At 41.2% G+C, this 119008-nt stretch overlaps 2 protein-coding genes and 1 long non-coding RNA gene across 7 annotated transcripts; 1 reads left to right on the top strand and 2 right to left on the bottom strand.

The window, feature by feature from the left end:
* Positions 1-24680: 24680 nt before the first annotated feature.
* Positions 24681-49867, bottom strand: PANX2 (pannexin 2). 4 transcript variants are annotated; one of them, XM_076329308.1, is made up of 4 exons: positions 49601-49867; positions 28385-29836; positions 27359-27432; positions 26464-26522 (listed from the first exon to the last, which is right to left on the bottom strand). In XM_076329308.1, the coding sequence occupies exons 1-3, from the start codon at positions 49824-49826 to the stop codon at positions 27401-27403; spliced, it is 1710 nt and encodes a 569-aa protein (XP_076185423.1). In that variant the 5' UTR covers positions 49827-49867; the 3' UTR covers positions 26464-26522; positions 27359-27400. The 4 variants fall into 4 exon arrangements, 3 of the variants coding, with proteins under 3 accessions (XP_076185404.1, XP_076185423.1, XP_076185415.1); XM_076329289.1 differs by lacking the exon at positions 27359-27432 and having other exon boundaries at positions 24681-26522; XM_076329300.1 differs by lacking the exons at positions 26464-26522; positions 27359-27432 and adding an exon at positions 27440-27520.
* Positions 49868-50762: 895 nt separating this feature from the next.
* Positions 50763-68276, top strand: LOC143156199 (uncharacterized). The gene is made up of 3 exons (XR_012994583.1): positions 50763-50810; positions 61856-62002; positions 63477-68276. It is a non-coding gene; the product is annotated as an uncharacterized LOC143156199 (long non-coding RNA).
* Positions 68277-77140: 8864 nt separating this feature from the next.
* Positions 77141-117704, bottom strand: MOV10L1 (Mov10 like RNA helicase 1). Of its 2 annotated transcripts, none has more exons than XM_076328631.1 (26): positions 117617-117704; positions 113475-113659; positions 105541-105697; positions 105011-105123; positions 104053-104243; positions 101952-102092; positions 100845-101083; positions 100516-100711; positions 98335-98529; positions 97536-97650; positions 95917-96094; positions 95212-95282; positions 94750-94841; positions 93931-93989; positions 93277-93392; positions 89685-89784; positions 88396-88574; positions 87739-87885; positions 86918-87039; positions 85999-86098; positions 85394-85558; positions 83743-83916; positions 82817-82966; positions 81096-81203; positions 78015-78152; positions 77141-77236 (listed from the first exon to the last, which is right to left on the bottom strand). In XM_076328631.1, exons 1-26 carry the CDS (start codon positions 117702-117704, stop codon positions 77141-77143), a joined length of 3615 nt encoding a protein of 1204 aa, XP_076184746.1. The 2 variants fall into 2 exon arrangements, with proteins under 2 accessions (XP_076184746.1, XP_076184747.1); XM_076328632.1 differs by having other exon boundaries at positions 89754-89784.
* Positions 117705-119008: the final 1304 nt, after the last annotated feature.

Genomic DNA, 119008 nt, shown 5'->3' with positions numbered 1-119008 from the left:
TAAGGTAAGATTTTTGACACCAGTATGTTAATTGGCTAAACATACCTGTCTGTGTAAATTTACTTCAGTTTATACTTCATTGGTCGTGCACCCATTATGCTTCAAAGTGGTAAAAATACATGCTTCTAGCCAAATCAATTTGACTGAAAACCATAAATTTCAATCTGTTCAATAGGCCATTGTAGTTTGCTGAGAAACCGATTAAAGTATCACAATTTAACCTTGTTTTCTTGTGCCCTCTACTGTCCTGATCTACTGTCTGGGCCAGTAAAATTCAAATATCAAAGGATATAGTGTTCCTATGTTATCAAAGAGAACACAAACACACACACACACACATTTTTCAGAGGCTCTGTATTTATTGGTCAGCTAAGTGGATTTGCTTGTGGATGAGACAAAGACAGAAAAAAAAGGAGCTCTCTAAGGAACATATCATTCGGTCCCTTGACATTAGCTTTCATTTGCAATGAACACTCACTACTGTCTATTGTAGAGAGGAAATCTTTTATTAAGGATTTTAATCCCTATCATAAAATTGAGTAGAGAATCTTATCTGGGCTACAGGATTAAAATTATCAAATTAAACATTATTTCAAATGCTCTAATTCTATAAAGATTTCTCTAATTTGCTTCAAGCAATTTCTGTGAAGCCTTGCTTCTCCTGTTCTCCCATTCTGCTAATGCCTAGAGTCACTCTTAGGCTGGCTTCACAGCAGCAAAGTTTTGAGTTAAGTAGTGTTTGAAGTTTGAATCTTAGACTATTCCCATTTGTAAATATTACTCCTGTTTTATCATATTAGGGTACTCAGACCGATACATTATGAATATAACATTTGTGTTTGTTGGTTTTGAACAATATCTTGAGTCTTAGGCAAGACCGCAGCAAAATAAAGGGAGGTGCAATGCTCATTGACCAAGACAGGCAACTCCTTGGAACTGGAGATTCTTGGAAGAGTATCATATTGCATCCTAACATTGCAACAAATAGGTCAAATACTGCTTGGTGATTCACGTCATTAGATTGCCCAAAATAACATTTCTGCAGCTCTACTCTGACTACGAGATGCATGCATCTTAAGGTATCAGCACTTTAAGGCAGTGATATGGTGTCATAATAAAACCTAAGAAAAAGGGATCTTTTATGCTTAGTGTTAATCATTTCTGATAGCTCCACTTCTTCCAGGTCACAAAGATGGGGTGCTGAGAGTATCCCTGGTCAGTTCTAGGACTGACTGGAGAGTTAGGATTGATGATATCTTGGTTAAAATGTCAGCATCAATTAGGGTAGTCCTACTGCTTTATTACTGTTCAGAGTGCATCTTTCAGGGTTGTTTCTCTGCTGTTTGGCTTCCTGACCTTGCAGAGCTATGTAGGGTGCCTGCTACCTTTTAGTAATTTACGGGCAAAGTAACTAAAGTGGTAGTGTTGGGAAAATGACCTGTGCAATACAGTGCTCTGCTTTCCGAGTCTTCAACATCCCTGCCACAATATAAAGGAAACCTCTTAGGTAGTGGATGTCTTTTATATTGTTTTTGAAATTTGTTGTTGTTTACTGAAAGGGTAATAAATACGTCTTTTTCCATGAAAGCTTTTCCACGTGATAAAGCTTCCCTTGGAGGACTGGAGTGATGGTGTCCCTTCTGCTCATGTCAGCCTCTGCTGTGCTGAAGTTTGCAGCAGGAATCTCTTCTCACATAGCAGCTCACTGCTGAGAGGGGACTGCCTTGAGCAGACTTTGGAGTTCATCAGCACTTCAGTTTCCTGAAACCACATTTTTGACAAGATGCTTTTGTCGGTAGTTGTGCTGGAGTATTATGTCATGTTCCTTGACATAGTGTACTTGTCTCCCAGTAATCCCAGGTACTATCATTCCTGCCTAGGAACTCTCAGAAGAGAGAAAGGTGGAAGCTTGCCATCTGCAGAAGCACCTTGAGTTTCGGTGCAGAGTTCAGCCAAAATAATCATGAAAGAAGAGCACAAATCCAACAGCTCGATATACCTATCTCATGATTTGGAATAGATCTGTTCACCGAAACTGGTAAAGAAAACACCAGGATGGCTAGGTAATAAGCAGAATTGGAAACTCATTACTCTTTCAAATTTTTTCACCAGTGTAGAATGTTCACACTTTCTTGTCCATTTTGCCCTTCCAAGACCTGTCTCTGTAACTCCACTTCTTATTCACAGAGTGTTATTGTCTGTAATGCTCATCTCAGTTGTTAGTTTTCTGCTGCCTGCGGGGTCCCTTGAACCAACTGCTCTTTCTTTTCTAGCTTCCCACCCCAGGCGTCAGGCAGTCCTTCCAGGTCTGAGCTCCTGGTTGGACAGGTTTTTTAAAAGAAGCCTCATGATCTGCCTGGCTTTAGCAACAGCAGCTTTCTAGCTCTAGTAGTCACCTTTATGTTTTTTAATTATATGAAAAATTTGTCAGAAAGTCATAATTGAACAATAATTTCAGATAGCTGTTTTTCTATTAGATAATATTTGTTTCTTACCAAAGCAACCACCACCACCACCAACCTCCCATATATCTTCTTTGTTGGCTCAATGGTATTGTTTGTAGTTGCTGTTGTTTTGTTAGAATGATAATACTCTGCGAAACTTAGGTAGAAGCTAAACTAATGATTTTACAAGGAAAATAAGTGGTTTTGGACCAGCTCTAGTGATTATGTTAATAATTTAATTAATGAAGTTCAGAGCAAACCATTGAGAAAACTCCTCAGAAAATAAACGTGTCATCAGATACTTCCTGGAGAAAGTAGAGGTAGAATTCAGGTCTCTCTTTTCCAGGTAGACTCCCAGAAAATGAGCTTCATGGTTTGAAAGCAGACTAGAGAATTTTAAGTCTGCTGATAGAGGGCTGGTTAATACAGCTCTCCCTAACAAGTAGAAATGAAGATGTGAGTGCTGTTTTGAAGCCAGCTTTCTAGCATATGTTGTATATGTCATGCTTCCAGTGTGTCAGGAATATCATCCTTTATTTCCATTCTATATGATGTTCCTTGTGTGCTTATGACATTCACATTTATTTATTACTCAATTTTTGGCTCAAGACACTTTTCATCATGTTCTTTTCCTTTTGCAGGCGGCTTGGCAGCACTGTTGAAACACCATTCTGTCCCTCCAAGTGGACCCAGTAAGATTTCTCCAGTGCTTCCTGCATATTTCACCCTTTAAAAAAAAAGACAGTACTATTTTTCACTGAGTTTACACTGTGCAATATCTTGTTTGCTTCTAATTTATAATATGAAACACAGATTAATCTTCTTGCCCACAGAGCCTTCCGTCATATAAAAAGCATTGCTTGCCTTTAAGCCATTTATTTTTCCGAGTTTGCTCAATGGTACCATCTAAGCTTTACTAATGTAATTCCCCTGATGCTGCTTCCTCTCCAGCTTTTAATTATGATGTTGTAGTACAATCAGCAGACTGCTGGTCAGCTTTTTAGTTGTTACATTTTTGGGAACTGCATTTCCTTTGTTCTTCACCCTGGCTTTTATCATATTGATTATTTCTGTCTGGTATTTACATGTTTCCAGGACATACTGTTCTGCTTCAAACAAGATTTAAAAAGCATTTGACACCCTAAATGTCAGATCAGTTACTTCACATTTAACTTGATCCAAATTCTTGCAATACTGAGTCCTGGGACTCTTCTCCAGAGCTGGTTGGCACAAAGCTGGGAGCCATCAGGAACTTAAAATAAAACTTCATTCCGCAAAAGTAGGGTCCTTAGGTTCTTTTGTTTTATAGCACTATTGGTGGACACCTATATACCTGAGCGTAGAAAGCATGATTGTGCAACCTAAACAGTAGTGTGTGCACATATCCATGTATCATTTGGCCCAGGCCCAGCCATTAGACATGACTGGGCTGGCAGAAACAGAGAGATTGCCTTCCAGGGTTTCAACCAGGTCTGCCCTTTTTCCACAGTAGGGCCTGGACAACCACTAGGAACAGAGCAATGTCACCAAGGACGGTGTTAATTCAGATTAAACCACAAGGAATCAGCCGCTGTTGCTCTATGTTTTCTTTGAGGGCATTCATCCTCCCAGAGCCTGGAAAGGCCATGCAGACTAGAGCAGCGCAGTGAAGGGTGCGTGGTCTGGGCAGCTGGCACTAACCCATCAGATACCAGCCCACAGAAAGTTTGCGTTGTGTGCTGTTATCAGTGGCTTGTGCACTGCTGATGGCAGAAAGGTCAGACACTGCTTAATGAAACCATGAAGCCCAAAGCCCATGTGAATCTGTAAACATGGGTATGGGAATGGAGAAGATGTCATTGCTGCTGATACGTGTGCCTACATAGCGTGCTGTGGAAATCTCTCTGCGAGCTCTGTGCTGTCCTTGCTCAGACAGAAGCCTTATTATGGAAAGCAGCATCTTTCTGTGGCATTTGCTGCCTGGCTCCATTAATGGGCCTGCTTCTGATTGGGGCGTAGACTGTGACTGAAAGGAGGTTGTAGCGAGGTGGGTGTCGGTCTCTTTTCCAAAGTAACAAGCGATAGGACGAGGGGAAATGGCCTCAAGTTGTGCCAGGGGAGGTTTAGATTGGGTATTAGGAAAAATGTCTTCCCTGAAAGGGTTGTCAAGCATTGGAACGGGCTGCCCAGGGAAGTGGTTGAGTCACCATCCCTGGAGGTATTTAAAAGATGTGTAGATGTGGCGCTGAGGGACATGGTTTAGTGGTGGACTCGGCAGTGTTAGGTTTATGGTTGGACTTGATGATCTTAGAGATCTTTTCCAATCTAAATGATTCTATGATTCTATGATTACAGCCAAGGTGTTTATCAGAGGGTGGTTTCATTCAGTGCTGAGTTCCCAGTAACTAATATAGCTTAGCACAAACCCCAGTGCAACATAAGCACCTGAATCAAATTCTTGTTGTGTTCTGACCCAAAAGGAACAAAAGCTTAATGTTTAACACAGAATTTCAAATATTTATATACAATCTGTTAATAGCACTAGTTCCTGCAGTTTGTAAGATGCCTTGCAAGTCTCATCCTTAGCTATAGTACACCTCCCATCTGAGATAAGACAAGTTTGGATTTTCTTTAGTTTTGTTTAAGATTGAACAATTGATATAAAATACAGGTCTAGGGTTTACTCTACCTTTGTTTTGTCAGTTGTTACACAAAACATAACTACAACCATCAAATGTTCTCTTTTATGCAACTGGTTTGTAAATCATCCCTTTGTAGATCTAAAGGATACTCGGTTCCCAAAAGTAGTTGCCTTATGGAAATGACAGCTATGAACTCTCTGCTAAGGCTGTATTCATATTAAAAATGCCTTGTTCTTTAAACATACATTAACTGAGGCCAAAGCCTTCATTTCTTTTGGACCTCAATATTCACAGAAACATAGAATCATAGAACAGTTTGGGTTGGAAGGGACCTTTAAAGGTCATCTAGTCCAACCCCCCTGCCGTGGGCAGGAACATCTTCAACTAGATCAGGTTGCTCAGAGCCCCCTCCAACCTGACCTTGAATGTTTCCAGGGATGGGGCATCCACCACCTCTCTGGGCAACCTGTGCCAGTGTTTCACCACTCTCAGCGTGAAAAATTTCTTCCTGAGGCTGGAATTAATACAACAAATATTGTTGTATTAATGCTTATGATCCAGAAGTCATTAGTTGATATTAAGAGTACTGCCCCAGTCCTTTTCAAAAAGCTGTTTGGTGGCACTTCAGGTTTGCACTTTCTGTGGAAGACCTAGACATGATGTTATCGTTTTTTCTTCCACAAGTTAGTATAGATTTGCAAGCCATTGAGTAACGGAAAAGGTAAAAAGGCAATTCTGAGGCATCCTGAGGATTGGGTGTATTTTTAGGAAGTAAAGAGTATCTTGATGTCCCACTTCCCAACTGGCATTTTTCATCAGTGTTTCACAACACTGTGGTTCTTCCATGACATACCACTATCCCACTCAGAGACAGGAAGATGTTTTTAAACCCACTGTTGGGGACAGTCAGATGTCCCTGTGCAGGGTAGAAACTGAATAGGGACGGAGGCAAGTCAGAAGGGCTAAGTGTATGGCAGCAGTGGTCAGTAAGGGCTGCAACAGCGTTTAAGAGAGATGGCTGAGTTCGGGACATAGAAAGGAGAACTGTGGGACTCTCTGGTTGTGACTCATGGCATTTCCTGGGATGCTGACTCCAAGCAAGCCACTTAAGAGAGCAGATGTCAATCTGATTGGCCTAAGCTGGGGATTTTTCTTCTCAGAGCAAATTTCGTACAGTTCAAAGTGGGGGGAGTTTTCCTACATGCTTCCTGACACCTTCTCATTTAATAAAGCTGGTCTGACAAAACAGCTGGCATCTCTAAAAGCAGCCAGCTGTGATATAATGTAGTAACAGAAGAAGAAGAAAAAGAAGGAAAAGGAGAAACACCCTCTCCTTATTCTATCACTGCCAGTGCTGGTCAAGGCAAAGTGCTCTTCTTTAGTCATTCTTCCTAATTTAATCAGTGCAGCGCAGTGCTACTGAGCTGTACATAGGTGGCAACAGGAAAAATGCAGTGTTTGCATTTGTCTTGCTGTGGAGCAGTTGCCTTGGACAGACACCTTCTGTGAAGAGCACATCCCCATCTGCTGGACAGCGAGGAGAAAGCAGACCTCACTGTCCACCCCACCGCAGCTGCCCAAATCCATGCTGATTTATGCAGGGCTTGTGGGAGCAGTATCCTCCCGGTGATTTTACAGCTTTTGGTGCTGTATTTTTATAGTCCGTATAAACAGATAATTCCATACGGAATGGGTCAATGCAATGTTAGCTGTGCCGTGCTGGCACTGTGAGTGATCATAGCTGATGTAGGGGCTGTTTGCTGACATGGGTGAGCATATGTTCAGAAATAAGGAGCTAATGTGAAATGGGAATGTTAGCTGAGGATATCAATTCATCGAAGCGTAGACACTAGAGACAAGAAGGAAATATTAAATCATTCCCCTTGGGATTACTTTTGAAGTCCACTGCTCTAGATTTTTTTTTTTTTTTTCCATTTTCAGCTTTGCAGAAAAGGACCTTGCAGCTGTGGAGGATGAGTCGAACAAGAGTCAGCAGGGTGCTCTTGCAGCAAAGGTGGTCAACCACATTCTGGGCTGTATTAACAAAACTGCATTGTATTAGCAGCAGGACCAGAGAAAAGATTAATTCTCTGTCTCTGGCACTCGTGAGGTTGCGTCGGGAGTACTGAGTCCAGTTTTGGACAAGACAGAGTTGGCCAGCTGGAACTCATCCGGCTGAGGGCCACCAAGCCTGTTTGGGAGCTGGAATGCATGATACATGAGAGGCTGAGGAAGCTGGGTTTGTTCAGCCTGGAGAAGAAAAGGCGTGGTGGGGCATCAAATTGCTGTCTTCACCTGTCTCATGGCATGATTTTAGAATGTGCAATATGCAGTTCTCTGGATATCAGAGCTGTCTACATTTGCAGATCCTGCACTCCTGTTTAATCACACAGTGGTCACTCGTAGGAACTGAGACACAGGATAGTCACTCTTCAGGTCTGAGGCAAAACTGAGGGGGAAAGAACAACCATGACACAAGCAAACACAGTGTGTAGGATATAGCCACTGGGCAGTCACTGCATTGCACCTCTAGATAGATATTGGCAACCTATCTTTACTTGCAAGGAAGATGAATGCTTAATTTCAGCCCCACTATGTCAGAGACAAGAAGCAGTGATTTTTTTCACTACCTTATCCAGCCATTTTGGGACAACTCAGTTAATATTTATGTCTGGAGATTTTGTACATCGTTCATCATCTCCTATTCCTATTCTCAAGCTGGGCTGACTGATTTGAAACTGTGCTGAGTGGAGGCACTTGGGATGAAGTGGTACGAGTTCCTATTGTGCAGTTGTCCTTCCCTCACCCGTTCTTGAGGAGGGACTGAAGAACTATGGTGTAGCCAGGAGCAGAAACCCAGAGGAACCCAGGACAGACATCCCAGCTGGTGAGTCCCTATGGCTCAGGGGAGCACCATGTAAATCTGCCAGCCTGGGTTGCAAAACTTCCTGGCAGGTCTGTCCAGCTGGGGCAGAGCACACACCGGGTAGCTAACCCTGCTTCTGGTTGCAGTGATGGCTCCCACAGAGCTAACTGAAGCATCTCTGCATGCCACTTCTGGGATTTACTCACTGTGGTTACCAGCTTGGATGAGTGTGCTCATTGTGTACACCAGTCAAACCGCTGTTTCATAGAAGGATTGAACGAAACCTCTTGAAAAATGTAATCAAATGTTGAACAATAGTCACTGAGTAGTAACAGATGTGACTAGACCAGTCAAGTGTTCTTGAGGCCTTGCCTTGGCATGCAGCAGCTTTTGGACTAGAATATGGCTAAACACAGTCCTACTTTCTGTATCGTGGGAATGTGTTACACACTCTGAAGAGGACAGGATAAATGTCGATTACAAATGTGTTATAAATTCTAACCTGATAAGAGAAACTTGATCTTGAAAATATGCTACAATGCTTTTTGGCACATTTTGGCTACATTTTGTTTAGAATGGTTGGATGCTCGCATCGTGGTACTGTACTTACTAAACAGTATGCCTTCAGGTTATAGTTGGGTACTTTTATTCGTGTGGGCGCATTTTAGAAAGGAGGAGGCCAAAAGTATCATCTCAGGAGGTACCCTTAGGAACTCCGCTGAAGTACACTGCCTGCTGGGACAATGCTTTTTTGGAAATAGGAATTTTACAGACACAGTGGGAAGGTTTCCTTTCAGTTAAGTCCTTTGTGCAGCAGTAAGCTGCGAGCAAATTCATGGAGTAACATTATTGTTGAACACTGACATTAAGCTTGGCCCTGTGAGGGCAAGCGGTGCTCTGAAGTGATTCATACCTTTCATGTATACATTTGTGTACCCATGCAAAATAGGAGGCAATGATACAGTCAACTTTTCTCACGTGTTCAGTGCTAGGCACTTTAGGTGGCTGTCAAATGCTTGGTGAAGATTACTGACTTTACAGGAGAAGTAAATAAAAAAGTTTCACTGATATCCAGAATTGATTAGTCATTTCTAAACCAGTTTTCGTCTGACAAAAGAAAGTGCAATGTGAGAATGGCCACCTGCATACTCTTAATCTTGCTGTTTGTCTAGTGAGGCAAGTGGCAGAGCTGTATCTCTAATACAAATAAAATGAGATTAATATCTAGAGGGCTTTGTGAATTGGCAAATACTTGGAAAGACAGTAAGTATTAAGTTATCAGGACATTGTTGGCTAGCAATGTCTCAAATCCCTATTACGAAAAGGAATTGGTAATATGGACATTTTTTAAACCCCGTCACAGGTCTGAGGCATAAAGGAGACTTAGAGAACACAGGCAGAGCAGTAAGAGACATTTTCTATGTCAGAAATAGCAGAAGACCAGACACATGCCCATGTCTCATGTAGACTTCAGCTATTGTGGACTACAAAGAAGATGCTGAGAATGCAAGAGGGAATGGTTTGGCTGTTCTGGGCCACAGATCTTCTCCCTGGGAGCGATGAAGAGGTTACTGAAAATCAGAGTTGTTCTGATACACTCATTCTCGTTGATGACGTATCATCTGACACAGTGCTTGAAAACCTGGGATGCTCAAAACCGAAACCAGCTCAAAGTACAAGGCACCATATACCTAATTTCTTTACTGTCTGACAGTGGCATTCACTGGACATGAGTAAAGCTAAATCATGAAATCCAGTTAACACTTTTTTTGGTAGGAAATAAGAAGTAGGAAAAGGTAAATACTTTAGCTCACTATTTAAAGTTTGGAACAAATAGAGTAATTCAATGGGTTAGTGGAACATCTCTCAGAAAACACAATTATAGAACACTAGAGAAAACATCAATATTGTGTAACAAGTTTATCTTATTAATGCCAGAAACCTTTTCATAATGCCCTTATGTAATGATTTCCTGGTTTTTTGCTTGTATTTTAAACAAACTTCTGCATTTAAAACATGCAATTACCAGCTTCAAAATCCATTTTTTTTTTTTTCCATAAGTAGGGCGTATAAAGCCCCTTATGTAAAGAACAGACAAGAAGCCAGTTGTTCACCTTACTCCCACACATCTCATTTCTGGGCAGATTATCTTACGTGTTTTATGAAGTTGACTGTAAGAAAATCTTTGCACTTTGACAGGGCAGGTATGTCACTACTATTAATGCCATTCCTGGCAACAAGAACCGTACTATACAGCTTCATGCTAAGCTGTTTTGTCCTTCTCCTGCAAATCTCCACCTTGTACTCTGTGGTGATACCATGAATATAACTGAAGGCTCCAAATACCAAGCAGGTGTGGTGGGCTGGAGAAATCACTGCAATGCCTGGCAACGCTGCTTGTCATTCAGATTAAAATGCTGCATAGGCACGTCTCCGCAGAGGGCCCTTTTCACACAACAAAAAAAAAGTCAGTGCTTGACAGAATTGTATAGACATTAGAAAGCTGACATGAATATTTTGCTTGGTGCAAACATTGGTCATCTCTTGCAGATTTTGTGTTTGAAATGTAATTCTTGTCTCCCTTTTTAGACACCATCAGGCTGAGCAATTTTTAGTTACCCAGTAACTGCACAACTTTTGGTATTTATCTAATGGGCAAGATTGGACTGTTACAGCTTGATGTGTTATATTGATTTTCTGAAAATGTATTTATTAATGTTATTAAAAAGACAGAAATGCCTATACGGCTGTAGGCACTCCAGCAAGTTTTTAACAATGCAATGGACATAGTGAAATCCAAAAGGTAGTGGATATCAAGGTAGCAAGTTGGTTTTCAAGGGGCAGATCAGGTGGCTGGATACCACGTCGTATCCTTTGGGAGTTCTGGGAAGCCCCTCCAAAGCCCTGTAGAACAGAGGCAGACCCTTGCTCAGTGCATCACCGAATCTAGATGGTTTCAGATTCAGAGGGCAGCAGACTTGTATGTCTCCAAGACCACACAGTAAATAGTTGGACTCTATAACGAGGGGAAGTATCAGAAGAGCTCCTCTGTGACCACAGCTGTGGAAAGAGGCGATTCATCACAGGCTGGTCCCTCCTCACGGAGACTCAGATGACTGCAATTCTTGCCAAAGCCTACGCAGCAGCCAGATCCTTGCAGACCCCGCAGTGCTGTTGTCCAGTGCTCCCTAGAAGCTGCCCTAATCATTGATGTTACACGGTATCAGTTCCTTAAAGATTTTAAGATAGAACACTGCTATAGAATTGTTTTTCTTTCCCTGTTTTGTGTTTTGTTCTCTGATGTGAAGAAAACCCACTTTTCTGTTTCATTGGACTCAAGTTAGGCTCTTCCTGTTTGTGTATTTTTACTTCGGGTATTTCTTCCACCTACAGATGAATATCGTTCCTTTGTTGCTAGGACTTTCCAGGCTGATCTACCTTCAGGAAACTTGAGCTGTCCTGAGTGAATGCCAGAAAATGTCCTTTAATTTCATGGGTCACTTACGCTTGTGTTCAGGCGTGACATGATCCAATACCCCTCATTTCAGAGACTGACCTTGCCCATCAGAAAATATACAAGTAAAAAATATGTAATCCTTCTTGCAGCCAGAGACACAGAGACCTGAGGGAAAGACTGGCTCTGGCAGTAACGTGTTTGCTGCACGTGGTGGTTGCCTGCGCATAGGCTGAGCTGCCAGCTGCGCTCAGTTGCATTACCTGGAGCCACGTATGCCAGTTGTGAAACTGCTCTCTTAGCACATTGGTATAAATTTGGTTTATACAAAGTCAATATTTTCCAAAAAGGAGTTTAACTTTAGACTGATTCAACAAAGCCTGCCTAGAAAAAGCTGTTTAATTTCCCTGGGAACCGTTGGGGTCCCTGGATATCTATAAATGTACTTATTCAGATACTTTAGAACACAAGAACGTGACAGACTGCACGGAGATGCTGAAACTCCTGAGTAAGCGCTGGCTGGGGCTGGCGGGGGCCCGTGGGGCCACACAGAGATGGGCTCAGGCCCCAAAGCAGCCCAACCCACAGTTGCAGTATTGTGCCTCAGCGAGCAGTTACCCTGCTCGGCATTTTGGAGGTAACTCACACAGACCCAGCCTTGGTCACAACGTGTGTTGTGACTGCTCAAGTCCTTTACATCATCTCTGGCCCTCCAGCAGATCTGCTCTTGTCTGTCTGTCTGTCTGTCTGTTCCACCTCATCTGCTCCTGTCCCTCGATGGGAATTCTCTGCTGCCTTCAGCCCCTTAAGCATTCCCGTGGGACTTAAAAAGAGATGCTCTATTAGCCTTCAATCCTGGGTAATTTTCACCAGGTGTAATTACAGCCTGACTTCTCTCCATTCCCCCTGAAATTTTGCTTTGAAATTGTCTGTCGCTGCTTCCTATTAGAAAAGCCATTTCACTTCACTCGGGGTGATTGCACTTCAGAAGTGAGTAAAGTGATTTCTAAATGCAGCTTGAAAATGCTTTCAGCTGAGGGTTACTCTGGCTTTTTTTTTTTTCCAGACAGAATGCAGTAAAATTGTTAGTCAACAAAGGAGATGGAAATTGAAGCTTTATGTGTACACATTAGAGAGGAGTCTGGCTGATGAAGGGAAAGGTAAAATAATTCCTTCTTCTTTGAAAGCTGACCTTTCCTCTGGCAAGGTAAATCCAATTACAATAACTGCACTGATTTCATTGCAGTACCACCGGGAGCACTCTAAATCCATAAAATAAATTAGCATAAACACAAAGCACACATGATAGGTATATGGAGAACTGTTCCAAGTTCTTTCTGTGCAATATTAATATGTTATTTATCAAAGCTGTGAGTGAAGGCTCACAAGTGAGGGATGAATGTTTTTCGTTACATATGTCTTGTGATAGTAAAAGAATAAACATTGCTGCTTACTGCTAGGAGGGTGTCTCTTTGCAGAAGGTTTAGTAGAAGAAGAATTTCTACTCCCTGTCCATCACTGAGATTAATTCAGATCGTATTATGCAAGCTTTGTGGAAACATATTTTCTCTATTTCTGTCATCTGCAGTTGTGATAGTTTTGGATTTAATGTTGCAATTAAAAATTCTAATTTCTTCCTGACAAACTGATTATAAACCTCGTGATAGACAAGATTGTACAACATGTGCAAAGATTTCTAAGTATATTGGATGACAACAAGTGGGTAATAACAAAAAATGGGTATGTATGGAAAAAAATTCAGATAAACAACCATGTCTGCAAGTTACTTGCAAGTCCAATGTTATGATTATCTCTTAATAAGAAATTACATAAAAGGTGATTTTTGCTTTAAGCTGTTAAAAATGTATTTGTTCATTCTTAAGTCTACCTTCAGGCAAGGCTTGAATTTTAATTGCTGTCACTGGGTGAATGTATAATTAATGCAATATGCAATTAAGGTATTCTCTGATTAATGGTTCTTATAGTTCATTTAGGAAGCCTGTTATTGATACGAGTTACCAGGATAACGGCTGAGATTGTTACAAATGCTTGTACTAAACGTTAAAATCACTCATAATCAAGTTAACGAATTATAATATTTTATCTCCTCTAATGATATTAGTAATGGATTCTGTGGGAATATTAACCAACAAAGTTGGACATTTAATGAGTATATTCAGGGCTGGTTAAATCACATATGAAATGCCAGCTTTTGGGTTAATTTATCAGAGGGAACAGGAAGGGGCTCCTTTCTGAACCTTTCATTTCCACCTCAGCCCGTGATTGTCATCACGGCAATTGTGAAGTTAATGGAGACGTCTCCATGCGTGTACTGAAGGTAGCTCCTGTCAACACTATTAAAGTCTCCTGGGGAGAGGGGGGGAGCGGGAGGAGCTGGTGTCAGCTGATTAGAAATGCTTGTTATGTACTGTGTGTAGAAGTGCTATGTTACCTATACTTACCACATGCACACAGCACTGGTCAGTCAGCCTCCGGCTGAGCAGACCTCTCAGGCTCCCGTCAGGCAGCAAGTGAATATTGAACAGCGCCTTTTAGCTCAATACAATCCATACTGCAGATCCTCAGCTTGCTCTCTGGTTTAGTAAGGTAACAGACTCACTGGCTAGAAAAATCTTTCGTGGTGCAAGATTCTTAATGATCAGGACAGTTTTAACAGTAAAGCAGAGCTGAGAGAAAGAACCCCACTCTACTTCAAAACACCGGACTCTTAAGAAAAGGGAAGAAAATCCCTCTACTTTAATGTTTTTATCCACTGATCCAAAATTGCCAAGTACATTTTTTGTATATTTGTATATTTTTCTAGGAAATGTAAGAACTGAGCTGAATTCCTCGCTTCATATCGGCTATGGGAAGAGAGTGAAATTGTTGCAACCACTGAATAAATCAGTGTACCTGCCTATACTCATACCGTCCACCCTAAAAGTCTCAGAGGTTGTTGTGGTTTAACCTCAGTCGGCAACTAAGCACCACACAGCCGCTCGCTCACTCCCCCCTGGTGGGATGGGGGAGAGAATCGGAAGGGTAAAAGTGAGAAAACTCGTGGGTTGAGATAAAGACAGTTTAATAGGTAAAGCAAAAGCTGCGCACGCAAGCAAAGCAAAACAAGGAATTCATTCACTCCTTCCCGTCGGCAGGCAGGTGTTCAGCCATCTCCAGGAAAGCAGGGCTCCATCACACATAACGGTTACTTGGGAAGACAAACGCCATCACTCCAAACGTCCCCCCCCTTCCTTCTTCTTCCCCCAGCTTTATATGCTGAGCATGACGTCACATGGTATGGAATATCCCTTTGGCCAGTTTGGGTCAGCTGTCCTGGCTGTGCCCCCTCCCAGCTTCTTGTGCACCTCCAGCCTTCTCAGTCGGTAGAGCATGGGAAGCTGGAAAGTCCTTGACTGGTGTAAACACTACCCAGCAACAACTAAAACATTGGTGTGTTATCAACATTGTTCTCACCCTAAATCCAAAACACAGCACTGTACCAGCTACTAGGAAGGAAATTAACTCTATCCCTGCCAAAACCAGGACAGAGGTGGAGAACTGTCTTTTTTTTAGGCAGACTCAGATAGTAGCCAAAACATTGCTGGAGCGGCTCCTGCAGGTGAGACAGGTACCTAATCCTCATTTGAGAGTCCCAAAGCAGCCTGGCAGGAGCCTGATTTCTGCAGGCTTGCACGTGCCATTGGCTGAACGAGATGCTTCAAGAATGGGGATGTAGATCGTAGGTATGCCTCAGCCCATGTTGCTACCTTTGGATTAAAAAATGTTAAACCCATCAGAGAAGGAGCGGTTATGTTTGCCCAGATGAATCTCTTTGTGTATGGTAGCTCAGCGGGCAACAGACATGTTCATAATAAAACCAGGCAGGCGACAATCTTAATATCCCAAGAAAACCCATCGAGGCCTCCACCTCTCACACCCCTTTCCCAAAAGCAGCATCTGTTATCCACACTGTATCCACACTGTGCAGCACTGTGTTGAAAGGGGGAAAGAAAAGAGGGGTGGTGCAGGAAGGTAAATAAAAACTTATTGCATAGAAGAGTGTTGCAGTCTGGCATTTGATTTTGACATTTAGTTTAGGTATAGCATATAGCATATAGCATTTCTTTATTTTACCTGTAGAGTCTAACAGAACAGGTAAACACAATTTTGCACAGGCTGCTTTTATGACAGGAAAATGCAAGCTGGCTTTGTTACGTTATCACTGAGTTTTCATGTAGTAATTTCATGCATGTACCTGCTGTCCTCTCTCTTTCAGTCTTGTGCATCCCTTTTTCTGTATACCTGTCAGGTGTTTTCATCTCAACATTTTTGCAGGAGACAGAGAAAGAGCACTACTTCGGAAAATATTTCACAACTGTGTTTTTATTTATTTTCTTTTTTTCCTGACATGTACTAAAGAAATGAGCTCTCAGATCTCTCTGGCTAACCTTAATAAATAAATTATGAAAATAATTTAGATTATGAAAAATGTCCTGTGTCACTTGTGTCTGAATAAAGCAGTTTATATTAAATTCCATCTGAATATCTATGGCCTGGGATTAGTGGTTCAGTTATGCCACTGAAGTACAGGCTTCAGCTGACCAAGTTTGCTGTGGTGAAGGGTACTCAACAGGTAGGTGGCCTTTCAGTCACAACCTTTCTGAGGACAAGGGCCAAGACATTTGCCACCTTTGTCTTGCTGAAGACGAGTGATCCCATCCTGACGGCCCAGCAGGACTCACGCACGCTTGGCAAGGCAGCAGGAACAGCTCCTGGTCCAACCCAAGTGATTGCAAAATAAATGCTCCAGGCTAACGTAGAGGAGAGTTGACTCCATTTCATCTGTAAAGCTTTTGTCTTTGAACTCTCTAATTAATAGAAAATGATTTAATATATCAACACAAGGGCAGATACATGTTAACATTTCAGAAGGCAATTAAGGGAGCTATCAAGAGGAAGATATTTTAACAGAAACATCTGGAGGTAATGTATCATTCGAATAATGGTTCTGCTATATATTAGGAATTATTTCTCCAGGAGTAAGAGATACTTAGACCAGCACATACGCATTACCTAGCACAAAGAGAAAGCCTGTTAGCCAATTGCCAGCCTGCTAACAGAATCAATGTTATCTTATTCATACATTTGCTGCTTGATTAACATTCAGGGGGAAGAAAATGGAAATGATACCATAAAATCCTCAGTTTGCATTCAGGTATAGCAATTTCTATGCCATAAAATCTCTATGTATCAGCAATCCATGCTAAACAAGTCTTGCCAGTGCTCCTCAGGAGCCAAATGCTTTGGGGTTTTATTTCTGCTATAAATCTGCAGAGGAAACATCATTAAAACTAGCTATTTGTGCAGTAATTTATTACTTTAAACCTGATAGATTGCTCAGCACAATCATAGCTTATTTGGACACATTTGGTATCACTTATCACATGGTCTTTGGCTTCCTAAGCAAAACCAACAAATTAACATCTAAAATTTCAACATTGCAATGGAGACATTAGTGTTCCTGTCTCTAAGGAGCTTCCTAATGGAGTCGACTCCACAGAATACAAGAAGCTGGTGGGGAAGGCTGGGACATGGATTTAGGAGGTGTGAGGTACGCTGGGGTAACAAGTCTTGTATATGTGTCCATCCTACGGTAAAGCAAAGCTTGCTCTTCAGTGAGAATGGGGGATTTATTTAACATTTAGCATGGGTCAAGAGTACACAGACGCATAGTTGCCACACAGAGCTCATTAATACACCATAAATCCACAGTCTAATTTTACTTCATGGTAGCTGAATGTTACCATGTTCCATGGGCAAAACTGAACATCATGATGGCTCATATGCATAACCTTAACCTCCGGGCAGAATTCACCTTGCATATGAACCGGTAAATTCCACTGAGTTTGGCTCTCCAGGTCTGGTGAACAGTATTAACACCTGCTGGTCCTCCTCCTTTTCTTCATTGCTGGTAGAGGAGACAGTTCTGCAGCCTCTTCTGTGCCAGCTGTGGTGGTGTGCTGCAGCCGGGTAGGTGCTCAGGTGAGGCAGGGGCAGAGCAAGGTGCTGCACAGCCAATATATGATCTGTAGCTCTAGGAGTAAGGTGTTGTGGGGATGGCTGGGGGAGGGACAATATGGGAGAAGAGAGTATGACAACGGCATCAGCTTTGGCATGTTGGCTTGGAAGAGTAGCGTGGTTTTGGAGAAAATTCCCTGATGGACCTGCCAGCTGCGCACTGGTTCATTTTGCAGAGTGGATCTATTGTGAATGCAGCTTCTCCAGGAGAAAACAGCCCTGGAGGCTCCACTTGAGGTACAAACCAGCCCCTGATAGAAAAATAAGGGTCCAGACACATGACATGTCTCACATGCATGCCTGGCAGGAATGTTTGGTCCAAGGTAGCACACTAAATGGCGTCTGAATTTAAACTCCCAGACCACGTATACTGGAGCAGTGAGGAAATCAGCACTGACTGCTTCAATTTACTGATCTGCTCCTATGGCACTGCATTACTGGCTAATGAAGAAGTAGCCAGCGAAAGCTAGACACAGTGTCTGTGAGAACTGGCTTTAGAAAAATAGTTTTTATGTGCAAAGAGGTATATGGTAGAGAAAGAGAGCAGAATTTCAGAGGAGGGCTCAGCAGGCAGGGACGTCGCAGATTGTGGACTTTGGGTGAAAGGGAGGGGAGCAGAAATAAGTTAGTGACCTGCCCAATAAGGGACAAGCACTGGCTGCATGGCCTTGGTCTGCGACTGACTTCCCGGAGGATGACCGCTGCCTTTGGTAGCTCTGGGCCCTGACTCAACCACTTTCTGCTCATTGCCTGCTCTCTTGCAAAAGCCAGCAGGTCAAGCGATCTCTCCCATGCCCTTGTGCATTGTATAACCAAAGTAGCAGATCCGTGGGCTTTCATTTCTCAGTGGGTAATGTTTTGGCCTGCAGAACAAAAGAAGTGGGCAGCCCTCCAGAATAGAGGGTGCATTTTAATGCCTAAAAAGTCGAGGCTGCTCAGTGCTTGCCCAGGAGCCCTCCAAGTAGGGGCAGCTCTAAGCCTAGGCAAGCAGGCAAAGCTGTCTGCGCAGGAGTGGTACAATGGCTGTAGGTTTGCTGGCTTCTTGGCCAGAGCTGCCATCGTATTACTGGCCTCTGACAGCAGCTCCCAAGTGTTACTGCTGGCCAAGCGCTAGGTAGTAACATATAATAAATTAGCAAGTTATCTCATCAGAAGTCTCCTGCCTTGGTTTTGTACATGAAACCTGTCATCAAGTATCTTGCAATTTATTGTTAGCCCAAACAAGAAACATTTTAAAAAAACCTAGTGATTTACACATCTTAATTCACTACACAACTTATGAAACTTAATTATACAACTTAAAACTTGCAGAAATTTGATAATCTTTTATGGATTTTGGCTTCAATGCTTAGGGTAAAAAATCAAAAAGCAAATTCCCATTTGCAGTGAAAATGACATTTCTATTTTAATATGTATTTGCTGAGGAAGTCAGTACAATATAAAACCATAAAGTTTTAATTATAACTGCATAAAGCCCAGGGCCAGAACCTCCAGAGGAGATACTTGGTCTGCTGGGAAAAAGAAGAGTATGCCTGCAGAGGACATTTCATTTGCCAGCCCACATTTCCTCTAGTGTTTCCCAGAGATTCAGTGTAACATAAACCTGCATTTAGATGGTAAAAGGGAAAATAAGGAAATGAAATAGCACTTGCTTTATGTCCAAGTGTCTCTTTCCAAGACTTTGCTCTTGGATCTGCCCTTGGTTCCTATCCTGTGGTTACTGTAATATGAGACTTTGTTTAAACAAAAGGACTTATGGCAGGAGACCAGGCCTCCCCAGCACTTGAGTAGAAACTGATGATTTAGAGCAAATTAGGTAGTGGCAGGCCAAGCCAGCAACTCTTATAACTAAAGACAGGCTTGCAGAGAAATACTTTGACTGCTGCTGTGGGACATTCTGACAAATCTGTGGGAAAAAGAGTTAAACAGACTTTTGCAAAGATGCTGGGATATAGAGGGGAAAATACATATCTGTATATATATTTTATGGCTGGCTTTTCCCAGGTTGATGCTCTCCTTCCGCAACAGAGAGCCCCTTAATTTCACGTGGTCTGAGAGGAGTTTCCAGGAGAGCAGCCAGGCTGCTAGGAAACCTGGAGTCAGGGGTCTGCACGATGGCAGAGACCTTAGGTGTGTTGAATGCTGTCCCTTTTGCAGCCACCACCTGCCTAGCTGAAAGATTACATACAATGTCCCAGCTCTCTCAGCTTTTCCTCCTAGGAGGAATGCTCCAGTACCTCCATCACCTTTGTGGCCCCTCACTCAATGTCTTCTTCCCAGGCGTTAAGTATTCTCTGCCACTGCCTTGGAGTCATTCTCATGATATTTAAAGCTTCTCTCAGAAGCTTCTTTGACTCTTCTGCCACTCTTCTTGTCATCTGAAGCATCCCTTTGCTCTGCTGGGATACCTGGTTCCTCAGGCTCTCAGCTCTGTTGTTTTGGACTATTTCTTGCTTATATCTAGTCTGAATCCACCCTTTTTCAGTTTAAAACCATTACCCCTTGTCCTATTGCTACAGGCCCTATTAAAAATTCTGTCTCCAGCTTTCTTATAAGCCCTCTTTAAGTATTCAAAGGCTGCAATAAGGTCTCCCCGGAGCCTTCTCTTCTCCAGGCTATTAATTTCTTCCATACTTCTAGACACTCCTTTACATTGTTTAGGCCTTTCCAATAACAGGATAAATCTGCCAATGTGAAGTCCGCAGGACTGTACATAGAAGATAAATAGTACAGAGTTTTCTTAGCCCCCATTCTGGCACTTCCTTTTTCCAAGTTTGCATGGATGAACACATCCATCACTTTGCAAAAGAAGTTCCCGAACTGCCCGCAGAAGCTCTTTCCCTCAGCAACAAAATGTACCCATCTGTCTCCTCTGCTGTGCGCCCCAGGGTCTGGGCACAGGCTTGTTATCCCAGAGCAATAACTGCGGTAAACTGCCATGGCTTTATTGACATAGTATAAAAGCTCTAAGGGCAAAAACTGGTATAATCTTTTAAGCATGTAATTTTTCTTTACAGGCAGGCACCTGCAGTGGAGGATATGGGGTGGTTTTCTGTCTCATTTCATGCAAGACATCAGATTTTTCTTGTGAATCATGCATTCCTCTCCCAGGGATTTTTGCCTGTGAATCAAGCATTCCTCTTCCAGGGATTTATTGTATTCTGTGCACTCCTTGGATGTGTTTTTGGAAAGCAAGACTGGTGAATGCTATGAGCCCTGAGATTATAAAGCAAAATTATTTCTAGTTAACCAAAAGAGCCAGTAAACTTCTTTGCTCTCGAGCCCAGCAGGAGGCCCAACAGCTTCTTCTTTCAGCTTAAGCTGGCTCTGACTCTGGGCAAATTCATTCTGTGAACAAATAGCAAGTCAGTAAAAGCATTAAATCAGAAGCATCAATAACCACTGAGGACAACAGGATTGGCGGGCCAGCATTTCCTTGAATCTGACCTGCAGAGCCCTGAGTTCCTCACTGGTGTGGTAGAGTCATTCATAAATTTTGCAGTTGGTACAATGTTGCAAAACAGCTAAGAAACGCTTTAAAACTGTTCAGAGAATAGCAAAAGCTGAAAATTTGTTGCTTGTAAATAATGTACATAGAATGTTTTCCCATTAGTTACAGTCTGTTTACAGACGGAGTGGAATATTCCTCATTAAAAGCCAGAAAATATTGGAAGGTGTCTGAAAAATAATTGTCTTGTTTAAAACTCCCAGTGTACTCTGTGGCTTGTATTTTAGCAGAATGATTTTAATGAGAAAATCCATTGTTTCTTTAAAGCAAAACATTCCTTGATCAATATTCCACAATGTTTCTGGCTGAATAAAAAAAAACCATTTTCTGCTAGGAGAAGAATTCAGAGAGCTTTCCTGCAGCACCCAAAACCATCCTCACTTGCTTACGCTGGCAAGTAGGGCAGTGCCCTACCTATGGCTTGTTCTCAGCTTTAGATTTGATAGTTTAGACACAGCTTAAGTAGCTCTGGGACAAATTGTTTCACTTTCCTGTGCTTCAGTGTCTGCATCCATAAGCTGGTGACAATGATGATGAGCTCTTCTAGAGCTTCCGGAACGCTCTAACAGAAAGGTTAAAGCTGGGTTTTCACTATTCCTATTAATACTCTTCTATGACTGTGATATGACAGGAAGAATTTTCCCCTACGCAGCACTAGGTCAAGTGAGTTTAAGGCTGTCTTCAGTTTTCACTGAGTCAGTGGCTTTAGGAGCCTGAGCTCTCGCTCTCAGACTTAGCTTTTCATTAGTGCTCCTTTTGATGCAAGCCCGAAAGGGCAGTGACAAGCTTTCTTAAAGCTAGAGATGAAATACCCTCAGTGCAGCATCTCTCTCTTACAGACATAGAGCCTGTGAGCACTATCCCTGCCGTACTTTTAACTGGCAGATAACCTGGTGGCTGGTAACCAGGGACAAGCGAGAGGAACTTCAACTCTGCTTTGCTTGCCTCGGGGTCCAACGCTGGCTTTGGGAGCCAGCTCTGGAGATATAAAGGATGTGCAAAATAGCTGTCAGCTATACTAACCACATTCCCAGCACAGAGATAAATTCTGTCCTGTGTTTTGGTGCCAAGGAGTCATAGGAAGCACGGCACACAAAAGGGCTCCCAAGATCAGGGCCTGACTCACTGTCAATATCAGAATATAAACTAGCCAGCACACCTGACTCTGCAGGGAACAGAGCATCCTCACCAGCATGCCGAGCATCAGAAAATCCCAGCAGAGTCAGAAAGACGCCTAACATGTTGCTGGGTTGGGCCTAATGCATGATAATGGGAAACGAAAAGAAATTACTAAGTATAGCTTATTTACAAAGCAAAGTAGAGACGATGAACATTTGTATGCAACAGATACATATTTACATGTATATATAGAATTTGTAGGTATACAGTTGAGATATATAAATCTGTGTGTGTGTATGTGTACATTTACTCAGTACAGCTAAATGTTAGTAACATCAATACTAAAAAGCATTATTGCACTAAAAATATCCCAACAGAAGCACTTCTCTAGCTGGCTGTGAGACAGAAATGACTGATCTCCTGCTGGGTTTGGACAGCTGAAATATAGCTCATAAGATGCTTCCGACACACTGGTCTCTCCTGTTTGGTTGTCAGATGTACTCTGAATAAGAGTACCCTGAAGAAAGGGGTTTCTGTGCTCTCAACATGCGGTCCTTTTCCCAGTGAATGGGAAATCAGCCTTGGAGAATGAGTCATCTGATCTGTCAAGCTGAAATCATTAGGCAGAGACTAGGCAGATGGGGATGCTAATGCAATTCAGGCTAAAGAGACATTTAAAAATGAGGCTGTGTCTCATCTTTCTCATCTTTGGTCATTCAGTTTAGGTAAGTTCCTCTCGGCGGGTCGGACACTACCATTTTCCGTTCAGTTCAGCAAGACAGCGTTTGCTATGTGCCTGCATCAGTTATCTACCCCACATCAGCCAAGACTAAGCTGCACTCGCTTTCTGCTTGCTTGGTCAGTGAAATACCATATCTGGGCCACCATCCTGCCCTTAGCAAGCAGTTAGCGTGTTAACACTCAGAGCTGGGCGCCCGACATCCGCAGCCTCTGGCTTGTGAAAGAGGATGGTGCAACGCTCCTGTAACCCAACACATAAAGATGAGTAAAGTGGGTGTTCTCCGAGTTTAGCTTGTCCCAGGGATGAGGAAAGCTATATGCTTTCCTTTCTTTCTTTCTTTCTTTAAGTTGGTCCCATCAAGTCTGATACTGATTTCTACAAGGGCACCAACAGATCCTAAACCAATAGAAACCAGCAGTATCACGGAGAATGACAGTGTGTCCACACAGACTTGAGTCCTGCTCTTGAATGAACAGGGGACACGTGCACCTTAGTGGGCAACCCTTCCTAGGAAACACCACCCTCATTAGATCGGTATGTGCACCTGCCCGAGAACCCAGCCCTGCATTTTCTGCATAATGAAAATCCCTCTAGTTATTGAACGTTGCTATTTTCAATGTACTACACAAAGTTCAGATCCTTAGTTTTTAGACATAGTCTGCTTTGCCTGATACTGGTATATACGTATATTGGTATATCACTTTAGCTACAGACCCGTACGGTTGACATATTGCTCAATGTGTGATACCAAGTGGAGAGCAAACAGGCAACCCCAAGGATTTCCCCATGCATTTGTAACGTTGTCAGCTGAGCTGCTGCAACCAGGAAGAAATTCACCACGCTGCCTTCCGGCGACAGAAAGTACAGTGGCATAAGAGAGTTACATCTCTTTAAATCTGGCCTGAGGGTCCTATTCTTTCACTCTGCTTTTATTAACAGGTTCCTGATTTTCTTAAGGCAATTTTCCATATATTTTCTAATTATTTATTGGTGTTTAACAAGTACTGAACTATAATGGTTTTAATTTGCCCGAAAAATTAATTCTAACTACAGTATTCATCTAAGTGAATAGGATGTAGTGGGGCATTCGGCTCACCTCCAAAGTCTCTATATGCCATCGTTTTCGGGTGACTCTGAATGGATGGCAGTTACCCGTCAGGCCAGGCAGAGACCTTGCTTGCAGTCCCGTCATGGGTGATGCTCCACTCCTAGGCTGCCTTGCTGCAGAAAGCTTCCTCCTGTACCTGGGTTAGAATGAGGCCCTGGCTACGCAGGTGCAGATTTGTTATTTAAAAAGTCACACCAGTTTATCAGTCACGCAGGCAGTGATGCTGAACACCCTGTACAGCTTGGGTTCGAGCAGGTTAGAAGAGGGGTGACCATCCTATGGCCCCGGAGCCACAGGCAGCGTGTAAACTGCTCAAATCCCTGCACATCCCACGGCTGCCTCATGCAGACAGCTCTGCTGCAGGCTGTGGGGGAACATCGATGTCCCCAGGGCTGGAAGGAGAAAAGCCAGCAGGAGCCGTTGCAGCCATCATCTCCCAGCTGCCCTGGACTGAGCTCCATGTCCCCCATCAGATCCACGCTGCCCCACGCCACGCCAAGACCTCGGGGTGTTACAGCCAGGTCCTTCAGCTGTCCTCAACGCCCCCTCCCCTGTCTGCGGTACATGTCCTGTGGCTTGCTGCCTTTTTGGTATTTGGCTGTTCAGGCCAAAGAGGTTGGGCATAACTGAAGTGATGTGGGGGAGAATGGTGGCTTTACATGTCCTGCCTACTGCTTATAATAAAATCCCACTTGTATGTAACTAAGCTAGGAAGTACTACACATTAAACTATTCAGAATAATAGTTATTTATTTTCAGTGCTATTTTCATTAAATATTGGTATCATATATCCATGTCTGAGGTAATAAATTAAAAAGAAATTCAAGATTTCAGTCCCATATTTGTGCTGCATATTTTTTCTACCATTATACATAATTTTGAAGCAAACACACATAGTCCATAATTCTGAATGCAGCTAGGAATATTATTTTAACACAGTCACTTTTTGTTTCACTATAATTTTGCTGAGAATGGTTATTGCATGATACACTTTTAATAGATGTTTTAGTTATACTAGAGTTTTCTATTAAATCACACATACCGTAGTTATAGGAAGATGGGCATGAAGATGTGCTTTGAGCCAAGGAAGGCAAATATTGAATCAGAGTGATAGCACATACTGCAGGATTATTGTCTGCCTGCACTAGAGCCCAGATCCAGCAAAGCCATTTCAGTGTGTGCTTAGCTTTAGACATATGAGTCGTTTCAGTGCCATCCATGGCCTTAAGTGTTTGCTGAATCAAGGACTAGCCACGTCTGCAGACCTAAATTCATAGACTTCTTAACTGTGTGTTATTTGAAAAGTTTTGCTGGTTTCATATTTTGTAAGATATTTTGTAACGACCTTTGTAAGATTTTTCGTATCAGTGAAGCACCCATGAAAGTTTCTAACCTGGTTCATAAATACACTATGAAAAAATAAGCAGCTACAATGACTCTCTTCTACACATTTTGTTAAAAGCAACACCTGGTTTGAAAAGTTATTAAAGTAATTTTTCCCATGGTAAAATATATTTAAAAAAATAAACTCTTCATTTCATCATCTTCCATCAAACATATAAGCGTGTTAAAGGGCGGGGCATACCTCAGGTATTTTCATTTATAAATGCAAGAGATTAAGTGTATCAATCTTTTTGCACTTAAATGCTGGTGGTAGTAAGGCCCTTTCAGCTAAGTCTCCATCAAGCCCAACATTAGTGAGCTAAAGAAACAAACGAACAAAAATTTTGCTTGCATATAACTTTTTCATAATCCTGAATTGAAAAAAAATCCTCTCTGCTTAGAAAAAAACTCTTATTTAACTGCTGCCATTAAAAAAGTATACCTCACCTCCACGTTGTTTTAACTTTAATCAGTGATTCTGAATGCAAAGGATTTAAACACCACCAAAATTACTGTGGCATGCCATCAGACTCTTAATGTTCATAAATTGTGCTAATCCCCACTTAAATAAGGAAGCTATAGTTTAGAGCTAGAGCTAATGGTTGTCTTGGTGTTAAAGGTCTATTTCCACCAGATTTTCTTTATTCTGTTTTGCAAATGACTGACAGTGGTCATGATGTGATCCTGAAAAACCGTTTGGTGTTATTACCAAAAGCTATAGGCTGTGTGAAAACTCTCCATGCTCATGCAGTGAATTGCATCGTTGGGGGGACCACGGTCCACACTGCAGTGGTCTTGGGCCTGGCCACGAGGGCGCAGCCGTGCAGCCCAGGGTCTTCAGTACTCCACCGAGCTCACGATTGCCATTGGTTCATCAAATGTTGCCAACCTTATCTGCTTTGGGGTGGGGATGGAGAGAATTTCCCCGGTGTCAGTTGGTGAGTGAATACCATTGTCTATTATGTTTGAAACTTCCTCCTCGTGATCCTCGTACAGTGTGTTGATGTGCAGCAAAGGGTGGGCTGGGTTGCAGTTCAGTGCAGGTGTTGGCTCTGGCTTGACTTGGTTCAAAGTCATACTTGTTGCAGCAGCAGTTGTGGCTATGTGGTTGTGGTTACATGTGACAAAAGCCCCGGCCGCAGGCACAGTTCTGCATGTCTCAGATGAGTATAGGATCTCTTTTGCAGGATGAGGGGTGTCTAGAAGAAAACAAAACAGCCAGTTAAAAGACAAGTAGTCTTTCACCCTTCCAGTCCATCACAGAGCAGTGTCCTGAGCCAATAAAAGTCACAGGCAGTTTTGCCACTGATTTCAGTGGGAGCAGGAGTGGACCCAAAAATTAATTTTCTTGGGACCCTTTGAGAAATCCAACAGGACTGTTTCAAAACAACAGGGTTGTAAGCTCAGGGAAATAGGACAAACAACAAACGGGTTTTGTAAATCTCGCTCTTTTTTATGCATGCTCATGCTTCCCTACGTGAATGGTATTTTTGTAAAATAAACAAAACACAACTGAAAAGTACCTTTTATTCTCCTCTACAGTCTGGCACGTGTTTTATAAATGTTATGATTTAATGTTTTGACAAACGTTATGAATGTTGAAATCCACAGGATGGAATACAAAAAGCACTGATATTTTCAATGGGAAAAAATAGTGGTTACACATTGTAAGCCACTTGTCTTTAGAAAGAACTCAGCAATTTGACATTAGCTGATGTCTCTTTCCAGAAATTATAAGTCTGCCTTACCTGATGGACTGCAATGTAGGTCTAACTCAAAAGCAAAGCTGAAAATTTTTAATGGGAATGGGGAGTAACAGAGCCCCAAAACTACAGTAATTATTTTTTGCCCTTAAAATATTCAAGCACTAATTTAGATGAAAGTAATTGAGACCAGAAAACCCCAGTAGTTTTAGGGAGTTGAAATCAGAGCAGGTGACTGGATAAGGAATGCTGTAGAATAGCTCACATGCACATTGGGGAGTTGGCGGGCTCTAAGGAGCATACGGATTTGGAAGTGACAGAAACTTTTATACCTCAAATCACTTCTTTGCTGGGCAGTGGGGTGACGGTAGCTGTCAGTCTGTCGGAGCCCAGAGGGAGGTCTTAGCTTGTAATGAGATGAGAGCCATTGCTTTAAGTACATACAAATCTTTCTGTAACTTCAAGTGCACAGTGCTTCTTTCTTACGTCAGCAGCTTACAAAAATAAACAAGAAGATACCTATCTGTCTATCAGTTTATCTACTGATCTATCACTTTTCTTAGTGCTCACATGGCTTTCCCCATGACTCTAGCACCTAACAGCTATTGATATATTTGAAACACTCCTTTGAGGTAAGAAAAAGACAGGATTTCCAAGACGCGCTGGGAACTGAGGCACAGAAAGAGAGGCCACACAGGAAGGGAATGGCAGAATTCCTGAATCCCCGACCAGCACCTACACTTCAGACCATCCATCCTCTGGTCCACATGAGACAAAGGGCAACTTAAAACGTCTCTTGTGTGAAGAACAGTATCAATGATCTGAGTCGTGATTTCCTAGGTGACAAACACATGCCAACCCCTAAGAATTGGTAGTTAAAGAGAATTTTTTCTACAGGGAGCTTTAACTGCCATTAGCACAGTTTCTCACACACTCCTAAGAAGTGTCTATTACTGGTCAGAGTACTGGTCATCTACCATGGCAGTTTCCGTATGACTTGAAAATAAGGCAGGTTTGAAATGTGTTAGGTGCTGGTAGAGCACGAAGGGTATCATGGAGGCCAAACCCTCCTCATTTTCTTGGCAAGGCATGACCACATTCATAATTGTGAAAACCTTCTGACATTTGAAAAATTACCTGCACCAACAGCCTGCAGGCTGTTTCGTACTGCTCTTAACCTCCATATAACTGATAAAGAGAGAGAACCCCTATCACTGAGGCCTGCAAGCCCTAAGATTATTAGCTATCCCAAAATCTAGCAAGGTAGGTCAAACAGTTCAGATAAGCTTTGAGTTTCTGAAGATCGCTATGCAAATTATGGTCTGCGGAGGTGGTACGGGCATTATGGCATACTGTACCTTTGAGAGAGGAGGTAACGTGTACTATGACATTCTCTTCCTGATTTAGAAATCCACCCTCTTGGCTTTTTGACGTAGGCATCGAGGGAATGGCTTGAATCTCTGGCTTGGGTTTTTTGCTACTAAGTATATACGGATGAACATCCAAGGAAAAGTGTCGTGTATGTTTTTTTTCACTGCTTGTGCTTGGGATGGTGTTTGGCTCGGTTTTATGAGCGGACGATTGCTGTGAGGTTTTTGCAGCAGACTCTAACAAAGGAGCTATAAGGCTGTCTGTTGCTGTTTTTCTCCGCACAGGCTTCGGTTTTTCAGGTTTGTGGTTTTCAACCTTCATAATGGCTAACTGTTCCTTGAATGGCTGAGGAAGAGGATTGGTGGTCGGGATCCATTTCATCTTCTTCCTTGGTCTCTTAATGATGAGCTGCTCATTAGCATCAATGTCTGCTGGATCAACGCTTGGGTCTATCGTTTGGATCCCTGAATCACGCATGGTTGGAGTGGCATCATGATTGGACTGGGCCAACGCTGCAAGCAGCTGGCGTACCACATTGTCATACATCAGATCGCTTTCATTTGTAATAAAATCCAGACGGTTCAATGATTTTATGTGGTCCCGATTTTCATTACAAAACATGGCCAAAATATTGATATCACAAAACTGGGACTTCTGCCACTGTTTCTTGGTCTTTATTCCAACTTTGTTCAGTTTATCAAATATGAAGTTGGACTTGCGAAATATGAAGAGGTGAATTAAGTTGATGAGGATTATCAAGTTCATGAAGCAGAGGAGAACGATATCTACACCAGCAATAATCCGCTGGAGCTGGACCGATGGCAGTTTACAGTTCACTCTGATGTGCAATTTGGAGCTGCTCGTTTTGTCTGGAGGCTCTCCTAGTGCACATGTAAATTCATTTTGCTTCTGTGTAGCATAGTAGGTGGATAAGTATGTAATTGGTATGATGCTTAAAAAGATGATGAACAAATGTCTCGCAAGGTAAAGCTTAGCTAAGAAGTTACTTCGTCCTCTTCTTTCCAGGTATTTCTCAAACAAGTTCTGTTCAGGGCTTTTTTCCTTCTCTGCATTCTCAATGATTTCTCTCTTCTCTCTCTCGGTGATCCCCGGGCCTTTGGACTGAATCTGTTTCTCTATTTTTGGTGCCCGCCCTTCAGCTGCACGGTGGTAGCAGTTATCGATCTCCTGAAGCAAAAAATTAAGCTCTGAAGTCAGTCGGGTGGAAGCCAGAAATTCCCAGCCCAGAGCTGGAATGTACATTATCCCAGCAAAAGCCAGCAGTGCATAAGGTAGGAACTTATGCTCAAACAAGGAGGGCCAGTGGCTGGCATCAACTCCTGGCAAGGCATCTTTTAATTCTGTCCAACAATATCCTCTGGCATACAAGGCTTGATCGCGGGTGAAGTTGTGTGGTGTATAACAGTATATTGGCTCCTCTGTATAACAGAGAGAAAAGTCACTGCTGTGCATTTAACCTACAAAAGGAGCTCTGGAAAATAAACATTTCAAATTACATCAGTTTTATTTTACTGTATCTTTACATGACCGTTAAGCCCTCCATGTCTATTAGACAGCTCAGCCTGCACACATCTTCACAAGCCCCCAGGCAAAACTATTTACCTCAAAGTTTTAGAATGAATCTGAGCTAGAAATGTCAGCAGGAAATACATATTTTGGTTTAATTACCTCTCTGAGAACAATATCCTAAGCAACTGTGACCTAAACTCTGTAAAGCTGAAAGACCTGATATCCACTATACAGTAGCTGAGGATGTTATGTGCAAATGCTGAAAGGCTCATTTAGGTGAAATTTAAGGTTCATCCCAGCTAAATATTCTTCTAAATAGAAAAAAGTTAGATGTAGCTGAAGACAATGTTTTTAATCTTTATTAACAAAGTCCACTCACTGGATATGGTAGATAAAAATGAAACTTAAAGACATACAAGCATTTAGTCAACTGTATCCCTCCCAGCTAACACTCTTGAATTAAAGTGTGACTGACCAGGACAGAATCTGGTGTGTTAACTGTATTTATCACTATGAAAATTTAATTCTACATTTGAAACTGTAACATTGTTTTTTACACAATGTGCAATTAAATGGTGGAACTCGCTCTCGTACCTTATTATGGAAGAAACAAATACTGTGGATCAAGAAAGCAATCAGACAAAGTAATGGAAGAAAAAGTATAGCAAGAATTATTAAATACACAGATAGTAATGCAATTTTTCTCTCAGGACATGTTTAAGCCACAGGCTGCTGGAGGGTGGAAGGGTTTATCAAAGGAAGTAACACCATACACTTATCTATTTTAATACTCCTTCCTAAGCATTTACTTTTTGCCACCATCAGAGACAGGATGTTGGGCTAAAAAGGACTTTTGTCTTGACCCAGTAGGTAAGTTATATTCTTATACAATTACATTTTTCTAGCAACACATGAAAGTAAGATAGAAAAACTTGTGAAAGCTAGAATACTATTAATTGCTCAAAGAACAATGACAATTATCAAAACACCCTCTACGAAGAGGAAGACCGTATTTTCATGTTTCGGCAGGTAGAACAAAGGGAAAATATTTTACAATGTTCTGGTATACCTTTAAAAAACTTCCTAAAATGAGACCCACAGGAAGAAGGCATGTTCTCTTGAATTAAGAATTGCTCAAGAATACCAAGCTTGCTCCAGTTCTGAACGCAGTCTACAATTCAGATCGAGAACAGCTCACTGGAAGGGAGTGGTGGTACTGTTCTCTTAATAACACAAATCATGGAGAAGTAATAAAATATTATGTTGTTTGACAACAATAAATAAAATATTAAAAATTAACAGGCAGGCAAAAAACCCTAATCCTTTTGGCTTAACAGAGGACTCCTTACTTGACCAACTACTTCTCATATGCAAGCAAATCAAAAGCATTTACTAGTTCTTTGGTAAAATGTTGAGGTGTAAACCTGTCCTGTGACCTACAGAGATCTACATGCTGAGGACTGCACAAAAATTGTTTTGTTTTAAAAAGTGATTCAGTGAGGATTCTTTTCTAAAAATACAACCAATTTAAACAGAGTCGATAGAATAAATGATGCTACCCAAGACAGCATGTAAAGTGAGTAAGTCCTGCAAATTCTTTAAAATCACTTTTGAAGAATATTTTAAAATGATCTAACTTCGACCTCAGAGGAGAGCTTAAAGAACTCTCATGTTACACAGCTTCCCATTTAGTCTATTTTTGTGTATTTACAGCCATGTGTTACACAAAAAATGCTCACTTGTTTTCGGTAATTACATGCCGTTCCAACCCTACCCATGAAGGGATGCATATAAAAAATTACAACTCCTACTATCAAAGATTTACTGTATGATTTCCCAGGAGACAAAGTAGATTCCTATGTGAAAATGTTCCCATGGGGAAAAAGAAGGCAAAGAAGCACGGTGCGTTTCTCATAAGCAGAAATATTTTGAATTGCGTGTCCCTAAGCTCAGTAGAACCTGCCAATATGAAACCTAGTTTCCTGTGACATACGTGGGTTCATTTCTCCGAGCACAATGAATACTTGGGAAGACAGCAACAAGTATTCATACAAATCATCCATAAGGATTATTTTTTGATTCATGTATCAGTTGCTACTACCAAACAAACTGTGAACAGTTCTCTTCAGTTCTCTTCACTGAGACCTGAAAGCTAAGGTGACTTCTGCCAAAATTGTATATATACAACAACAATCAAATATATATTTATTTTATAAATAAAAAGAGAAACAAATCAAAACATCTTAACATTTACATTTATGTTGGACAGATCACTTACTGACTAACTCTGCACTCTGTCCTTTGTCACTGCTTCAGCGAAAAAAGTCTGAAGAGCTTCACAACTCCGGTTTGGACTGAACAGCTTCATTAGAGGCTACTTCAAAAATGGGGCTGTCCAGCCCAGTAAAGAAAGCAAATGTCATTTTACAGGAATTTGTTTGCTCTTCCTCTGTTAAACATTTTTTAAGCTGCTCCCGTTGCCTGGTAAGTTGTGAGAGATCTCTAATTTATTGGGTTAGCTGAGCATGGTGTCCCATTCTTATTCAATGTTTTGTTATTTGTTGGTGCTAGTCTAATATTTTCTTTGCATATTTGTGAAATTGACATGACTTTCATTATATGCCATGTAAATCCCAAGACCCTTCAGATGAAACCCTATCCTCAGTGAAGTCAGCGGGATTTCTTATAACTGATTGAAGTGGGGGCAGTGGGGCTACAACGCAATTTTATTCAAATGGTATCTTCTAATATGTTTGAGCCATACTCAACGGTCAGTGAACGCCACTAATTTTCGTAAAGTTACTCCACAGGGGAATTTAGCTTAATCTTCTCAGCACAGGACTTGACTCACAAAGCATAGCATCAGCTCATTCATCCAGAAAATGGTCCAGACAATGGAGAAGAGAGGAAGACCCTTCCAGACAATGATTCAAAGCAAAAGACTAACTTAACTATCGCCTGGAGGAACCTGTCTCTCTTCATTCACAAGAGGCTGCCAAGCAAGACGCCCACTAGGTTTGAGTTGGCTTTTGTGAATGCTCCTTCTTAGGCGATGCCAGCATTTTACCTTGCATTTAACTTGGCATTTAACACCATGAAGGTGTTTGATCCCATCATAGTAGAGTACAGACCTGTTTCTCCTCTACTGCAATCTGTGTCAATCAGGAATAAATGAAAAAGAAAAGCACCATGTCAATAACTAATCTTGTTTGTTATGAAAGACGGTAGTAACATATAGCTGGATCTCAACATGCAGATCTGATGAGGATGGGGGAGTAACAAGCTGTTCTCTCACGTACAGCTCACTCTAGCTGCGAGGGCCCTACTTCATGCAGTTTCAAAAAGGCACAGCAGATGTATTTTTTTATTTTACAATATTCTCCTAATAGGTAAGTAGCATTAAAAAAAGGCTGTAACAGTGTTAAAATCATAGCTCTGACATTGGGTCATGCAATATAAAAAAAATGTATTTGCTTTTAACTTTATATTCATAAATACAGAAAGTTTCTACCGATATTCTTATTTCACCCTGAAAATCCTCAAGCAGTTTAGGAAGTTTCTTTTTCATATAACCACTCCGGCTACCATGAAATGCAGCTTTTTCCCAAGACTCTGCAGTTTAATTGCATGTGGTGTAACTGCTCAACTGTGTAAGAAAAGACAATAGAGTAAGATGCTGTAAGGAAATTTTTTTTAAAAGCTTAGGAGACATTATTATGGCTGAGCAGATTGGTCGTCTTCTCAATGTTGTCTAGGCTTAAGCTCATCAATATAATCTATCCCTCCACTCTCCTTGATATTACATTCTTGTGAGCCCAGGAGCTCCTACCAAACAGAAACTGTTTCCTGACAGAAACTCCTACCAAAAAAAACAGAGAGCAAGGTCATCATCTCCAAAATAATCTTTTGCCAGTTCCAAACGATAATGAAAAGGTGGCTCAGGATGGACATGTATCTGTGATTTGCACATGTGTGCATCTGTATCAAAGGCAAAAAAACCAGTAAGATAACTAACCTGCCATTGTTATTGGTGGCTGGAATACTAAACTCAACTTTTTTGCATTAAATGTGATAGGCTTACTGCGAGATTTTTAGTTCTGATGCTCAGAGTATAATCTCAGTAAGTTCGAAGTCTGCAGGTCTGCCCTTAGGTCCACCTACACAAATGTGTTAACTGCATGCCAGAATATGAAGTTCAACACAGTTTCAGAAACAAATCACTAGGAATACCCAAGAACAAATCCTGTTTTCAGTAATACTTACCTACATTCCCAGCAAATGTTCCTTTTGAATAATTTTTAAGAGACTAAGTAACCCTGTGCTAATGCCGTGCAGAAATAATTACTACATTGGAAAAAAAGTCCTTGATGTTAATATATTATAAAGTATGTCATACTTTATCTTATACCGGCTTGAGTATAAAGATGCATACTAGGAAGCTTAGCTTCCCTTTTTCCGATACTATTAGATGATTACAGGAGCACTACATCAGATGTTTTCAACAGCTGTACGTAAATACATTTTATCCTGCTCACTGTGCATGTAAGTAGCTTCTAGAAGTCCACAAAACTAGTCTCATGGATAAGGTATGAGAGACAGCTCAGTATTTTTTGGACATGCAAAGAAGAGGAAATAATCAACACAGAATTACTTAGTCAGTTGTGTAAAATAATTGATTGGGTTATGCCACTTGAAAAATTAAAATCCCTTGACAGCTAAGTTTTTTCACATGCTCCATTCTGTACCATCTCATCCCATCAGTTTAAGTACTACTTAAATGGTGAAAAATGACTTGCAAGAAGTATTGTGGTACAAAGGGCATACTTTAAGGGAATGAAAGAGAGTACATGGTTGGGAGAAGATAGCCAAGGTAGGGACAGGGATGAAGGAAGGGGCTGTGCTCAAAAAAACTCTTTACAAAGAATCTAAACAGTATGGAAAGAAGGAGTGAAGGCAAGGTATGAAAGCTAGGAGCTGCCGAGTCTGCTGCCTGTTAGTAAAGGCTCCAAGAAATGCTTGTAGGCTCCCTCCTACTGTTCCCAATCCGTGGTCAGCCACCTCCTTTGGGGTGTTCCCCAACCTCCGTATATTTCAGCATACGTTCAACTGCCCTCTTCAAGAGGCCCTGATTTAAACACTGTTTGTCGGGCTATAAGTGCTAGGCATTAAAATATGTTAGATAAATAAATCCTGCTTAATTTCACACAGGAGACACAATACTGTAAGTTCTGAAATTCCTCAAGCAAGGGGCTGGGGTGCTGAGGTTTGGGGTTGGAAGCTCTGTGAAATTTCCCCCTGCAAAACTGAAATCTCAGATCTGGAAATGGTGTTACCAATGGAAAAATCTGATAACTGCTGTTCTAGACCATTCCCTGAAGTTATACCCCGATGCAGAATCATGAAAATGCTGGAAGGAACCTCAGAAGTTACCGAGTCCCACGTCCCACTCAAAGCAGGGTCAAGACTCAGTTCAGACCAGTTTGATTAGGCCTTTCTCAGCCTGAAAACCTCTAAAGATGGAGACTACATAAACCACCTGTGGAACCTTCTCCAATGTCTGATTGTCCTCAAGGTGAACTTGGTTTTTTTTTTAGGTCATATTCAACAAGACTAGTCGATTCATGCAGGAGTAATTTTTTTCACTTTTGAGAAATGGCCATTTCCAAGAATGAATGCAATGGCCAGTTGCACTAGGAACACATTAGGTAAAATATGGCTATCATTGCAACACAAGTGGCTAGAGCTCAGGCCCCAGTATTGCATCTTAATTGAAGGAAGAGATATCAACAGCACAGTTCACCAAGGAGGCTGTGCGCATGTGTGTGAGTGTGTGCGTGCACATTGTGTGTTTGCCTAGCTATAAAAAAAACACCCTTGCAAAAAATGTGAGCTGGTGTACGGTATGCAGAAACGACACTGTCAAGAAGACGTGGTGAAGCTGGTAGGTATGTACCACTTTCCAGTACCTTTGCAAAGTTAAGTTTTCACAAGTCCTCCTGGGGAAGTGAGTGAATTGCATCTAACACAAACATTCACTTGCCCCTTCAAAATAAAGATAACAATGCCAATCTCTTAGTATTCAACACCGTAAAAAATTAGACCTGCTCCTAAAAAGACTTAAGTGACTTCATGCATTGGGCAGTTCCTCTGAAGCCAATGGGATTACTCACAATGCATAAAATATGGCAATGTGCATCTCTCTGAAGAACTGATGCTGTAGGGGGGTCGGTTTCAAGCTTCTAAAATATTATGAGCAAAAGTTATTTAAATAAATATGGACAACACATTTACAATGCTTTTGGTAGACATTAAAAAGTAAGAAAGGAAGATTTTTAGTAATAAACAGTATATGCCCCTATATAAAAGGGCAAATGACTTTTCACACCTACCGTATTCCCAGTGAAATAAAGTATATTCACCCAAAGCAAAATATAAACCATAATAATAAATTGTGTATGTCTCCTGTGACCTCCAGCTTTTAGAATTTACTCTGGAAAAAGAAACGACATCTCATTAATCTTCCAACTGAATTGCATGATTTCAGGATTCCAGTGCAATAATTCAGTAATGCAGAAGGAATAGCACAATTTTCTAACTGCAGACAAAAAAAAAAAAAGGAACCCAGTTTTCAGAAAACATAATTCAAAAATGAAAAAAGATGAAAATTCTTGTGCTTGCTACGCCAAGACAAAGGTAAGTATGCCTCTTGTGCAAAAAAAATTCTTCCAGGATCTAGAAGTAAACATTCAGCCTGACCACCATGGCCTTACATTGGGTATAGGCAGCAGAAGTGGTGCTTAGGTGCTGCTGAACAGGCCGGATCTCCCAGCTCCCGGACAAGTGCCTAAACCCTCATGCTAGAGACCCGAGTTAAGTATCAGGTAAGTATATTGATAAGTATACTTACTGAGTTAAATGTACTACAGACTCACTCTGGGCCTAGTGCTTCCTAGCAATTGGCTTTCTGTCCTCTTGAAGAGGGCTGCTAAATCATCCTCATGCTGGTGCCCAACCCGCCTATGAAGAAAAGCTGGCATTCCAGTCAAGTTCTCTGAAGCACTCCTTGTACGGTCCTCTCCACCTGACTCTAAGGAAAAATTCAGTGTTTAGGGAGAATCTCTGAATTTCTCTGCCCATCAGATGCCAGAACACAAGTTTCTCATTTGTCTTGGCAGTTAGAAACTCCCTGAATTCAGCAATAAATGCCAGTATTTGACAAGGGTAGTCCTTATCATACTGCTCTCCTTACATTGTGTCACGTACATGTAAGCAATCAGACACACATGCCTTATTCATCTTGGGTACTAAAAGGATTGCACAAGAAAGCAGGTAGCAAACTGTTTATTTTGAGAAACAGAAATAATTTATTTAGTAGTTTTTCAGCAATTTTTAAACGGAAAAGAAGAAATGTCCTGGATCCTCTTCTCTCTGGAAAAAAAGAATAAAAAACATTCATGTTACTGAGGTTGAAAATGTAGTCTAAGGAAGTATAACATTATCTAAACAGTATACAGGTTTTCCATCTCAGTCACACAGTCCACAAGGAATACGTAACCCTCTGCTTTGAATGTGATTTTTAACAAATGTTGGCTAATACCCAAATTAATTCACAGCCAAAGGAAAAACTCCCTTAATTTAACTGGTTTATTTCAACTACTTTATTTAAAGGGTATTTAAAGGTTAGAAATTAGTACAGCATGAGGATGGATTCCTGAAATTACTTTTGTGTATCAACTGTAGTCATATAGTCCTATTTAACTCACTGAGTTTACTCATGAATAAGAGACGAAAACATTCATCAAACTAAGCCTTAACTTAGCAAGCTAGTTATTAAGAATTATTACTTTTATCAAAACAAAAAGACAATACCTTTACCTTTCTTAGGGAATATTCTTTCCAAATCTGAATATAGGTTCCATGCCATGAAGTCTTCCTAAGGTACAAATTTCTCCATGATCAACAAGGTAAGGTATAGCCTTTTTTGCTCACTCTCTGAAACCACTTGTCCTGTTTAAGAAAAAAATCTTGAAAAGAAAGTCCCTAAAGAAATGAGACAGGAAACCACTGCTGCTAGTCAGTTTTACTGGCCCATACTCTACAAGGATTAGTCGTAATGGGTGAGATGTAGATAAGCAGTTTCAAAGACTGATAGGCAATGGGTTCCCCCCAGGGGTAACTGCAATGTAAGGGCAGCTGCAGGTGTCCCCGTGTGTACAATTTGGGTCTTTTTCCCTTGCAGGACTGCTGCTTGAACTGCATATATTTTGGATCTGCAGAATCAATAAATTAGTAATGCACTTTCCTAGTGTATATATAAATTTACAGAACTATATTCCCTATACATAATAAACATTGGGTCTTCTAAAATTAGCTGGTATGCTGAAGTTCACTTACCAGCAATCTGAAGCTTAAAGACTTGTAACGCCTGCCCAGGTTATTCAGGAGAGAAAGATACCTACTCCTACTTGGTTGATATGTTGAAGTCTGTTGGAGAAGGTTATTCCAGAAATGGCAACTGTTACAGAGAAGGTGCAGAAACACCTAAATGAAATCCCTTAGGCTGCTCCTATAGAGGAATGTTTCCTCAATAATGAGCCATGTGATGGCCATGCAGTTGGTGGTAACATTATTGGAAAGAGAGCTTATTTATAGTGACTGTACTGTTAAACATCACTAGGAGCATTTCTTCCTGTGCTCAAGAGAGCTCTGTGAGAAAACAGAAAACACCTGGAAGGAAATTACAATGCTTGTATTTGTACCTAGCGGTATGTCTCCATATTATAATGTTGCTTTGTATTATGTTAAGATTTGAGGGAAGGTTAGATTTGAATTTAAAAGAATGTGTTCATCAAAATATAATAAATGAAATTCAGCCATGCAGGTAGTCCTAAAAAAGAGATCTGAATAATATTTACTTCCAAATTTAGCCCTTACATGAGGAGCTGAGTGGAATATCAGTGATGTACAGATCATCTGCATAGGAGAAGAAGTAATGTGTGAAAGTGTTTCAATGTTTTCCAAAGATCAAAAAAATATTGTTGGGCAACTCAAAAACTCCCCTCTAGAGATGGAACCCCAAAGCAACTACACAAGCACCTGGACACTATGATAATGCGGACCAGAGTAATAGCTAAAGCAAACTGCAAGGACACGTAAAGGCCAAAGTGAAATGAATTATGAAAATCCAGTGAAACTGATGAAACATAGACAAGGGTGGCTTCTTAATTCAAGACTCAAGTGCAAAACACAAACACAGGAAGCAACAGGAAACAGCAGGTTTGTTCTACTGCGTTATTGTTATTTCATGATTAGAAATGAAAAAGATGCCTTGTATTAAGTACCTCTTGGCATAAACACAGCACACGGAAAACTTCGCATTGAAAAAGAAGAAAAACACCAATAATTAGCTCATTAGGTAATTATGTTCTTTTAATAACATAGTATTTTGGAGGCAGAGATGGCTGGTCTACTTTTTGGAAAACTGGTTCCTCCACGTGTAGAGAAATTGGGTTTTGTGAAGTATCAGAACTGTTCTGATTTCATAGAATCATAGAATCATTAAGGTTGGAAAAGACCTCTAAGATCATCAAGTCCAACCGTCAACCCAACACCACCATGCCCACTAAACCATGTCCCTAAGTGCCGCATCTACACGTCTTTTAAATACTTCCAGGGATGGGGACTCAACCACTTCCCTGGGCAGCCTGTTCCAATGTTTAACCACTCTTTCAGTAAAGAAATTTTTCCTTACATCCAATCTAAACCTCCCCTGGTGCAACTTGAGGCCATTTCCTCTTGTCCTATCGCTTGTTACTTGGGAGAAGAGACCGACACCCACCTCGCTACAACCTCCTTTCAGGTAGTTGTAGAGAGCGATGAGGTCTCCCCTCAGCCTCCTTTTCTCCAGGCTAAACAACCCCAGTTCCCTCAGCCGCTCCTCAGAAGACTTGTTCTCCAGACCCCTCACCAGCCTCATTGCCCTTCTCTGGACACGCTCCAGCACCTCAACGTCCTTCTTGTAGTGAGGGGCCCAAAACTGAACACAGTATTCGAGGTGTGGCCTCACCAGTGCCGAGTACAGGGGCACGATCACTTCCCTACTCCTGCTGGCCACACTGTTTCTGATACAGGCCAGGATGCCATTGGCCTTCTTGGCCACCTGGGCACACTGCCGGCTCAGTCCAGGTGGACCACATCCACAGCCTTTCCCTCATCCACTAGGCGGGTCACCTGGTCATAGAAGGAGATCAGGTTGGTCAAGCAGGACCTGCCTCTCATGAATCCGTGCTGGCTGGGCCTGATCCCCTGGTTGTCCTGCACATGCCTTGTGAGTGCCATCAAGATGAACCGCTCCATAATCTTCCCCGGCACCGAGGTCAGGCTGACAGGCCTGTAGTTCCCTGGATCCTCCTTCCGGCCCTTCTTGTAGATGGGCGTCACATTGGCAAGCCTCCAGTCGTCCTGGACCTCCCCCGTTAACCAGGACTACTGATAAATGATGGAGAGCGGCTTGGCGAGCTCCTCCGCCAGCTCCCTCAGCACTCTCAGGTGGATCCCATCCGGCCCCATAGACTTGGGAGTGTCCAGGTGGTGTAGCAGGTCGTTGACTGCTTCCAAGAGATTATGGGGGGTTCATCCTGCTCGCCATTCCTGTCTTCCAGCTCAGGGGGCTGAATACTCTGAGGATAACTGGTCTGCCTGTTAAAGACTGAGGCAAAGAAGGCATTGAGTACCTCAGCCTTTTCCTCATCCTCGGTGACCATGTTCCCCCCCGCATCCAATAAAGGATGGAGATTCTCCTTGGCTCTCTTCTTGTCATTAATATATTTGTAAAAACATTTTTTGTGGTCTAACGACAGCGGCCAGATTGCGTTCTAGCTGGGCTTTTGCCTTTCTCATTCCCTCTCTGCATGCCCTAATGAGATCCCTGTACTCTTCTTGAGTTGCCTGCCCCTTCTTCTACAAGTGGTAAACTCTCCTTTTTTTCCTGAGTCCCAGCAAGAGCTCCCCTTTCAGCCAGGCCAGTCGTCTTCCCTGCCCGTTCTTCTTACGGCGTATGGTGCTCCTGCGCCTTTAAGACTTCCTTCTTGAAGAATGTCCAGCCTTCCTGGACCCCTTTGCCCTTCAGGACTGTCTCCCAAGGGACTCTCTCAAGTCCATGACAGAGCCAGGAGAATCAGCCTCCCAAGACTCCCAGGGACTCTGCCAGTTCCAGTGTGGAAGTCTCCTGCTCTCCTGAACAGGTCATGGATCCCACAGAAGATAAGGCACCTCAATCTCAAAATGCTGAAACAATTACTTCAGCATATAACCAAAATGTTCCAGAAATAGTCACTGAGCTCTTAAGCTGCAAAAAATGCACCACGCATCTCAGCACCTGGCTGCATCGCTTCTCTGATAACTTAGAATCTGCACGACAGGCATGGTGCCAGTGAAGCAAACAGAAAAGCAAACCTTGCCATTATAATGCACTGCTGTATTTCCCAGTTCAAAGGCAAGGGTATAATACAGGCCTGGGACAAAATCCCCGATGATGGAAATATCTGCACTGATTTCTGTGTTTTTCTTAGAATCAATCCTGTATCATGGGAAACAAAGGGAACCTCTGGAAGAACCATGCCAGTCTACTGCAAAATTATTCAGCTTTTGTAATTAAACGTGTATACCTACTGAAGGTGCCCACTGCAGTCATTTTTAATGCTGACAGAACCCAAGGAATTCAGTGATGATGCAGATTCTTCTTGAAGAGTTTTACAGTTCTAAGAAACAGTACAAGCTTAGATTTCTTCTAGATCATAGATGCATAATTTCTATCCAGTTTAGGGAGAAAAAAGTTTCAAAATACTTCAGGGTAGCTTTGAAAAACAGTCTTAACCTTACTCTTATTTATTCACAAGGTTTCCTCTTGACTAAGATGAATGAATTAAGCAGCTCTTAAACAAAAATATTTTTGACCATCTGTTCAAATTGTTGAAGTTATCTGAAAGCATGTACTAAGCTAAGTCTCACCCATATTTTGGACCTCTTCACATACGTGACACTTGGGAAGATGAAGGGTTTAATAGTGCAAACAGCGTCATTAAATTTCATATGAAAAAAAGATGATATATATGTGTCAATGAAGTTTTAGAAATGGGGTTCCTGACAGAAAAATATCTATAGCCACTAGGAACTGCAGTGGAATGATTACATGTGAGGCTCATGCATTTCCTCAAGATTACCTTTCTATTTAACATTCAACTGTGTAACTGCAAATCTTTAAATGACCAAAAACTCACGGAAAGCCAGCTCGCATATCTTGTGCGCACCTTGTGTTTGTGTGTGTGTGTGTGAACTGCTCTTACCCTTTGGGAAAAAATCCATCAGCAGTGCAAACAGTCAGCAGCTGAACTGCAGCCAGCCTGTGGTTGCTTGTACTATTTCAGTTCTTTTTAAAAATACATGATTAGAAAGCACTTAAACACAAGTGGTACTGAGACACTCCTTAAACTCTCTTATCACAGCTAATACCACCTCAGAACCAATTTCTGCACTGGTGTCGTCATGTACATTGTTTTATGTCATCTTCACTTTCTTACTGCATGTGGCTTTAAGTGCAGTTAAAGAGAAAAAATGGAAAAGAAGCTCAAAAGCCATCTAATAGATAAGTCATCTAAGTGAGCATGTGTAAATATGCTGCCCACAACTTGAAGCAGAAAGACAAATTAGAAAAGTTGACCAGAAATACAAAATAAAACTGCATCTTACAATAGAGAAATCTTCAACGTATGCTATTTCAAACATACTGTAGGGTGAAATGTGTAAAAAGACATTGAACTCACGCATATACTGTACTATACAGTGAAGTAAGCATTGCTTATGCAAAATGATTACAAATCAGAAAAAAAACCACAAAAACTTGAACTGACCCTTCAGTCATATAACTTACTGTCTCCTTCCATTACTTCCTCATGAGAATTTTCTAGCAGAGGGGTGGTAGAGGGCTGAGCTATGTAACTGCTAAGAGACATAGAAATACAGTATTTATGAGCAACTTTTTGGTATTTTGTAGGCACTGTTTTATAAACCTAGCAAAAAAAAAAAAAAGAATGCCAAAGCTTGGCTTTTGACTAAAATATAAAAATCAGCTGGATGACTGTTTTGCTTTATTTTAATAAAGTATTGGTATTTAACAGCTTCTGAGGGCAAAGCAAACATGACTGCAATACAGAAAGAATAATTCACTGTGAACAGAAAGCATGAGGCACTATACAAGAGGGATATGACTTAGCAGTCCCTGTAATTGACCATATTGGTCCTAAAGCTTTTGAAGGTTTGGAAACCAAAATATTTCAATATTGTGAAAATAACACACAACAGAAACAGCAACATACTCTCCTTTGGGGCCCACCACTCTCTGGTCCCTTACACAGAGAACCTCCCAAAGACACTACTGATAGCATTGCTTCTGAACACAGCACAACACTGAACCAGAATATTTAAACCATTTAGTAAAAACATTAAACAATACAAACAAACTAAGCAGCACATCATGAAAGCCAAGTATGCCTTCGTCTACTGGACTGTAGAACAGTGTCTTGGAAGTTCAGCAAATGCCATGAGATGTTTCACTACAAAAGGCTGCCACTTGCTGCCAGTAGCATCGTTGCTGTTCATGGAGGACAGAATACAGCACTTGCTGGTGAAGACCAGTATTGGGTACCCAACAGCATCCTACTCATGGCTGTGGTCTGTGAGTAACAGTTCCATAGTAAAAACAGGGAAGGTAGAGGAAAGGATGAAAACCACATGGAACACCAAACAGACCCACTTCAAACTGATAATGAATGTTGCAGTCTAATAATACTCTGCATTCTGTGCATTTTAGAAAGGAAGTGAAAATGGAAAGGCGGTGTATTAAAGGACCAATCCCTTTTTATCTAGATCCATACCTCCCCAGACTGACCGTGCCTTGATAGGAGATACTGAAACATCATCACTAAAAACAACTGCTGAACATTGACACAGGCTGTAGCTGGACTAGAACTACATATCTTAGAGCCTTACCTACTAACATTTAATTAAAGTTTGGTGCTTTACCATTTTTTCACTAAATATTAATCTAAGGCCAATCTGCTTCAACATGAAAACACTTTAAATGCTTTCTTTAAATAAATAAATAAAAAGAACACCAAACCCTTTATTGTGGGAAAGGGAACAATCCAGCAGGCTCCAACACAGATAAAATGGAAGGACAAAACTGACAACCTATACTTAGAGGCTTACAATTTGCTTCTCCACCAGCCAATACCTGGCATAGTCACCTATTCCTGCACTGGGACAGTGCAGTACTGCCAAATCTGAACTCTGTTCATATTGGTTGTAATTTACTTCTAGTTTGCACAGGAATAACTAACCGTTCAAGCTGCTAAGGAATGAAAGTCAGGCTTCTGGATCTTCAGGTATGAGAAATCAAACCTCTAACGAGTCAAATACAAGCATGGACTTTTGCAAAGCACTGCATATACATCTGCATGAGTGCTCCAGCAGATGCCTAAGAATATATAGGGTATAATGGGGGTCATGTCACTGTTCTGACAGAAATTCAAACACACTGGTATTCATATTTAAATAAAAAAATTAATTTCTATCTTTAAAGCAGTAATTTCCAAATGAAAAGAGAGCAAACCCAAGTAAGTTCCCTTGGGACTACCAACTGCGTGCATTGTTATTCTCAACAAGAACATTGCTACAGGAGAGGTTTCTTTTAGCCTATGCTGCCTTCTGTAGGCACCTTCACCAGGGCTGAGAGCCCTGTGACTCCAGAAAACCAATTCCACTTAAATACAGATCCATTCGCTGGGTGAAAGAAACACACCTCCAAAACCTTCCTTATTATCTTCAAGGTCAACATACACTGGCCCCTAAATACAGGATGTCCTGGTTTTATATGAAGTCTGTCCATGGGTGAGTTTTAGAAAGGGAAACAATATTCATTCTCCTCTTGTGGGTACTCATGTGGGCTTTCTTTGTGTGGGGTAGCTGACTATTGCTCCTGAATGACTTTATGATGATCTTATGCTCAGTATAAATATGGCACATGGATTTATTTTAACTAACTTTCTAGGGGTGTCCTTTCTGGAATCAGACTGGTTTGCTTGAAAAATATTAAAGGAGAACTGGGAGGCTCAGAAATGATAATGTAAGAGGTTAGCTGAGTGACTTTCTTTTCTCTTATGAAAGAAAGTTTAGGAAGTGCAAAAGCTGTATATGCATTTCTTTGCAGAGGGGCCAGTGCAAGAATTGTATTTTACTTCAGCCATCAGAGTGAAGTCCTGTCCCCGTTGAAATCAATAATCAAACTCTTACTAACTCCTTTGCAGCCTGAATTTAACTCTCAGGAGCACATCCTACTGATGTGTATGCCCTATGCCTTCCCTCTGAAGAGAGCTCAATTTCACCCAAAATGCACTGCCATCTAGTAGTGAAGTTTGGAAACAACATTTTGTCTCCCAATAAATTTTGGTTATGTTAGATTCATTTATAGGGAAAAAGTGAACCAAGGATGACAGCCCATTTTTTTTTACATTGAGTCAGACTTGTAAGGACGCTGTAAGCATCCAGGGCCACATAAAAAGAAGCACGGGTCAGCAGGTCGAGGGAGGTGATTCTCCCCCTTTTACTCTGCTCTCATTGAGACCCCACCTGGAGTACTGTGTCCAGCTCTGGAGCCCTCAGCACAGGAAAGACACAGACCTGTTGGAGCGGGTCCAGAAGAGGGCCACAAAAATGATCAGGGGGATGGAACACCTCTCCTATAAGAAAAGGCTGAGAGAGTTGGGGTTGTTCGGCCTGGAGGAGAGAAGGCTCCAGGGAGACCTTATTGCAGCCTATCAGTACTTAAAGGGGGCTTTTAAGAAAGATGGGGACAAACTTTTTACCAGGGCCTGTAGGGACAGGACAAGGGTCAATGGTTTTAAACTGAAAGAGGGTAGATTTAGATTGGACATAAGGAAGAAATTCTTTACGATGAGGGTGGTGAGGCACTGGAACAGGCTGCCCAGAGAAGTTGTGGATGCCCCCTCCCTGGAAGTGTTCAAGGCCAGGTTGGATGGGGCTTTGAGCAACCTGATCTAGTGGAAAGTGCCCCTGCCCATGGCAGGGGGGTTGGACTAGTCGATCTTCAAAGGTCCCTTCCAACCCAAACCATTCTATGATTCTATGGTACACATAATAGAAGAAAAGCCCAATACCTAATTTAAAGCCTTCTGTAACACATTAAGTTCAGCTGGATTGTGATTTATTCAGAACAGCAGCATAGTATCTGCTAAACAATTAGGTCTTGCTTTTTATGCTACTAAAGCAGAAATTTGTGATTTAATTTCTCAAGAGTGATGTAAAGATCAGAACACTTCAATACGAGGACATACAAATCACTTACATGAACAGCAAATGCATTAACCTAAATGATGACTTTGCCCATGGCCCTAAACCAACATAATTAACTAAGTAACTTTATCTTCACCCACAGAAAAACTACAGTATACAATATATTATACTACAGACAATGATTTTTACGGTTGTTAATTATCACCTCTTAAACAAATAATACACTCTTTCTTTGTCCTGTGTTGTGGGGCTGAACTCTGCTTTCGTATACACTTCACCGCAGCCTCTGGCTGCAGAAGGCTTAGTGCCGCCCTGGGACGCCCAGGCTTCCCGGGACAGGGTGCCTTCTGCACACCGCCAGGGCAGGACACTCACGCTGCTCGGCCAAGCAGCTTTCACTACACTTGTTGCACAGACTGTACAGTTGGTCTTGACTACGCTTTAAGCTACGCTTGATCCAACAAACATAAACTCAAAGGTAGATCAGAGAGATAAGAGGCTCTCATCTCTACGCACTCGTCATGCAGATTCTTCCAATCCTCAGCAAAAGGTTTTATAAGAAACCACTGCTTTTTTATAACTACACTTTTATGTCTCGAGTGCATACACCACTATTCCAAGAGCTTTACCAACAGTGATTAAATAAGATGGGATAGACCCCAGAAAAGGGGGTTGTTCTCAGTTTAGTGGCATGATGGTAGCTTTCCATGGCTTGCACTGGATATCATTAACAGAATTAGGAATAACGATAAGCATCAGTTTTTATTTCCTATTCTGAAGCAGTAACTGATGCACACAAGGGCCCAAAGCAAAGTTGGGGACGCTACTATGATATTCACAACCAAAGGGGCAGCAGGAACCTTACTCAATTTTGTCAGCAAAGTTTGCACTTTCATACGTATCATCTAAATTGCACACAGTGAGCAGTATCCAAAGCAAGCAAACAAAGATGGATTTTTTAAAGATCAATGGCAGTGCATGGGTGAAACATCACACAAACTGCAGAATCAGTAATAAGCATGTATCCAGCTGGACTATTGTTATTACCACTGTCAGTGTCTGGCCAAGCTTGACTTAGTAAAGCAGTCTGAGTACATACTGTTTTGGTAACAGAGCAATACCTGATTCAGGTCACATTAAAATTAATAGGAATTTTGCTCTTGAACTCTGTGGAAGCAGAATTGAATCCACTAAACCCAAGCTCTTCAACTCCACTCCAAAAAGGAATCAATATAGTTTCATCAGACCCTTACAGTGTTTCTATTACATTCTCTTGTATCTTTAATTTTTTCCTTTTTCTCATATTATTTTTCTAACTGCAGACCATCTGAACAAACACATTGCATCATGTGACAGAAGTGTGTTGTCCCACATTTTTCCAAAGACATACGAGTGTTTTCTGTGTTGCCTTGTAAGCTTTGTCCTGGCAGGTTACTGCCCTATATCTTACTGGTCAAATGAGCATACATGGTCCGTAAGTAGACACAAATGATACTGCTTTTGGCACTTCTGAAAAACAAATCTGGAACACAACCATCAGCCTAGAGACTAGTCTTCCACAGCATAAAATAAAGTCAAATGCAGAAATTCAGTAGGCCGCCTCTCTTCCACATACTTGTGTGGACCACAGTTCAGACTTGCAGAGGGACATTCACTGTATTAATCTGAGTCTCTTAGACTTGAGGCTTCCTCTGCAATCTGCAGTCTTGGAGGATTTGTTCACACAGAACAAGTTACTGCTGTCTGCAGAAGCAGCGTGTCAAAGGACTTCTGCTAGGAAACCTGCACTATGTAAAAGAACGCATGTGAAGGGGCATGACCTTTCCTGGGCCCAAGGTTATCTTTAGGCCTACTGAGGTTCAAACCCATACATCTCAGACAGTATGAAGGCACTCTTGTACGAGTACTCATGTATGAGCATGCACTCTTGTGAGCTTCTGTAGGATTGCCTTTTTATTAGTTTACTTCTCTACAAACCAGATAGAGGAAGGGATCCCAAAACTTTTGCGTTCTACAGAAGATCACCAAAGGTGACCTTGAATCCTAGCTTTCAGTCGCTATGAAGAGATGGTTTTCAGATGTTCAGCAAGCTCAGCATGCCCTGAAAATATGGTCTCTCTGAGATACCTCCAGATGACCATCCAGAAAATGAGGCTCTTACCATTAACTGTGGCTGAAGATCTTGAGCTATATAACTGTATGTTTAAAAACTGAGGTAGATTGAAAAAGTTTTAACTATAATTAAGAAAAATCTCAAGACTCCACTTGCAAGCAGTTATTCTTCTAGGTAATTTAACTTTATCTCATAATGAAAACAAGTATTAAGGACACGTAAGTGCTGGAAGTCAATCCCAAAGCAGCGTGCAAAGCAAGAGCCTGATTCTAGTAGGTTTAGACTGATTGAATACAGCCAATTCCCACTAACCTCACAAGCTACAGACTGCCAGGTCAGTCCCGTATATTAAAGCGCTAATAATTTCACGTGGATCTTCAGCGTGGAGCTTCAGGGGATCTTAAAAGCAGTCATGCACTGGCAGCTACACTCATCAAGCCTATACTTCAGAAAGTAAAACAATGTTTACATACGCACTAATGGCCCAAAAGGTGTCATAACAGTTTACTGGGTCAGTAATTTTCAAGGCTCATCAAAACTTGACCTTCCTAGACTGGAAGGACGCCGCACTGGTGGTGACAGGCAATCAAACCAGCTTTTTTAAACTGCTACCGGCTGTATGCAAGATGTAGGCCCTTAACAGAAACACAGACCAGTGATTTCCACTATCACAATATGGCAAAGCACAGTGTGCATGTGTCTCCATATATTGTATCACTCTGCATGAAAGCACCTGCCTCTCCCTAGCAGGCCAGTTAAACACTCATGTTGTAGACAGCTGAATTAACGTCAGGACACACGCTTGAAGTCAGCCAGGGTCCAGCTCAGGACCTGTCCAGGATCCACCTCAAGCAGCATAAAACCGCACCCCGTGTCACCCACACTAGCTCTCAGCTGCTGCAGGGCAGCGGGCACCTCCCCGCGCCGCTGCTGCCTGCAGGCTAGCGACCCGGGGCCGCTCGCCGAGTGGGGGCAGCTGGGGTCCCCTCCCCACCGTCGGAGAAAGGCGCTTCCCCACCCGCTAAGGCGAGAAGCAGCAGCTGCCCCCTCAGCGCTGGTGGCCTTTAGGGAGCGGCCGCCGCCGCTGCCCCCACCCGCCAAGGCGCGAAGGCGAGGGGTGGCGGCTGCCCCCTCAGCGCCGACGGCCCTGCCCGCCCCGCCCCGCCCGCCGAGGGCATCCCGCCGCCCTTACCGGCGAAGTTCTTGGTGAAGACGAGGGTGACGAGGAGGATGGGGATGAGGACGGTGCCGATGGTGACCACGCGGTCGAAGGGCAGCTCCAGCTTCAGCTGGAGGAGCAGAGCCGCCAGCGCGCCCGCCTTGTCATCCTGCTGCCCCGGCAGGATGAGCTCCTTCAGCTTCTCGCCCGCCAGCAGCGCGGTAGCCATGTCGGGGTGGTTATCGATGATGTGTTGCATAAGCGGCGGCGGGCGGCCTCACGCCGCCGGGCCTCCCCGGGGACGGGCGGCGCGCTGCGGCGGGCTGGCTGCGGGCGGCGCCCGCCCGGCCTGCGGGGACAACACCGACAGTGGTAACGGCGGGGCCGCGGCCGGGCTCCTCTGCCGCAGCGGCACCATGTTTGGGCCGGCGGGACGCTGGCCCCGCCGCTACGCGCGGCCTCCCGCCGGGCTCTGCGCCCAGCTCTCCCGCCGACAGCCCGGCGGGGGCGTCCCCCCGCCACCCCCCGCAGCCCTGGGGAGAGCGGTGCAAACGGGCCGGAACAACGATGCAGCCGGGCAACCGCAACCCCAGCAGCAGTGCAGCGGCAGCTGTGCAGTACAGCGCAGCCTCCCTCTCCCCAGAGCCGTGCAGAGAAATGTCACGAGAGGCGGGCAACGAAAAAAACTGCCCGGTGACAGCTATGCAATTAAACGCTGCCTCCGCTTTGCAATCCATGCCGTACAATAGCGGCGAAGCAGCCATGCAACAAGACGGATTGGAGCTGCCTCTCTTAAAGTGCTGCAGACAAGGAAGAGGGCATTTACCTGGCAACTTCGGTTCCCTCCGTTCCCAGGGGATGGTGAGCAAAACCGATGACTTGTAAATAACAGCGGAAGCCGCAAATAAACTTACACTGGACCTTCCTGCCGGAAAAAGGTCCCTGCACCTCCACAAGTAATAAAATCGCTCCGGATTCGGAGCGGGAGGCGAATGATGTGTTGATGCTTGTTATTGCAGCGGGTGGCTGGCGCTTGCATGGAAATGCCCGCCTGCACCAAGCAGCAGTAACGCGCAAAGCAATTCAAGAAGGGGCTTGCAGCAGCAGCCGTGGGGAGGAGGAGGAGGAGGAGGAGGAGGCGAGAGCAGCACCGGAACGAACTGCGGGAACGCAGAGGTCCTTTAAGGTTTTGAAGCGAACAGCTGGAGCCTGCTGAGCTGGGAGCAGCGGCCGCAGGCAGCCGGTACGGGCACAACACATGCGAGGCTGCAGCGTGCAACACGTTGCGGCGGCGGCGGCCCCGGGCGGCGGCCGCGGCCGCGTCCCTGCAAGAGCCACCGCGCGGCGGCAGCGCGCGTGCGCCGGCGCGGCTCCGGGGGCGCGCGGGGCGACGGGGCACGGCGGCCGTTGCCGCCCGCTGAGGGGCGCGGAGGCGGGGAGGGGGAGGATGGGGGAGGCCCTGGAGGGGACCTGGAGGCAGCGGGGGCGGGTGACCCCGTCAGGAGGAGGCCCGGGCCCCCCTCCCCTCTCCTTCCCCCAGGCCGCCCCGCAGCGCACACAGGGGAGCTCAGGCCCGGGTACGGCGGCGCCTCCCGCAGCCCAGTGGCTTGTGAGAAGGTGCGGGGGGCGGCGGTGGTGAGGGGAAGGGAGACCCTCACCCAAGCAAGCTGAGTCCTGAAGGTCTTGAACCTGGGGGCGCCTCAGGATTTGGGTGCTCCCATTAGAAACCCTTCCAGCTGCTTGCATTTTATAGCTCACGTGGGGTTAGTCACGCCTGGTAAAACAGCCTAAGGGGTAGAGAGCTTGCCTGAAATCCAGAGGATGGCTTTCAGCTTGCCTCAGCCTAATGGGGTTCAGGCCTGTATCTTCACAGTGGTGACCAGACCTTGCTGTCCATCTCTGGAACAGGCTGGGAACAAATCATTTATTATCACTGTATGGGCAAAAGCTGGATCACACAGCATCGAAGGAGGACATACGTGCTGCATCATAGCCAGCAGCTATGGCATTCAGACAAAAGCTCCAGGTCACAGTTCCTCCTTCTCAAGTTGTTTATGGATTTTATATTTAGCAGTACTTAGATGAAAACCAGAGATATGCTTAAACAAATATTGCTGACATTTCTCTCAAGGATTTGCATGTCATCTGCAACACAGCATGAGTAAGGTAGAGATTTTCATTTTTGCCTTGAAATTTCCCTTTCCCCAGTCACTGTGAACAATATGATGGTCTTGCTTGTTATTCAAGTTTAAATGTTGGGTGCAGGCTTTAAATAATACTTCTTGGCAGGGGTCCTTCCATCCAAGCAGGGATGTAATGAGCAAGGCAAGAGGGATGTCCTGATGGCGACAGCCCTGATGAAGGATCCCAGGCAGCAGACACAAAGCTGTCATTGCCACGTGCTCCAGAAGATCACTGAGGATGGGACAGCAGGAGAGCCTAAACCTGAAGCTGTCACCATCGCTTGTTTCATTTTCCCTGCTCCTCACCCCCCATAGGCTCTGTGGCTCTGTTGGTCCTCTGTAAGGACCAACATGCAGTATCTGCCTCATGGGCAGGAGACAGGGAGGAGAGGTACCATCTTCTCACCCCCTTGTCCAGGTACAGTGGGTACTTGCGATGTAGCGCAGCAGAGAGTTTGTGGTCACCAGCTGTATCCCAGGCAGGAGAGTAGGCAGGGTGAGGTAGGAGGCAGAGCAGTGAGGAGCCTGGTGCGGTGAACTCGGGAATGGAGTACAGCCTGTGTCATTCCCACATGTGAGGAGAGGTAGGGACGGTTGTTGGTTCAGGCCTCGAGCCTCCTGGCTAACACCACCAAATCCCCATGCAGCTCCTGCACAACAATCCTTCCTACCAGTGGTGAGGGATGGATGCACCAAATTCTCTTGCCATAGCTGTATTTGGGCTATGCATGTACCCTAACATACAGGCTTTCCATTCCAACAACAAACAACTGAAACTCCTTATGCAATTGTTATTGCTGCTGCCAGAGGGATGATATTGAGCAAGGTGGACTGATAGCCTGAGGCAGTACAGCTGATCTTCTGCAAAACTTTTGCTCAGACTTTCAACATTGTAATTGTTTCACCATGCTTTTCTCTGCTGTTAACAATCTTGTCCTGCTCATTGAGAATGTTGCTGAAAGACCAGTTTCCTAATACTCACTTTGTTATCCTCTCTTCTGAATCCTCTCTTTTTGCCCTTCCAGTTCCTTAATTTAAAACAAGCTGCTTGCTTTCTGTTTTCAAAGGCTTCCTGTGGTATTTCTCCTCCTATCTTCCCCTGCCTAAGTCCTTACCACTTGCCTGCTATCTAGATGCTGACTCTAGGTGCTTCCTCATGTTTTCCCATGAAGAAATAATGGCAGCCTCTACTAACCATTTCTGAGGAAGCTTGGTGTAAACATCTACAAACTTTAAGAACATAGGAACAGCCATCCTGGGTCCATCTAGTCCCTTATTATATCTCCAAGTGTGGCTGTAACTGAACAATTAAGGAAGCGTAAAAATGAGGCAACCTGTGTTGATGCCTTTTCCCTAGCACTGTCCCTGCTTCCAACTATGTTCAGGGAATTTCCTGAGCTTGTGATGGTGTAATAACCTCCAAAAGGTCTCTTCTCAGAGTATTTTTTCTGGTCTCCTGTTGGGACTGTGCAAATTTCTGGCATCCACAACCTTTTTTGTTAAGGAATTCCCCAGGCTTACAACCTGTTGTATCAAAACCACCTTGTTCTTTTTGTTTCAAACATACTTTAATTTGATGGGCCCTAGTTATGGAAGGTATTTGGGTCAATCCCTATCCATCTTTTCCATGTCATATACGCTTTTGTAGACATCTATTATATCTTCCCCCTAATTATATCTAGTTGCACATTTAATATGCAAGGAGTCCTGCTGGCATAGAAAAATAACCATAAATCAGACACTCCATTTTTAAAATAAATATGACATCCATGAGTAATTTAAATTTCTCTTTTGAAGCTTGCTTCATTATAATACCATTATTTGATTTAATCATATCGATTTTGTAATCCTGCTTGGCAAGATTATGTCTGTATAGCAAGCCAAAGAGACAGTCAAGATGGAACAATACTGTCAGACCAAAACACGTGGGTAAACAGAAACCTGCAGTAGGGCAGAGACTGGGACACGGAAAATTACTGTCATAATGTACAGACAAACACCATAGCCAAGTTTCTCAGCGATAACGTTCTGGCATGTATGCTGCTGGATAATCTAGACAATAACCAGGCTGTGATAATAATCCTGTGCTAATAAATATTTCAGAAGCTGCTGGTAGGGTCAGAAATTGATTTACAGATCAAAGTGGAAAGCCACGTGAATGAATTCTAATTAATTCTAACAACAGAAGAAAAAAGGAGTATTATTTTTAGACAATAAATCATTTGGTGTTATCATATAGAATATATTGATTCTTGAAGGCAAAGTGTGGCTTTTTAAAATCTTGTTTTCTGAAGTTCTGAAAGTTCAGAAATTTAAAAGCAAATGAGTAAAAGTGAGAGATTGATTGCAAATTCTGACAGAGAGACCTGTAGCATCTAGAATTTGCCTTCTAAGCAGAGGGTACACTACCTCTAGATGCAGGGTGAGATTTATCTATTCAAACGTGAAGGCATCTGAGCTAGATATCGCAGAGCACTATTCCTGAATCACGTAGGAGGAGAAATAACTAAATGCAATGGTGCAGTTCATGTGACCAAATGCAGATGTCCTCTTCAAAATGAGATGAATCATTTCCACATTGTAGGTGTCCAGAGTTTACACATGAATCCCACTCACTGTCTCTTGTATTACAGCTTGTCCCAGCTTAGCCATTTCCCCAAGGGCGACTGCATGCTCTCCTTGTCCTTGTCAGTTCCTAGTCACTTGGGAATTGCTGCCTTTTAATCTGGTGGTTTTAACATCGGTCACGCTACCATGAATCCTTCATGCAGTCCCCCAGGATGTCTTTATGGAAAGGATGCAGCTTCCCTGATAACATCGTCGAGGAGTAGAAGGACTGGGAAGCAGCGGTGGGATGTTTCTTGCTTTCAGCCAAGGCTGTGACTCTAATCCACGTAGCCTTTACCCCATCAGCCCACCTTGGGAATTGCATCACTCACTGAGCAGTGGCATGGGGGCTGTGTGGCCCTCGCGCAGACCAGCTACTCCCACGGTTGCACGGATGCTCTCGCTAGGCTAGGTTTGCAGTTAGTGCTGCCACAGCTCTGCAGGTACTGCTGTCTGCGTGAGCAGAAGTCATACCTTTGGTGAGAGCAGTCATGCCTTTGCAGCTGCACCCAGTGAGACGAGACTGTGTAGGGTTGGCAATGGGAATGGGCAGATGGCAGCGAGCTGTGACAGTGGGTCTTAGCACTGAGGTGAGGGTTTTGGCAGTAAAGAGAAGTGAGATGCCAGATGATAGTGAAAAGTGGCAACTGGCAATGCAGCCTGGCTGTGGCTGCTGGCACCGAGATGAGACTTTGGCAGTAAGAGGAGGTTCTGTGCTCCCTGTCACGAAAAAGTGACTTTTAACAGTACGATGTGATACTGTTGCTGACATTGGTGAAGTATTTTTTGCAGGAATGCACGTCTCCTGCATGGATCCTGATGGATCTCTTCTGGGATTGTTTAGAATAGAACAGACTATTTCAGCTGGAAGGGACCTACAACAATCATCTAGTCCAACTGCCTGATCAATTCAGGGCTGACCAAAAGTTAAAGCATGTTATTAAGGGCATTGTCCAAATGGTTCTTAAGCACTGACAGGCCTGGGGCATCGACCACCTCTCTAGGAAGCCTGTTCCAGTGTTTGACCACCCTCTCGGTAAAGAAATGCTTCCTAATGTCCACTCTAAACCTCCCCTGGCACAGCTTTGAACCATTCCCACACAACCTATCACTGGATACCAGGGAGAAGAGATCAGCACTTCCCTTTCCACTTCCCCTCCTCAGGAAGCTGTAGAGAGCAATGAGGTCGCCCCCTCAGCCTCCTTTTCTCCAAACTAGCCAAGCCCAAAGCCCTTAGCGCTCCTCATAGGACATTCCTTCCAGCCCTTTCACCAGCTTTGTTGCCCTCCTCTGGATGCATTCAAGGACCTTCACATCCTTCTTAAATTGTGAGGCCCAGAACTGCACACAGTATTCAGGGGGAGGCCGCACCAACGCTGAATACAGCGGGATAATCACCTCTTTTGACCAGCTGGTTATGCCGTATTTAATGCACCCCAGGATGCGGTTTGCCCTCTTGGCTGCCAGGGCACACTGCTGACTCATATTGAGCCTGGTGTCGACCAGCACCCCCAGATCCCTTTCTGCAGGGCTGCTCTCCAGCCACTCCCAATTTATACTTGTGCCCGGCATTACTCTGTCCTAGGTGCAGAATCTGGCATTTCGACTTGTTAAATTTCAACCTATTAACCATTGCCTAATGCTCCAATCTATCTAGATCCCTCTGTAAGGCCTCCTGTTCCTCAAGAGAGTCAACAGCACCTCCCCCTTTGGTATCATCAGCAAACTTGCTAATGGTGCATTCAACTCCTGCATCCAGATCGTTGATAAATATATTGAACAGAACTGGCCATCGGATTGAGCCCTGAGGAACACCGCTGGTGACTGGTCACCACCTAGATGTAGCCCCATTCACTGCAGCCCTTTGAGCTCTGCCATTCAGTCAGTTCTTCACCCAGATCACTGTGAACCCACTCATCCCACAGCTGGACAACTTGTCCAGAAGGATGCTGTGAGGGACAGTATCAAAAGCCTTACTAAAATCCAGAAAAACTACATCCACTGCCTTCCCTTCATCCACGAGGCGGGTGACCTTATCACGGAAGGATATCAAATCAGTTAAACAGGACTTTCCCTTTATGAACCCATGTTGACTGTGCCTGATGATTGCATTATTCTTCAAATGCCTTTCAATAACGCCCAGTATAATCTTCTCCAGGAACTGAGGTTAGACTAACAGGTCTGTAGTTCCCTGGGTGTTCCCTCACGCCCGTTTTGTAGATTGGAATAACATTGGGTAGCTTCCAGTCAGCAGGGACCTCCCCAGGCTCCCAAGACCTTTGGTAGATGATTGAGAGGGGTCCTGCCATAACATCCGCTAGCTCCTTCAGAACTCTGGGATGAATCCCATCAGGCCCCATGGACTTGTGAACATTCAGCTGATACAGCTGGTCCCTTAAAATTTCAGTGTCCACAAGTGGAAAGTCACTGTTCCCACACTCGTGGTCCTCCAACTCAGGGGACCAGGCAGCCCAAGGTCTGTTAGTATTATTAAAGACTAAGGCAAAAAACACATTGAATGCCTCCGCCTTTTCTTTATCCCTATTAGTCAGATGACCATCTTCAACAAGTATCCATCCAATGTTTTCTTTAGACCTCCTCTTTTTTATATCTTGTCCTCCCAGTCCCGCAGTTCCCTGGGGAATCCTATTCAACTGGACCTTAAAAGTTTCAGCTCACTGTGCTGTATATTATTTCTCAAGCAGAAGTGAGTGATCAGAAGCAAATTTTGCTGCCTTCCATTCAGATGAAGTGAGAAGGTATGAGGAGATTATACAACCAGCCTCATTAAAATGCTTGGAGAAGGAGTACTGATTCCAGATCCCTTCCCCTTTCCTGTCTACTGTGTTGGTAACACGTTCAAGCAAAAGAGGCTCGTGCAGGTGGCGGGAGATGGTGCTGACCCTGCAGGCCTGGCCGGTGACAGCAGGGTGCTGGGCTGGCCGGCTGCTCGCTCTCTGTTCTGCTTCTACTTCAGCTTCTCTTTGCTGTGCAGAGGAAGGAAGAGATTGCTGCAGGAAGACATGATGTGGCCTGAGCTCTTTCCCATTGCCATTGTCTGCCACCGTGTCAGCAGTGCAGGCTGTAGGAGACTCATTTCTGCTGCCTTCTTTATGTCCTTTCTTCCTTGTGTCCTCTTATGCTAAGAAAGGCCTTGAAGTAGTAAGACATTCTCTTAGCAACTTCTGCACTGTCTGCTTGCCGTGTGCAGGGATGCACTTGGGTGGAAGCACTGGCATGTGCAGGGCCATACTGTGAGTAAGAGGCCCTGCTCAAACACTGGACTTCAAGACCAGCTAACGCCACCATGGAAACCAGGAGGGCGACTGAAACTGTTCAAGGACAAAGAGACTGTGTGAGCACAAAATGGGTTATTCTGTTGCTCTGGTCTCTGCGTAAAACAAGAAACTGCTTGGCTTAAATAGAGTTAGTAGAGAAGTCAAGGCTAAAGTAAGATAACATAATTCTGTCCAAAAAGCATATGGTGTAGATGAAACGTAACCAGCTTGAACGAAAGGGTCTGAAGGGAGTCTTGGGACTACCTAGATAACAGTATGAGTAATAACATATTGTATCAAAACTGCCTAGATAACAGTGTTAGAAACACCAAATTTGGGTGTGGATGTAGCAGAATTGGGACCAATGAGGAAAAAATAATTAGGGGCAGGTCATTAAGTAGGTCCCATTTGTCTGGGAGGAGTCTAGGCAGAGACTAGGGAGGTGCAGGGTTGGTGAAAAGGTGGGCTCAGGAAAATAAACACTACGAATTAAAATAATTAAATAGGAAAAAGCAGGAAATAATTAAAATAATAGGCATTAGGTATAATCCAGTGGAAAACAAAGGGTGGGACATTTTGGTCACAGAAGTGTGGACAGGTCCAGTAGTAAAGCTGACCTTTGGCCCCAAGGCCCCCAGGGTGCTGGACAACCTGCTGGACTCTCATCAGGTCTGCGTTGAAAAGACTTGGCGTGCGAGGGTGGGGTGAGAAGGGATGGGCTTGTGCCCTAATACTAAGTGGAGAAGGGAAGGCAATAGAATTGTAACATGATAGAACTTGCATGCGATTTATACGATTTCTTCATAGTAATATAGTTGTGAATTACTACTACAAGTAACGGGCAATATAATGGAGATGACATTACCAGTGTGAGATTGAAGAGACATTCAGACAGAGCCCACTGAAGTACAGAAACTAACACCAAGGGAAAAACCAAAGAAAACAGCATCTTAAAAATTTATTTGAATTTAATTTTGGCAGTTTGTATTACTTCAGAGGAGACTAAAGACGTATTGGGTATTGAGTTGATGGTGTCTTTATACTTGTATCTTTCTGTTGCCAGAAGACAGCTTGTTTCTTGTTTTAGTCTCTTGCTTCAAAATTTCAAATTCTGACAAAAGAAAGCAAAGCACATGCTTAACTGCTTTGCTCAGTACAGATTGCAATCAGCAACATTCTTTCAAATTCCACTGTGAAGCTTGCAAAGCAAAGGCTTCATCCTGCCAGGCGGTGGTATTAAGTATCACATGGAAGGCCGTCATAATTCCAGTTCAGTGTAGCAAGGAGCATTTAAAGTTGAAGTAAACTCGTAATGCAAATGAACAAGGAAGTACAGATGAGATGATGATGGCTTTTTTTCATTAAACCCTAAGTGAAGGGGTAATCAGAGCCCTGATTTCTGCTGCTAGTCCTGCTTGTTTGAGCATCACAAGCTAAAATACATAAATATCATTTGGAGCAAGGAACAAAACTCTCCAGGACTCATAAACTGCTGGGATTCTTCATCTTGCTGTGCTACACACAGGTCCCTATTGCTTGTCCCCTCTCCCTGGTCCCATTAATCTTGTATTCTCTGCTGCACATTGGCTCTGCTTCAGCAGGACAGACGGAGAACACCACTGCTGTAGCCTATTTTGTAGCACGATTAGGCATTTTATTGAGAAGTACAGATTCAAATTCTTCAGGCTGAAGGGGGCCTAAAGCTCAGATTTTTCACTTCCCAGAGAAGTGTTCTAACCCCTAGGATATCACGTTGTCTCCTCTGCTACAGGATGTCAGAATTTTCTTTAATGAAAAATAAAGGAAAATGCTAATGTTGTAATTTTACAGTTCCTCAGAGCATTCAGTTATGCTCAATTGTTGTCTTGCTATTTCTGTGCATCAGCCTTCAAATAAATGGTATATTAAGAGGAAGGAAGGTTTTAACTCTACATCTTGACATACAGAAGCAGTACTGGGGGGATTCCTTCTCTTGCATGTTTGTTAAGGAATTCTAGCTGGGTGGGTTCTGCATGGAGCTCTGAGATCTGCAAGATAAGCTGTGCTGCCAGAAGGCTGAGCACGCTGCTGCTACCCTGGAGAGAGTTTAGGAAGAGAGCTGTGGAAGATACTGCCACAGAGGCAAAAGAGAGAGGCCGTGTTCCAGGAGGTAGAGAAATGCAGGAGGAACAGAGCAGAGAACTTCGCACAGGTTTGCGGAATAAGAAGAATGAGAGCGTCAAAGTGAGGGACAGCAATGCCGGTTCACAACCACCCTAAGCAACTTCCAGCATATTTTCTCATGGGTCTGTGATTCTGTGCAGGGTTATGAGTACACAGCTCCCCTCTCCCTGCAGCGTGGGTCAGACCTCTGTGTCTTGTTCTGGAGAGATGCACGTGCCTTTCACTGCAAAGATTCCTTTGCAGATGCTTAACAGGGAGTTAATCTGGCCTTTCCATTTTTGCTACTGCAAAGTGAAGACGATTCCAGGGAGATGGACAGCTCAAGCAAATGAAGGGGAGAAACAGTTCTCATCCAGGTAGTCTCTAGCCAGCCCTGCATCACATGTCCGAGTAAAGATGTGAAAGGGAAAGGGAATGAGGAGAGGCAAGGAGGTAAGTGAAACTCCTGCATTTTTCATCAGTTTTTGTTCATGCAGGTTGCAGTCTTTTTGATAGGGACCGTTAACTGTTATTATCAATCAGCTGTTCTAACTACACAGCTATTTTAACCCCCTTGCATACATTGGCAAAATTAATACAGGTCGTGGCTTGTTTTTAACACTTGGTATTGTCCATTTAATTGTAAGGAAATGAAAAGGAGCAGCTGTGCCAACATATTATTATCAATGTATTTGAAAACAGTGAGTAATCTACACAGTTCAATTATAGGGATCCCCATGTCCCCAAGCCAGCAATTGCAGAGATTTACATTTTAATTGACATTTTATTCCGTAAAGAAAAATAAAAGCCCTCAGCTACCTAAGTCCTTACAATTAATTAGGCACAAAATACTCCATAAAGATTAACAGTGCCCTCATCCCAGGAGCGCTCAAAAAAAAAAAACCAACCCAAACCAAAAGGCAAAAGAAGCACTTTAAAATCTGTAAGCTATCAGTACAACATGTCTAACAACAGTTCACAATCCACAAAACAGCACATGCATTTGCAGTGAGTAATTACTCATTAGAATTCTCAGGAGTGGCATGAATTTGAGCACATATGGCATCCCTAATTTCCCTTGCCTGCTTTAACCTTAAGTCTATAGTTCTTACGAGGACACATTGTTTGGTTAAAGGATCCATCAGTATGTAGGCTCCGCTCCACAAAAAAATATTCGCCTCTAGTTTTCCAATTACAAAAAGCAAGTCATGGTTGTATGTACATGCTTTTGCAATCTTGACATCCAGATGATTTTCAAGCCAGTGCCATTTTGCTTTTGTGTTCCACGTGCACAGGCCAACCCTACCCTGAATCTTCTAAATGTACTGGACTGCAAAGTAAAATTGCTGAGAGCCCATTTCAGTACTTGAATGGATTTCTTCAGCCATGTACCACGGCCCTGAAAGACTGGAGTACCTCCCTTACAGCCATGACATCCTCCAGACATTGCGGAGCCATTACTGGTCATCCCATGTCAGCAAGGCAGTATAATCCCACCTACCATGCTGTGTCTTGTTCTGCTGCTCCTTAAGCGTTGACGGATGAGAACGCAGCATTTGAGAACGCATCTTGTTTGCCAGATTTATCATATGCTCTGTGTTCAGTCTCCATACTCAATGCTTTCACATAATGCTGAACCGTCTCTCTGATCTAGTGTCCCAAACCACAACTGCCAGTAAACACAGAACCAAATAGTGTGCAGGCCCTGCAAAGCCATATGCCTTGGCAGACTAACACAACTTCTGCCCTTGAGCCTGCTAAGAAAAAGCAAGTCTCACAATGCACCACAGGGAAGCGTCCTCCTGGGAACAGCTCTGTGTTCCCATGGAGAGGGTGGATTTGCCCCTACCAACTGCCTTAAGACCGTTAGGCACAGCATGAGCACCCGTAACCGTTGATTGGAGCCTGGTAGGCAAGACAGCATGTGTGGGAGCGAAGGGAGTTTACCTGTCTCAAGCTTGGCATCCACATGTGCAGACGTGTGGATACTTCCTAATATATACCTGCCTCGTAAGGTCAATTGTTTTTTGTGTATTGAGTTACAGGGGTCAGGCAGCCTTTGTCACATCTTTTGGCAGATGCTGCTGGGTATGAATTTGGGCATCGGCCTATCCTCAAGAGATGTTCCAGTGTAAACTGAACCAGATGATACTGGAAGGACTTAGTGTCCAGAAGACTTCAGCTGGTGACGTTCTTCATTGTTAGAAGAAAGTATCACAGAAAAGGTAATGCAGAACCAGAATATGATCTTCAGTGGCTTTTGCTGTTTAATGTTTGCAAATGGACATGTACAAATGGAGATTTCCTGGCATTTATTTCCAGACGTGGGCATATTTTCTCATGGATGCCAAAACATAAATTTCTGGAACAACAAGATTGGAGAAAACCGCCGAATAAAACCAGTGCTTTGCCTAGTTAATAATAAAGCTGTTTTTAATAATAATATAGCAACAAAGAGAATGAATTAAAATAGAAAAATCATCTGGTTTTGCTATTCAAGAACTCATAATCATCTTTTCCCCTTTGAATGAGCTTTGACTATAGCCTATACATGAATATTTTGGCTTAGTTTCAGCTCAGAGATTTAGAAGTGCCTGAAGTAAAAAGCTGAGAAGGGAAAAATTCTTGCAGCATTTCTCAAAAAAATTAGAATCCAAATATGTGTGAGAAATAGAGTCAATTCTCAACAGCAATGATGAATATCGGTGCCACAGATACTACCTTCTGTAGCACAGTGAAAATGTGTTTTTGCCCGTCAGAACCAGCTTGAGTCCAGCAGCAGTAGGCAGCATCTGCATTGCACCCTGCAGTAGGACCGCCGCGTTCCTGTGATTTCCCTGACAGAAGTGCATGAAATCTGGCACAGATGAGACTCCTCACAACTTCTACATGTACACCGCGCCTATTACCTGCCCAGTCTTGTATGTTCTGAATAAGTCAGGTTTGCTATGGGCTAGCAGGCTGCCTGTGCACTGCAGCATAGTGTTTGCATCCGCAAACTCAGTGTCCCCAGCTGCAGATCTGACCTGCACGTGTCCAATAGTCTTTCCTTCAGGATGTCCAGCAGCTGGGTCTGAACCATTGCTCCAACCAAACTGCCCAACGCGTAGAAGTGACAGTGAAGTCCTTCTAGTCCATCCAGCAGCCTTGTCCCAGCTCTCCACAGGGCTTAGTAGCTCAGGTGTAGCGTGGGACAAAGGCAAGAAACCTGCCTGGGCCGAGGAGGAACAGGAACTAGTTCCCCAGGAATCTGGAGTGCTGGGCAATGCCATGCAGGGTCATTAGTGTGCCTCTGACGTTTTTGCTGCCTGCATCTGTGCTATCTAGATTTTTGGGCTATCTATCTGGAGTATCCTAGCCTCTTGTGCCCTTGAACTAAGTAAAACTACAGTTCAAACCCTGAATAATAAATATACTTTCTGTAATTTACATCCTCTGAGTAGGTCTATTGACTTAATGTTCAAATGATGTGCAAGCAAATTTGATGCCTAAAATTATCACAAGGCAAACTAAACTGATAAAGGTTTGAGGTAATACTAATGCTGTCTTGTTCCAGAGATAGTTAGTAATTATCAGTCCTCCAGTAAAGGACAAAATTGCAAACAGATCCTCCCAGAAACCTTGTAAGGAATTTCTTATTGCTTCACACAGTTTAGACAAATTTAATTTTATTTGGCTTTATTTTATTTCTTATTTCAGAGGATTATTGAAGAAACATTTTTCTCTTCACCTTCCTATGAGAAGGAAAGGACACAAGTTTGAACAACAGAAATTCTAATTAGGTGTAAGAAAAAAGATTGCCATAATGGTGGTCAAACGCTGGAAGAGGTTGCCCAGAGAAGCTGTGGACTCTCCATCCTTGGAGCTATTAAAAACCAGACTGTACATGACCCTGAGCAACCTGACCCTGTTGGATGGGCTCAGAGCAGGGGGGATGGACTAGACGATCTCCAGAGGTCCCTTCCAAGCTAAACCTATTCTGTAACCTCATGTCACATAGGTAGAATTTCATGTCTCTGCTACTTCTGGAAAGATGCCCAAACCCAGAAAGAAAGTATGCCTTTGAGAGCTACTGTGGTGTAAGTGCTGTATAACTGCTGCAAATCATGTCCCTCCATTCCTGGCTGCAAACATTTTGCTTTGTAAGTGATGTCACCCCTAAGAGCTATTAGGGTAAGATTACATGCAACACATCTATACTGAAGAGCTGGATTCTCACCTATCAACATAACAGGTTTTTCTTGTAATCCTACAAATGTAACTGATGTAGCCTTGGGGAAAACATTTTTAATTCATGTGCTGTTGTTAGTTTTGGCAAACCTGCACGTGCTGCTGGTTGCGTCCCTGGTTCTGTAAACCCTGACACACTTTCTTAGTTTTATTGTCCTACACAGTCAGCCATACTAAAAAAAGTAGAAATATTCACATTAGTAAGGCTAAGCCACTGCACACGTTTGCAAATGGTCTGCATTTGTACATCGTTTAGCACAAGCGGGCTCCAGTCTGGCCGAGCTCTCGCTGGGCGCGGCCGTAATCTAGGTGTAGTAGTGCGGAGGTCTCCAATACTAACTTGACTGTCCTGAGCTACTTACCTCTGAATAGAGAATATCAATGGTTGAATAATTTCACATTATGCTGAATTTATATTATTGATTTTGGCATAAGCCCCTACTGCTAAAGTTAGAGTACGCCTAAAGCTGTAAGCTAAAGTTATTGATCAACCCCCTTTTGTTTGTGGCGATAAAGACAAGTGGCGAAGTTCCTTATATAAACTTGGAACAGATGAAACCCTAACAGCCGAACAGATCAGATAGTGGGCAGGGAGGGTAAAGCTGTCAGTCATGATGCAGAAAATGGAGTTACACTAAATTAGCATTTTCTTTGGAAAGTAGCAGGAAGATAAAATTAATATATTGCAGTAAGGGGGAGATGCTTTATATTCCATCGTTATCTACTAGAGCTTGTTAAAAAATAACTAGTCATGTGAAAAAACCCCACCAAATTAAGGGAACCAGTTAATCTGCAGACAGTTTATTAAGGAGTTAATTAGAAAATAATCTGAATAATTTTGAACTTGAACAACTGCTTGAACGCTGAAGAAGTTCCATTTAGTCTGGAAAAAACCTACCATTTTACCCATAATTAAAATGGGTGAGTGCCATGATATGGGGAACTACAGGCCACGTAGTCTGCCCTGAGGAGAAGTTGTAGAGAACATGCTGTTCACATGAGAACATGTTTAATTCGCATTAAATCTGTAATATTCTGTTAAAAGGGGAGAGAGTCGACGAGTACCTGACCGAAGGTCATCATTTGAAGGTTTTCAGCCCCAATGCATGCAAATACACACTGATGTAAAGACAATCATTAGTTATGATTAGTATCTACACAGTAAGGGCAGACACCGCCCCAGTATGAAGGCTGTGGAATGGATGTGGCTTCTTCCTAACCCTGCTAACGTCAGATCATGTAATATTTTCAGCTGTCAGGAACCGAAGGCTTTCCAGCTCTGCACAGTGCCGTAATGTCTCTGTAGCTTCTTATAACTGATGTGTTTTGCTGAGAAGCCAAAGAGAAGACCAGGTGTTACACCAGGAACCCAGAAATCCACATCTGAAACAAATTGTATCAAATAATACATTTGGACAAAATTACAAATTTGGTCGATAAACTCTGAAGTAATTACTTGATGTAACAGACTTTTTGAAGGCATTTATGATATTAAATATGTACTCGTTAACTTTCTGATACAGAAAATTACAGCATATGAATAACTTTCATGCTGATTCACAAGCTGCTAGAAATATGACAGTAACAACAGCATAGATATTTGATGGAAAAAGCTTATAGGCTTAGGTTATTCAATAAAGCTTCTGCTGGAGCAGAATTAAATTAGTATATAATGACATTTTCACATTAGAAGAAAAAGTCAAGTAAAAACCAGTCAAGTCAAGCAAGACAGGTAATATCTGCAGAAAATCTGATGCTGGCCTTTGGGCATTCAGCTTAGTATCTGTGGGCTGTAGTTGCTCATCACGATCCTAAAGCCACAAAAGGAAAGTTAGTCTTTGAAATACTAGATCATAATGTATTTTCTTATCTGAATGTAAGATAAACACACATTTTTGATTAGTAAAAGAAATGAAACTGGAAAAAATTATTAAAGGAATGTCACAGTGGCAACAATCTTTAACAGTTATGCTGATTAAACCTGCAAAAAGCAGACTATTATCTGCAGAAAGAGACGAGATGCCTGTGCAAACCTTGCTCTGCATCACCCAATGGAAAGCAGGAGCAACTCTACCAAAGTCTAAAATACATGGCATGAAACTGCTGGCAGTGGGAGTTAAATCAGGCTACGCAGTTTCTTTAAATGCAATAGATTTGATCCGTCTGAGGCACTGCAGAGGGCATGCGGTCATTTCTTCCTTTGCTAGGGAGAGGGAGGTATGTACCTCCCCAGGCACTGCTGACGCAGAAGATGTCGGCGAGGTGGAAGAATCGCTGAGGTACCTGTCTCATTCTATCTGTGCTAATGGAACCGCTCAGGTGTTAATGGATTATTACACTGCATGCATCTACCACCAAATACCCAGGCAGCTATTCAGAAACTCACATTAAATCTGTAATATTCTGTTAAAAGGGGAGAGAGTCGACGAGTACCTGACCGAAGGTCATCATTTGAAGGTTTTCAGCCCCAATGCATGCAAATACACACTGATGTAAAGACAATGCACCTCCTGAAATTTTTTTTCTTAAACTATATTGCCTCCTGAGCTTTTAACAGGATTCCTTCCTTTGCAGTCAGTGGAGAGTGGATGATCTCCTTATACGAGCCTGTATCTGCACTACATACATCAGTTGTTTTTCAAAGAATCAAAAATGCTCAGTAAGAACTTAACCTTCCAGATGCAAACAGTACAGAGATATTTTTTAAAAGTTAATGTTTGGGATAACCTTTAACTGGAAACTGGGATGATTTAATTTCTCATGTTCTTAACCAGTTCTGCAGTTCCCAATCTTTAAAGTGAGTTAAGTAAACCAACAGCCCCACAGGCCTGACTGCATGGAAGTTGTGGGTTTGTTCACACTTTTAACATGTCATTAGTTGTCTACATTTACATTCACTCAGGACACAGAGTCAACGTCTTCCTCAACCATCGCGAGGCTTTCTGCATACATCCCTAACCTACTGCACAAAAAGGAGACGTGGGGGAAAAAAAAAAAGTTGAAACTCTTGAAATAAGTAGATCTACAGTTTCCCTTTGCTTCTCAAAGCATGATCAAAAAGTTCGTGAATCCATGAGGTTGCTCGCAAGCTTAAATTACGTTATTCTTCGGGCATGGAGTGCTCAGCACCGTCTAGGAAAATGCCTGAATTTCAATGGCATTGTTCACAGGAGCGAATTTGGTTCTTTGTGTCTAGGCCCTATCTTCAGGATACATCAGATAATCCCTTGAGGAGTTGTTCTGTCATTCAGCCGAAGGCTTGCTGATGCAAATTTTATTTGGAATTTTGTCTGAATACAGATACCTGCTACCTCAGGCTTCTGGATTACAAGGTATGACGTGCTACGGGTTTCCAGCCACAAGTCCAGTGCAAAAACTCCCATTATAAAAACCTGGAAATGGCAAATTCCATTTACAGTAGCAGCACAAGGAATTACTAAAATAGACATTTTTGGAACACAGTTGCTCCAGGATCTCAAACATAATTTTACTTTGTAGGAAATAACGATGAGCTTGATGCACTGGGGACTAACAGAAGAAAAGAGAGAAGAACGTACTTTTAAGGCACTTACTGCACTCGATGACTTTTTACTGAAAACAGGCATATTTTCGCTAGTCCACAGAAAGTCATCTTTCACCTTCATAGATTAATTTACAAAAGATTGTTTCTCCTTACACTTCATTGTCTTCGAGAGATTTTTTACATGAACCTACTGTGTGGGGTAAGAGTGGATTTCCAGCTGGTTCTTTGAATAATTTCCTCTTAAAATGCCTGAAACATCATTTATAAAAGGAACATGTTTGAGACGGCATTAACGTGCAGTTCAAACCACTGTTGCCAGACCATTCACTACCATATCTTCGGGTACGGTGTATGCCGGGCCAGTTCTTGTTCATTAAGTGTTAGTCCTCCCCGAGTATGTTATGACTAAAGGTAGCACTCTGCTCTTGCCTGGCTATACACAGAGTGATGCAAATGCTAGGACGTAAGAGTGAAAACCAGAAGGGAAAGCTATCTTGAACTGCTAATGCTTCTCATGCTGAGGAAACAATGTTAACTTATTTTATTTCAGGATATCTCTACAAGCAGGCAGCAGGACAATAAAGATTGGCTTTTGAGTCCAGACCAAATCTTGTTAACTTCAGTCCCAGGCAGATCTGCAGTTTAATCTGGATAAAGATTACACAGCAATTTACAAATGACAGCATTAATCTGCCTGTAATGAATTTATTTTTATTTCTACTATTAATAAATTATGTAAAAATTAATTCTGCTTTTTTTGTAATCGTTTCTTTCTATCTGTACTTCTGCATTGTCACTTAAAAAAAAAAAATCTGTTCTTTAAATTTTCTCTCGCTAGATTTTTCTGCGGTGGTAGCAATGACCCCCCACACAAATGAGGTTCATGTACAAGGCACTACCATAAAGGCCACATACACTTACAGCACAAAATCATTTTTAAACTTAACTTCAGGACACACTGAGGTACAAAGGGGTAATATTACAGTTACCATTTTCAGTGCAGATGACACCTGGAATGTATTTGGGATGACTTATTACCTAGTTAGCAGTACCTAGTACAACACACTTAAAATAAAAGCTTGACAGTATTATACTGGATGAAGAAATCCGACTGAAGACTGGCAAACAAGTTGCTTTTAAAAATGGGTGGTGGGTTAAGTAAAATTAATGAACAGCCCAATAAAGTTAATTGCACGCTATTTATTAGCTTATTAGCAATTCCTTGGGTCTGAAGTTAAAAATCGCCACATCTGACAAATGCCAAGTCTTAAGCCAGGCAACTCCAGCACAACCTCAAGACTATGGAAGTTTGGACAGGTCAGATGAATTCAATCAGCGGCCGGCATGACGGCAGTACAGCACGCGCTGAACTTGACTGGCTCTGCCCATGCCGCCACCTGCCCCGTCCAGCGCGGGCTGCCAGGCCGGCGGCAGAGGTAGGGCGCCTATGAAAACCAGCACGCTATTTCAAGGATGGAAATACACATCTGGAGGGTTACAGGGCTGATAATTACTGTCACTATCCTTTTCTATAGCAAGACCTGAACAGTCTTCGGAGAGCTCTCCCCAAAACAGAAACGACAGAGGTGAAAACGCCTTTTGGTCACTGTCCGGTTCCAGACAAAGAATGTCTTCATTTTCAGCACTCTACAGGGAATGTTTATGCTGGATTTCTTCTTCTTCTTCTGCCTCACTTATCCCATCTGTGCTGTTCGCTCATTAATTTAAGGAAAGCCAAAAGGGAAATTTTCACTACCCTTCTGTTCCCGCTATCTTGTCCTCTTCATTGCCCCAGGGCACGGCTGTTAGCAACAGAATGGAAACCACCACGAGGCCCTTGACCTCCCAAAAAATATTTTCAGCAAATTGCCAAGAACTGACAATATGCATATTTTTCTGCTTCCCCCCTCCACCCCCCCTGCTGCCAGGTATTTGTACATGTGCTGCTTTGCTCTGCCCCAGATGGCCTGGCGCACCCGCTCTGTGTTGAGGACAGATCCTAAGTGCAGCAGTGACAGCACCTCGCTCAGGCAACTGCTGCTCTGTTGTCGTTGAGAACTGCTGCTCTCCCCCACCCTCCCTCGCCCCGGGGACACCCACCTCGCCCCAGGGCCACCCTGCTGAAGAGGACCAACTGAAATAACAAAGGTTGCAGCATTAGGGCTTTTCCTTTGGAGCACGTTTTTGTCTTATGGTCAACACGGTACACGTGGTTGCTTAAGAATTCTCACTATGAGGGACAACCCTGCTTCCCATCTGCCCCTGACGCTAACAGGGCTGCTCTTCCGGTTGCTATGACCCCTCTAAACACACTCAAATATCGTGATAGCGATCACCTGCCAGGTTGACAGCGACTGGGATCATCTTCCTGGTATTCATACAGGGACACATTCTGTTGCTTTTCAGACATATTATTAGGAACACACAGATCTCTTATGAAAACACGCGCTTCTGCTAAGCATCGCTGTAGTAAAAGGCACATTAGGGGAGAGCTTTCTGTTCACAAAAAAACCAACCAGATACCCCAGCTTTTATTGAAGCAAAGTGTTTTTTGGGACCCTAGCTTTACCGTATGCCACTAAAGACGTGCCCAAGCATATTAAAACCTGACACACAGGATACATTTCATGGACCTCCCCCCTGCATTATCATCTGTATGGTTTTATGAAAGAACTGAGAAGCCACAAAGCACTATCCACCCAGCTCCCTCAGCCACCAGCTAGAACAGCATCAGCTGCACCTCCAGATACCCGTGTGCAGATTCAACCCTACTGTCGGATGCCTCTCCTTAAGGAGAGCGCACACGGAAATATTTCTCTATTATTCATCGCTGCTATCTTTCCTACTCTGAATTTCCACTACTTCTCACCTTCCCTTAATTTTGATACTGTTTGGACGCACTTCTTTCCCAGCTGAATGAACTACAAGGAGTGAACCATGAACCACAGTATTTATATACTTTTACCTTTTACACTGTGCATACTCCAAAGTGTAAAAAGAAATCAGTATCTTCCTCAAAGATGGTAACCAAATTGTATCCTACTAAAGTGTACCAAAAGCAAATGAAAAAGGACCCAAGTTCTGTCCCGGACTTGCCTACATGGGCATGTTATTTCCCGTTAGGAAAGGTATATATTTGAACAGCTGCTGAACTCCCATGTTTATTTTGCATCACAAACACTTTTAACTGTTCATTCATTTTAAAGTGATCCAAGATAATTCACGCAAGTCTCTTGGACTTGCAGTGTGGGCGTTACTTGAGGAGTGCTGTCATAATGAATAGCTCTCCCCATTTATCAATAAACCGAGGTCTTTGGCAGCAGGCTTTTGTAAATTTAAATTTATTCACAAACCTAGTAAGATTGTACTTAAATAGGCCTTATTTTATTCTCCATGTGATCACTGTTGTTATTGAGACTAGTTTGATATCAATTGCACATAACACCTCACACTAAGATGTACTGAGCTCCGCCTTCATGACTCAGAACTATTCTTCTACTAATGCAGCTTTTCAGTAGTTAGTGATCACTGAAGCAGTTCATTTTGTGCTACTGTATTCCACAGATGTAAACCAGTTTACCTTATCAGCAACCTTTACTTCCCTAGCAAGAGGAAAAAAAAATTAAAATTCCAGTTGTGTCATTTTCCCAAACACTGTCATATCCCCTCTTAGCTACACTGCTTTTCGCTTACCTACAGGAGAAGAGCTGCTTCCTGCGCTTCCAGGACAAGATGATGCAGGCAGCTAGGGCAGGTTTCCCCTCACCTAGCTTCAGTTATCCAGAACTTAGCTCGTCTCCATTTCTAGGCTCCCTCTCCAGTCAGTGGAGGACAGGCACCTTCAGGGATTCATTCATGTATTCTGGACACATTTTAGGATGAAGTAAACCACCTTCCAGAGTCATTTCTCTCCATCGGCTAGAGAGGTAGCCTAGACAATCTCAACGAAACACAACTCTCAGGCATTTACATTGCCAGCTGTGTAGCACCAGGAGACAGAGAGGAATCTTCTGTTCAGTTCTAGCACTTCCACGTCATCTGCACCTTCCAGTTAGGCAAGAGGAAGAGAAGTCATATATGAAGAGCATCAAAGAGACACAAGTAAAGGCTAGAGAAGTGACTAATTTTTGTGGGGGGGTGTGTGTGTTTGTTTCTGTGTGTATATGTTTGTTGGTTTTTTTTTTAAACTAAAAATGTTTCCCCATTTTCCCTTTGTTGACTGTATTCTTTCATTACCTATAGTCTCTTCTGGCTCCTAATTTTTTCTCCCTTGACACTAGTATTCCTTAAAAGAACTATTAGTTCTAGACTAGAACTATTCATTTGTGCCTTTTGGACAAATTCCAAGCCTTTCGAAATTTAAAGTTTCAACAGCACTTTGTCCTCTATTTGCATAGAGTTCTTCATTCCATGGTCTGCAGTTTGACTTCTGTCCTTCCGCAGCACATCACCTCCTCACTTACTGTACTTCTGTGAAACACCGCAGTGGAAGCATTTCCTTTTGCTCTTGTAGAGCAATTCTCAAGAAGCCGGTACTGAAATATCTTTAAAGACATACCGAGACATAACAACACTTAAAGCTGTAAGGAAATTTAAGCAGTTTAAAAAGATTATTTTACACTCCCACTCTTCGCCATGTGCTGGAAGAACACCCTTCCACACAGCTTAGAGGTGTATTGCATTTTCCTCACTATTACTATTAAAAGAAAAAAGCCAATTGTTCAAATAATCAGAGTACATAAATTTCAACATGCCTGGTAAAACAGACAAATGAGTTGTTTCTGAATCTGTGAATGAATGCTGATGTTCTCTTTTGTTAGTTGCAAAAAAACAATATTGCTTTTTAAAAGAGTCTGTTTCTTATTAAGATTTAGAATACTCATCATTCTGGTATCTGAGCTCCAAAACGCGCAGCACAATACTCCTTGACACCTTGAAGCTGTTTTATTTAAAGGAGAAAAATCTATTAAACTTCCATAACATTGTCAAACCAAGGTTGCCAAAGACAGTAAATAGCGTGTGCAGTTGCCCACACACTCTGAATGCTATTTCTCGCCCCATATGATCTGTCCTTACTGGGATAGTGCGCCCTACGGAAAAAACACAATCACACGAGGTGTTGAATACAGGTTGTAACTACAGCCTCAGTTCCCCCCCCCCCCCTTCAGGTGTAGGCTGACCATTTTTTAGGAGGATGAAGAATAGAAAGAATTAACAGGGCTCCCACACCCCATTATCTGGAAAAATACACATAGCATATCTGTGCAGCCTGATCAGCGTGGCACTGGGCAGCATCCAGCCATGCATGTGTCTTGGACTACCGAGCTCGTATGACTTGAATAATTAGGCTCATGTCAGAGGCCCACGGTTTGACCTTCAAAATGTTGCTATGTAGTTGGTAGGGATGTAACTTTTATTAGATAAAGCGCAGTTAAACAGCTGTTAAGAAAAAAAATGTGGAACTAGCAAAAATAACAAGTGAAACATAAAAATACTTGCCCGGCAACTCCTGCATCAATCACACTGATTTAGTGTGACCTGACCTGCACTGCACCAGCATGGACAGACGAGCAGCAGCAATTTAAGGGGAATTTGAAAACATTAAAAATAGTCAGTGGAAGACTGTAATAAGCAATATGAGGGGTTGCCACTCTAATAAAGCCTTCATATTTTAAAATGCTATTAGAAGTGTGTCCTGGTTTCAGACACACTTTTTCTTTTACTTGTGATCTAAATGCAGCCACCTACAAGTTAAGGTACTTCTTTCAAAAAGCAAAGGCCATCCATTGAGGGAACTCTTGCTGTCACGGCACAGAATTCAACTGTTGGGACCGCTGCAAGGTTGAGACCACTACAACGCAGAACGTACTTCTCAGACCTTCGCTGCTGTTTGAAACATACTGGGAAACCAACAAGAACCTGTTCAGTGTGCAGCTGAGTACTCATGCTTTGATTCTGGCAAGGACACCTCTGGGGTTTTCCGATGGCTTGAGTGGTCTTCAAAGGTATTTTTTAAATTTCAACTCTTAACTGCTTATGTTAAATGGCTCAGGAATTGTCTGCTTTACAGACTACCTCTTTCTCAGTCTCTTGCTTTTCTTAAGCCCGCAATGTCTAATACAATATTTAGAGGGAAGTGGGGAAAGAAATTTGTAACAGTGTTCCTGTGTTCTCTGACTTGATGTACCTCTGACATGCTCCTTAAGAGGTGGTGGAAGCCCTCTGTCTGGCTTTTGTAATTTCTTAGTACAGTAAGTAATTAATAAATCAGAAACAGCCATGACAGAGTTGTTTTTTTTCTTTTTGGGAAAAGACTGTTCCCGTAAACAGAACTGAGTAACTGGAACATGGTTTTCATGCCAAGTAAGACTTAGTTCGACCGTCTCTAAAAGAAAGAGACTGACTCTAAACTGGCTCTGTCATTGCTACTTTTGCATGCAGTGGCTGACCCTCTTTTTTCACATATCCCAAAAGAAATTTATGTAAGTTTCTGTCACAGTAAAAATTGAAGATGATTTTAACCAATAGAGAGAACTCAAACTGTTTTCTCCCCTTTTCCTCATTCCAGCTCATCAGGCCATATGTCTTCATGAAAGAGATGACTAGAATATTGAAGCTAACACCTCTGGAACAACCAGCTCTGCCTGCACATCAAGCTGCCAGAAGAAACTGTTCTAAAGTTGCAAACATGGTTTAAGCCCCCATACAGTTCTGATGGGTAGGTCTCTCTTCAAACAAGGTTTTCAGTAGCAGCTGGGTAGGCAGAAAGAAATGAGAAACATTGCAAGAGAAGGAGGAAGACAAAGTTGTTTCATATCACACAGTACAGCTTCTCAGTCATTAATAAGCAGCAGCACACAGGGTAAGGTGAAAGGGTTAGGAAAAAAATAAAAAATGTAGTTTTAAATGCATAACAATAGAAGCAAGAACAGAAATCCCCCTTCTCCCCATTCTGCAACATAAAGCCAGTGCAAGCTTGTGCTGTGCAGCCACCTGAATGAGGCATAAGCACTTTTCTGGAAGTACTTTTTAAGACTGTCAGAGACTATTCTTAGTAACTCAGGGAAAAGGTTTCCACATTTTAGTTGTGGATGATATGAGTTACAGTAAAAATAATTATCAGTGAAAAGAGTATATGAATTTCTCCACTGGCAAAATGTTGTTGTTGGATGAAAGATTTTTTTTTCTTTCCTCAAAAATGTGTACTTGCCCTTTAAACTAAGAACTCTTATAGAAAAATAAACACCATGTGTGGTAATAGGTATTTATCACTTGACTTCTGCTGAGTAATAAAAGCACAATGTTAAAAAATAAATCAAGTAGTTTTTTTTATCTTTGTAGAAACTGATGTCAACATGCAAACTATTACAGTTAAAAGATTATTGACTTGTAGCTATTAAGTATCACAATATAATCAATCCTCTGCTACTTTGCTACGCAGAGGTCATGGAAATACTAATCAGAAGTTCTGGATTATATCTTGCAATAAAGTAAGCATCATCCATCTCCATTACGATCTCTTCACTGTTCTCTGAAGAGAGCACGAGCACACTGACAAAGAGCAAGGTTGGCAGTAAGTCTAAGCAGTGATTTGCGAGATGTGGTATGTCATAACACAATCCTGAAGCAACAGGTCTTTCAATAGGCAACAACTAGGACAGATTCTTAGTTAAACGGCTTCCTGAGTTTTATGTAGAATATTGGCATGGCATCATCGATGCTGGTATTTTCAGCATCATACTGCAACAACACAAACCATCTATTCTGGCCTGTCATGAGTGAAAGCAATTTAAGCAGCATAATACCATGCCAAAGAGGCTGGGCTGAATAGTCCAGAGTGCTGCTCAAATACACCTGTGACTCACACAAACTACACCCTGAGTGTATCCAGTCTGAGAGTTAATTCTGAGTTTTCTACACTATGTGTCACAGTACAGTGTACCCTTACGTAGTATCTGGCTTTGATGTTTTACCACGTTTGCCATCTTATAAGTTGCAGTATCTACATATTATGCATTGCAGAGGAAAGAAGTACAGTGCGTACCAGGAATGGAAGTGATATGAGTGGACTGTAAACAAGCAAACAAAAGCTTGCGATCTCTTTTTCCCCCTCCATTTGTTTCTCTGTAGGCTATAGTCCTACCCAAAATACTTCTGTCTGTTACAGGAAGCCATCTTGTTGTACTGGCAGTTCCTAAACACAGTAGGCTAGTTGTCCAACTATTCCTAAAGTGTTGTGTGGCAAGACTTAATCACCAAGGAGAGGACAAGAAAAAGATAAAAACGCTGTTTAAGGGGACAGCACAGTGCCCAGTGAAGCTGATAGCAGGAATACTGCTAACCCAGTTATTTTTAATTTTGTCAAAATAAAACAAGATACTTTATTCTACAGTGTCTTTGTAGAAGTGCAAAACATGGTTTTAATTTTTTTTTCTTTTTTTTTAACCCACCATTTGAGGCATTGTTCTGACATACACCAGAGCAGATAGCTGGACTGTGGTGGAAAACCAAGAAAATCCTGTGTGATCTCAGCTGTATATACAAAGGCCTTACAAACAGGAAGTAGGGTTTTTAAGCATGCTTGGCTTAAGACACTTGACTGATGTTGAGTAGAGATATTCATGTATCATTCCAGTTCACATCGTAACACTCCCATAACAAAATTACATGACATGTATGTTCTTGTTTTATGTATGTCCAGTTTTAGGAGGCACTACAGAAGTCTGAGAAAATTGCGAAGCTGAAAAAGTTACAGAATAAAGAAAAGCTAACGTAAGAATTCATCAGTATTTTTCTTCTGAAGCTTGGAGTATTCAGGCATACTGTTCTAGATTCAGGCATACTGTTCTATGCAGAGGCATAAAGTCATATACATTTTAAACAGAAAAGCAAACAAGTTGCCACTACTATTTTATACTGTTAAATTTCAACTTTTTCACTTCTTAAAGAAAGTATTAAAAACGTTGTTTGGAGAAACTTCCAGCCATTTCAGAACATGTGCCTTTCCCTGAGGACAAAAGGTGCTGGATTTGCTCAGGACCGAATTTCTGTTAAGTATTCTTAGTTTCAAAACAGATGAGGACTGAATGCGTCTTGAACACTGAAAAACTAGTCACACCTGTCAATTAAAGGGAATAAGATAAAAATTTTGCTTACCTTTCAATGAACAACAATTTTGATAAAAACATTTCATCTAGTAGATAATACCCATTTAACAACGTACTACGTGCTACTAGAAGGGACATGTTTAAAAATCAATCTTCAAGCAAACTTCTTTAATTACAGTAAAGTCACCTTAAACATTTCCCCTGCACCCCCCACCCCCAAATCCTTATGGTCATCAAATACGTAATGCATCATTTGAGGATACGTAAAATACCAAAGTCAACAACACCTCTTATTTAATATTTAATGCTCAGACTCTTCTTATGGGGTGGGAGAAAATATGGTTACATTACATGTTATTATGTTTACAGTACTTAAGAATGCAAAATCAAGTCCTACTATGATATCACAGGTTGTTGTATTTATCCATCATTCAAATGATACTAGCTTTAAAAATATTGTAAACTGACCCATATCTAGGAAGGTTAAAGTGAAAACTAGACACTCACTTCTGCAGGCGTTCCAGCTCCGAAGGCAGGTCACAACCTACATAAACTCTATTCATTAAACTGTATTCTAACAGTGCACAAAAACAGGGATCCTACAAGAGAAGATTAATGTTTAATTTAAGTCATGCTGCTCTGGGAAGTGAATTTTCAAACAAACTAACATGGCACATGAACACAAGAGATTTAATAGGACCTTTTCCAGAAACAGAACTCTACAAACAGTGCAAGCATGGTGCAACATGGGAGGAAGATACTTATAGCTGCTGTGAGTTACATTTGTTGCAATAGGTGCGGGGAGACTAAACTTTCTATTCAGACCATTTCTGGAATACTGCTTTCCTTATTAACCGGAAAGACAGGCATAACATCTTATCAGGTATTAAGAAAAGCTCACCTTATTCCTATGGAAGGACCATGCATGGGTTCAAGAGGAGACTGCCTCTCTGGCAGGCTGTCATATTAATTGGGAACAATCACTTCTACCACCCTCCATTTAAAAAATGAAGCAACTGCATTTTGTTAAGAACCTGATTGCATAAGGCTATTCAGAATATGCTTACTGGACTTGCAGGCTGCTGGAGAACTTCAGCATTGAGGTTCTGACCTCTTCTAGAGGGAAAAAGGAGGTAGGAGCCCATATACACAGATCAGCATTACAATTTCCCTTGTGCTTGAAAGTCTGTGTGGGTGCCTGAACTGTCCATACTTATAGTAACCTATGGAGTTCAGATATTCCCAAATGCAGACTAAGGACAGTGTACCAGTTCTTAACATAATCTGATGTTCCCTCACATCACATTAACCCCCCAAATCATTCATTTACTGTGGCAAATACCACATGCAATTCAAAGATATAAAAACAAAACTTACTTTCACAAGAACATGAGGATTTCCCACAACAATCAGCAAAGCTTTTGCTCTAGTAATTGCTACATTAAATCTCTTTGGGTTAGAGAGAAAGCCCAAACGGTATTTGTCATCACCAAATAAGCCTTCATGAGATCGCACCTAAAATTAATTATGGATGACTTTAGAAATAGAATAATGAGAAAGCAACTTACCTAGCCATAGTGTAACTTCAACATAATATTTGCTTACTGCAGCAATTCACAGCTCAGTGTCAGCAATGCACAAGTTAACTTCATAATCCGAATTTCAGCTAGCTAACTATTTCCCACCATTGGCTTTCCCACAGAAGGTCTATTCTCCAATAGGCTGCTAATGCAACTGCAGCAATTTCAAGAGAATGGTGTACTAGTTTCATTTTAGCATCAGGAATATCCACTGTAATTTGAAACACAAGATACCAAAACTGCTTCCTAAAAACCAACGATTTTATCTTTTCAGTAGAAGAAAAGCTAGAGCTACTGGTATTCTAATTCCTACAGTTGAATGACAACTCACAGTGTGTCTTTCTGCAAGCCTTCTTCAGTAGCCTCATCAGTGTGCTTTGACTTAGCTTAGAAAAAACAGCCAAAGCAACTAGTGTGCTGTAACTATTGCTCATTAAAATTTTCACCTCTATTTCATATTTCAACCCATCTTTGATAAAAGAAAGTTTTCATGACGTAAATAATGAGTTCTTATAAATAGGAGCATAGTACATACCTAGAACTACTTTAAGAGAGATATAGTGCTGGATTGAAAAAGCTATAGTATGATGTAGAACAAAAAGTAAGCATAGTACCACTGCCCTCAGGGGAAAAAAAACCAAGCAAGAAAATCCAACAAACTCTTCTCCCAAAAGCCACAAAAGAACCCCCAAAAAACAACTGTTCCTCCACCCCTGCATTCACCCTGCTTTCCAGTGCTTTGGTTGTTTACATAGCTGTTTTATCCTCTTCTCTCTTGGAAATTCTATGTACTCCTGTGAAAAGTAGTCCAGTACTGGTCATAACTTCAGCTACACATTCCTGGTCTATACTTCCTCCTTTGATCAGTTTGCCTTATATGCCATTACTCAGACTTATACAGGGTCTGCCTGTACCATACATTCTTGAACAGCCCTGAGGGATTCTGGGTCACAAACACCTCAGGAACTCCACATTCCAAACACTTAAATCTTTTACTTAGAGAGTTACTGCACCAAAACCACATTACCATTTGGAAAAAAGCAAGCATATGCAGACTTTTTTTGTATTCTGAACTGAATTCTACACTGTAGAAATACAGCTCTATAGGGCTTATAATGTCCACCAAAAGAAAGCCTAAACCCTCAAACACAATCATGTACACTGAATGGTATCACTTGCTGATGTTCAAAGGATTAAGTTAGCCTTTCTCCAAAGTTTCCCAACTGTCTTTTCCACTGATCCAGCACAGATTTTTACTTCTGTCCAGGAGTTCAGTGTGCCTGCAACAGTGTGCATTTGATGGATGTTGTCTCAGAACATAAAGGATTGGTATCACATGTTCTGGTAGCCAGAAGCTGTCTGCAAAAAGCCTCAGAAGCTATCAGCTGACTTATCAGCTGCTGCTTACACTTCTCAACTCCACATTGATTTCTTCTTAGAAGCACAAAGAAAAGACTCCTGTCAAGAGCCCTAGCCAACAATCTTACTTGCCTGAGAAGGCAAAGGACAGAAAAGTAGGACATAAAGAAGCTGCTGTGGGCCTTTATGGGCCTTTCATGTGAATTCAAATACCAGGGATATGTGCATGCACTGGAGTAATATCTAGCATTTAGAGACTGGGAACTAGCATATGCCTGCATCTAGCCTCAGCTCAACCTCAGAGTCTTCTGAAGCCAGATGTCTCAGCTGCTACAGATAGGATTTCCACACTGTAGTCAACTGCCTGAAAACTATGACTACATCTTTGTCTGTCATCTGCATATAACATGCACTGAGATCTTTCAGAAAGAACAGACATCTGCTGAAGCATATTGGTCAAGTCTGCAAAAGAAGGTGAGAGACAAGGCTGCCAGCTTCCAAATAATAACAGCAACTCTCTCCCAATACTCTGTGACACAATCCTCTTTCCCCTTTTGTCAAACGCAAGGGATGGGCTCAACACAAATCCATAAACATCATCTTCCCAAACACATGCATCTTCCTACATTTCCTGAACACTCCCTTTTCTGAAAGACCCATTTATTGCAAAGAGTGAAACTAAATACCTCTGCATTTTCACGGTTATCTAAAAATCTCTAGTGATGCAGTTTATGCCCCTATACCTTCATATTTACATAGATGTAGTCAACCAAAACCAACTCTGAATCAAGGAAGTAATGTACCATTAAAATGATGGCCTGTGACTAGTGTACTGCTGAAGTAAAAACATAGCACGGGTTTTTTTTTTCCCCCAGGCCCTTTCTTCAAGGCATTTGATAGCTTCAGATTCAAAAAACGAGCACCTAGAAGAGACCTTTACCAACATCCCTATAATACAACCAGCACAGCACTTAAAGTGCACCATCAAGATGATCATGAAAGACTATCAAGTGTTCTCCTACCAATGCAAAATAAATTGTGATAAAGGGTATTCAACTTCACAGACACCAATGCTGACTGTGCCTAGAAGTCATCAGTTGTACATCATTAAGTGATGATTCTCAAACTGAAGGTGAAAAAGAATGAAAGCTGGTGTAGGTTCTTAAATAATTCAAATAGCAATTACTTTTAATACTGTGATTTACACAGTTGTCTCTCTAATATTTATAATGCATCCAGTTTCCATTCTCCCTATGCACACTTAAGTGAAAGGTATATTATCCACATGAAACTCAAATTCAGCACGAGTATCTACAAAGGTTTAAGGTTTACCTCAAAATCACAGATGCTGTACTGTTTCCATGCACTTAAAAATAAGCTCTGTTTTCAAATACTGTGACAGACTGACAAAAATATAGCGTTTAAATCTTTATTTTTTATTTTTAAAAGCCCCATATCAAAAAGGAAACAGAGAATTAGACACAAAAACTCTCAACGGGACCACAACAAATATACATACTGTTGATAAGATGATAACCATGTACTCCTGCCCTTGAAACTCTTCTACTGTGCCAACTTTAATGTCTGCCAAATCAATACTTCTCAGAAGAAATCTGATTTTTTCCACCTATCAAAAAAAAAGTGTTTGAAGGAATTTATTTTTACATTTGAGAGTGGATTACTTCAAAACTGAAAACATACTACATATACAAGTATGTGATTTAACACAGAGATGTCACAGGGAATGCCTATGCCAAGCTTAGCCATCATCCACTAGTAAGGTTTTAAAATAAAACATTAACTTTTCCTGAGAAGTATCACACTTATTACTTGGTAGTGAGTATTTCACCTTCTGTCATTGAAACAGAAATCAGATTTTTAATAATCTAGATTTTAATGAGAAGAACAACTTAGATCCATAAACCCTCTCCTTCCAGTGTGCATTATATCCAAAACCATGCTTACCACAGATGTGGTAGGGCAAGCAGCTTCCCCCAGCCCCTCATGAAGGCTGTGCAGAGATTCCACCTTTGCTTGCCAGCTGCATCATGCAGGGTGAAAGACAGAGGTGAGATGTGACTTTAAGTACCCTCCCAAAAAGAGAAAGAGAACAAGGAGTCCCATGCACTGGAATGCTGGTATGTGCAGGATCACATCTGCTAAAAGCTGCTTGAAGACTATACCTTAAGTGGTCCAAGAAATTTACCAAGAAATCATGCCTGGCTAAGCTGAGGATTACAGTCAATAACTACTTTCTAATCAGCATTCCTGCAATGCAAGGTGACTTTCTTGAAGCAGACATTACTATTATATGTCTTGCATCATCGGCAGATGAAGGACAATCATGTTAAATGATGTGAAATGTTTTCGGAGTATAAGAGGTTCAGTCACATCAATACTACATATGTTTGAAAAATAAATAGTAACTGTAAACATGGGCAGGTGCATACACATGACCAGTAGGATCAGCACAGGCAGAGCTCTAATTTGCAAGTGAGATTTCTTCAAAAGGGGTTGGTCTTTCCCACACACCTCAGTGTTTCCCCCAACCTGCGTATGCAAGGCCATGAATACTGAGATGTGAACACCAAGAAAAACAATATGCACACTGTCCAGAGCATCCTCTGGAAATGAAAGGAGATTTAATCTTCTTTTTAAAATGAAGGCAGACATCACATACTTAACAGCCTTGAATATAAGTAGTTTTAAAAATAAAGCACAGCACTTGAAGTTGACATTCAACATTCTCTACAGGTTTAAATAGCAGCACAAACTTCAAGTCTGACTACAGGACAGCTAAGAAGTCCCAATTCCTCCAGTTTCCTCAAAGCCATAACAAAGTGACATGCCACCTACTTCACTACATCTCCCTTTTGTTCCAGTCCTCAGTGCAGAGAGTAAGTGACAGAATCAGATTGCTGTTCAATAATAAATTCTTGACTTGCACTCTTTACTCTCAACAACTGAAAAATCTGCTTCTGTCTCCGAAACTGCAAGCAGATCTCTCCTTAATAATTTCCTGATTTTTAAAACTAAAAAAAGGAGAGTGCCATTACTGCTGTCTTTCTCTAGGTTTAGATTCCAATGGAAACATCATTAATGATTGATAATACACTGTGTAATGTGACACACAACAATGAAGTTTTGAGATATGCCTCCTGGCTTTAACAAACCACAGCCACAATGTAAAACCACAAGATGAAATACAGCAACTCTGAAGTTCTTAGATATCAGTTGTACCTGTTTACGGTATGGTGTAATCACTCCAATATCAGTCACTGACACTGCAGTGTTTTCATTTTTAGCAAGGTGGCAACAGTACTGCATTACTTGAACTGCTTCAGTTGGATTAAACCATGAAGGACTGTGACTTTCACGTCTTTCATTGCCCTGTATTAGGGGAAAGGAAATGAGAAGATGGAGACCAGGTGCAGAAGTGACTACATATCTATTAATAGATTATTCTTATACATCCTAAATGCAAAAGAATGTGATGTAATGTTACATACAATTTCTCTTCTTTGCTATACACCCTTTCCAATGAACAAGCATCACCTAACATTTTATATTGTTTTTTTAAGCTGGAGAATTTGTATGACAACAGTACTTTAAGTGTACAACAAAGGAGTTAAAGCTCAAATTAGAATAACATGTATTAGCAAGTTGGTATCTTGCTTTTGTGCAAGGTAGAAGCGTTCAAAACCAAGCCTCTCCAAGCAGTGGATATTAGCACTTTTTACTAACTTGTTGGAAGACTAAAGAAAAACTTTATTCCGAACTACTGTTTCTTCCCCTGCCTACTTAAGCCTTAATAATCCTCTAGTTTTAGAGGTTTGTATTCATTCTAATGTAGCAAACTCTTATCAAAAGCAATCTAAAGACAGCTGACTGTAGCTCCATCTTGGTCAATCTGCTATAATTTAAATGTGTATCAAAATGTCTCCGCAATACACTTCAACGGGCAGCTGCTCAAGTTCTTAACAAACATTTGACTTCAGTAGTTGTTTCTAAAACCAGATGGTCAGGAAGTCACATTACTTGCAAAAGAAAGTTTCTTCTTTTTTCATATGCTTTCTAGAATTCATTCTAAAAAAACCTCATCTACATCAGCAAACTTCTGTCAGGCCTCCTTATTCATACTTTCACTATATGAACATTTTACATACCCTTATTCCATGAAAAATTAATGGAAATCCCTTCCTGGGCAATTTCCCCCAATGCAACAAAGAAGTTACTACTGAAGTGTCTGCACAAACTTCTAGCTCCTTATGATAAAACAATTTAGATGGCAAGGCAAGCAATGCAGAATGTGACCTGTAGTTCTTTACGAGTTTTGTGATCTGCAAAGACAAAAACCAAAATCCGTAACTGAAACAGATAATTATTCATCAGACTTCACAGTACACAGCTCCCAAGCAGATACTACCTTACCATCTTCTAGCATTTAGCTTTTCTAAAGCTGCTGAAGAACTGTATTAAAGGCAAAAACTGCAGGTGTGATCTTCAATAAGTAAATACTAAATAAAAGCATTTTTTAAGGACCATTTCTTTCCCCTCCAAAGGGAAAAAAAGAAAGAAAAAAGGAACTGAATCTACGTGATAGATGAATTGGTCATTCTCCAGTTTCTTGAAACATTTGATCTATAGGCACATTCTCTTTAAGAGAGTCAGATTCTTTTCATGGGGTTTCCATGGATGTAACCTGTTTTTTTGAGGAAGTCTTGACAGGCAGAAAGGGAGCACCAGAACAGCTGATAGAAGCTGGCCTTAGAAACAAGAAATGTATTTGTCTTTAAATGAAAGAACGGCCTTAAGGAAACATTCCAGTCAGTAATAACCAGCTTGAAAAAAATATGTCCTGTAAAGAGACTAACATATGATACTCAAGTCCAATGGTATCCTTAAAGCCCTCACACTTCCTGCTCTCTCACTATGCCAATTCTCTTTAAGCATTGTATAAGGAACACAACAATGAAATTTTGCCGTAACAGATTTTAGGAGGAAGCGTGACAGGTTTTTCAGTAGGCTGAACCCAACCTAAAGCCTAGGGCCAAACACCCCCGCTCTCCCCCTTAAGTCTGCCATCAGATGTCCTCCTTCCTCTGCTTACCTGGCCATCTAGTCATCTTTTGCTCTCAGTTTAATTCTTCAAAGTATATTACCATGAGAATGGGAAGGCATCTTAGTAAGTTTAACTTTAGCCTTATATTTCAGATTCAGACAATAATTTAAATCAGCTGAAACATCTGTGCTTGTTTATGTACTATGCTACCTCTGCCACTTAACATAGACTTTAGGTACTTCACCATACAAGAGTTTTGGGAAGCTATCCTTCAGCGAAGATGTGATAAAGAAAGAGGAACAGTTTCTTTTTTCCCTTCCTGAAACATGTTTGCAAAATTTATCTTTATGTTTAAAGAAGAGGCTTTGTTTGTCTTTTTATTTAAAAGTAGAAGTTTTACTTGTTCATTTGTGGAAAACTAAGTTATGAGGTTATGGTAAATGTGGACAATGGAGATAGAAGGGAATTTTAAGCCATTATTTAGAATTCTGCTTTGTGCACCATATTTGACTTACTCTGCTTAAGAATAGAGAACCCCTTCAAAGACAGGTTTTAACATGCTGGAGGGCTCAGCATCCTTGCTATTCAGAGTATATATTCAAAATAATCAAGCTTTCCTAGAGAACTAATGCTCAAGCTAGACTTATCACTAAGCATCAGGGAGCAAAAAGGTGGCAAGGAAACAGCAGGAACCACAGTTTCTCCTTTTTTGATTTAGATGGAAAAAAATTATTTAAAATTGTGGTTTTACTCACCAACAAAGGATTGTATGCTCCATAGGCACTAAAAGCATCCTCATCTCTCAGATATATCTCTCTTGATGTCAGTCTTTCCAGCAAGGACGTATTTAATCCAAAAGCCAGTGCAATTTTAGATTTTATTACTGGCCCTAACTGCTTTGGATCTCCAACAAGAACTATCTGTATATGCAATTAAAAAAATCCATCCTGTATTAAAAGTCATTAAAAACATGTAGTTTCAATAACAACATACACACTTCAGAATTCAAAGGTCAATTTATATCAAGTATTCTGCTTTCCTCCAAACATCTAATCTGTTTGCAAGGAAGGGTTAGGCCCAGGACAGAAGTACGTTGTTGTCTTAAACTAAGAAAGTATGTTTTTATTTTGACATCTTCCACACACTTAATCCTGTCCTACCAATGTAGACTTGTTTTAGATGTAAAACAACTCATTTAATTGTGGGAAATGGATATTGTGCATGAATAAGGTTTATTACAAATACTCAGAATTCCATACTCATTACCAGGAAATAGCTGCTGCATCCTACATCATTCACAAAAATAAAACCAGTAAACCAAGACTTTTTTCCTTTCAGGAAGTGATGCTAAGAGAACTACCTGTCCATTAGCTTCTGAAATCAACCCAATAGGAATCAGGCTCTCTGGTTCACTTGCTTGCCCTGCCTCATCCAGAATCACATGAGTGAAGTGTCCAAGCCTACAATTAAATAACATGAACCCAAAACAGGGCTGTTTTCAGATTAGTTCATTCTGCCACCCTGTGGTTGACCTCAGCAATTCTGTTAACTTTTGTCAAGTGTGCCAGGCAACTCCACACACACAGAGTAAAGATAGATATTTTCAAAACAGAATATAGAAAAAACAACCCAGTAACTTTAATTTGTCATCTTTGTTCTCACTTACATACTCCAATACACACAATCACTGCTTATCTTAATTAAAGCATTGTTTATACCAAGGTTAAGACACTTAGAAAAGTTTTCCTCAATTTCCTTCAGCTATTTAATTAGAACAATGTACTTGGTATAGCAAAGACAATCTCCAGGCTTTGTTTCTACCAAACAGCTCAAGCCAGTTAGGCTTCAGTGTGTCCCTTTAAAATCAAAATCAGAGGAATCTTTAGTTAACAGCACTTGACATGGTGGTTGTTTACAGTTAGTAAAGGTGACTTGATAAAAAACAAATACAATATAATTTTTAGTGTGACAATCATTTTGAGCCAAAATGATTGTCAACAGCAATGTAATTTCCAAGGCTCCCACTGGTAGTGGAGAAGAAGTTATTGTGTCAAAAATTTTTAACGTTATTCAAGATAATTCTTAAATTTACCATGGAGAAAGTCTCTGCTGAAACATGACTAAAACCAAGTGGTTTGCTAGGAAGACAATTTCAAAATAGAGGCACATGCAATAAACTGTATTAAAACAGCTCAAGTTACAGTACAGAAGGTGTCTAAAAGCTCTGGGTTTTGTAGCATCCAGCTATCTCAGTGATATTCCTATCTATAGTACTCTACCGTATTTCTGTTTGATAAAACATTCCTGCACTGCTGCATGTTGTAATTATTATCCTGAACCATGATGCCTTCTGAATATCATCACCATCTTTGCAGTAAGGTTTCACCATGTCATCAATTTGCTGCAGAAACAAAAACGTATTTTGTAAAACAAAATGCTGCTCTAAAACTAAACGTTTTAATTTGAATAAAAAAGCCTGCTGAAAACTATTTTAGAAGCTGAGCAAAACACTTATATTTAGACCCATTCACACACCAAAATGAATTCTTCATTAATTTGCCTAAACAAAGTAATACATATGCAAGACATCTGTTTTCTTTATTGTAAGGATCAAAATTGAACATATGGATGTTTCGTATACATACATATATATGTATATAAATATACACATATATATATATAAAATGCACACACAATGTGCATGTACTGTGTAAGAGTGACAATCCTACTTGCTTACTTTTCTGTGTAAGTAGTCTTAATTTGGAGACAAAGGCTTGACTTCAGTAACAGATTTTAGGATTGCTTTGTAAGTCAAAGCATCTTACCACATTAAAAATCCCACCGATACGTATGTGCTGCTTGTGGAGTTAGGCACTGCAGGAAAGAGATTAAGATTTTATGCTCATACAATCAAATTAAGGACTATGATCAACATTTTCCAGTTAATCTTCTGGAAAAGCTGAAGTAATACGTTCATACTTTGGATCCTAAGTAAGCCTAACGAGCCTAACAACCACTGACAGTTACATTACTAAATCAGTATTTTAAGATCAAAGTATTAAAATGGAAATATTAACTGGCAGATATCTATAACATTTACCTCTGCTGACCTGAAGCTAGCATTAACTCGGACCATAGCTCCTGGTTTTAACAGATTGCTTTGATGCAGCCGCAAGCAAATCAGATCTGTTGCAGCATTTGATGGCGCACAAACCAAAATTCGACTATCTGGTAGAGTATAATGTATCTACATTAAAGAAGATGGACATTAAAAAAGATTATTTAGAGAAGTAGCTGTAGCCCAAATATGCCCATTTTATTTCACTGAATACAGAATCCAGAAGAGTTTTGCATACACACTATATTCATCCATCCTTTTGCAGTTCAAGAACACTAGTCTTGACAGTCATGAATAAGTACTCTCAAACTGAGTGTACCAACAGCAGAATTAATTAATGGTTATCATATTAATGTATACCTGTGCTTCATGAATATATTATGCACTACTGGAATCACAAGTTAGATACTGTTCGCTAATGCTTTAAAGACAAAGACAAGATGACTTGAAAATAAGCTATTCGGAAATTCTGTTAAACTCGTATCAAGTCTTTCCTCTTTCACGGAGCTATAGAAAGTTATCGTAAAAAGAGTATTTTGAAAACTCCTTGGGAAAAAAAAATCACAGTACTTACAGAATTACCGTAAGTGTTCCAACACTGAAAAGATTAGAGATGACTGATTTGTCATCCACCATTACCTGTAAAATAGCTTCAATTACTGTTAATGTTTTTCCAGTTCCTGGTGGTCCAAAGAGAACATAAGGTGTTGGACGACACTCGCCACTCAGTATCCTTTTCACTGCCAGTTTCTGTTGCTCATTCAGCATAGGATTGAAAAATTCACCAGCTCTCTCTTTAAGTGTCACAGTTTCACCAACTATAATCAAGATAAGCATATATTAAAAATCCACATAAATATTTTTAACGTACATAGATTAAAGCAATTCCAATTCACATTATGCTTCAAAAAATTTTCGTTTTCCTTATGTGGTAACAACTCATGAATTTCTCAAAAATTCTGATTTCACAGAATAGCCTGTAGAAAATAAGCCATTAATGTTTCAGAAGTGTATTGGATCTTCAATAAAATTGAAGGCCAGAAAAGGACTATGATTACATAACCCAACAATCTGTAAAAATTCTATTCAGTAATTTTAGCATCAAGCTCACTTTTTTGTCCTAGAATAGCAAAATTTCAGCAACTTTCAGTAACTGGTACTTCGGTGATAGTACAACTACTAGGTAACCAGTATTAAGTCATGACTACTGAAATTTTTTTCTTAATCCTCTCTGAATTAGTCTAGCTTTAGCTTTCCACAGCAGAATCTTATTAACTGTTGGACAGAAGTGCATTCTAGGTAAACCATTCCCTATTTAGGCATCCTATCGCTACAAAGTGATAAAATCAACCCTCTTTGGCAATCAAGTACACTGATATTTAAAGTCACACTTTCCAGAAAAGAATAGGAATGATCTGGGCTTTCTGAAAACTTTTCTAAAGTTTTAGTATTTTTGCCAAAACGTAGCTATCCCAAGGGTGAGACACAGCATCCTTGTAACAAATTGGAAACTTTGAACATGACCAAAAGTTTTCCAGTAAATGACTGGGAAATGATAATTTATTGAGTACAAAATATATCACTAGATGTTTGCTGCCCCCTCCCTGGATGTGTTCAAGGCCAGGTTGGACAGGGCTTTGAGTAACCTGGTCTAGTGGAAGGTATCCCTGCCCATGGCAGCGGGGTTGGAACTAGATGATCTTTAAGGTCCCTTCCAGCCCAAACCATTCTATGATTCTATGAACTAGAGATGTTTAAGTAATCCACAGAAAGACTCCAATGAAAATTTCCTGCTAGTACTGTTCTACAATTTGTCTTTAAAAGACAGAGCATGAGGACATCTAAAAGGTATCTTACTCAGCCCTGGTTTACTGAAGTGATTGCAATCCTGAACTGTCTATACTTGAATATAAAGTATTAAAGTATACCAAGTTGGCTTGTTGTTGGCGCAGCTACTCTCATCACATCTGTTATGTTCATCTCCCTCGATGCCATGCAATTTGCCTGTTTGTTCTGCAGTTTTTTGACCTTAAAAAAAGCAAGTGAAATGAAAATAAATGCATTTATAACCTGGCAACTATCTTCACTAACACTTTTGAAGTTGCTAGGTTTTAATTTTTCTCATTAAATAGCATTATCCCATTAAATAGAATATCTACTGCGAAGACAGAAAGATAGAGTAGTAGAAGAAGGTGCTAGCAATTCCCACCTTAAATTTAAGATTTCTAAAAGTTTGGCTTATGTGAACATTAAACATTTATTTCACAAATACTTTGCAGGCTGAGATGAGGATTTTGAAGCTACGGCTGAGTAACTTGTTTCCTTCCACAAAAGCTAACGTTCACATTCCATACCACTAAGCAAGATGATGCCTCTTTCAGATTGCAGCGTGGGAGAAAACTGCTTGTAGGGAATGTGGTGTTTGCAAGGTTCTGGACCAGATGACTCAATCATCTTAATAATAGTGATCCTAATCCAGTGAAGTGATGAGTGTTAGAGATTGATCACGCCTTCTTGTACAGGACAGAGGTATCCAGAGATGTTTGCTGCTTTCTCAGAGCCATGGTGTCATGGAAAGACTGCAAGGCTCATCTAGTCCTTCTGACTACTCGCTTTGCTGCTTACCCATGTGGGTACTAGTGACACCTTGAATAGATCAAGCGGGAGATCATATAGATCTGGGGTAAGCATGAGGTATGATGTTTTCCACCATCCTTCTAGTCAAACAGAAAGGCCCCAGTAGAAGCAGGCATCTTGCAGAACAATAACTGTGCTGCTGCTCTCACCAGCACAGCTCTGGGTCTACGTGCAGGAGCTCCTTGACTGCACATAATTAATTGCAAAACCAGAGACATGTCTGAGTTGTTACCACAGGAGGATGGAACAGCAACAATATTGTCTGGTGGTCTGTAACAAATCCCCGCCAGAAGGAAGACAACATGGATGAGACTTCTGACAAACAATTGGCATCAGTGTCCTGATCACAGGTTGTGCAGCTTCCTGGAGATTTCAGTCATTCACACACCTGTTGCAATTCACCCAGGCAATGCCTAGAATTTCTAGACTGAGTTGGTGACAGCTTCCTAACGTAAATGGCTGACATACTGATCAGAAATAACACTACTAGACTTGCTGCTCAAATACAGGAGAGAGCATGTGTCCATATACCAGCTTTTTTTGCAGAGATTGCAAGATTGGAGGAAGGTTAAGAAGGTAAAGCAGCAGAGTCAGAATTCTGGCCCTTCTAGAGCAAACATCAGTTTCTGTAAGAAATCACCAGGCAAAATCCTCTGGGAAGCTACCGTGTGGGGAAAAAGATGCCCAGGAGAGCTAAAAGTTGCTTATGGAGAGACCATAAGAAAACCATCCTGTTGCACAAGATCGTCAGGAATTTCAATAGAAGGCCTGCTTAGCTAAGCTTGTAGCTTCTTGATGAATTCATAAAAAGCTTATTATAAGCAGAAACAAGGACAGGCAAAAGATAAAAACACTGCTTGGACAGTTGGACAAAATCAGGAAGGTCAAAGAGATCAAAGTACAGCTGAAGCTAAAATGCGGCAAGAACAGAGTAATAAGGGATTTAGCAAATGTTGTGGTGGAAGAGAGACAGTTCAAGGATCATGGAGGCTCACAGATGGATGAGAGAAGACAATTTATTGATGGATGATATGGGAAAGAACTCAATGCCCTTTCTGCCTCACATGCAGGCCTCCAGACTCCTGCACAAAGTAACAATATGGGAAGGAAAGGGACAAGTAACAGAAGGGGAGGACCATGCTACAAACTGCTTAGAGACACTGGATAGGGTAGATACGATTCACCACGCTGATATGACTGTGGACACTGCTGTCTATTATCTACAACAGAAAATAATCATGACAAGCAGGGAATGCCTCTGACAGCAAGAAAAAGCTAATATTGCTCCAATTTAAGACAGACAAGGAAGATCTGGGGAACTATAGCTTGTCAGCCTCACCCCAGTCCCTAGGAATATCATGGAGCACATCCTTCTTGATTCCATGTCCTTCACATGATTGGAAAAAAGGGAGACCAGGAATAGTCAACATGGCTAAACCAAGGGGTAGACCTTTCATGACCAACCTGATTTTCCTCTATGATGAAGAGACTATTATGTGGACAGACTATTACGTGGACAAAAGAAAAGCAGTCATTGCAATACTCCTTGACTTCAGCAAGGCTTCTGAACTGGTTTACTTACCACATCATTCTTATTTATAGCCTGAGGACATATTAGCTAGATCAACAGACAGTTAGACAAGTTGAAAATTGACTGAACTACTGGGCTTAAAGAGTATTAATCAATAGTTTGATACTCAGCTGGAAGCTGGTCAAAAGCTAAGAACCCAAGGGTTGCTGTTGGGACCAATATTATTCAGTATCTTCATCAATGACTAGGACAAGACCAAATAACATCCTCGACAAATTTGCAGACAACACAGTCAGGAGTCATACCTCAAATGCCTGATGGTGCATCTTCAGTTCAGAGGGACCATGAGAAACTTGGCAACAAAGCCAACAGAAAACTCATGAAATTCATTAAGAAGTAGAAAGCTCCACACCTGGGACTGAATAACTGTGTGAACCAAGATAGGCTGAGAACCCACAAACTGAGTAGTAATCCTCAGGCCCTTTTCAGGATCCTAGGTTACTATGGATGCTAGAACTGTATACGAGCCAATATCATGTTCTTGTTATGAACTGGAGAGGCTGAGAACTTGGGTTTTTAGTTTGGTCGTGAGGAGATGAAGAAACAGACTAATAGCCTATGATGACTTAAATCAGAGTTACAAAAAAAAAAAAAAAGAGAGACACTCTTCTTTGTAGTCACATATGATATAACAAGGGACCACATCCACAAGTTGCAGGTGGAAGGAATACTGGGAATTAGGAAAAAAAAAATCTTGAGTGGAAAGGTGGTGAAGCACAGGTTATGCAGAGGCTGTGGAACCTCTAGACAAAAATAAACACCCACCCTCCACCCACCTCAAGCTGACTTGATTTAGTGTTGGTTACAGTCCTGCTTCAAATAGGAAGGAGGACTAGGTAACCTTCTGAAGTCCTTTCTAAGATTTCTGTATTTTCTCCATATAATTTAACTAGCAGTTAAGAAACCTGGGTAAATCTACTCAGAACAGAATTATTACCTTCTGTCATAAAATTGTTTCCTGCCACAGTAACAGGACCTAAGTATCTACTCAACAGTAGCTATGAAAACTAGCCTAAGGCAAATCTGAAAATTCCAATTATAATCATACAGGTTTTTTTTATAAGCACTTTCCATTTGAGATGGGAGTGTTAGCTTAATAGCATCAGTTATCATAAAACTCCCTGTCCTCAGGCAGCAAACAGAAACTTCTGTCATCAGAAAGCAGCAGAATACAACTTTGATTCTTTGATACTCCATTATGCAAATCCTTTCTAACAAGAGCTGTACAGGACATATCTGTTACCAGTTTGAATGGTATTCAGCATTTTAAGGAACATTTACAGAATAGATACCTTACTTTCCTGCTGGGAACATCGTTCAAGGCCATCATCAACAACACAATACTCAGTAGTATTCTGGGCCTTGATAGCTTGTGGTGATTCTAAGACAAGCCGTTCCGGAAATAACACTTCAAATTTAGAGGACAAAGAGAAAGCAGAGAAATTTGAAAGCCACATAAACACTTTGCATGTTTCACTGATTACATTACTGCTGATACATCAGCTTTCTCTGAGTTGCCAAAACTGGTTTATTAGAACTAATGTGAAAGTGGTAAAGACCTGTGTGAAGTTCATACAGATCATTCTACTCAACCATAAAACAGGAGATCAGTGCTGTTTAATAAATTCTGAGGTAACACAAAACACTGCCATTTCACTTGCTATTATTATAACAGTATGATTTCTACAGTTCTTATTGGCTCAAACAGTTCACAGAAGTTTGTTTCCCCTCCTCTCCCCTGTGATGGCCAACAGATGAAATCATTCTGATGACACCTACTGTAGATTCAGAGGGTTTTGTTTTGTTTTGTTTTTTAGAAGTTACAGAAAACTCCTCTAAGAACAAACTACAATGCATTCTTCTCAGTATGCCCTGAAGTGAAAGCAATATAAAACACAAGACTCGCCACAAATTCCTCTAGACAGCTTAAGTCAACTGAAGTGTACCTTTTTCACCCAGGTAAATAGCTTGCTCAACTGCCAACTGGCATCGCCTGCTAGTAATCCTATTATCAGAATAAAAATTTGTAGATTAAAGTAAAAGCTTACATTTCCATAAACTAAAACAGCATACACTTACAAGGTATCTGGTATTTTTCACTAGGCATCAGTACACGTAAAAATAGGAGTTTTATATAAAAACACTTTTTTTTTTTTTAAAGAAGCATCTCTTGAGAAATATGCTGCAGAAGTGTCAGTCAACAGCTTTGCTATGAATAACATTGATACATGTATTTTCTAGCTCTTCCGTGAGACAGAGATGGCCTGGTGTTCTAGACTTAGATAGTCTTTCAAGGAAGTTCTCTGCAAAGTTGATTTTACAGGGAAGATTAAGCAACTATATACAGATAACATCCCATGAATAAAACAAAAGTAAGAAAGGATGGGTGCTTAACATCAGCAATTTCTTTTGCAGTCTTGCAGCTATATTGGTATATTTTTTTTCTTAAAAAAACAAGAAAAAAAGCCCAAAACCAAAACACCCCACCTCACCCCCCCCCATTTCACTGCCTGGCATTGGTGCAATCATTTAGAGAGGCTTAAGACAAGAATTCTTTGTACACAGTGACTACAGTTGCAGTCTTTTACCAATGAATGTAGCGGCAAAGGTGTGTTGAGGGAAAGAGGTGGAAGCATTGGCAAGATCTTAATTATGTCCTTCTCTGATCTGTATCCACCAAAACAACCAATTGACAGTCATGTGTATTTTAAAAGTCACTTTACTAGAGGAATCATTAAACGCAGCTTTTTGGAAACTTGTAATACCTGCAGTGAACAAATTCCACATCCATGGGTTCCAAGTTGTAAGCCTGTTCAAAGTCTGCATTAAATTTAAGAGTAACATCTTCATTACATATCTGTTGCAAGGATAAAAAAAGTCAGTTTACTGATGAAGGTTCAGTGCTTCAAACACAAAGAAGCATCTCTGAAAGCACTGAATGCCCCATCACCTCCAAAAAGAACACCTAGATTTACCTGCTATCAACATATTGCATATCTAGATTGAGTGCTTTCAGAGCAGGTAAAGATTATAATCTAGAAAGAACAGGGAAGCCAAAGTCTTCAAAAAATACAATAAAAATACAAAACCACCACTCAGAATGTAGGTAAAATAAATCTAGCTTCCCAAAAGTCGGGTTAAACTAGTCTGTAACTCTATAAATTGCCAGTTTCCCCTTTGAAACCAGTGGACCACAGTATTTTCAACAGGAGATACACCTTGCTTACCTCAGTAATATAGGCAACGTACTCTACTATATGCTCAGAGTAGACCTGACTTTTCAGTATCACCTTATCACCTAATTGTAAACAAAGTTAAAAGGCAACATACTGTTACAAGGAATAGTAAAATTCTCACCACAGCACTTAATTTCTTCCTCTTTTGCATGGTTAAACTAGGAATTTGCAGGATGCTAGATGTTAACTAACTTTGCCAAAGTTGCTGTATCCATGAGTACCTGTTCCAAAATGCCATATGTAGTTGTATATTACATTTTAAAAGGCACCTAATATTGATGCCATCAGACAACACCTCCTGAAAACAGGATCTTGTATATTATATTAGAGATTCTGAATTCAATTTTAACTACTTTCCCAGATTTTGCTTTGGATACACCTATTGTCTTTAAGTTATTACTACATTGTACATTTTATTTTTGCTGAAAGCACCACCAATTTCTGTACATGAAAAATCCTAAATATCAGAACATGCATAAGAACAGACACATGCAATGCTGCTTCAGACAGCAGCCACTGTAAGACTCACACTGAGATACTAACAGTGCAGTTCACCTGTCTAGTAGCCTAGATTAATAACTTTGTGTTCAAGTATGTGAAAGACTTCTTTAAACAAATGAATAAGCAATGGAGTTTGCATTGCACTGAAAATATTGATCAACATGCTATTTGGCTTTATCTCACATTAGTTACTACCTGTAATCAGGTGAGGTCTGCCCTCTTCCACTCCTGGCACTTCCAACACTAAAAAGTTCCCATTCCTTTTCAAAGTAACCCCACTCATGTTAAAGTCTTTTATCTCCATTTCTGCATGGATTTCTTCAAGCCACAAGAGAGTAGAAAAGTTTGCTTTATAATTATCTAGATTAAGATGCTGAAAAACAAAACAGTATACATTATTGTTGTAAATTCTACACTAAGATACAGAACCCACTATTCTTAACATTATACAAAACACCTCTTCAGACAGACTGCACAGCAACTGGGTTGCCAATTAAGGCACATAAATACATGTATCTATACACCAACTAATATTTTATACTCCCCCTGCAGTCAAAGCAGAATTAGTATAACCCTTGGAGCTCAGATACAATAGCCAGTCAGGTAAAGAGTCAACCAAGTCTCTCCCAACTACAATGGCAGTTTCAACATCTGAATTCAGAGGCAATCTACAAGCTGAATTCTATGCTCAGCAATCCCAGAAAGCATAAAAATCTAAGTACGCTGGGCAGAGACAGGTGAAGAAAGAGTCATGTCAGTCTTGGCCCCTGGCTGATGATTATACAACTTATGCCAAGATGAAAGAACCTGAACTTTCTCCCTCAGAGCTTAATGCATCTCACTGAAGAGGTATTTCTCCTATCTAAACAATGAATGATAGCACAGAATGCTTTCTATTTGGTATCTTCCCACTCAAATACAAGGTGAATGAGCAGTGCTTTCAGGAACAGTCTTAAAACAGTTACCAGTACCAGACAGAACTTAAGGTGTGGTTAAAAAAAGTTACCATTAATGGCAGGCTTTCAGAATAAAATTATTTCAAACACTACAGAGTTATCTTCTTTTTGAGAGAGGATCACTAACCTGCTATCTTAATGCTGTGACCTCAGGTTTTGTGTGAGCTGTTTAGAAAGCAGACAACAAACTGGACTTAAAATTTTTCAAAAATGTAAAAGGTTAAGTCCTTAAAAAGTTAGAGGGGAAAAAAGTGAGTTGCAGCAACGTTCTACCAGAAATCAGGACAAAGTTTTGGAGAAGGAATCACTGTAATATTCTTGTTAGACTTCAGGTTGGTGGCTTTTTTTTTTATGTATTCTGAAATTGCTATACTTGCAGGAAGAATTTGAACAAGCTGTAGTGAATTAAATTTGAGGATTTTTTAAAAAAAGTTTTGAACAACCAGAGAAGGATCCTCTATTGCAATAACTTCAGAATTTCTGCTTTCATTTGCTATGAAATAACTGCTGGACTACTGTTCTGACACCCCAAAAACACCTTTGCAATGATGCCTAAAAACTGAAAGTGAAGAGGAATCTTTGTTCAGTTTCTGTAATATCCTCCCGCCCCCATTATACTTCTACTCCCTTTTCAGTTTTTCACATTTACCCTTTTGGATTCTTGTAAGCTTGGATTCTGTGACATACAGAAACGCATGGAAGTTAGGGGATACAGACTGAAGTCTTAAGTCTACTTGGTAACAGTATTATATCATCTTCTGTTACACTAAGGGCTACACGTTTTTGCTAAATTAAGGCCAGCTTGAACAAACACACTTACAGAAAATATATTTTCTTATATAACGTACACTTGCATACCTCTGCTAGGAGAGGCTGAAAGGTCAGTATGTCTAACTCCTGCTCCACACATTTTCTTAACTCATTTGGTATGGTATAATGCGGGAGAAAGCTTGGCAACTGCTTTCTGTGATTTCTAAAACAAAAAAGTATAACATATCATTTAGCTTTCTCAAATTATATATGTGAAAACCAGCTAATTAACATGCCACATCATCAAGGTTATAAAACCAAAACACACACATGACAGAATGATTCCTTCAAAGTGACAATTGAGAAGTTTGCTATACGGGGAAGATAGATAAGCGTTCCAGTTACCGATGATTTGAAAACATTGTGTGTCTGTTTTTTCAGTTTAGGGATATTTTTATAACTAAGCAAATACTGTAAGTATAACAGAAGCTTATTTGCAAAAGGAAAAGTTCTGAATGAAAGATGGGAAACATCAGATATAGATGTCAAAGTTGCCTGAGGAGTTAAGAAGCTAATTCTCTCAAAACTATTTCCAATTTTCCATCTTTTTTTCTTAAAAACACAATTGTTACTTGTAGATTACTATGCAACAGTATTTATCTTGTTTATCACCACATTATATAGTAGAAAGAGCTCCTGTTTGACAAATCTACAAAGAAATCAAGCAGTTCATTACTAAAACAACCTCTTCTCAGTAATGTCCACAATTATCTTGTTTACAACGTACATACATAAACATGTTCAGACTTTCCCAGTTTCACATTTTCTCTGTCAGCATGACAGAACAGGTATAGCAATACCAAATAGAGCAGTATTAGGTGTCATTTTTTGCTCTAATTCACAGTACCTTCTGTATTTAGGGACAACCACTGTTGTCTTGCTTGGCTGAGGTTCTGGAATAATTTTAGGCTTTCTTGGAGAAAATGGTTCCACAGGTGCTATTAGTAATTCTTCTTCATTTGTTACATTGGCTTCAATATAGCGTCCAACAGTAAAATCAGAAAAACCAAGCAACAGGAGTTCTTTACTGTACCCAGGATTTCTTTAAGTAAGCAGAAGTTATATTCTTAAAACCATCATGTTCATACTTTATTTTCCCCAGATGTAAGTATTTTTTAAAATAAAATTGTAGATTTTCATTTCAGTAACATACGAGAACTGCTAACTTAGGGTAATTCCTCACACTTACTCCCCCACCCCGAGTTCCATCTGGGTATGATAAATAATAAATTATAAAATTAATAATTTATAACAATAAAGAGTAAAAATCTCAAACCCCCAATTTCATCAAAAGCTTGTGTAAAGAGCAAAATCCCTCCCTTCAACATACTAAGTACAGAATTAATACTTCTGTCACAAGTAACATCTTGAAATTACTGATACTGAAAAAGATTAGCCAGACATTTCCACCAGAGGAACCTGAAGCATATCTCTTCACTGTTTGCAGCAACAGCTTTGCTCCACCTTCCTTAAGGCTACTCAGAACTGAATCCTAACTGTAAACACATCAAGTGGAGAAAGTAGGAAAGATCCTTTATATCTGAAAAAAAACACACTTTCTATGTGTAAGCGGTGCTTGGTGAATGACAGAGGGGAAGAGATCAGAAGGAACTGTTTCTTCAGATTGGTTTCTAAGGAACTTAAGACAAAAGATCTAACACACACCATCTGCTCTGAAATCCCTTAATGAACTCATCCCAGCACTACCCAGAGCCCAGTTCTCTCCTCAGCACTAACTACACAGTCCAACACTGTTACTATGTGCCTGAAACAAAAGCATCCCAGAAGGATTCCAGCTTACTTTCTCTTTGGCAGGAGTACCACTTTTTCATGCCAGCTAACGCTACCTGCTCAGGTTAAGGCTATAGCCTGGTTTTCTCTGATACACAGACTCAGTGCAGACACTGAACTGTCCAGATTTATGGTCTAAATTTGCAGTCTCTATGGTCTCTTAAATGGCCAGCAAGCACTTGTTACCTTCATGCTGCAGCCTCCCATGGAGTTGTGTGGATCGTTCTGTATTATTAGAAGATTCTCAGACTTTGTGGCATTTACAGATCTACAGTGAAATATAAATTGTTCTTTCTACATGTCTTTCTCCACAAGGACAGGCCATGCCTGCAGCTTATCTTTCAAATTGCAGCTAAATCATCCTCCTAAGAAAATTTCTACCCATTGCCTCACTATTTAAAATGGTAACAGAAATAGCGTGAAATTTAATGCAGCGTTACTTTGATGAATCAAACCATTTGACCTTGGTTTCCCCTGTCCAACTTTTAAATTATGATCATAAGAATCAATGGTTGTGGTACACAATGTTTGTAGAGCTACAGCTGGAAGTAACTGGAAAGTACATGAAAGCAAGTTTTCCCGCATGAGGTTCCTACTTGAATTCTGAAAGAGCTCACATAAAGTCACTTTTTATTCTTAACTAAATCCATGAAATATTTTGTACAGCAAAGTATTTTTGTTTTTCAAGGGTTTTCTAAGATCTGCAAACCACTTCCTCTATAAATTACACCTTCAAGGAAGAAAGCTTTTTTTTTATTTCAGCATACATAACCTGCATTTATTATCACAGGACAGGGAAGCTTGAGATTGAGGCATCTAGCAACATGAATATGACATCAGGGTATGAGACTGGAAGAAACATATCAGACGTAACACAAAAATTCCCAGGAAATCTATATTGCTCTTGTGCTCATGGAGCAATGGGTTTCCTGAAACAGATATAATCAGCTGTAGGCATTATCTTCACCTTACTGTGTTTTTTTAGAGAAGTATCTACTCCCACTGTATTTCTTCATTTACTACTACCATTTTCTTTCAACAAAAATCAGAATCAAGCATTAAAATGCTAACTACTTTCAAGGTCTAATATAGGTTTCCACATCATTTGCTAATATGTACTGGCTTACTTTATCCTACACAAAAAAGAGAACTGTGCCCAGAATAAGGGAACTATTAAGTCAATTTTTGTGACTTGTTTCCATTGTATTGGTCAGAACCAATGGAAAGAAATACTTACACAGCTGTGCATATGATCACTATGAATGTTTTTCCACCTGGTGGTATGACAATTTCTCCAGTAATATTGACATGCTTTATTGGTTGTTCCACATCTTCTCTTTGCTCATTTCCTCCATTATGTAGATTTTCATCTTTCACCAAGGAAAAGTTTTCTTTTGTCCTTGATAAGTTTATATCCTGAGAATTAATTCCTTCTGTAGTAAACAGATTATAATAAATTTTGTTACCACAGTTGCTATTGCTAGCATAGGCAAGTCTTCTCAAACAAACCTACAGGTCTTCTGAGGAGTTAACACTCAGTATTCAAATGTTAACATTTCACTGTACCTGGAATGACTCCATTCTTCATAATGGATGTATTATTCAATGACTCACATGTTGTTCCTCCACTGTTATATGAATTAATCGCAGCTTTTGAGAGGTTTCCTTGATTTATTGGAAAAGATGGCAGATGTGCTTCTGGACTGTTCTCACATTTTTGAGGAATCTGAAAACTGAATTGCTTGTCTTTCACCCATCCAGCTAATCTGCAGCTGATTAAGGACTGTGGTACACTCCCTTTATTCCTAGAAGTAGTTATGTAATTAATTACATAATTAAATGCATAGTTAAGGTTCTTGGGAAGCTTAATTCTATCTGAAGTCAAGTACAACTGTCTGTAGCAGGTCAGTTCACCATTATTTCATAACTGCTATCAGAAAGAAATTGCACTGCTGCTTCTAACTCATGAGGACTAGAACCTCTGCTAAATGTTAATATTTCTAGGTCATATCAACTACCTTATGAAGCATACAGAAATACTGTGTATAAAAAAAGCTATGGTAACTTAAAATTTATCATTGGGTAACTAACTCTTAAGAAAGGGCACATAGCAACAAATAGAGGGTATTCAGGTGTGACTTCATTTGAGCCTCTATGCCCAGATTTAAAAAAAAAAAAAAACAAAAATGAAAGAAAACCACCAAAACAAAAAACCCTCAAGGATACGCCAACATAGTTCTTCAGCATCCAAGTTAAAAAAACCAAGCAAACAAATAGAAAAAATCTGGTCTGCTTTTAATACGTGAGTATGCAACAGTCCTCTTGTTCTAAGATTTTGAAGATGACAGCATATCTGCAGTTTAAAGTAAACACACTTACAAGTAAAAGCATTTACTTTAATCCTCATTCCAGAAAGGATTTTGTTAGGATTGAAAAGAGACACAGGACTGGGGAGTCTCAAAGCACTATCTGCAAGATAGATGCTCAATAAAAAGACTGTCCTAAAGACACTAAGTTCAATATGAAATTCTCTTTAATTCCATAGTATTTGGGGGTTACTTGAAGACCATGAACCACAAGGCTCAACTATGAGAGGCTTCTGTATGAAAGACAGGTTTACAGACTATGGAGTGATGGAAAGAAAGAAAGCTTAGAACAATCAGAAAGGCTTACTCTATGCAAATGATCATTCTTTTAGATTCCCCCTGCTTCAGGGTTCCAAAATGAGTCATTCTTGATACTTCCAACCCTCCTTTGTCTCTCATTAAGTTTTCATAAGGCTCATCCAGATTGACTCCATTAGAGTGAGATTGTCTGCAAAAATAATTTTAGTTAGCAATCTTGAAACAAATAGACTCAGCAAATATCTTTGATTCAGCACAAATTTAAGAATCACTATACCAAAGCATAGTCACAGTATTTAGGAAGAAGCAGGTGAGAGGGTTCACTTTTTCTCAGCTACTTATACTTCCAAGACAATCAGATTACATTTACTAATTTAAGCAGCAAATTAAAAACAACAAGCCTTTTGCCAGCAGCACAATAAACCAGGATAAAACTTTGGATATAAGACTAAAATCATTAAGAAGCTAACTAATCTTTGCTGAAGAGCTGAATCAACTGGTGACTGAAGCTGTTATGGATCTCTTTGGGAGCTGAACCAAGACACAAAGAGCAGCTCCTTAGCAAGAGTCCTGATTAGCAGTGGAGCTTAAGAGATAAAATGACTAGCCTGGAAGTGTTTCAACACAAACCCCAAGTACTTATGACTTCTGCTTATTGCTACAATCTGAAAGCAGCAAACTGAAGAAGAAATTTAAAAAAAAAAGCTGGAAAACAAAAAGCACCCTTAAAAACTATTATCACACATACTACTGATGAAAAATGCCTATGAAACCAAAGTCACATGCTCTTCCCTGTCTGAGACAGTGACCAGAGCTCTAACCTCTCAGTCTCAGCTACCTGTAGAAACCATTTAAAAAATTGTTTCTATTCTACAATTAAGAAACTATTCAGTTAGATAAACTGGCATGAAAACTTGGAAATATTTTCATAATCTCGCCAATATTTACACACCCTAAGTTTTCCTTAGTTATCTAATATAATAAAGTAGAAAATGACTGCAGTTGTTCTTTATTAGCTACATCAATTTACTAGCAAAGCCCACTAGATGTCTCCCATTGCAGCTTAAGCTGCCTCAATTTTTTGATATGGTAGGAAATACACTAAAACTGAGAAATCAACCCTAAGGTCTACTTTTGTAACTTGGCTTTAGTAATAATTTTCTGTATAAAATCCATCATTAAAAATAGGTCCAGCTGAAAGAATAAGTGAACAAATTGTACTGTTGTGCAAAGTGATGTAAACACTTCAAGCTTCATCTAGCTACAATTTAAATCTATTATATCCGTTATCTCCAGTGAAAACAGCTTATTCCATTCTTCATAGTTCCTTTGAAGACATATGTACTGCCCTTAGCTATATTTCCTAGAGATCAAACACGGCAAGTTTTCCCAAAGACTATGTTTGAGAGGTATCAGAATGTCCTTTTTGCTCTTTGCAAAAGAGCACTCTGGATCTTTGCTGCAGAACTGCTACTGACTAGCTGTTGCCCATTCTACATTTGTGTAGTTGATTATTTCACAAAATTTTGCTTCTTCTCCATACTGAACATCATCTACTTTTCCCAACCTTTTCTGCAATCTGTCCAGATCCTCCTCACATCACATATGCCATCTAAAGTGCGCCTGCAGAACCTCTCAGTTTGATACTTGCAAGCCCAATAAATCTCTATTATTCAGATCATTAAACTATTCTCTTTAGGACAGATATCTGAAGAATCACTGCAACTTAAGCAAGATGGATTAAAGAAACATCCATTTTACATCAGTTTTGCTGAGAATGGTTTTCAAACAGTAAAGTCCTCGCTAGAAGAATATAGATTAGAGGAAACACAAGGTAAAAGCACAAGCCTGGCATTTTTCTAACAAAACCATGAAAAATTCCTTCCTTGCCTAGCAATATCCCTGAGCTCAACTGTTACTAGTTTTGCTTCTCTAAGTACAGCTGTCCCCACCTTCTGGAAAGGAAGAAAAAGCAAGGGCAAAATCATATCACACTCTGATCTTCCCCATGATCTATCATGCCTTCTAGTCAACTAGTGAAGAATTTACAGTATTTCTTGCTTAATAGACACAACAAAATTTAAGCTGCATAATTACAATTCATCTCTAGTTGTTATTATGTGGAAAGAGAATGAAAGAGTAAGTATTACCCATCCTGGCTGACTGGCACTAAGCAGAGAGCTCTCCAAATGTAACACGACTGATTGCTCTCCACCACAATGGTGTTCACCAGATCATGTCTACAAGGTGAATAGCCATCAGGAAGTCTCAATGAATCCAAAGTGAAAAATATACTCTCATCTACTGTACCACTTCTTCCACAGATGCTGGAAATGCGAACCTGTAACAGTTTGTTATTCAGTGTTACTTGATATTATCTGCTTAAGCTAACAGGCATACTATCATTGCATAGTTTTTTCCTGCAACAGTCATTCTAGTATTAACAGAGCTGCATTCTGAAGTTTCAATTATTCATGGGAGGCAAGCATACAGCTCTAACCTAGAATCACTGTCTTTAGATTTAAAAGTGTAAAGAGACACAAGTACTTCAGATAAGCATTAGGTTCCACTTAAGCGCATACTACAATACATACATTTGACTTAATCATCATACCTGCCTTTGACTTAACAACTTATCTAATTTATACTTCAACACCAGCAGTCACAAGAGAAGAATTTTTTTCCTATGCTTGACATGCAAATATTGTTCAATATATACAGTTAAGGCAAATACAATAAACTTAATATATATATTCCTAGAGGGAACAAATATTTTCATTAAAATAAAAAAGGGACAAGGGTTGTTTTTAAGCCAAAACACTTGGATAAATTAAACATAATAAATTCCAGTCATTGCTTCCTAAAAAAAGTTTGAAAATCCACACATCCTCATTACAACCAATATAACTAAAACAACAGTAAGCATCCAAATAAAAAAAAGCTTTGTTATTTTAGAAATAATCCTATAAATGGATGAGTTGATATGTTTTATCTTTTAATTAAAGATGTGCTATAGAAGATCTACCAATATTAGCAACTTAAAACCACCTTCAAAACCCCACTTCACACAAGATTCCTCTTGCCAAAAACAACGTGCAGAACATTTACCTTGTCTACTCGCTTATATCTCAAAGGCTTTACAGCAACTGCTTTACTGTTCCATGTTGTAGGGTTAATAAAATATTTCGCTTGCACCCAGTCACCTTCACAAGGTTTGAAACCTATGTAAACCAGAACATTTCTCAAGTTTAATTGCTACTGATGACATTTGCATTACTCCCATACAGAACTAGTTTAAGTTAAATAAAATGACCAGCCAGAACAATGCATTATTCAGATCCACTGAGTTCAAACTTCTCTTCGCAGTTCTTCCCCCAGTAGGTTATGACAAACTACGTAAGAGATGCTAGTGGAAAAATACACTTGCTTACATGTAACTTATGGTTACATGACTGCATGCAAGTTATGCTCAGTGAGAATGAACATCTAGCTTTCTTCACCCAAATCACTGTGTGTGTTTCACTACATACACTCTATTAGAACTTATTTGGGATGTGGACTGCAAGTTTATCAGAAGATATTTCTATGGTACATATAAAAAAAGTTAAGGAAGAGCAAACAAGAAAGCCCCTACACACCTTCACAGACATCTTCCATTGCAAAAAAAGTATTCTGATTAATATAGCCACCATCCTTAGAGAGAGAGGTAATATTGCCAATTAGTATTTTCATATTTAATTCAGAAGCATCACAAGTAGGATTGGAGTCTCCCCATGTATTCCGGACGGCGTCTACCTATTAATACAAAAAACCTCAACATTGAAACAGCTGATACTTAGAATTATATGTTAAACATATATTCCTACAATAAATATCAGAATTTTAACTGCTTATGGAAGTCAAGCTCCTTATTAGACAATTCTATACTCACTGTAGCTGTTCATTTTTGTACACAAAAAACCATAAGTTTTAAACAGTAAGTAACTTCTCTTAAGAAGCCTGCTGTATGCTGCAACACTGACAACTACTATAATCACATGTTGATTTGTCAAATCTTTCTCATGCTTCCCTTGCTTTAGGTCTACTTAAGAATTTTCTTCATATTGACAAGAGGACCCCCCCTCAGCAATCTGACTGTACACAAGTGGAACTAGAACATCACTATTTCAGAAAGCAAAAAAAAATATTTTCAAGATACTGTTTATAAACACTGTATGTATTTCAGACTGCCCCTCAGTCATTCTTTAATAACTTGAATAAAAAAACGTAAAGAGCTGCTTCTTACAGACTCTCTATCACCACCTCAAATGTAAGTTTACTTGCTTAAACAACCCTCTGCAGAACACAAGCTACAAACTATCGATGTCTACAAACCATTTTTTCCACCCAGCTATGTTGGGGCAAGGATATAGCATCTCTGCTCTTAATTACTAGAATTCCTAGAACTGCAAGTTCTCTTCCTTGCTCCCAAAGGGCCACCACCATCACGGGTTCAGATGTCTCCGCTCTGCAGTTCAAACACTCATTCTTCAGAGCTTCCTTGCTCTCTAACAATGCAAATGCCACTGGACAGAAGTACTTATTACCGTTAAGCAAGAACTGCTGACTCCAGATGGTATGTAGAGAAACTACACTGTGCAATAAAGCAGGAGAAAGAGGTATCAAATTCTTCTTTTGTGAGGCTTATGAGGATAATGATGTAGGAAAGCATGAAGAAAGTGTGCAAGGTACCTCTGCAGTGCTTAAACAAATACAATGATGAAATGCCCATGGACAACTTTTTCCATGAACTGTAGTGTAAGTGTACAAGTCAGATGATTAAATTAACAGCTTATTTCAGAAAGCCAAGTGTTTACAAATTCACAACCAGAATAAAGAAACTGAGTGGAAAACTAGAATAATGGAGATAAGGGAGTAACTAAACCAATCACAACTGGACAGAAAAAAAAATAGTTAGCTGTAGTGTTTTCACTTCTACATGGAGATTAGAAACTGAATAAAAAGTATTTTCTTAATGTATAGTGTGAAAAAAATAATACACTGACAAAAGACTCTATACAGTGCCATCTTTCTCTTACAGATCAGCATTCATGCACAGATGGAAAACAGTCCTCCTATAGCCACACTTTTCATAAATATTAAGACGACTTTTACACTTGTTAAATGCTATTACTACCTTTGTGTGGTGCACTTCTTGGAGGCACAATTTTCACAAAGAACACGTACATTACAAAGCAAGAAGAAACAGTTCGAACATTAACTGCTTTGTCTTGATCACATGGATCCTATTCCAGATGCTGAGTCATCATCCCAAAAGAAAAACTGGTGAGGGAAGTTACCTGAACTAGCCTGCAAGCTGGCTCCTCTTACAAAGGAGACTTGCTTAGCAAAAGAACTGGCACCAAATTCCACATGGAAGTGCTTGCTGAAACTTTACAGTGTTTACACACTTGTCTTTGGCTAGGACAAGGACACCTTCTATGCACCTGGTGGCATATATACCCATTGTGGAGCTAACAGCTGGACTGGTGATCTTATCCCAGCACACTCCACTGCAGTGACCATTATACTGTTCACTTCAAACACTATACTGTTTACACAAGTGAAATGTAACCCCAACAACAGGTGTACTAGTCTAGACTAGACTAATTGCTAATCTAAATCATTTTATTTCAGAAAGTTGACATAATACACTGTGACATAAAAAGCCAGTTAAGGGAAGTGATTATCCCCCTCTATTCAGCACTCTTAAGACAACATCTATAATACCGTGTGCAGTTTTGGCCTCCACAGTACAGGAAAGACATCAATCAACTGGATGAGTTCAGTGTAGGGCCACTTTGGTGGTTGGGTGCTGGAGCAGTTGCCCTGGGAGGGGAAGCTGAGAGAGATGGGCTTGTCCAGCCTGGCTTCAAGTAGACCTAACAGCAGCCCCCTACTACCTAACGGGAGGTCATCAGGAACATCAACAAGAACTCTTCAGGTTGGATAAAATGAAAAACTTTTTCACCATGAGGAGAGTTAAGCATTGGAGGAAGTTGCCCAGAGAAGCTGTGCAGTCTCTCTCCGTCCTTTTGAGGTTTTCATGACCTGACTGGATAAAGCCCTGTGTCACCTGGATCTGACTACAAGCTGACCCTGCTTTGAGCAGGAGGTTGGACTAGAGACCTCCTTAAGTCTGGTCCAATTTGAACTACACTATGATCCTAATTCCTATATGATTTATTTTGTTGAACATAATAAATATTACCATTTAAGACTAATAAATAGCCTGTCTACTTCTACTCCAGAGTTTGCAAACATTACAGTTAAACTATACATAACTATATTTTTTAGTCAATATTGTTATATTGCATTAAAAGAACTATTATTACATGGTATTCCTTTTAATGACATCAAAACTCACTGTAAAAAAAAATAAAATCTATGTTTTGCTCCAGTCTGACAGACATATCTTCACATTCACCAAGAACATTTGTGAATATCAAACTTTCTCCTAAGTGATTTGTATGGCTTTACATGGATAGAATCTGAATAAGCAATTGCACTGTTCCACAGAAGACTAGAAAATTTACATTTAATGTAAGCTACATATGGAGTTATACTTGAAAGTAATTTGTAGACCTAACAAAATGCTTTCAACACATGAAAACACCTTAAACCTCCCAACATACATTTTCTTTTGATATTTCTCCACTTAATTTTCCTCTACCTAAACTATAAAGTTGCTCCTCATACTAGCTCAAAACAGCCTTCCTGCTACCACTTGTAGTAGCCTGGTAGAGCCTGCAACAGAACCTCTAATCATTTAGTGCAGTTTAATTAGACTTGACCTCAAATAAACTGAAATCCAGACTTCTGAGCTAGGATCTTTCCAGAACACAAGGCAAGTAGCTCCAAACAGCAGTTGGAACAGTACACTGAGCAGAGGGCCACCCAAGGCTGACCACACTCTTCCTTAAAGTAGATAACAAAAACACCACTGACACCACAGAAGTTTAAACTGCACCTTCCAGATTCTCCCCAAAACTGCCTGTTGGCAGTGCTCAGGCTGTAGAGCTTGCACTAATTTCTGAAATTAGAGGAGTATCTTTTAGGTCACTTAAAAAACAAAGTTAAGTGGTAATACCTCAGTTTTTTGGAAGGAGATAGTATTGGTGCCCAAGCATAATTTTGTATAATATTTAGTGATTATGCTTGTCAGGAAGCTAAATTTTTTCCTCTGCCTAGGGGATTAAAAAGACAGTTACTACCTTCCCTCTGCCCAAAAAAAAGACTACGATTGAAATTTGTTGGCTGTTCTGAGCAAACTCTCAGGGTATTTCAAGTTTGTGCCACTACGTGGAAAGTAATTCAAGATTTATCAGAGTACACAATGAGTTTAGTTTTTTATCCAAGTACTTAGAACAGACCCTTTGGAGAAGGGAGACTAGTGCTGTTCTTCTGAAATTAGCTATTTTACATCAGTAACAGACAAAATCTTGGGACCAAAAGTGGGAACCCTGGACTCCTCATATAGGAAGACCATTACAGTCATGGTTATTCTTGCTCAACGGTAACTTTGATGCTTCCCCCCCCCCAGTCTTTGAAAAGAGCAGTTATACCATTTTCCTTTTTATTTGCAAGAGCTCACAGATTACTGTATACTTTGAAGAAATGAGCTTTGTCTCTGTGCTTATTGAATCAAGTCTGCCCTTGGACTTTAACTTTCTATAGAGTCCAGTCAGCTTTAGGCATAAGCTCGGCTTTAAGCTACTCACCCAGTCAGAAACTACATTGCCAGAAAAGCTCTTCTGAGACGCCTGCAGGACTTACCACTCATCACAAACAGGAACAAGATAAATCATTATGTTTATCCCTAGTACTTTTGCAAAGGCCATTATTAGCACATACAGCAAAACATCCCACAACTGCTAAAATATCCTAGTTGTTTTGGAGATCCTTCTATAGTTTCTCAGTTACCAGGTTTATGTATTTTGGAGTGATGACAATATTTCAACAGTACTGTGAAAGCTGTCAGTCAGAAGGAAAACAAGGAAGGAGAAAGAACGTTTAAACTAATTTATTTTTTGACTGTGAGTACTATTTTACCAACCAGCACTGAAATTGTTTGCTGGACTTAAAATATTTAGTTTTCATGTAAGAAAGTCATTCCACTTAAAAAAAAAAAAAAGAAGAGACATAAGGTTATCTTATAAGACGCTAGGTTTTTGATAGTACTAGAGCTGGTAATATTTTAGAAACGACTTCTCTTTCACTTTCCTTCTATGTTTCATTTTAGATCATACAATAAAACTCTCTCCCCACTAATATGCTTTCTTCAGTTTTATTTAATCAATGAAGCTGCATTGGTTTCAAAATTAAATAGATTTGCTAAGAAAAACTACCCTCAAAATTTTGTATGTAACTGGAGTTCATTTTATGACTTAGTGTTGCTCTCATATAGTTCTAATCTTTAATATGAAAGATCTTACTTACTTTAGCCTTCAGGACTTGTTCTTGTTGCTATTTTGAGTTAAAGGAAGGACAAAACAGAAAAATGGAAGCATGCAACATTTTAAATCTTCCTGAAATAAAGTACTAACAAACAGATGCTTAACAAACCCAGATTAAAAAAAAACATCCAGTTGATTATTAACTGCCAACATCTCAGAAATAGTTTTCATGAGATCATTAGTTATTACCAAACTGGCAACAGAGCTTGAAAAAAGTCTGTACAAGTAACTCTACTGTATTTCCTCAGTAGTCTACAGATTTCATGGATATATAAAAATGCATCTAAACCCCCAAACATTGCACAGAGTAAAACGCAAATCAAGTTAGTCTTCCAGTATTTTTATTTTCTGTCTACTCCTACTTGAGAAGTTACATTTCTAGTCAACTTCATTTTATCAGACACAGTGCAGTTTCAGCCAATTCAACCATTAGAGGAAAAAAAATTCTCAGAGGTCTGCATTTATTTTAAGCTTAACTCCAGCCTCTAGGGAGGAGTTTATCACATGCCATTCTTTATTTCAGCCCGAAAACTTGTCTTCCCCATAAGCCTGGCGTACATCTCAGACTATTATCATGTTCAGGTGGAAAGCATATTTATCATTGACAAATAATGATTACAAAAAAGGCTTTCAGCAGGCATCTGGCACCTTTGAATTTGTTTCCTATTTATAGGTTAATTAGATAAAGATCTTTCCCTAAGATTAACAGCTATAGAGGCTGATAAAGTTAGAGCTTTGAATCCTAGAGAGATTTTTAAATTCAAGGCAAAAAAGGTGAGAAATATAATAAAACAAAGTAACTTTCTAGACTAATACCTGTACTAACACATGTTTACAGGAGGCAACCCTTTCTCACAGCAAAGACAAACCTTCACTTCTCCTTCAACCACATAGTCATACTCAAAGGAAGACCATTACAGTGAATGGAACTGTGTAGTATTAAACTGCTCACTCACAAAGCAGCCTATGATGGTATCTGGTCATTCTTTATAAGAGACTCTACTGGCCTTAAGTGCAGTTCTCCAAAACCTAAGTATCATCAACAGGCAGTGTTAAAATTTTTACTGTACTTCCAGTCATAGATGTGTACGTGAGCTTTATGTACATATAACACATGCCCTCCACAATATGCATCCTTTCCTCAATTTTAATTAGATGTTTTATGCAGCAATGACATTCCAGCAGTTACATGTCCTGCACATCACAGATACATTGTAGAGGCCTCTGCACATGTACATGACCCCCTGAATTTCCAAGTGTTCAGTAGTTTATTGAGTTAGCCTGACCTTCAGACACCTGGAAAATTAAAACAGATGGGTCAAATCCTCAGATTTGGAGCGGGATAGGGAGTGAGGAAGAGAGTACACCATACAACCTTGCTTTCCATAGACATGTCAATGCCTCCGCTAATATTCAGGGCCTTACTTAAAAGCCATGAAGCTCTCTTCCAAAAGAGTGCACAGAAAAATCCAGCGGAGCTTCAGGTACTCAAGTTTATCATTAAGAGAAGAGCCATGTCTAACAGAAGAGAAATATAAATAAGGAGTAATCCCATGATGACAGATTAAAGTATTTTTAAAGGTATGTCTCTACTTACCATTAGTATGAACAGTTTCAGGATTGGTCAACAGACTAATTCTGAGAAGTGTACAGTACATTACTACAGAGATACTAGCAGTTTCAGTTACAAACTGTAATTCACTCTAATACATGCCACTTGGTACCAACAGAATTACTGAATGTGTCAAAATAGTACAAACTCACTTCCATATGACAGCTGGTTATGTCTGGACACTGCTGACAACTGACCAAAATGTCTCTGAAGTACCAAAATCAGGATGGTGCATAAAAGAAAAGCATGAGGAATCAGAAACACTATATGTTAATCAATGCAGGATTTTGACCTCCTTTCTCCAATTTATGTATCATTTGCTAATTTAACACAGTTATGACAAATTCTTCAATCTGGTAATTTACACTCTTATTAAACCTGCATATCAGGACTTTACTGATAAGATTACTAGACACATTAGAATACTTCGGCTAATCATTACTTTCTTATTATCTGAAACATGATCCCTGAAGCCACTATGTTTGTTGATTACATTCTTTATCAGCTCATGCTGTCTATAAGATGCTTAATTATAAAACATCCATTTACTAGAAAACTCAAGTTAACTTTTAAACTAGTTACACTGTGATATGCTCTGTACAAGCAGTTTAAGCTTTGGCTCAGACTTTTGGTCAGGGTGAGTTTACTAGATGAAGTACACTAGTCTAGTGCCGTACTTAAAGCATAATGCAGCCAAGCCAAGCAGATACAAGCCAAGAAGATGGGTTCTGTACCACCCAGTTATCAACTGCTTCTGCACTGCTGTCAGTCTTTGAAGCACCAGTCATATTTACATAATATCTAAATGGAGAAGGGCCACTTGATTCAGCTTCTCAGCTGGATTATCACAGGCACCTGAGAGTTGAGCCTATATGATGAAAAAAATTACAGTCGTTTAAAGTTGTGACAATGTATAATCAAGCTTGAAGTAGGTTCACAAATGAAGTGTTAAGCAAGAAAGGTACCGAAATCTCCATTTTTATAACTCTCCATGACATTAAGTTGCTGATTTTTTACAACAGGAAGTTTTGAAATTTATGTTCTTATTCAATTCTGTGCAAAAAGAGTAAATTTGCAGCCCCGTTTTTATTTTCTTATCCATTCATATAACAATAACATAAAATTGACTTTGAAGCTCAAATTAATATACAGAGAATTGAACTAGGTATGATTAAACAAATACTGATGCAATTATCTCATCCAATAGCTTCACATTCACTACATTTAGACCTATATGCAGAGAATCAGTATTAAAGGATCAACATTTTAAAGGAGATAGAATAAAATAATAATAAAAAACCAAAACAACAATAAAAAACCAAAACAACTTATCCCCACTAGGTGAAGGACTGGCAGTTTCTCCTATTTTGTAGAATTCGGGAGGCTAAAGCTAAAGTAACTTCCAAAAGAAAATCTCAAGGGTTTTACAGAGAAAGTGCGACTACTATTTATCTTCACCTCTTACCCTGATGGCCTTCAAGCCACCTGATGTTTTATCCTCTTCAACAGTGGCAGTAACTTCCTGTCCAACAGTCAGCAGCATACTTTTTGTAACAGCATCCTTTGTGAAGATTATTATGTCATCTATCATCCCATAATCATGGCAAAATCTTGTCACTACTCCTTGTACAGTTTTTAATTCTTTATCACCTGCATCCAGAGGAAAAGTGTTGACATAAAAACAAATCACTTGTTTACAGAACTATAAAACAAGTAATGAATGCTACTAAAAGTGCTATCCCTTCTATCAAAAAGTCATTCTCTTGTTCAACTAAAAATACCAACAGTTGCCAACTAATTAATTTCACATTTAAGTCTTGAAGTCTTATGGCAAGTTATGGTTTCAACCAATTAAGAAAGCTAGTTAAATACAAACTACATCGTAAGAACAACATTCTTTAAGCTGCATGAAAAAAAATCTTAGAGTATCTCAAGTTGGAAGAGACCCATAAGGATCGAGTCCAATTTCCTGCTCCTCCCAGGACTGCCTAAGACTAAACCGTATGACTAAGAGCGTCATCCAGATGCTCCTTGAACCCTTGGCTTGGTGTGGTGACCACTTCCCTGGGCAGCCTGTTCCAGTGACCAACCATCCACTCAGTGAAGAGCCTTTTCTTAATGTCCAGTCTGAACTTCCCCTGACACAGCTTCATTCCATTTCCTCATGTCCTATTGCTGGTCACCAGAGAGGGGAGATCAGCACCTCCCCCTCCACTGCCCCCCTTCAGTAGACTGCCATGAGGTCACCCCTCAGCCTTCTCTTCTCCAAGGTGAAGAAGCCAAGTGACCTCAGCCGCTCCTCCCTCGAGACCTTTACCATCTTGGTCGCCCTCCTCTGGACACACTCTAATAGTTTGATGTCCTTCTTATACTGAGGCACCCAAAACTGCACACAATACTCGAGGTGGGGCTGCACCAGTGCAGTGTAGAGTGGGACAATCACATCCCTCAACTGGCTCGCTGTGCTGTGCTTGATGCACCCCAGAACATGGTTGCCCTTTTTTGCTGCTGGGCACACTGTTGACTTATATTCAACTTGCCACCAACCCAAACTCCCAGGTCTCTTTCCACAGGGCTGCTCTCCAGCCTCTTGTCCCCTAATTTGTATGTATAACCATAGAATCATTTAGATTGCAAAAGACCTTTAAGATCATCAAGTCCAACCATGAACCTAACACTGCCAAGTCCCACTAAACCATGTCCCTAAGTGCCGCATCTACTCGTCTTTTAAATACTTCCAGGGATGGGGACTCAACCACTTCCCTGGGCAGCCTCTTCCAATGTTTAACCACTCTTTCAGTAAAGAAATTTTTCCTCACGTCCAATCTAAACCTCCCCTGGTGCAACTTGAGGCCATTTCCCCTCGTCCTATCACTTGTTACTTGGGAGAAGAGACCGACACCCACCTCGCTACAACCTCCTTTCAGGTAGTTGTAGAGAGCGATGAGGTCTCCCCTCAGCCTCCTTTTCTCCAGGCTAAACAACCCCAGTTCCCTCAGCCGCTCCGCATAAGACTTGTTCTCCAGACCCCTCACCAGCCTCGTTGCCCTTCTCTGGACACACTCCAGCACCTCAACGTCCTTCTTGTAGTGAGGGGCCCAAAACTGAACACAGTATTCGAGCCTGTGTGGCCTCACCAGTGCCGAGTACAGGGGCACGATCACTTCCCTGCTCCTGCTGGCCACACTGTTTCTGATACAGGCCAGGATGCCATTGGCCTTCTTGGCCACCTGGGCACACTGCCAGCTCATATTCAGCCGGCTGTCGACCAGCACCCCCAGCTCCTTTTCTGCTGAGCAGCTTTCCAGCCACTCTTCCCCAAGCCTGTAGCGTTGCATGGGGTTGTTGTGGCCCAAGTGCAGGACCCGGCACTTGGCCTTGTTGAACCTCATACAGTTGGCCTGGGCCCATCGATCCAGCCTGTCCAGGTCCCTCTGCAGAGCCTTCCTACCCTCGAGCAGATCAACACTCCCGCCCAACTTGGTGTCATCTGCAAACTTACTGAGGGGGCACTCGATCCCCTCATCCAGATCATTGATAAAGATATTGAACAAGACTGGCCCCAAAACTGAGCCCTGAGGAACACCGCTCGTGACCGGCCACCAACTGCATTTAACTCCATTCATCACAACTCTTTGGTCCCAGCCATCCAGCCAGTTTTTTACCCAGCAAAGAGTGTGCCTGTCCAAGCCATGAGCAGCCGGTTTCTCCAGGAGAACGCTGTGGGAAACAATGTCAAAGGCTTTACTAAAGTCTAGGTAGACAACATCCACAGCCTTTCCCTCATCCACTAAGCAGGTCACCTTGTCACAGAAGGAGATCAGGTTAGTCAAGCAGGACCTGCCTTCCATAAACCCATGCTGACTGGGCCTGATCACCTGGTTGTCCTGTACGTGCTGTGTGATGGCACTCAAGATGATCTGCTCCATAACCTTCCCCAGCATCAAGGTCAGGCTGACAGGCCTGTAGTTCCCCAGATCCTCCTTCCAGCCCTTCTTGTAGATGGGTGACACATTTGCTAGCCTCCAGTCAACTGGGACCTCCCCGGTTAGCCAGGACTGCTGATAAATGATTGGAAGTGGCTTGGAGAGCACTTCCGCCAGCTCCCTCAGTACCCTTGGGTGGATCCCATCTGGTCCCACAGACTTGTGTGTGTCTAAGTGGTGGAGCAGGTCGCTAACCATTTTCCCTTGGATCATGGGGGCTTCATTCTGCTCCCCATCCCTGTCTTCCTGCTCAGCAGGCTGGGTACCCTGAGAACAACTGGTCTTACTATTCAAGACTGAGGCAAAGAAGGCATTAAGTACCTTGGCCTCTTCCTCATACTTTGTCACTATGTTTTCTCCTGCATCCAATAAAGGATGGAGATTCTCCTTAGCCCTCCTTTTGTTGCTGATGTATTTATCGAAACCTTTTTTATTGTCTTTTACAGTAGTAGCAAGATTAATTTCTAGTCGGGCTTTGGCCCTTCTAATTTTCTCCCTGAATAACCTCACAACATCCTTGTAGCCCTCCTGAGTTGCCTGCCCCTTCTTCCAAAGGTCATAAACTCTCTTTTTTTTTCCTGAGTTCCAGCCAAAGCTCTCTGTTCAGCCAGGCCAGGATTACCCCATTTCAAGTGCAGGATCGTGAACCTGAATATATATATATATAATATATATATATTCAAATACCTTGAAAAACTTGAGATAAAAAAATACCTGCAAGCTAAACAGCTTTGCCCAAAAACTCTGGGCCAACAACTATTTTCACTCAAGATTTTCCATAGCAAAAGAAAGTTCTCAGCATTGTTTGCATGAGGAATCCAACACATTTAAGATTTCTATTTTTCCTGAAAAAGCAGGAAAAGTAAACAAGTTACACAAATTAATTTTTCATATTTGTTTGTATGATATTATAGTTAATACAATTCTGAACTGAGATGTGGTGCTGTTACTCTGGAGACCTAGGAGCTTCAAGTCTTTTGGATTAGAAGTAGTATCTACTTACATATCACAAACCTTCACTCAACAGCACTGCACTACAACATCAGACTTAAAGATGGACTGAAGTATGCCAGTTTAGATTTCTAACATTATTAGCTACACTCACAATTAAGACTATTAATACAGTAAGTAATCTTTTTTGCTTTCTGTATTCATAAATATGAAAAAGCACTTTTTGCTACATTGACTAATGCTACTAGAAGTATCTTAAATATTCACCATCTTGGAGCCTCAAAACATCAAAGCTACACTATCATCTCCATTCTACAGCCCAAGAAAGGCAAATAAGGTTTATTTATTAGGACAGTAGTACAAGGGAAAGCCCAAAGCATCATCACCCACCACCACAACACATCTCTTACACCTCACTCCATACTCTTAAGCAGCAACAGTAACCTGTCCTACTCAGGAAACATAGCAAAAACGCACTGCTAGGAACGGTCCCACATGCTCTGTAGTCAAAAAGCTGTCTCCTTTTCCTGATTTCCTTTCTTAAGGAAACAGGTCTTCACTCAGCCCCAGTCACGCGGGGACAAGACCACCAACACCCTCAAGGCTCTGAAGCTGCACTCAGGGCCTGCATCTGGCACCACAAACCCACAACAGGCCCAGGAACTCCTACCTGAGGCCGTCCATCTCTCATCTTCTCCTTCCTCGTTACCTGCACGTCTCCAGAAGTAGGAGAGCACCTTAGAAAAGAGGCCGAGCATCCCCGACACCCCACAACAAACACCTCCCTGCCAGGCGCCCCCTCAGCGCCTGCTCCTATAGCCGCCCTTCAAGCCCCCACGACGCCGCCGGCCAATCACGCTGCTCGCTCCTGGTCACGTGAAAGAGCCCACGCCGCGTGCCATGGGGCGGCGGAGGGGAGGTGTAACAGGCTGATGCGGCCTTTCCTGCTGGGGGCGCGCGGCCTGGAGGGCGGGGCGGGGCGAGTGGCTTCGCCACTGCGCTGTGGGGAGCCGCGCTGCAGCCCGCGCGCCTCGAGCGTGAAGTCATGCGACATCACGTGACGTCGAGCGGTGGCAGCCCACTCCCCTCGCCTTCGGCTACCTCGCGCCTTCTCGCAGGGGTGGCGCGCGCGAGCTGAGGTGCCGCCTGCCCGCCCCCCCCGGCGTGAGGGGGCCGTTTTCCCGCCGGCCCGCTCCGCCGTGAGGAGACGGCCCTCTGAGGCGCCTTTGCCCCCCGCTCCAAGGGGACGATGTCTGCGGAGCCGGGGAGGGGCGGGGTGTTGTGGCGGGCGCGCTGGCTCCTCGCCGCAGGCGGCGCAGGGGGAGGCACGGACCCCTCTCCTGGTCGGGCCGAGTGGTGGGAGCGTTGGCAGAAAGGAGGGTGAGAGGACCTCCTTCAGTAGGATTTCAGGGCGGCAGGGGTTGAGGAGACATTAAAGATGGTATCATGCGTGGTTACCACAAAAAGCTTAAAGCAGAGGGGTGTGCACAGCCTGTTTGTTGCTGGTGATGCTGTGTGGAATTGCAGTGATACTGTATGACACATTTTCTGAGTTTTTCTGAGTCCTGAGAAGGCAAAACCCACAGGCAAGCTGCCATCTCACCTGGCTGAGGGCTCTCAGTGTGCTTGTGTGGCGCTGGGAGTAAGTCTGATGTGGAGTCTGTCCGATGTAAAATGGAGTACATGGGAGAGTATGCACGTGCAAATGGCATATTGTTGAACTGCTATAATCTCAGTAGCAGCCAGTTTCAAAATGATAGAATAAGCTCTAGAACATTATATACTTGGTTAACAGAAAAAATAGTATTTTTGTCTTAATATCATTAGCGTAGGAGCTGCTGGGGCTCTAGAGGAAATAAAATTTCACTGACTTGCTTATCATTTCCATAGTTGATATTTTTACCAATTCTCTTCATGCAATGCACTTTAGGTATCTTGTATAAACCCCCTTTAAATTTTGTTCATCAAATAGTGTTTCACAAAGCATAGTTTTTGAGTTGATGAGCTCAGCATCCCAGTAATTTCAATGGGAACTGCAGCATAAGAGTTACAGGAGGTGGTT

This window comes from Aptenodytes patagonicus, chromosome 1 (assembly GCF_965638725.1).
Source record: "Aptenodytes patagonicus chromosome 1, bAptPat1.pri.cur, whole genome shotgun sequence".
NCBI lineage: Eukaryota > Metazoa > Chordata > Aves > Sphenisciformes > Spheniscidae > Aptenodytes > Aptenodytes patagonicus.
The sequence above is the reverse complement of the archived record's forward strand: the minus strand, read 5'-3'. Positions and strand labels throughout refer to the sequence as shown.

Coding starts and splice junctions, on each gene's coding strand:
- PANX2 (XM_076329289.1), bottom strand. CDS start 49,826: ATGCAACACATCATCGATAACCACCCCGACATGGCTACCGCGCTGCTG. Junction 29,837..49,600: donor CTTCACCAAGAACTTCGCCG/GTAAGGGCGGCG, acceptor TCTGTTATACAG/AGGAGCCAATATACTGTTAT. Junction 26,523..28,384: donor CGTTACCTCCTCTCTCAAAG/GTACAGTATGCC, acceptor GTTTTCTTCTAG/ACACCCCTCATCCTGCAAAA.
- MOV10L1 (XM_076328631.1), bottom strand. CDS start 117,704: ATGCTCGGCCTCTTTTCTAAGGTGCTCTCCTACTTCTGGAGACGTGCA. Junction 101,084..101,951: donor AGAATGATCATTTGCATAGA/GTAAGCCTTTCT, acceptor AACTACTTCTAG/GAATAAAGGGAGTGTACCAC. Junction 83,917..85,393: donor GAGCATACAATCCTTTGTTG/GTGAGTAAAACC, acceptor TTGTCTTTGCAG/ATCACAAAACTCGTAAAGAA.